Source organism: Nomascus leucogenys, chromosome 25, assembly GCF_006542625.1.
Source record: "Nomascus leucogenys isolate Asia chromosome 25, Asia_NLE_v1, whole genome shotgun sequence".
In the NCBI taxonomy this organism is placed as follows: Eukaryota; Metazoa; Chordata; class Mammalia; order Primates; family Hylobatidae; genus Nomascus; species Nomascus leucogenys.
This window is the reverse complement of record NC_044405.1, coordinates 24,795,232-24,939,410: the sequence shown is the minus strand read 5'-3', so window position 1 is coordinate 24,939,410 and position 144,179 is coordinate 24,795,232. Positions and strand designations below refer to the sequence as shown.

At 43.9% G+C, this 144,179-nt stretch overlaps 1 protein-coding gene and 1 long non-coding RNA gene across 6 annotated transcripts; one reads left to right on the top strand and one right to left on the bottom strand.

Moving 5' to 3' along the window:
• Positions 1-28,432: 28,432 nt before the first annotated feature.
• On the bottom strand, positions 28,433-134,453 carry B3GALT5 (beta-1,3-galactosyltransferase 5). 5 transcript variants are annotated; one of them, XM_012501773.2, is made up of 5 exons: positions 134,385-134,453; positions 85,683-85,814; positions 42,936-43,166; positions 31,424-31,583; positions 28,435-30,770 (listed from the first exon to the last, which is right to left on the bottom strand). In XM_012501773.2, exon 5 carries the CDS (start codon positions 30,768-30,770, stop codon positions 29,835-29,837), a length of 936 nt encoding a protein of 311 aa, XP_012357227.1. In that variant the 5' UTR covers positions 31,424-31,583; positions 42,936-43,166; positions 85,683-85,814; positions 134,385-134,453; the 3' UTR covers positions 28,435-29,834. The 5 variants fall into 5 exon arrangements, 4 of the variants coding, with proteins under 4 accessions (XP_012357226.1, XP_012357227.1, XP_003280300.1 ...); XM_012501772.2 differs by lacking the exons at positions 42,936-43,166; positions 85,683-85,814; positions 134,385-134,453 and adding an exon at positions 77,836-78,053 and having other exon boundaries at positions 28,433-30,770; XM_003280252.3 differs by lacking the exons at positions 42,936-43,166; positions 85,683-85,814; positions 134,385-134,453 and adding an exon at positions 33,770-34,042.
• Positions 78,079-85,113, top strand: LOC101176864. Its single transcript, XR_001114554.2, has 3 exons — positions 78,079-78,610; positions 81,241-81,323; positions 84,560-85,113. It is a non-coding gene; the product is annotated as an uncharacterized LOC101176864 (long non-coding RNA).
• Positions 134,454-144,179: the final 9,726 nt, after the last annotated feature.

The window sequence follows — 144,179 nt, the reverse complement described above, 5'->3', positions numbered from 1 at the left end:
ATCAGATAGATAGATAGATAGATGATAGATAGATGATAGATGATAGATAGATGATAGATTAGGTAGATAGATAGATAGATGATAGATAGATGATAGATTAGGTAGATGGATAGATAGATGATAAATTAGGTAGATGGATAGATAGATGACAGATGACAGATAGAGATAGATGATAGATAGATGATAGATTAGGTAGATAGATGATAGATAAGATAGATAGATAGATGTTTCTAAATGTTCTAATGCCTAAGGACAAGCCTGAGAGTGTTTTATAATAAGAAACATATCACATTAAAAACATGGTATATATATATATAGGGAAATACTATGTGGCCATAAAAGAGAATGAAACTGTCATTTGCAGTAACATAGAGGGAATCAAAAGTCATTATGTTAAGTGAAATAAGCCAGGCACAGAAAGACAAATATTACCTGTTCTCAATCATATGTGGGAGATAAGAAAGCTGATCTCATGGAGGCAGACAGTGGAATGATAGACACCAGAGGCTGGGAAAGGTTGTATGGGTGGGAGGGGGATGAGGAGAGGTCAGTTAGTGGATAAAAACATAGAGTTACATAGAAGGAATAAGTTCTAATGTTCAACAGGACAGTAGGAAGACTATAATTAGCAACAGTGTACTGTATATTTCAAAGTAGCTGGAAGAGAGGCCTTGAAATGTTTCCAACACATAGAAATGATAAATGCTTAAGGTGACAGATACGCCAAATACCCTGACTTGATCATTACACAGTCTGTGCATGCAATGCAATATCACAGGTACCCCATAAACATGTAAAATATTATGTAACAGCAAGAAGAGCATTTCACAGAAGATACAGGTTGAACCATGTCCCTCTCATATGCTCATTTAACTCCGAGTTTTGTGTAACATGATGTAACTGTTGCAGGTAAGCCCTTAGCCAAATGTCAGCTTTCTTGTTTTGCATTGCCCATGGAGATGCCTACCGTTCTGCAGAGTTGCTATTTAGTTGAACTGGGAAAGTCCAAGAAAGCCCACTTAAAGCAACCTGGTTTCTGTGGAAATGGTTTGGGGTGGCATTGTTAGGAAGAGTGGTAGTAATGGTAATAGTAATGGCAATGGCAATGGCAATGGTAATGGTAATGGTAATGGCAGTGAGAATTTCAGGATATAGGAAGACTGTTGGAGACCAATCTCCTTCCATCTTTGATGCCCAAAATTTGGTTTACATGTGATCATTTTCCCTAAAATTTCCAAATCTTCATAAATTTTCTAAAAGCTCTGAGATAACAAGGTTATGAATTTCCATTATAACATGCAATTATGATCATGTTTGGGCTTACACCATTTCTGGTCTATAGAAAACCCTTTCAATGCTAAAATTCTTGTATTGCACTAAATGCATTGCTCATAGGACTAAATGTTAAATATAATGCAGCACATGGTAAACTGGGGGCAGTATATTCTCCATATTGCTCATGATTTCTGTTTACTAATGTCTATTTAAGTTTCATAAAGCAGTGTGTACAAATGGTTTCTAAAAGTTGAATAGTACAAAAGGTTATATAGTGAGGTAAGTCTCACTCCATCCCTAACCTGTTTTCCTCCTCAAGGGCAACCACTCCCAGTGTGTGCTTCCAGAGATGTACTGGGAAGGAAATTATTTTCTACTCCATTTTTTTCCAAATCTAGACTATCAAACTATCCACAGCAATATCAGCAAACATTTCCACGTAAGTAAGATATCAAAAGTTTCACCTTTCATGCACCTTTTCTCTGGAAACTCCAAAAGCGTGTGCTCCATTCACAAAAGAGTATAAACCAAAAAGAAGGTAGACATGGACTCCAGGAAATGAGATCTGGGATGGCAGCTGGGGAGCAACCCAGCCAGATCCAACTGTGGGAGGAAGAGCAAGTGCCATGAGTACAGGCTCCAATCAGAAAATGATCCATGACCTTCAGCCATGTGAAAGCTAGAACTGACGGTGCTTGAATGAGGGGGGAAGCATTATTGACGGCTACATACACAAACTAAGCAAATAAAAAATAAAGAGGAACTTTCACAGCAAAAAAAATATATGTAATCGAAGCACACTACTTGTCCTAGCAGTCAGCAATATTTACATGGTTATAAATAATAAATAGTAAATTCAGATTTAGCCAAAAATTGTGATATAATGAGAAGATGGGGGAGGTGCAGTGGTGGTGAGGGGGAAAGGGTGGCTGAATCCTCATCTGCAGTAGTAGAAAGTCAATAGAAAATGTCTGAAACAATAGAAAATGACACAGCAGAATAAGTGTATTATTTACAAATACAGACATAAATGCCAGGGGAAACTGCAGAAAGCAATCAGACCTGGGAGAGAAGGGCTGGGGCAGAGAGCTGCTGCTGCCAGTACTCATAAGCCTGATAGCACTAGTAACATTTTACACTATGTAAATGTATGATTTTGATAAAAAATAAAATAAAATTCTGCCTATGGGAAAACTCACGTAAAGTTAAAAGTGGAAATGATACTGATCGTGTTCTGGAGTGTTTCCGCATTCCAATTTCAGAGCCCCAATTTCCAAGGATTCTTAGAAACATCTCTTAATGATACGCTTAGAAGGGCTGGAGAGTAAGTAATTTTATTAATCAGGATAGGATGTGTTATGATGAAACCACAAAATAAACCCTGAAATGTCAGTGTCTTCACACAGGACAGGCTAATTTCTGATTCCTAAGGCTGATGGATGTCGTGGGCTACACTGTCAACTGGAATACACAGCCTCCAAGGTCAGCTTAGCAGGGAAAAGGTTGGACAGGGCACAGTGGCTCTTAAATGCCTTCTATCTTAAGTCAACGGCCAGTAGGAATTGGTCCCAAACTAATTGCGAGGGCAGCTGGGGAATCTACAGGAGTTCATGAGTTATGAACTGAGCTTAACACACTTTGCGTGGAGAACAATTTGCCAAAGTGTTATCTGTAAATGGACAAACAAGGAAAAGAGTGTGGAGTGCTAAGTAAAGCCAGGAAGGGACATGAAGGCGAATCCTACACACCCTCCCAGGAAATGGAGGTTTAATCTTTCTGCCCACCTCTCAGAGTAATCCTGCGGCACAAAAAGAAAAAATGCTTTGTAAATCATTAACAGTACACAAACATAAGATGTTAGATTATCTACTTTAATTTCAGTTTATTGCATTGTTGCTGGGAGAAAACTTCCTTACCCTTTATCTTGTTTTCACAGGTTTTAATCTAAGGGTTGTAAATTGAACAGCTGACTGAGCAGAGGTTCCCTAGAGTGACACAGTCAAAGGGCTGTAGGTCACCTGCCCCACCTTGTGCCCTCTGTCTCTGGCTGGGGTGGAAAGGCATGCTGCCGTCCACAGTCAGAATGGGCCTACATCTCACCAATCTCACTGCAACAAGCACAGTTTGCTTTCTTTAGGCATAATTGCCCACGACAGGGCAAATCTCCAACACGCACTCTTATCTTTCTAATCCAGTTATATTATTCTTTTGTCCTGTCTTTATAATTCTCACAAGCTACAAATATTGCTTAGTCTCTATTTATTTTCATCTTTGCCAAGCAATTTTTTTTCTTTAATGGCAATAAGAATCCTTAATAAGAAAAAAGATACATTGATGTCAGACTGTAGAACAAAGAAATATTAACTTGAATACACACCCCTGCCCGCTATGAGAGTCTCAGATTTTGTAGTGGAAACACACACTGTTTCATAATTGGTTAACTCTTAATTATGGTGTTAACATCTCTGAAACTGGCGTTAAACAGTACCTCAGTGGTTCACTGAAACCTAAGCCACTTCCAACCGGGGGCTCTACCATGTCAACAAGTGGCCTCAAAAATCACCATGAAGGGCGAAAAAAAAAGTATGGAGAATTCACACTTGCTCTTCCATGTTTCAATCCAGAAGCCATGCCTGACTCTGTGCCTGCAACCTACTGGTTAGAACCAGTCACATGGCCTCAGCTTAATTGCAAGCATAGCTGGGAAATGCCATCTTCTGTTGTACACGGAAAAGGAAACTTACGGGATTTAGTGATGCTGTTTCTATTAATTGGGAAATAAAAAAGCTGCACTGGGAGTTCACAGTCAGAGTTCATAGGCTGATGTGAGAGCTGAGCAGGAAGGGCTGCTGGGGAGAAATCCCAATGTCAGTGACCATTAAACGGATACCTTAAATTTTATACCTGGTGTGTCTAGTGTTTATGGAAAATTTAATATGGAGTTACACTCATCTTTTTCTTAATAAACAGAGTATTCTGAACACATCCCGGCGTTTCTCTGGTGGTTACCAAAGCAGTTTGGTGCAGTGGAATCAAAAGAGCTGGGTCCCGCTCCTCATCTTGCCAGTTAACCGAGAAAAGTTAAAACAAGTCATTACTTCCAGAGTCTCAGTTAACTTCTTCAACTGCAAAAGGAAAAAAGTACACATATCCTGCCCAACAGAAAGGCTGTTGTGAAGTTGAATGAGAATGAGTACAAATGTTTTATAATGGTAAAGTGCTATTTTTAATTGATTTTTTTCCTACCAATTAGCTTCTTTTTATATAACTCACCACCACGTTACAGTTTTGCGTTGAAAACAAGATAATAAATTAGGCAAACTAAATTTTACCTGTAGCATCATCTTATAATGGTTCCTCTTTCTATTCAATGCTTTAGATGCAATCTACATAGTGATGAGATTACAACATCTGCATTTTCCTCCTAGTGTCATAAATAGGGCAAAGTTAATATTCTTACTACCATGGACCATGTTCAACTTTTGCTCTAAGCTTAATTGGTTGTGCAGACAATTAATAAACACAGTCTAAATAAAAAAATGAAGGGTGTGCTTTTCCTCAGGTAACTTTTGTTTATTGTTTTCTACATTCTATTGTGGAAAATGTCTAACATATAATGTAGTAGGCAGGCAGAATAATTCCATCCGCCAAAGATATCTACACCCTAATTCCTAGACTTTGTGAATATGTTAGATTACATGGCAAAGGGAAATTAAGGTTGCTAATCATCTGACCTTGAGATGGGGAGATTATCCTGGACTAACCAGTGAGCCCAGTGTAACCACAGGAGGCTTTTAAAGCAGAGGATATTTCATGGCTGGTGAGAACCCAAAGAGATGGCAGCATAAGAAGGACTCAACCTGCCCTTGAGGCTTTGAAGGTGAAGGAAATGGTCACAAGTTTAGGAATATGCAGCCTCTAAAAGCTGGAAAAGGCAGGGAAACATTCTCCCCAGAGCTTCCAGAAAGGAATGCAGCCCTGCCCACTGCTATAACTAGACTATGTCCCCCAAAAGGCATGTGTTGGAAACTTAATCCCCAATGCAACAGTGTTAAGAGGTAGGCCTTAAGCGTTTAGGTAATGAGGGCTCCACCCTCATGAATGGATTAATGTTGATTATAAAAGGGCTTGAGGCTTTGAGTTTGATCTCTTGCTCTCTCTTACCCTTCCTTGCTCTTCTAACTTCTGCTATGGGATGACACAGCAAGAAGACCCTCACCAGACGCCAGCCCATTGATCTCGGACTTTACAGTCTCTGAAACTATTACAAATAAGTTTCTGTTCATTATACATTACCCAGCCTCCAGTATTGTTACAGCAGCACAGAACAGATGAAGACACCTACTGACACCATGATTTTAGCACCATGAGACTCATGTTGGACTTCTGATCTACAGAACTGTAAGATAAATTTAATCTTGTTTTAAGTTGCTAAGTTTGTGGTCATTTCTTACAACACCCACAGAAAACTAATACATATATAAAAGTAGAGAAAATAGTATGACAACCCTACATGTAACTATTAGCCAACTTCAATATTATCAACTTATCTGCTTCATTGACACACCCACCCACTTCCTTCCAATTACGTCAAATTATTTGGAAGCAAATACCAGATATTTTATTGTTCATAAAAATTCTGGTATGCATCTGTAAAAGACAAGAACTCTTTTAAACACAACCATAACACAACTGTCACATCCAAAAGTTAACAATAATTCTGTGATGTTATCAAATATCTAGAATGTGTTTACTTTCCCCACTTACAAATGTTTTATCAGAGTATTTGTGTTGTAATCAGAAGGTAAGAAATAGCCATAAATTGCAATTACTCACAATGTTGCTTTCTTTCTGTCTTAATCCATAAGCTCCTCCCCATCCCACCACTGCATTCTGTTTTCCTTACAATATATTTGTGGAAGAAACCCAGTTGTTTGTCCCATAGTTTCCCACCATCCGAGACTTTGCTGATTGCCTGTGTTGCTAGTCAAGAGATTCTTCTGTCCCCTGGATTTCTTGTAGATTGGTAGTTCGATATAAAAGTCTGACCTGATTTAGGTTTGATTTTTTTCGTTTTTGTTTTTGCAAGAATATTTCATAAGTGGTGATATGGTTTGGCTGTGTCCCCACCCAAATCTCATCTTGAATTCCCATGTGCTGTGGGAAGGATCTGGTGGTAGGTCATTGAATCATGGGGGCAGGTCTTTCCCATGCTGTTCTCGTGATAGTGAATAAGTCTCATGAGATTTGATGGTTTTATAAGGGGGAGTTTCCCTACACAAGCCTTCTCTTTGCCTGCTGCCATCCATGTAAGACAAGACTTGCTCCTCCTTGCCTTCCACCATGATTGTGAGGCTTCCCTAGCCACGTGGAACTGTAAGCCCAATTAAACCTCTTTCTTTTATAAATTGCCAGTTTCAGGTATGTCTTTATCAGCAGCATGAAAACGGACTCATACAGGTGGTATCATGCAATTCTATCAGAAAGCCTTTAGTATCTGGTTGTCTCTCTTCAATAATATTAGCAACCATTTATAATTATTAATTTGTTCCCCTATTTGTATTAAGAGTTGCAAGTTGGTGATATTCTATCACTCCTTTTTTATTATCTTCAATACAGCTATTAAAAGACAGCTCCCTTTATATCAAAATATCTCATGTGCCCAATAAATATAAATGCCTACTATGTGCCCACAAAAATTAAAAATAAAAATTATTTTTTAAAAAGGATAGCTCCCCTCGTCAAATATATAGATACCCTAAGGCAGGGTTCAACCTACATTAGGGCCCAATGATAAATAAGTTTGGCTCTGTGGGCCATATGGTCTTTTTGGCAACTACTTAGCTCTACTGCCATAGTGTGAGAGAGGCCACAGACAAACCCACTGTGTTACAATAAAACTTTATTCACAAAAACAGAGCATCAGGCCCAATTTGACTCTCAAGCTCTGGTTCTCCAACCCCTGATATGCAGATTTTATATAGAAAAAGCCATATGTAGAAAGCTGAAACTGGATCCCTTCCTTACACCTTATACAAAAATTAATTCAAGATGGATTAAAGACTTAAATGTTAGACCTAAAACCATTAACATCCTACAAGAAAACCTAGGCAATACCATTCAGGACATAGGCGTGGGCAAGGACTTCATGTCTAAAACACCAAAAGCAATGGCAACAAAACCCAAAATTGACAAATGGGATCTAATTAAACTAAAGAGCTTCTGCACAGCAAAAGAAACTACCATCAGAGTGAACAGGCAACCTACAGAATGGGAGAAAATTTTTGCAACCTACTCATCTGACAAAGGGCTAATATCCAGAATCTACAATGAACTCAAACAAATTTACAAGAAAAAAACAAACAACCCCATCAAAAAGTGGGCAAAGGACATGAACAGACACTTCTCAAAAGAAGACATTTATGCAGCCAAAAAACACATGAAGAAATGCTCATCATCACTGGTCATCAGAGAAATGCAAATAAAAACCACAGTGAGATACAATCTCACACCAGTTAGAATGGCCATCATTAAAAAAGCAGGAAACAACAGGTGCTGGAGAGGATGTGGAGAAATAGGAATACTTTTACACTGTTGGTGGGACTGTAAACTAGTTCAACCATTGTGGAAGTCAGTGTGGCGATTCCTCAGGGATCTAGAACTAGAAATACCATTTGACCCAGCCATCCCATTACTGGGTATATACCCAAAGAACCATAAATCATGCTGCTATAAAGACACATGCACACGTATGTTTATTGTGGCACTATTCACAATAGCAAAGAGTTGGAACCAACCCAAATGTCCAACAACGATAGACTGGATTAAGAAAATGTGGCACATATACACCATGGAATACTATGCAGCCATAAAGAATGATGAGTTCGTGTCCTTTGTAGGGACATGGATGAAACTGGAAAACATCATTCTCAGTAAACTATCGCAAGGACAAAAAACCAAACACCGCATATTCTCACTCATAGGTGGGAATTGAACAATGAGAACTCATGGACACAGGAAGGGGAACATCACATTCCAGGGACTGTTGTGGGGTGGGGGGAGGGGGGAGGGACAGCATTAGGAGATATACCTAATGCTAAATGACGAGTTAATGGGTGCAGGAAATCTATATGGCACATGGATACATATGTAACAAACCTGCACAATGTGCACATGTACCCTAAAACCTAAAGTATAATAAAAGAAAAAAAAAAAGAAAAATCAGGATACATGTTTTACCCTTTCTCTTTGTTTATACTTCCAAAAATAGTGAATTGGTCCCCTGCTACTTTCTAAATATGACTGATATGTGTACATGTTTTAGTATCATTAGACAACTAATGGGATTCCAATGCAGTGATGTTTGTTTGTTTGTTTGTTTGTTTTTGAGACAGGGTCTTACTCTGCTGCCCAGCATAGAGTACAGTGGCCCGATCATGGCTCACTACAGCCTTGACCTCTCAGGCTCAAGTGAGCCTCCTGCCTCAGCCTTTCAAGTAGCTGGGACCACAGATGCATGCCACCATCCTGGGCTAACTTTTTTTTTTATTTTTGTAGAATTGAGGTCTCATTACATTGCCTAGGCTGGTCTTGAACCCCCAGACTCAAGTGATCCTCCTGCCTTGGCCTCCCAAAGTGTTGGGATTACAGGCATGAGCCACTGCACCTAGTCTAATTATTCTTATTACAACTAATTGTAATGAGACTACAGGCTTGTTATATAGACTACAGGCTCCTGAGTCTTTGTGACGTGATTCCATAGTGCTTGCTGGCTTGCCTGCTTTCTGGTAGGATAACATATTTCAAGCTTATCTTCTACAATTTCTACCTTAATTCTGAAATCAGCCATTTCTTCAAGGATCTCTAGATTGTGTGTTTTGTTTGTGGGTTTGTTTTTTTTTTTAGCACAGTATGAACAGTGAGAGTCTTCATTGCTGAAGGATTATTCATTGTCTCTAGTCCTGCAGCCTAGACAAAAATAAGGAAATGTTTTTAAGACAGAAAGAAATTACATCATGAGTGTAGCTTGATATTGCCAAATCAAGTTCGGAGCAACAGAGTGTTTATTTAACCTCATAGATCTTACATTCGCATCTCCTCTCAGCAACACTGAACATTCTGGTTCTCAATGTAATTACTCACTTGCTTCATTTCACATTACAGATATAACAGTCTAGGAATGACCACATCAACTCTACCACCACAGACAAGATCCCTGAAAGGAGTTTAAAATATTTTTTTTTTTGCCATGCTTTTTGTTTTTAGGGTTTATCCTACTAAGGGTAGGCAAGGTACCATATTTTAAAGTCACTTGAAATACTGTGAAACCGTATGTTACCATACTACAAAGTCAATACACAGCGAAGTTCATTTGTTTTATTTTGCTTTTTTCAATAAACTTTGGAAATTACTTTTTTATTTTGGTGTATAATCATAAAAATATTCACATTGTTACAAAGTCAAATTTATAAAACAAGATGTTCTCAGAGAGGTTTAGATTCTAACTCATCTATCCAACTCGTTCCTTTGTACCATCTACGGGTAGTCACTTTTGAATTACACAATCACCACTATTATCTCACAGGCAGTGTGCTACCAATTTAAAACAAATTCATTTCTCAAGGTACAGACAAAGCATTTCTAAAGCACTGGCCTTGTGTTGCATTGTAAATAGAGTCGTGATGCATAACAACAGGGACGTATTCTAAGAAATGTGTTCTTAGGCAATTTTGTCGTGAGAACGTCATAGAGTGGACTTACACTTAACCTACCCTAAACTTATAAAAATATTTTTCTTTCTTCAATAATAAATTCACCCCTGCTTGCTGTAACATTTTTACTATATAAGCTTTTTAATTTTTTAACTTTTTGAATCATTCATAACAACACTTAGCTTAAAACATAAAACATATACAGAAATGCAAAAATTTATTCTTTCTTTATATCTTTATTCTATAAGCCTTTTATATTTTTAATTTTTTTTTTTTGAGACATCGTCTCACTCTGTCACCCAGGCTGGAGTGCAGTGGCACGATCTCGGCTCACTGCAACCTCCAACTCCCAGGTTCAAGAAATTCTCCTGCCTCAGCCTCCCGAGTAGCTGGGACTACAGGTGCATGCCACCACACCCGGCTAATTTTTTGTATTTTTAGTAGAGACAGGGTTTCACCGTGTTAGCCAGGATGGTCTCGATCTCCTGACCTTGTGATCTACCTGCCTTGGCCTCCCAAATTTTTAATTTTTAATTTTGCTTTTTTACTTTTTAAATCTTTTGTTAAAAACTGAGACACAAACATACACATTAGCCTAGGCCTACACAAGTTCAGAATCATCCATATCACTGTCTTCCACCTGCACATCTTGTCCCACTGGCATGGAGCTGCCATCTCCGATGATAACAATGCCTTCTTCTGGATACCTCCTGAAGGACCTGCCTGAGGCTGTTTTATCGTTACCTTTCTTAATATAAGTAAAAGAGTACACTCTAAGAGATAAAAAGTATAGTGTAGTAAATATATAAACCAGTAATCTCGCTGTTTATTATCATTATCAAGTATTATATATTGTGCATAATTGTGTGTCCTAGACTTTTATACAACCAGCAGCCCAGTAGGTTACACTGGCATCACCACAAACTCACTGAGCTACAATGTTACAACAGCTATGACATCACTAGGCCATGGGAATTTTTCAGCTACATTATAATCTTATGGAACCACCATCATATAGGCAGTTCATCTTGATCAAAACATTGTTACATGGTGCATGACTGTAGGCTCAAGTAAAGCCTAGCATCTGACCAGTTCAAAATGCATAACAGATTAATACACAGATGATAGATGACAAGACAGATTAGATAGATGGGTAGGCAGATAGATAGATGACACATAGATGATGATGATGAAGTTAGATAACACATAGATGATGATGATGATGATGAAGATAGATGATAGATAGATAGATAGATAGATAGATAGATAGATAGATAGACAGACAGACAATATATAGAAAGAAAAATAAGCCCAATTTAAACCTACTATGATCGGCAGCACCTCCTTCTCTCTCTCTCTCTCTCTCTTTCTCTCTCTCTCTCTCTCTCTCCCCTGTTTACCCCCAGGTTCTGTCGTTTTCGTTGCCATTTAGCCAACATTTCATTCTTGTCTGGTCCCCCCCAATATTACAAATTCGTTTTATGCCCTCTCCGTCCCCTATTTTACTATAACCATTTACATTAGGTGAGCCATTTTTGTAGGTGAAAAATAAACAATTTCCTGTGGTTCTAGCTAATATTTACATACAGGCTCACACAATTATTTCACACATATCATCTCAGATACTTTCCCCAGAAATGACTGAGTAGGGCCACTGTGATTGCAGACTTCTACTCACGGCCCTGAAGCAATCCCCTCCCCCTGAGTAGGGGTGGGACCAGGAGATTTACTTCTAATGAATAGAATCCAACAAGAGAAACAAGAGGTCATTGCATCTTACATGGTCAGGCTACAGAAGATTGTGATGTGGGCCTTGCATGGATTCACCACCTGCCATGTTGTGAGCTGAGTGTGGGGATCTACCTGACAGGGAACTGAGGGTGGACTCTGTCGACAGCCAGTAAGGAACTGAGACCCTCAGTCTCACATCCGCAAAGGAATGAACTTGTAATGATCAGGCTGGTGTGTCCTTATGGCCAGGCTACAGTCCCCATGATTTGATATGACCCTAGCTTAGGTGTTGCTGTGAAGCTATTTTGTAGATGTGGTTAACATCTATAATCAGTTGACTTTATACAGGAGAGGTTATCCTGGATAATGTGGGTGGGCCTAAGCCAATCAACCAGAAGTTCTCAAAAAACAGAATTGTGGCTCCTTTGAGAAATAAGAAATTCTACCTGCAGACTGCAGCATCGAAAGGATTCCAGCCTGCCCTTCCTGATGGCCTGCCCTGTGGGTTTCAGACCTGTCAGGCCAATAACTATAATTGCACAAGCCAATTCCTTGCAACAAAGACACTGAGGTAGAGCTACAAATACAGATATGGACAGAAATACATCTCCTGCTGGTGCTGTCTCTCTCTGGTAGAGTCCCAACTAATACGGAACTAAGTCCTGCCAACAACACTGACTGTGCTGGGAAGAGGACCCATCCCCAGTCAAGCCTTCAGATGAGACACCAGCCAACACTTTGTCTGCAGCCTTATGAAAAACCCCGTGCCAGAGACACCCAACTAACCATGCCTAGAGTCTCAAAGAAATTCTGCAATGATAAATGTTGGTTTAAGCTACTAGAGTGGTAATTCATTACACAGCATTAGCTAACTCATGCAGCCATCACTGAAGCTCATGCAGGAGGTCCCCTTCCCAAGGGCACCCAGCTGAAAAGCCAGAAGAGGGGGATGCTTTTCTTTTTTATGCACAGGTGGTCTTATGGGACAACAGTGTCCCTGGGTGGAAGGTAAAGAAAGGATAGTTATCTTTATTTTGCCGATTAAAAAAAAAAATTTGTAGAGACCCAGTCTCAGAGAGACTAAGTCTCTTGCTTAAAGTTCAAGGTCCAGAGCTAAGACTAAAACCAATAGTCAGTTTGCAGCCTGGATTTCTGCCACCAGATTTTTTGCCCTGTGTCCTTAGTATTCTCTATAGCATGCCATGGTCCCCACTCTTCCTGGTTTGCAGATAGTCACCTTCTTGGCCTTCTTGCCCTGTCCTCATATGGCAGGGAGAGAGGTCATTTCTCTTGTGTTTCTTCTTATAAAGGCACTTATTGCATTTATGAGGGCTCCACCCCATAACTGAATTACCTCCCAAAGGCCCCATCTCCTAATACCATTATACTACTGATTAGGGCTTCAACATACGAATCTGGGAGGGGCACATTCAGTCCATAACAGGCCTCATCTCTGCATCCTACCACTTTGGATTCAGTGCTCCTCCTGTGTTGAACCTCATGCCTTCCCCAGCCCCCTGCTTCAGCTCCCCATCCCCTTGCTTCTTTTCACACGCTGGCCTCTCTCCATGGAGCCCCCTTCTCCTCCCATGTGACTGGGTCTTACTTAGGTTTCAGGTTAGACTTCACTTTCTCTGGAAAGCTTTCCTGGCCTCTCAAGAACACTGGTGGAGGCCAGGGTGGTGACTCATTTCTTTAATCCCAGCACTTTGGGAGGCCGAGGTGGGTGGATCATCTGAGGTCAGGAGTTCGAGACCAGCCTGGCCAACATGGCGAAACCCCGTCTCCACTAAAAATACAAAAATTAGCCTGGCACACTGGCATGTGCCTGTAGTCCCAGCTACTTGGGAGGCTGAGGCAGGAGAATCACTTGAACCCGGGAGGCGGAGATTGAAGTGAGCCGAGGTCGCACCATTGCACTCCAGCCTGGGGGATAGAGCAAGATTCTGTCTCAAAAACAAACAAACAAACAAGCAAAAAACATTGTCGGTGCCCTCTCTGTGTGCACCCACTTGCACCCGGCAGTATCACGTGGCATTGTAAAGGACTGTTTACAAACCACTTTCTTAAACAGAAAAGAAGTTCATGACACCAGGAACTGTGGTGCATGATAAGCATCCAACTAAAATGCGTTGATGAATGTGATGAATGCTTAGTGAGTGCCAGTCAGTACGCGACTGGAAGTCTGAACACAGAATCACAGCGTGCCCCCTTCGAGATGTACACCTTTGGTTCTGTTTTTGAATTCTAGGCTTTAATGCAGTAAAGTTGAAGTTAAAACTCCAGGGTCAATTTCTAGCTGTATGACTTGGGCAAAAAAGTAAACTTTCTAAGCCTCTGAATAGAATGGTTTTCTCTACTCTTATATACATTCTTAACTATGGTCTTCTCCGACATATGGCAGGATCAGCAAATAACACAGAAAGGATTTTGTTGTTGTTGTTTGTTTTTTTGAGATGGAGTCTCACTCTGTTGCCCAGGCTGGAGTGCAGTGGTGCAATCTCAGCTCACTGTAACCTCCACTTCCCAGGTTCAAGTGATTCTCCTGCCCCAGCCTCCCGAGTAGCTGGGATCACAGGCATGCACCATCATACCCGGCTAATTTTTGTATTTTTAGTAGAGACTGAGTTTCACCATGTTGGCCAGGCTGGTCTCAAACTTCCGACCTCAGGTGATCCGCCTGCCTCGGCCTCCCAAGTGCTGGGATTACAGGCGTGAGCCACCGCGCCTGGCCAAGGTTTTGTTTTTCAATGTAACATCTTACGTGCTATTTATTGTGGCATTCAATATCCAGAAACAGCTAAAATTACAGAGACACGAGTAGGAAGGCTTTGTTTCTGATGCCGTTTCCTGTGGACAAGGCAGCTGTGAGTGCTTTTCGTCGTCTGTACAATAGAGAGGTTGGGCCAGAGGATCTCCAGGGTCCCTCCCCTGTCTGACGCTCTTGTTTCTTTCCTGAGATGAGCAGGCATTACCCAAAGCATCGCTGCTAAAAGCACTGATAGAAACATTCTCTTAACTGAAGTGCAGCCAGGTTCTCATCACTGAAGGGAATCTAATTGTTAGCTCCAGTCTCCATCTGCACTGACAAAGGACAGTACCCCAAAAAAGCCTGCAGGGCCGCAGCACTGTTCAAACAACCAGAGAATAAACAGACGCATCTGTCATCGGAGAGCTGGGAGAGGCCTGCCAGAGACAATGTTCCTGACCACGGATGCCTGACGAAAAGAACGTTTCGGCATGGTTCGGAGGCACTGTTAAGTCTGAACATGCAAACCGCAATTACCTGGAATCCTAAAGACAGTCATAAGTGCGTCGTTCTTGTGGTTTTCTGCCAAAGTGATTCCTTCCTGTACCTACCTGATGGTTCCTCACAGGATAGCACAATTGCATAAGGGCCTGATGACAATGAGAGGGCATTTCTTTGTTCAATCATTATGCTGTGTGGCTAGAGAAAGTCATCAGGCCATGTAGAGGGAATGGCTGATGTCACGGTTTATTTCTCCTTTGGCGTTCTTAATAATCTAATGCAGGCCACTTGTGTCTGTTGTAAAGTGGGGATAATTCTAGTAGCTATTCAAATGGCATGAAATGAAATATGCCCCCACATTCATTCTTCCAAGACACTGCATGACGGGAGGCAGGTACCACTGCTCTTTTTCCTTACACCCTCTCCTGGCTGGGGCCCACTCAGCGGCCCTCCACCAGGTAGCCCTCACCAGTGCGGTCACAGACCCACCCTCCAGCTCCTAAAGTCAAACACTCTCAGACTCAAGTCCTTCAAACCACAGGCTCATCCATTTGTTCAGCAAAACGGATTGCTGGGTGGGAGGCACGGCTGTAAATGCCGTGTAAATGCCGTGGAGTGTGGGCAGGAAGGCAGTGTTTGCACTCATGGAGCTTACAGTCCATAGGGAGAGACAAGAGATGCATAAGTGTCCAGTAAAATGTGGGCAGGGATGAGTGACATGAGGAAAATAGAGCACACTGAAGGAACAAGGGGAGGGTGCAAGAAGTACTCACAGACGAGGGGGGGCTGTTAGGAGTGGAATTGAATTCCCCCAAGATCCATATGTTGAAGTCCTGACCCCCAGCACCTCAGAATGTGACTGTATTTGGACATAGGGCATTTAAAGAAGTAATCAAGGTAAAATGAGGTCGTCAGGTTGGGCCCTGACCCTATCAGACAGGTGTCCTTGTAAGGGGAGGAGATGAAGACACAGACAAAGAAGGACGGCCCCATGAGGACACAAGGGGGAGAGGCCATCTGCAAGCCCAGGAGAGGAGTCTCAGGAGGAATCAGCCCTGCGACGGCTTGATCTGGGACTCCAGCCTCCAGGACTGTGAGAGAACCGAGGTCTGCTGTTGAAGCCGACTCGTCTGTGGTGCCCTGTTATGGCATGAGAGGCACCCGTGGGAAGGTCCTGGGGAAACACGTGACAGTGACGGGGCCGAAGGGGCTGGGCTGGCTGGAGGAAAGTGCAAGGACCGGGTGCCGGCCCAGGGGTGAAAGGCAGGGTGTGGTGGGGAGTTGCAGGGGCATTCAGGAGCCAGAGGTAATCTTGTGAGTCACAGTAAGGACTTCACAGTCACATTGAAGGTAAATAACAACTTCTAGAACAATCAGCAGCAGGGGTCCACGATCTTATTCACGCATTTCAGAGACCACTCTGTGCAGACGAGGCCACACACAAGTCACAGAACGCACAGGGAGGCTCACTGGGAGACCCCCGCGGAAGTGTAGGTGATGGATGACGGCGGCCTGGGTGGGGGGCTGAGGGCAGTGAAAATGGCCCGATTTAGGCTCTTCTCCCCGGAGGAGGCTCGGGACCTGCTGCCGCAGGATGTTCAGGAAAGACAGGAGCCAAAGCAAACTCCTGAGCGTGAGGCACTGGCAGCAGAAATATCGAGATAGCAGAGAGGCCGGTCCGAAGGGGAGAAGTGAGAGTTCAGCTTTGCCCATTTTACATCAAAGTGATGCTGCTGAACAGGAAGTGGGATATCTGGGTTTGGGGTTCGGAAAGGCCAGAGGTCGTGACCCATATTTGGGAGCCATCAACCTAGAGATGGAATTGAAACCCATGATGTTACAGGTTGAATCGTGACCCCTGTCAAAAAAATTCATCTGCTGATGTTCCAACCTCCAGTAGCCAGAGACGGGCTCTCTAAAGAGGTAATCAAGTTAAAATGAGGCCAAGAGAGTGGGCCCAGATCCAACGTGACTGGTGTCCTTATAAAATATAAAAGGAAATGGAGACAGACACACACAAAGGAGAGGCCATGTGCAGAGACAGGAGGAAGGCGCCATCCACACCCCAAGGAGAGAGGCCTCAGGAGGAGCCAGCCCTGACGACACCTTGATCTTGGACATCTGGCCTCCAAGACTATGGGAAGAGAAACTCCTGTTGCGCTTCTTTTCAGCTGGATGGCTTGTGTTCTGTTTCCACGGCCCTAAGACAAACGAACACATGGGGAGACAGGTGCTCTGACTGGGAGGCAGTGCTGATGGCGAGCGGGAGGCCTGGGGTCTCAGCCAGGGCCCTCCACCGTGAGAGGGCGGGACGAGGAGGTAGAGTGAGCCAAAAAGAGCGGAGGAAGCCGCTGGGAGGGGAGGAAAGGCAACAGGTTGAGATGTCCTGGAGCCAGGAGGGTGCAGGAGGGAGCAGAGCAGGCTCCAGTGCCAGGCGCTGCCAAGGCCTGGCCAGGCAAGCGCCCAGAGTAACACGGTGCTGACCCAGCCCAAGTGCTGGTGCAGCCCCAACAGCTATTTCAGGGCCGTGGTGGGGGAAAGGAGAGGGGAGCTGAGGTGGCAGCAGAGGGGAAGGCCACTCTTGGGAGCAGCTTTAGCCTTAAGGGAAAAAAGAAAGAGGGGCACTACTAGAAAAGGGGGAAGTCCAGCAAGTCAGCTTTGAGTGGGCAGTGACAGCAGGCTTGTGTGCTGAGGAAGGTTCTAGATGGGAGGAGTGGCCACTGTGGGAGAGGAGATGATGGTGGGCATGGAGTCCCAGAGAAGGGAGCAGCCAGCGAGAAAGGACTAGCCTTCCAGGGGCCAGGGACAGCCCAACCTTGCCACAGGGGGATGGCAAGGCCAGCTGGTGGGGAGGGAGCAGGAGGGACCCTCATCCTCTGAAGCTGCACCACCCCCTGCCCACCTTCAGGATCCACCACTTCCCCACACACAGCGCTGCACCCCTCCCTCCCTGCCACCTCCAACTCCAAATTTGTTTCTGAGCGGGCCCTGGATGCAGCCTGCCAGGAGCATCGGTGGGCAGAGATTTCCAGGCCTGCAGTACTGCAGGAACGGTGACCCACGCATGATTAAGTCAGAAACACACATGTGTTTCAGACATTTATTTCCATTTAAATGACACTTTGAAAGATCGAGGAGACAATCTGCACCGCAAAGACAACTTATCATCAAAGACTCTAGAAGTACAATCGTATCAATTCACAAGACTTGATTTCTTCAACTTAAATGATAGCTTTTAGTTAAAATATACCTGAGAGAAGAAGAACTCCAAAGGATGCCTGCCTCATAATCTGCCCTAGACTTGTCATTCCCAACAGGACACCTCAGTGGACACTGCCCCACCCCATTAAGACTCCGAAGCGTAGGGTCCCATTGCTTTGCTTCCGAAATCCAAGGGGAACAAGAAGTACCCATCTCTTACAAAAATAAGCATGTCAACATTGTTCAGTACATTTTTCTACACATATAAAATCAAAATAAATTTTAAAAATCTTTTCCAGGTACAAAATAAATATAGAAAACACCAATGTAAAAACAAAAGGATTGTCGGATTCAGACCATTACCTTGCCAAATTTTCGGGAAGAGTGAATTATCGCATCAATCGACAACCTAAAACTCACCCAGTGAAGTGCATTGTTTTCATAATTTAATTTTCGTTAAAAATAAATGATGATTAACCAATAATAAGGACATACACCCATTTCCAAAATACGATGACATAAAATATACAAGGAAATGACAGTTTCAAATATCATTCAGTGACATGTAAATTTAATTTCGTGTCTTTTAGGAAAAGCAAAATTTGTCCGCAAAGTCTCCTCTGGTTGCATTAAGTAATTTCCAGTCATGGTAGATTTTAGTTATGTCTTATTTGACCAGGTAAAACAAGTCACCTATTTCCCATCTGATACTTTCTGGAGCCGAATTGAACGAGTATGTCTTTCGTTTACCTCTTCAGGGACCCAGGGACTGGGACCCCTGAGCCAACAGACCTCATGCTGACTTTGCGGGCAGGAGGGTCTAAGCCTGGCTGTGTCCACGCCACACTGGCCAACTTAACTCTGCGCTTCTTTGACCAGTGAATGGAGGTAGAAGAGATGATGTGAAATAGTATGACACAAAATGTTGCATGTGGCTATGGAGTTCGTTTTTCTGCTCATATTTAAAAATGATTGTGTCTGAGAAGTAGGAAGATCATTTTTTAAATTAATAAAAAACTAATTTTTTTTTGTTTGTCAGTCTTCCGATTGGCAGGTGCCAGGATGCACTCCAACTTCCTCCTGTTGGCGTGGCTCTTTGCCCTCTGCGGAGGGTGGACAGGTTCCCTTCAGCTTCAAGGCCAATCTGAGAGCAAGAAGTCCATTCCTAGCACTCAGATTTCAACAGCAGGAAAACAGGCAGAAATTCATGCCTCTACATTTCCAGGGGCCACACGCTGCAAATCCTTCTCTCTACATTTCCAACAGAGAATGTAAGCACCTTTCATATCCCAGAGACATAGTTAAGAGTTTACTTCAAATACACCTCCAGCCCATGATAAAGTTCCTAGTGTTCACATATAGATTTTGGGGTCACGTAGAACGAAACAGAAATAAAAACAAGTCCCAACAATAATGAATAAAAGAGGCTTCAGGAACTGATGTTTGAAGGAACCTTACAGCTCACTCCCAGGCCACCGTTCTTTCTTGTGATGGGAGTTGCCCTGTGGGTGCCTGAATACCACCTTTGAGAGATGCCCTGAGAACTCAGTAGATAATTATCAAGTATCTACTCTCCAGCAGGCACCACGCCAGAGACCCAAACAGAGAGAGGAATCAGGCTGGAAGAACTTTAAAATCTGCCAGGAGAGAGGCCGGGCGCGGTGGCTCAAGCCTGTAATCCCAGCACTTTGGGAAGCTGAGGTGGGCGGATCACGAGGTCAGGAGATCGAGACCATCCTGGCTAACACGGTGAAACCCCGTCTCTACTAAAAATACAAAAAATTAGCTGGGCGTGTTGGCACGTGCCTATAGTCCCAGCTACTCGGTAGGCTGAGGCAGGAGAATGGCGTGAACCCGGGAGGCAGAGCGTGCAGTGAGCCGAGATCGCACCACTGCACTCCAGCCTGGGGGACAGAGAAAGACTCCATCTCAAAAAAAAAAAAAAAAAAAAAAATCTGCCAGGAGAGACACAGCCATGGAAATTGCTATAAGTCCGTCCTGATATAACAGACGCTGAAAATTAATTATTTAAAAAAAATGTTATGAGAAGGCAAATACTTCCTGCTATGGTTTGAATGTGTCCCCCAAAGTGCGTGTGTAAGGAAACTTAATCCCCAGTGCAACAGCGTTGAGAGGTAGGACCTTTTAAGAGATGACTGGGTCAGGAGGGTTCTGCTGTCATGAATGAATTAATGTTATTATCAGAGGAGGTTCAGTTATTGCAAGGGTGATTTTATCAAAGTAAGTTTTGCTCTTTTGCCCCCCATGACATGGCATGAAGGCCCTCACTAGAGGCCAGTGCCAAGCTCTTGGACTTCCCAGCCTCTGGAACCATGAGCCAGATTAATTTCTATTGTCTATAAATTGCCCAGTCTGTGGTATTCTGTTACAACACCACAAAACAAACTAAGACACTTCCAAATGGAGAACGTGGAGAAAAGGTAAACATTGCCTCATCTGTTTTTAAAATGAGGGTGCATGGCAGCTGTTCGATTAAATAATTAACAAGCCTGATTTAATATATCACAGAGCCATAGACTCTTGGCATGGAGGGCCCATGAGAGCCACCAAAGCCTGGTTTTTTTTCTTTTGGAACTGTTTATCAAGGATTCTAAATAGTATTGCCTCCCCAGTTCTTGCTTGTAAAAAAACATGTAGATACTCAATAGGCTGGTTGATCTGTTTCACTTTATTTCACTCTTTCTAAATGTTCTGCCTGAAAGTTGGCGTCACATCCTTCAGAGATGTCTGGAACTGTGGACCACGCCTGCAGCTGGCTTCCACCTTACTAAACATGGGTGTGTGGCACATAGCTGTCATGTAACAAATGTGTGACTGATTGTGCAAAGGTGAAAACGAGCGAGGCCCTCAACTCCACCCTGCCACCCCAACAGCTGAGGAGGGCAGTGGGGATGCCTGATGTTTTACATCTCAGGTAATTAAACCACCCCTTGCTCTTGCACTGCCCTTCATGGACACGGGTGGGGCAGTTAACATTGTTCAGAACCAGCTTCCACTGAGCATGTTATCTCTAATTAAAGCCTTGGATCTGTCTGTCTCACTCTCTCATAGACACACACACACACACACACACACGCACGCACACAGTCTGAATGTGGAGCCCCCGGGCTTGTTTTGCAAGGGCATTAGATAGGGAGACAGGGGAAAGTGGGCTGGACTGAAGAGTTTATTTTCTGAAGCCAGACACTTGTTTTGGCTGCCACCTGGAAACTTGAGTGACCTCAAGAGAGGGCTGGCCAGGACAGGACAGGTCAGGGGATCCAGCTAAACAGGAGGTTCTTGGTAATGACACAGATAACTAAGCCCCAAATCCCAGGAGGTCAAACAGGCCCAGAAAGGGGCAGACTGAGACTCATGTCAACACTTGAAAAAAAAAAAAAAAAAGTGGCAGCAGACAGGAAAAGGGGTCAGATGCCACACTCCTTGGGCAGGGCTGGTCCCAAGCTTCCCGTGAAAGCAGATAAATCGGAGGACTCGCCACTGTGCCAAGTGGAGAAAGGCAAGGCTGCTTGCGGGAGGCAGCATTTGGAGGCCGAGGGGCTGTGTCTCCACCACGTCTGAGCTCCCGGGGAAGTCACTGAGTCGCCTGCCCCTCAGTTTCCTCCTCTTAAATCCAGGGGCATAATTATAAGAATGGTGCCATCCAGAGGCTGCTGTGGGGTTTCAGTGAAACAGCAGGTATGGATGGACATGGCTTACGATGCCCACAGAGAAGGCACTGGAATGCTTCTTTATTCAGCTGTCAAGGGATCAGGTGCCCCTGATTATCTTCTCAGCATTGTATATTTACCCAGTGAAAGCTCTGTATGCAAAACCCACGGCCTCGAACCTCAGCTTGACCCTCATTCAGGATGCCCGGTCAAAGCAATGAACACTCAACAGATGAATACATAAAAGAATGAATGTCTGATATGGGATTTCTGATGCCAGCTTTTAATCCTGGATGTGCCACTCGCTGAAGGACTTAGCAAAGTCACTCCATTTTTCTGAGCTTTGGCTTTCCTGTCAAAGGAAGGTTTGATCTTAAAAAAAAAAAAAAAATACTGTAGATAATTTCTAAGGCATCTTCCAGCTCCAACTTCTTTTACCTCGTTCAGATTTTCACATATTCTGAATTAAGAGGGTCAAGAACACAGTGCTCTGATTGTGAAGAATGTCATGAACAGAAGAACTTCTCCAAGAGTTCCAGGAAAGATTCAAATGAAGAAAAAGAACAAGAGCTGAAACAAAGCCCTACAGACTCAATCTGAAGAGTTTTTGATTTGCACAGAGATCACCAGACACTGACAGGTACACTGATAGACAGTGCTGTATACACCACCATAGAATCCACCAAAATTCACAGCCCAAACACTGACTATAATCATAAGCACCTGCATTTATTGAGCACCTACCATGGGATGTTGAGCAATTTATACTCATCCTCTCATTAAACCCACATGATCATCCCACGAGGCGGGAACTACTATGGTCCCATTCTTCAGATAACAAAACTGAGGCAATGAGAAGATAAGTAACTTGCCTCTCACAGGACTTGGCGAGGAAGGTAAAATTCAAACCCAGGCAGCCTGACTCCAGAGCGCACATCCTGCCCCAGCGAACAGAGCCCCGGGGGTGAAGGGTATGCCCAAGGTCACACTGGAGGGCTGAGGCTGACCTCTAAATGCACCACAGCTGGGTGCCACGCAAGCTTGTCCCTCCCGCAGGCGTCTCTCACTCGCATTGATTCAGAGCAGGAGGGGGAAAAATTGCCTAACAATGAGCACATGTGAGGATGACGTCACGGGAGGAGGCGGCTACAACTTCCATTGAGACAACCGTTTCACACCTGGGCACTCCACACCACAGTGTCTTCACAAGACCTCCTTCTTCATAGCGTTACTCTGCAAATCACACACAGACCTTTCCCCCCAAATCAGGGATATTTGGAATATATATCCTGAGTTTGCAGAGGCTAGCTTAGAGCCTGGGTCTGCAATGGTGGTCTTGGAGTCTCAGGTCACAGAGGCTGGCCTGGTACCAAGATCTACTAGGACAAGCCTAGACCCTGGGTCTACTTGAGCAAGTTGTAACCTGGGTCCTCTGCAGCCTGGGGCCATGGAGACCTCTCTGGTACTTGGGGTCAGCCCGGTGCTGGGGATAACATGGAGCCTTGGTCTCTGGATCTATTTACCCCAAATCAGGAAATAGCCAAGCAAACCCATTGCTGCTAAGCAACCACTGCAGGACGTTAGCTACAACACCGCGATAGCGGCCCACGCATTCAGCCTCCACCCAGTGCTAGGCACAGCCGTGCCAGGAACTCAATGTGAATTATCTTAATTTCCACACCTCTGACAACCTTCTGAGGTGAACACTATTATCATCCCATTTTATAGAGATGCAGAGAGAGAGAGACTGAGGTGCAGAGAGAATGACCACCTGGGGCCACAGCTAGCAAGTTGCAGAGCCAGGGCTGGAACCCGGAAGCGGAGGCTTGAGCGGAGATGTAAATGGAATGGGGCCTCCGTAAGTGGGTCGCCCAGCCCTGGAAGCAAGGTCTCCTCTTCCCCAATTAGTATCCTTCCATGGGCCCTTTTCCCCAGCTTCCCCACCAGGTAGACAGTAACCTGGTGTCCCAGTTACCTCCTTACCTGGTGGGTCTGTATTTTCCATGGCTCCTGCCACCATGGAAGCTGGAGGCTCTGCAAGGCTGTACGTCAGTACAGTTTCTACAGGTGCAGAGGGCTAGTTGTGCCCTAAAAAGAGCGGACAGAATCCACATTCTGCACTTCTAGCTATTCTAGCTGCACAACCTTGGGGTGTGCACACACACACACACACAATGCTTCCTTATTCTTACCATTCCCAGGGGCCCTTCTCATATTTGTTAGCTGAAATTTAAAGCTTAGGAAGGAATTTTAATAAATTACTTTTGAAACCAAAGTAAACATCGGGATAATTTTTTGCACAAAAATAACCACACTCAAGGGGATCAAAAACTCACATGAAAATTAATTAATTTCGCTTTCCAAGTCCATTTCAGCCCTCCGTGCCAGCCTTTAGGGATAACCGGTGCCCAGCGGGAGTTGGAAATCACCAGTCAGACCTCTCATGGACGGCGTGGTCAAAGTTAACTTAGCAAATTGAGGGCACTGCGAAGCTCATTAAATAGGCAATGACACTTGAAGCAATGATAATTGCTGCTCTTGACCACACTCACCCTCCTGCAGCCTGCAGGGAGGTGGCCTCGGGGCTCACTGACCCTGTGCCAGGAAGGTCTACCCTAAGGATAGGGTGCCAGAGGGCAAGTCACTGGCTTCCCTGGGCCTCTGAGTTTCCTAATCAGATTTGCTGTTTTAAAAAATTACTCTAAATGTCAAGTGGAGGACAGATTGGAAAGTGGCAGGGACAGGCCCGTGGGACCAGTTAGGAGGAGGCGGCTCGAGTCGGGATGAATCCAGACAGGTGTGGGCGGCAAGCCAGAGGTTAGCACGGCGGGCGTGGGATATGGGGCTCAAGGAAAGAAGGCCTGGCAAGTTATTGTTGACTTGGATTTTTCTTTCCTCTCTTTTCACGCAGTGTATTATGTGGTTACGATGGTGTGTTTGAAAAGGAGCAGGAATTAAATACATTTAGGGTTTTGTTTTTTTTTTTTTCTTAAAGGCATGGTGGATGCCATCAGGCTGAAGGGTCAGGAGGTCTGGTCTTCCCACTGCCGCTAAGTGCTGAGCTGAAGGACAAATTCTTGAAACATGGCTGGGTGTGGTGGCTCACACCTATAATCCCAGCACTCTGGGAGGCTGAGGCAGGTAGATTACCCGAGGTCAGGAGTTCAAGACCAGCCTGGCCAACATGGTGAAACCCCGTCTCTACTAACAATACAAAAATTAGCTGGTTGGTGGTGCATGCCTATAATCCTAGCTACTCGGGAGGCTGAGGCACAAGAACCCAGGAGGTGGAGGTTGCAGTGAGCCAAGATTGCACCACCGCACTCCAGCCTAGGTGACAGAGTGAGACTCTGTCTCAAAAACAAACAAAAAAAAAGACTTTGCATGACAGTGTAGATGAGACAGAACGGGCCGGGTGTCGGGCTGGAAGACAGGCACACAGACGGCACCGTGTGATTCTGTCCACCCCGCCTTGTGTGAGGTTTTCCGTTTTGGAAGAAAACGGGTGAAGAGCATGGCTGTGGAGCATTTCTAGGTTTTCAGGTCACAGAGTCGCACCCATTTCCTACGTACTGACTCATGTGAAAGCACAGTGTTGGCGTGCTTTGAAAAATATTTCTTTTTTCAGTCCTGGTTCACCCATTCCCTTCTAAAACCCACCTACCATTCAGTTCCACTCAACAAATGTTTATTGAGCATCTACTACGTGCTGGGACAATGCTAAGAATCCAAGGTGCGTCAGTGAAGGAAACAGAGAAAGACCCACAGCCCACACGAAGGTTACATTCAAGTCGGTGAAACATAAACCGTAAAATATAGATATGTTATAATAAACAGATATTACATGCTTTGTTAGAAGTTGGTAAGTGCAAGGAAAACAATATAAGGTATGGGGTATGGGAGTGAGGTGAGTTGCATTTTCCTACAGGGAGGTCAGGGTAGGCCTCACTGAGAAGATGACATTGACCAAATGTCAACCAGGCAAAGGAGCAAGGCATGAGAGCATCTGAAGAAAGGGCACTCCCAGCAGAGAGGACAGCCAGCGCCAAGGCCGATGGGGATGGGCACATAAGGGCAAAGGGGCTGCTGTGGCTGGAACAGACTGCTGTTCAGGGAACAGCAAGAGGCCAAAGGGAGTGAGCAAAGGGACACGATTAGGGAATCACAGGTAGACAACAGTATGAAGGATGTGGTTTTTATCCTTAATATCCTTGGTGATGGGAAACCACAGGAGGGTTTTGAGCAGAGAAGTGAGAGTTTCAAAGCATCACTCTGGATGCTGCTGGGAAGAAACCAAAGGATGCAACAGTGGAAGCTGAGGGAGGGTCTGGAGGCAGCTGCACGAAAGCAGGTGAGAGGCAATGCAGGCTTGAACAAGGGTGGTCGCAGTGGAGGGGCAGGAGGTGGTTGGCTCCTGCTAGTTCCCACAGTCTTTCCTGATGCACCAGATGGGAGAGGAGTCGGAATGGCTCCAGGGCTTCCCACTTGAGCTGCAGGAAGATGGAGTGGCCATTACTTGAGACGGGAATGGCTGCAGATGGGCTGGATGTGGGGCAGTTAATCAGAAGGTGAGTGTTGGATTGTGCACTATGGGAAATCAGGTAGGCAGTGGATTGAAGAGCAAGAAAGAGTTCTAGGCGGGAGATAAATGGAAACATCATCAACATATTTAAAGCCATGAGACAAGGTGGGCCCCTCGGAGGACTGGGTATAACCAGGGAAGAAAGGGGGCCCCAGGCAGAGCCCAGGATCCTCCAGCACGACACGGTCAGAGCAAAGAGAAGGAGCAAGCAGAGGAGATGGAAGAGGCGAGCAGCAAGGAGGAGGGAGACCAACAGCACCCGGTGTCCTGGAAGCTGGTGATGAGGACTCGCCACGTCAAGCAGGAGGAGGAAGAGAACTGCCCACAGGACCCAGCCACAGGGGGCCGTGGGTGCCCTAAGAAGGGCCGCCATGTGGGTGGAGTGGGGGTGCAGAAGTCTGATGAGATGGCATTTGGGAAAGAAGGGAAGGATTAGGACGAGGCAACAGACAAATAAAACTCTCGTGTGGGGTTCCACCAAAAACGCAACAGGATGGGGCAGCGGGACGGGGAAGGGGGTCAGGGAAGGGGTCGGGGAAGGTGGTGGTCGTTTCTGGTCAGGTGGAAAACGGCAGCGTGTCTGTGCGCTTATGGGGTGATCCAGCAGAGGGGACAGCAGGTGGCAGGATGAGAGTGAGGCCACATCAGGAGTTGTGGAAGAAGAGCTGGAGTCAGTCCAATACCAGGGGTTCTGGCACCATGGGGGCCAAGTGGCTCCGCAGCTTAGGGTCACCCCGTTTCCACCACTTTTCACCTATGTAACCTCGAACAAGTTGTTCACCCTGTCTCTCTCTGCCTCAGTTTCCTAATCTGTAAACCTGAGCAACTGGGGGTCCCTGCCCCCGGAAAACTCATTGAGAGCATGTAGATGAGGCAGCACCTACACAGCCCCTACCTCAGCACCTGCCCATCAGAATCCTTCCTCTCTGGGTGCCTGCGGTGAAGCCCTGGCCCGGCCAACCCGGACCTCTCCAGTCCCACTCTGGAGCTAGCGCTGGGTGTTCCTGGGGAAGCAGCGCTTGGCCTCCTCACTCATGCTTTCACATCGTGTCTCACTCTCACGTCCAGACAAGCCAGCACCAGGAAACCCACGCTGCGCTGGAACCCTCCTTCTGCAACAAACAAGCTGGGAAGGTCCTGGGCAAGTTGTTAGGTCTCTCCGGGCCTCGTTTGCATCCCACATAAAAGAGGAGGCAGGATTGAATGAGCTCTAAGGTTCCTTCAAGCTCTAGACTCATGAAATAATGTTTTCCTCAAGAAAAAGAATTATTCATTGTATAAAGAAATACACACCTGTAATCCAACTACACACTGACAGAAGCAGGAGGCTCGTTTGAGGCTCGTTGAGTTCAAGGCTGCAGCGAGATCAGGCCACTGCGCTCCAGCTTGAGTGACAGGGTGAGACCCTCTCAGAAAAAAAGAAAAAAGAAGAGGGGAGGGGATGGGAGAGGAGGGGAGGGGAAACAATGGGTCTCAAAGGAAATCCTTTAAGAACACACAGAAGCAGTAGGGAGAGCCCACACCTGTCCTCATTTGTCCCTGGAGCTGTGGGCTGTGAGCTGATGCTGTGAAGGCCAGACCCAAAGCCAGTCGCACAGAGGCAGCAGCTGGACCAGCCTCGCCAACTGAGACCAGTGGCCACACAGACACACGCCTGACAAGGTAGACCACGAAACACAGACGCAGGCCTACTGCCAGACAGACAACTTCTCCCTCAAAGCACAGTCATCTTCAGAATGACAGGCAGCCCATCCTATGGAACGGAGGGGCGTGGCTCTTCAATTTGGGCTTCAAAAGACAAGCTCAGTCCCTGATTTTTTCCACCTGAGAAGGAGGCTTTTCTGAACATGACCCAGTGCGTTCAGAGCAGCCAGGATGAGGAAACACATCTACGAAGAAGCAGCTTAATCCAAACACAAGAAATGGTATGCAAAATAGGATATCAGACGTACTTTTGCAATTGAACATGGTCAAAACCATTTTGCAGCAAGTAACATTTCCTGAGTTCAAGTAAGAGTTTAGTCCAACATTTATATGCGACACAGCCACGTGAGGCCTCTTCTCTGAGTACAAAGTAAAGTCTGGTAAAGTAAAAAATAAAAAACAAATCATTTCTATAATTAGGAGCAAGATTACTTTGCATGTCACGTGACCGTGGCTGAATGGGCAAAACCAAAGAAGTGCCTTGGTTTTACACAACCCTGCAAAACGGGCTCGCACAAACCTCTGGATAGGAGGCAGCGCAGTAAACTGAAGGCTAAACACCAAACCACAAAGTTCAGTTGTTCCTCGGCCAAATGAGAAATCCCATGAAGATGAGCTTGGCTCAGGCTTGGGAAGTGGACGCAGCACCACCCTGCTTCACCAGGGCCCACTTTAGAGCTCTGAGCCCGAGGGGTCCTTGAGAGCATCCTGGCTTGACTCCGACTGAATTCCCAGAAAGCTCCCAGAATCCCGCATGAACCACGTCTGAGTTCAACTGTCCTTCAGTTTGAACTGAGAGCCCTGAAGTGCTTCTGGGGCAGTGGCTGGTCCCCATTGATCAAAAACAAGGGACAGTTGGGGTGATGAAACGAGAGAGCAGCAGATGGCTCAGAAGTGATGTCCTGCTCGCTAGGCAGGTCAGCAGTGTGGGCAGTCTGTACAGCAGGTCAGAACGCAGTGGTTTCTGAGCCTAATTTATACATTTATAAGAACTCTGTCCAGAGCTGGGTGTTCCTCAGCATGTGAGCTGCGTCCACTGTGGGGACATTTCCTGGGATGAAACCTGGGTTGTGTTGAGTACTGAGCCGATAACACGGACTCGGTCCCAGCTACATCCAGCCCTGTGAGTGAAGGAGCTGGGGTGAATTTGGTCATCCCAGGCTTAGCTCCAAAAAGCACAAGGATTGGGAGCTGAGGTGGAGGGGACTCTGGACAGGGACAGAAGGATGCCGGCTCGGAGAACTCATCATCAGTGTCCCCTCCTAAGGGAGGCAGCACGTGGGAGTGGTTCAAGTCAGGGGCTGCCCACCAGATTCTGACAGTGCTCGATTTTCATTCCTGCCCCTGTGTCTACTGGCTGGGGGCCTTGGGACAAGTTTCTGTACCTCTCGCAGCTGCTGTTTCCTTGCCTGTAAAATTGGGATGGTAACACCCATCATGTCATAGGATACTGACCCCTGAAATGCGAAAATCCAGGTGTATGCCGAACACTTGGTATAGAGAGTGTGCGTGCCCAAGAGACGGGGCCTATTATTGCCTGGGGCACCAAGTGGGAACGAACGAATCAGTGGCTTCATGAACACCGACATTCTGGCGTGGATTTCAGCACTACAGAACAGCATCCTCTGTCCTGCCCCCCTCCCAAAATCTTGCAAAAACTATCCCCATGGGTTATCTGAAACTTGTCCCGATGTGCCTCTGGGCTCCCCTCAGACAGGCGGACAATCTTCCTCCCGGGAATTCTCTAGAGCCTGCCAGTAGTCCAAGAGAGTCCGAGGCTTGATGAAGTGGCAGGCCACGATCCTCCTGAAGCGGCACACAGAGAAGCGTAAGCCCCCTGGGAAAAAGGTGGGCTTGGAGTGGAGCTCCTCCAATCTGATGTTCAGCCTTTTGAGGCAGAGCCCCACAAACACATCTTCCAGTTTAATGTATGGGACGCTCTCGGAGACATTGTACACCTGACTCGCCACGTCGCCGGAAAACACGTAGCCAGTGCCAGAGCAGAACGGCGGGTACCTGTCCCACGGATATTCAGATTTACTGACAAACCACTTACTGAATGGCTGCCTGATGGGAAACTCATGGAGTTTCAAGAAGCCAGTGAAAAACCTGGTTGTTCTGTTTTTCTTCAGAAGCAGTTCAGTCAGATAGTCAACATTGATGAACATATCTGAGTCTGTTTTCATCACAAACGCCGCCTGAGGACAAAAGCGATGGACCCACTCTATGCCCATCATGGTCTTCAGAGTCAGATTGTAATAGACATCTAGGAAATCCTTCTGGATAATGTCCCCGTGTCGCTGGCTCTCCTGGTCCACCTGCTTCGTTTCCGCCGCACTGCTGGTGGTCCCCAGGAGGAAGAATGTCTTCAGCTGCTTTCCCTTCACTGTCCTCTCTTTCCCCCACGTCTGCCGGATGGCCATGCGCTCAGCCAACTGTTTGTGGGATGAGGTCACCAGCAGGACGAGGAAGGGAGGTGTTTGCCTGCAGTCTGTATCTGGGAGCTTAAGGAAGGTCCTGTCGTCTTTCTTGTAAACAAAGGACTGTTCTTTGAAAGGATTCAGATTGTACATGCTAAAATACAAACAAAGAGCCCCCAGAACCAGAAGGCAAATATACATCAATCTCATCTTCGGGAAAGCCATCTGAAAGGAACAAAATCCAATGATTAGACCTCAAAAGCATGAGGATGTGTCTAGTTTTATGCTAGGAGGCTGAGGTGGGAGAGGAGACCTGTGTTTTGGAAACTCTAGAACCTCGCTGAATACAGAAGTCGGGTGCTGTGTGGTTAAACAGTTAAGCACAGAGGTCTGACATCTGCCAGCATCTGTCACTTCATGGTGTAAGAGAAAAAGCTCAGAGATTCTGGGCCTTGGTCCAGGCTCTGCAGCCCTTAACCTGTGGAAGTCTCCGATTGCCTGTCTGTAGGGATATGGGACCAGGTCCCTCACTCGACTCGGTCCTCCAGCTCTGCCCTTCTATGACTCCGTGATGAAGCGCAGCAAAAAACAGCTGCAGGTCTGGAAACCATGCATTGTAGATCTAAATGTATGGACCACTTGCATTCTTCTCTGATCTAATTAAGCGGCATTCCTACTCCCAAAAAAAAGCAAGTCCAGTGTTCTGATGTGCACAAGTACCTTCAAATTCTGTCTCTGCCAGAATTTGTTTTTTTTACATTACTTTTTACCGTCTCTAATCTGATTCTTTCCTCTTCTGCCCACCCGTCTCTGCTACCCTCGGCAAGTTCAGGATCATCCATGGTAATGTTATAACATTAAGAAAGCGTATAACTCACTTTTTGCTGGGTAAGAGGAACCTCTGGTTTGAAAGCTAAAGCCACAGTGTAAATGCCAAGAGGAAATTTGTCTCAAAGAACTGTCAGTGTAGAATGCTCCACAATTATCAGGTTCTGGGCTTGGTTTGTTTACCAAAAATGGTGATTCTGACAGGAATCACTAGGGGAAAAAAAAAAAAAAAAAGAGTGTCATTCAACTCACTCGTGCCTTACCAGCAGGCCTTCACAATTTACCGTGTCTGTAGTGTCACCTTCCAACCTACTTATGTGACTCTGAGCACGCATTTGAGCCCCAATCCCAGCCTCACTTTTCTCATCTGTAAAATAGTTATGATCAAGGTAAATAAAGTCCACAACAGTAACAATATGCCAATCCCCCAGAATCCTTCAAGCCTAATAAGCTAGGATAGCACCTAGCAGCTTTTTAAAGAGACATGACAAACTCATCGATTAGAGTCTAACTTCTCATCCTGATCATTTACCTTATTTACATAACAGAGTCTGTAGTTAACGCTGAGAGAATTTAACACAGAAAATAAATCCAATTCTTAACACAATAGCGGCACTTTAAAAATGTTATCCTGGGTGAGAGGACAGAGAGGACAGCAAGAAATGAAACTGAAAGAGTGCAAAGCAGAGTCGGTTTGGGCTTTTTAATTTTATTTCAGAGACCAGATGTCACTCTGTCTCCCAGGCTGGAGCACAGCAGCACAATCACAGCTCGCTACAGTCCTCAACACCTGGGCTCAAGCGATCCTCCTGCCTCAGCCTCCCAAGTAGCTGTGACCACAGGCGCATGCCACCACACTCTTCTAATTTTGTATTTTTTGTAGAGATGGAGTTTCACTATGTTGCCCAGGCTAGTCTCAAACTCCTGGGCTCACGCAGTCCCCTGCCGTGCCCTCCCAAAACACTGGGATTACAAGGGCAAGCCACTGTGCCCAGCCAAGAGCTGGTTATTTTGATGGCCAAAAGAGCACCTGAAAATTTCATTGTCAAAATTCTGTTCTACATATATTCGCCAAAAGCAACATGAAATAATAATGGAGCTTTCTAGAACCAGCTCGCTCTCCAGAGACCTCTTTCCTGGAGGCAAACTTGGCCAACGACCTGCTCTGCTTCGCACCTCTGGGGAGTTCCTGCCCAGTTCCTGCCCCCAGCAACTTCAGAGGTTTAGTCACAGCAGGAGGCAAGCAGGAGACCAGGACTTGTCTGAACTGGTGCTCCAGCAGGCTGCAAAGTTTCTTTCTTTCTTTTCTTTCTTGCTTTCCTTCCTTCTCTCCTTCCTTCCTTTTTACTTTTCCTTTCTCTCCTTCTTTCTCTTTCTTTCTTTCATTATTGATTTGCATGGCTAGGATGTGCAGCTGATTAGGGGGGTTGGGGGGCTGCTTTCTCCCCCACAATACATTTTAGAGAGAAGCATAAAAACCAAGTGGAAGGGAAAGAAGATATTTTTCTACTTTGTTTCCTTGCTTGAATAATTCTGCTCTTTTTCTATGGGTTGCTTTAACAGTAAACCTTAAATTCTCATTCTCTCTGATGTGCCTTTTCTCAGGACCTTTCACAGGAATCTAAATTCCCAGGGATGGGCGCTCACCTCATGCAGTGCATTGGCCAAACTGCTTCCCAGGGGGCAGAGCAGGTGCCACACCCAACTGGCCAAAGCCCCCGGGGTCGTTTGTTTTCACGGGCAATTGAACATTTTTCCTGCCTAAAGTGGAGTTACCAAGAAACCACCACCAGAAGTCACAGCTCAGAATCCTCATATATGAGGCGTCTGCATCTTTGGCTGAGTCTGTATTGTGCCTAAAGAGGACGTGGGGGCCAGCCTTCCACTGACGGAGGAGGCAGGGGCACCTGCAGCACCAGTAGACAGAGCCTGGAAAGGGCAGCCTGTGCCCCCAGATCCTAGCCACCCCAGGCCAGCTGCAAAGCAGAAGCCCTCAGCACAAGCTAGCTCTGCCTTACCTGGGACAGAGCCATGAACAGGCACTATCTGTGCTACAGAAGCCCTACCTCCAAACACATCTAGACCACCAGGCTGTATGGCCTGACCAGCCAGTCAATAATGGAATGGCAGTTTCTCCAGCAGATTCTGCACTCCAGGTGTACTAGTCAGGGTTCTCTAGAGAGATCGAACCAACAGGTTATGGACAGATAGACAGATTGGTAGGTAGATCAATCAAAAGATAGATAGGCAGGTAGGTAGGTAAGTAGGTAGATAGATAGATAGATAGATAGATAGATAGATAGATAGATAGACAGACAGACAGACAGACAGACAGATCGATGAGAAGAAATTTCTTAGGAGAATTGGCTGGCGTGATTACGGAGGCTGGGAAATACCGTGACAGGCCATGCAAGCTGGAGACCCTGGGATGCCAAGAGTGTGGCTCAGTCCAAGTCCAAGAGCCTCAGAACCAGATATGCCAATGGTGTAACTATCAGTCCAAGGCCAAAGGCCTGAGAACCCAGAAAGCTGCTTGGTATAAATCTTCCGGTCCAAAGGCCAGAGAGCCTGCAGCTCTGATGTCCAAGGGCAGGAGAAGAAGGATGTCCCAGCTCGAGCAGAGAGAGAGGAATTCACATTTCTTCTGCCTTCTTGTTCTGTCTGGGCCCAGTCAATGGACGGTGCCTGCCCACACTGACGGCAGATCCTCCCCACTCAGCCCACTGACTCACAGCCAATCTCCTCTGGAAACACCTTCACAAACACACCCAGAAATAATGCTTTACCAGTTCTCTAGGTATTTATTAATCCAGCCAAGTTGACACCTAAAAGTAACCATCACACCAGGCTTTGCTGTGTAACTCGTGAGCAATATAGATGCCAGGAGAGAATCTTGGAACTGAAGGAGATAAATACAGTGCAGAACGTGTAGACCTCCCTTCTCCCCTGCCTCTGCCTGCTGCAGGCTCCTCTGAGTGTATCCCATCTGCCTAGGTCACTGCCCCCCTTCTGGCCATAGTGCCTGAAGGGCAAGGAGTATGTCTTACACCCCTCCTGAAACCCCAGAGAACTGTGTATAAGCTGGTTGCTGGGTACATGTTGAATGAAAGTAGAACAAGTAAATAACACACAAAGCTAGAGCCGTCAAGACAGGGAAAGGCTCTCTAAGGGGAAATCTGGGCATCAGCATCCTACCGCCGCCCCCCTCCCCCCACCCCCAGGCATATGCAGCGTTCTGAGACCCTCGACTTTGCCTTAAGCCTGACCTGAGGCTACAGGGCACAGAGACAAAGGAATCAGAAGTCCACCTCTCTAAGGACTGGAAAACTGAAGGGAGGGTCTGGAAAGTTAAGTTCAAGATGCACTTCCTGGATCTGAAAGGAGAGATCTGGAGTGAAGGGACAATGGCTGAGGCCAGAAAGAGTATGCAAGGACAAGGCACTCAGCGCAAGGGGTCTCCAGGGGCTGTGGCCCTCGGTGGAGAGGAAGCTGGTGAGCATTCTGAGCCCCGTGAAGGACGTGGTATCTGCACTGGTCCTTGAAGGGGAGGTGTGATGTAACAGGTGGAACCAGGGGATGGGAATTCCAGACCAAGGAAACCCAGGGAGGGTGTTGGTAGTCCTGAGTGCTCGGGTCTGCTTTCAGGACACTCGCTCCAGATCACTGTCTTGGAGATTCTCACCACTGCATAGGCCTTGGGAGAACAGAACAGCATCACCAGGAATGCAGAAGGGACAACATCAATGTCCCTGCTGTCTGAACAACCCCATGGTTCTCAAATCCAGTGAGTGTCAGAATCACCCAGGAGGCTTGTTTAAAACCCAAGTTGAAAGGTTCCATCTCACAGAGATTCTGGCAGGTCTGCGGCCCAGGAATCTATATTTTAACACGTGGTCATTCTACTCTAGGCTGGCCTGGTGAAAAACACCAGTAGAAACTGCCTGTACAGACCCGACCAGTAATAGGCACCATGCTATAAACAAGGCCGAAGACCCCAGACCCCCGTGCCCACCTTAACATTTCAGTGGATTCGCTGTAAAGACTGAAAATATCCCTTCCCCTGGGGAAGGTGGAAGAGCATGACGGGGGTGGACGAGAACGATGCTTCTCCACTGGAAACTAGGATGGCGTAAACTCCTGCGTTACACGTGGCCTGGAGCCTCCCCGCAGCTGACCCCAGACTGACGCCAGCCTGGCCGGGCCTTTGGAGGCCTGGGCTTTCTCAGAGGAAAGACATTTTCGGAGGCAAATTTTCCATGAGACTAGTGAAGCTAAGCTGCAGGACAACTCACCTCCACTGTTTTCTTTTTCTTAAAGAGGAATGCCCCCCACCCCAATTGTATAAGCTTCAGACCCCATAAGACCTGGACCTACCCCCCGCCTCAAGCAGAGAGCATCTCCCAAGTGAGCTGAAGTGAGCAACCAGGGTGACCCTCTAAGTCATTAAGAAGTCACAGGGTGGAGGGAGGTTCTCAGCAACTGCCCAGGCCCACACTGGGCTGGCAACACCAAGTCCTCCCAGCATCCGGCTCCCTGCCCACTGGAGGAGGGCTGAGCGTCAGTGTTAGAAGCAGAGGGGGTTCTGCAGCACTTGCAGTGTGATGGTGAATGTTATCTGCCAGCTTTTCTGGGTCACTCAGTTGACAGCCTGAACAGAACAAAATGCTGACCCTCTCGTGAGTCAAAGGAAAGTTCTGCCTGACTGCCTGGAGCTGGGCCTTCAGTCTTTTCCTGCCTTCAGACTTGAACTGAAACATCAGCCCTTCCTGGGTCCAGCGCTTGCCCGCTTTTGGCTCTCCTGGTTCTCAGGCCTTCAAACACAGACTGGGGCCACACCATCGACTCTCCTGAGTCTCCAGCTCGCTGACTGCAGATCTTGGAACTTTCCAGCCTCCATCATTGCATGAGCATTTCCTCATAATAAATTTCTTTCTATACACAGGTGTACCCAAGAGACAATATAGTTTCCATTCCAGACTACTGCAATAAAGCAAATATCATAATAGAGCAAATACTTTCATCTCCCAGTGCATTTAAAGTTATGTTTACAATATACTGGAGTCTATTAAATGGGTAATAGCACTATGCCTAAAAAATAACACACATATCTTAGGTAAAAATACTTTATTGCTTAAAAAAATGCTAATGTTCATCTGATCCTTTAGAGAATCATAATCTTTTTGCTGGTGGAGGGTCTCACCTCAAGGGGGATGGCTCCTGGCTGATCAGGGCCATGGTTGTTGAAGGTTGGGGTGGTCATGACAATTTCTTAAAATAAGATGACAATGAAGTTTGCCACATCAATTGACTCTTCCTTTCATGAAAGATTTCTCTGTAGCATGCGACGCCATTTGATAGCATTTTACCCACAGCAGAACTTATTTTGAAATTGGAATCAGTCCTCTCGAATCCTGCTACTGCTTCATCAACTAACTCTATGTAACACTGTAAATTCCTTCTTGTCATTTCAACAATGTTCACAGCATCTTCACCAGGAGTAGATTCCATTTCAAGAAACCACCTTCAGAGGCAGCTCCTCGTCCATTGAAGTCTTATCATGAAGCCGAGCATCGTGGCTCATGCCTGTAATCCCAGCACTTTGGGAGCCCAAGGCAGGCGGATCACTTGAGGCCAGCAGTTCAAGACTAGCCTAGACAACATGGCAAAACCCTATCTCTACAAAAAATTAGCCAGGAGTGGTGGCACACACCTGTAATCCCAGATACTTGGGAAGCAACTATATTTCTCCTACCTTGCTAGCAGGCATGTAAATTAACACACTTTGGAAAGCTGTATATACCTTGGCAGTTTCTGCTACAGCTAAACATATGTGCTATGATCTAGCAAATCATTCCTGCACACAGACCCAGCAGCAATTATTGCTCATGTCCACTAAGACACGATCAAGAATGTTCACAGCAGCATTGCTCATAATTGCAAAAAATTGTCGTATCAATCTAGATCCAAACAGGAGAGAAAAACCACATAGTACAGGGAAAGTCAAATACAAGGAATCATTTACTATAATAAGGGAGTGGAGTAATGAGAGACTAACAGTAATAAAATCAAGACAGCTCCAAAGAATATACAACCATATATAAGCAATGGTCACTGCCCCTAGGGCTGAGATTGAGCAACTGAGAAAATGCCCCCAACCCCAGGGCGGAGATCCAGACCCCACTGAAAGGGCACAGCTATGCCCACTGAATGGCAGAGACATCACTGCAGATCCACATTAGAGGAACATGTTTGGAATCCACCCTCTGCAACTTGCCAGAAATCTGCCCTCTAGGTTGCCAGGAAAGCAGTTCACCAGTTGTCTCACAGATGCACTCTGCTACAAAACACCTAGCGGCCATACCCGGGGAAACTGCTGTCTTGCCAAGTACTCCTGCAACACCACTCCAAGCCAGTGTCCCTGAACCAGGAAGGAAAAACTGTTTCCCCTGCAATGCCTCTCCAGGACCCTCCACTGATAAGCTTCAAGAGCCAGATTGCAGAGGAAAAATATTTAGAGGGCCCAGACCCATTTCCAGAGACCAGGCAAAAAGGGTGAATTTGCAGCCAAGAGGCAATACATTGATAACACAACTCCAGTCAAGAAAATTCCATCAACAGCAAAATGGATGAATGAAATGCTACACAGCCATAAAAACTACAAACTATTGACACGCGATGTATTAATCTGACAGATGTTACGTTGAGTGAAAAGATTTAGACATGAAATGATTCCATTTATATGAAGTTCAAAACCAGGCAAAACTTATCAGTGATGAAGGAAGTCAGCAGAATGGTTACCTTTGGTGGAGAATTATTGACTGCAAGGGAACAGAGGAACCTCGGAGAGACGAATACATTCTATTCTAGATCTGGGTGGTGATTACATGGGTGGAAATATATGTAAAAACTCATGGAGCCATGCAGCTAAGATTTGTGCACTTCACTATATGCAAATTGTACCATGTTAATATTTTTAAATAAGTTTAATTAAAAATAAATCTCTGAAAAAGACACATGTTCTGTAGAACTGCCCAAATTTATTTGACTACAAATCCGACTGTTTTTGGGAGAGCACTTCATGGGCCAGTGTCTCACAAAACAGATTCCAGGAAATAAAGTCTGGAGTTTGCTTTTTTTGTCAGCTCTGAAGTTCTCGCAGCTGCTTTTATACATCAGTTGGCCAGATACGGAAGGCAGGATCCTTGATTAAACTGTGAGGTTTGCTATGATGATTCTCATAATATTTCATTAATTGCCAAATCAGTATCTACTCTGTTTTCCATTATAAATCAGCTGAAGAAGCTGCAGAGCAGATACAGGAGTCCCCTTTTGCTAACCGCAGGCAGCCTGCTAGGATGAAAGGAATGAGGAATCTGGAATCAGAAGGCCCTGGTTCACATCTCAGCTCAAACACAGTGGTGGTGTAGCACTGCCCAGGGCACTTACAGGTTCTACACCTGTGTCCTTGTGCCAAACTGGCGATAACGCTGCCTGCCTCACAGAACGGTTGGGAGGCGCTGCATGCCCAACGGTAATTATTTCTGTCCGAACTTCTAACAAACCTCAAGTCAGTTTTGCCTTCAAGGTCTACCTTGCCAGAGGCGTTCTGCCCACCACCTGTCCAGTTATATGACAAGCAGGGTGTACACTTTCCATGGCCTGACTTGAACCCCAGGGAGAGTGGGAAGTGTGGTCCAGAAGGTGCTGAGCGCCTCACTCCTGGCTCACCACTCACATCCAGGTCACACCTACTGAGAGCCCGCTGGCACCTGCAGTGAGAACGCAGCCTGGGGGGCACCTGCTGCTACAAGGACAATGACCTTCTCTTGGAGCTCCAGCGGGGAGGAACAGAACTGGACCTCACAGGGTTCACTATGCGAAGTAGGCTCTTTCCAGAGCCAGTTAAGGAGCCACGAGCTCCCCCACAAACGTCCTTACATCATGGGTCCTTTCAACACAGTTGGGTGAAGCCTGTGAACTCCTCTGAATAACGTTTTTACATGCATAATACAAAACATACAGAATTACAGGGGAAATCAATTATGTTGAAATAAATGGATCAAAATATTTTTAAAAGTGAGCCAGAATAATATACACACTTCATCATTGCCTCATTTAATAATGATTTCCAGCTCTGGATCTGATTAAAAAAAAAAAAAAAAAAAAAAAAAACTACCTTAACTTTGCAGGCAGGACTAGCTTTGCCAGTATTTGGAGATGTCCACTGCTACTACGGTGTGATGTGAAAATAAGTGATTTCTATCGGTGACAAAGTCACAAGTTCTACTACGGTGGGTGAGGGCCTCCTCCCAAAAAACTCCCATGTTAAAGTCCTCACCACCAATACCTCAGAATGTGACCTTATTTGGAGACAGGCTCCACACTAAGTTTCAATGAGGTCACTGGGGGATCCCTAACCCATATGACGGGTATTCCTTCAGGGAAATTTGGACACAGACTCACAAACAGAGAAAACAGTGTGAAGAGGAAGGCAGGGCTCAAGGCTTTGTGTCTCCCAGCCAAGGAATGCCAAAGGCAGCCAGCCCCTCCCAGAGCCTGCGGGAGGGCCTGGAGTAGATGCTCCCTGACAGCCCCCAGAAGAACCAACCCCACTGACACTCCGGTCTCAGACTTCCAGCCTCCGGAGCCCTGAGACAGCACATGTCTGTGTTTTAAGCCACCCAGTTTGAGGCACTTTGTTACCACAGCCGCAGGGAACTAAGACAGTGCCTATATTCATAAAGAAAGGAAGGGCTCAATTTCAGTTACATGTTCCTGAAAATAAGGATGTCATGTTTTGGGGTGCTCAGGGTCTTCTTCCACCAAGGGTGGACAGTGGTGGACAGGCTCACATAGCGGGGACTCCTGAGCTGAGTGACCATCACACTTCAAAACCACGATGGCACCGATTCAGGGGAAGATGTCATGGTGGCCTCATTCCCAGCCACTCTAGAAAAAGGTTTTTTGGTTTTTTTTTTCTTTGTGGTTGTTTTATCTGACCTTGTCTTCTGGCTGGACCACGGCTGAGTGAGGGCGTTGGCGCTGGGGTGGAAGAAGTGCGACATGGTGAGCTGCTCATTTTTACCTTTTTTTTTTTTTTTGTAAAATACATTTTTTAATCTTATTTAAAAAATGGTGATAGTAGCTGACAATTTTTAAATTTTTTTCTACTAAGCAAAATAAACTGTCAAGTCTATTTCAGCGGCTCCCCCATCTAAATGATGTTTGAATCATCTCTCCGGCATCCTGTGGCCGCTCCACTAGAGCCACAGGACAGCACCCCGGCTCAGCTGGGACCCTTGCTGGTCACCAACGAGCCAGGCGCTGGCATCTGCACGCAGGTATGAACAGGGTGCTTGTGGCCTCCCCTTGGTTGAAAGGGAATTTCAAGCGTCCCCACCCAGGGAGGAATGGTTTCTTTCTCAGCCTTTCCCGTCTGCTTGTGGCGGCTCAACCAAGAACTGTGGACAAAAGTCTCACTCATCGTCCCCTTTCAAGCTCGCAGATGCTGCTGCTGCTGTGGCCACAGGAAGCTCCGTGAGGTATTGCCCTGGCTACACAGCCTCAGAAGCAGCCTGTGCCTGCCTGTTGCAGCTGACTGGTGAAGGCAGGAACACACCCTGTTGGAAGCGTTCTCGTGTCACCTGCAGCTGTCACCTGCAAACAAGATAGTGAGATAGTGTGTGTTAGGACTTCAACACAGGAATTTTTGAGGAGGGGGTCCTGACACACAGGAGTAGAACCTAAACATAGAGAAGACGACCTCACCTGGCCTTGGGACTCAGACTCAGGACAGTGAGAAAGAGAAGGTGCACATGCTAGGAGGGTCTGGCCCCCATTCAGGCTCTGTCCTGTCCCCTCCCCTCACTCTACAATCTACCCCCTGCTGAAGCTCTATTTTTTCTTAAGTACCTTTACTTGCAGCTCCCAATCTCTAAGCAGCCAAAAGCACAGTCAATATTTTTATAACCTGATTCTTTTAAATCTCTGATGCATTCTTTTCTGATTAATAACCCAAATAACACTGAATGATTTTATTTGAACAATTTTGTCCACAGTGACAAATATGGTGTCTATAGATTGAGGAAGGCCAATCTACAACGGACTTTTTTTTAAAAAGTAAGATTTGATTACCCAATAAGCTAAGAATCAAATCATTGAGGTTTTTTTTCTGACCCAAAACTAAACTAAACAAATTAGTACCATAGCAAAAGAGGATCACCAGAACATCATTAATAGGGCTGCCAATTATTCTGTGCAACCAACCACATTAGAAAACTCTGAAAATTTTGTAAAAGCTTTTCAACTGTCTATATCTAGTGAGATAACAGGAGGATGGTATCTTTAACCCCATATAAAACACCCTGAAAACAAAGACAAGTGTTTTCTCCCAAAGAACAACTTCTCCCAGATTATTCTGGAAGCTTGTTGCCCTAATGGTAAAGCCATAGACTCTAGGCTGCTTGAGTAAGGTCTCCATGAAGAATCTGACAGCATGCAAACCACAGACAAAGGGTTGGAGAAGGAAGAGGAAGATTTTAAACAAGGGGCCGGGCATGGTGACTCACGCCCATAATCCCAGCACTTGGGAGGCTGAAGCCAGTGGATTGCTTGAGCTCAGGAGTTAAAGACCAGCCTGGCCAACAAGGTGAAACCCTGTCTCTACAAAAAATACAAAAATTACCCGGGCATGGTGGCACACACCTGTAATCCCAGCCACTCGGGAGGCTGAGGCCCAAGAACCAAAAATTTAATTAATTAATTAAGACAAGGGAGTATGATCATTCTAGAAACTGGCCTGCTGAATTTCAATTTATATGAAGCACCCTAAACCAGAGGCAATGGAAGCAATTTCCAGCGCTCAGATTTAATTGTGCTACACGAAGCCATCTTAACTCCACAAGGCTCGAGAACTTGCTCTTGACAAACGAGTCTGGCAATCCTCAAGATGAGAACCAAAGACTCCTACAGTTGGCTGGCAATGTCCTGTTGTTTCAAGGGACTTCCTCTGCCTCTCGGCCATCAGGACATCCTTGTTCCCTTTCAGCTGTGTGGAGTTTTTGGTTTTTTTTGTTTTGCGTTTTTGAGACAGGGTCTCACTCTGTCACCCAGGCTGGAGTGCGGAGGCGCCATCTTGGTTCACTGCAACCTCCACCTCCCAAGGTTAAGCGATCCTCCCGTCTCAGCCTCCCAAGTAGCTGGGAGTACAGCATGCACCACCACACCCGGGGAATTTTTGTATTTTTTCTAGAGATGGGGTTTTGCTCTATTACCCAGGCTGGTCTCGAACTTCTGAGTTCAAGGGATCCACCTACCTCCGTCTCCCCAAGTGCTGAAAACAGAGCCATGAGCCACTGCACCCAACCCCCTTTCAGTTCTTGATCCTCCTGCTCTTTCCCAGTTTTGCTTTCTTCTTTCTCTCTCTGCTCAGCTAACTCTTCCTTACCTTTAATCCTCATTGCCTTATTCACTACTCACAGCACCCCATATTGTACTGTATCACTTTAATTATTGGGATTGTATTTTATTAATTCTTGGTACAAACCTTGGAATACCACCCACCTTTCTTACTAGTCAATAACTCCAGAAGGTCAGCAGGCACCATTTTCTGTATCTTTCATCATTCTGGCCAGGATGTGGCACTTAGAAGCCCAGTGGAGACTTTCGAACGAACAATTGAGAAATGAAGCTGCCCATGTCTCCAAAAGCCAAATTATGTTTCTTTGTGACTTGGATACCTTTTCTTACTTGAACACAAATGCTTGGTTTCAATGGCCTCTCTTCCAGGTGAAACTGTTGTACGAAAAATTTAACAGCGTTAGGTAATTTTGCGTACGTACACTGCAAAAGACTTCAACTATTTCTCAGAAGAAAGAGAATCTGGCTTATTCAACGGGGGAAGAAGTAACATCAAGAGTTCCACCCGTGCTGTTCATACAGAGGAGGCCGGTGGGTCATTACAGCCAAAGGGAGCTCCTTGGGAGTGTTGAGAAGCAGTAGTCCAGGGAACCAGCTTCCGGGCAAAGCTGCAGAGGGAGGCTGCCACCCTTCCACACCAGCAGGAGACCTTCGGTCACACCACGCATTCTCTGTTCTCGATCTTGAAAATGGAATTTTAAAAAGCATGTAGAATCAATAAAAGAGATGTTTTCATAAGCACTTTACTCCAGCCGTGCAAAGGGCAAGAATAAATGCATCCAAGATCATCCCACCTGTGCTGGGAGGCAGAGGGCTGCTGCGGGATCAGTGTCCGAGCCTAAGATTTCACTGAGAACATGTTTTAATGTGGGGACTTTGCTTAACAGAGCAAAAACTATTATACTAACAAAGTGATCTGCCCCGGGTCGGGACAGTTTGGCTAACAGGGATGCTGACAGTGAATTATTCTCCCCTTTTGACCGCTGCCTGCCCTTGGGGTGTGGTGTTTCTCAAAGGTTGTCCCAACTGGAACAGGGACAACAGGTCTCTATTCCAAGTCCAGTATGACTCCCCCAATTTGCCTCTTAGCCAGCAGAGACTCTGGCAGGAGCTAGTCCAGGAGGTGCTGCTGGTCTCCAGCACCTCGGTATGTCCAAGCCACCTTGCACAGATGTGAAACGGGGAGACACCACGTGGTGTCAGCCACAGAGAGGCTCCACACACACCAAACCACTGCTGGGGCAGAGCCCACTGGTTATTTTCCAGATGTGAGGAAGCCAACGCATTCATCATGAACCGCTACCTCCTGCTGGGAAAATTCTGATAAGGAAGAACTTAAGAAAAAGAAGCCACCTCTGGCTGAATCCACCAGGATAGGAGAATTTCCTGCCTCCCTCCAAATGCAAAGAAAAGCCTGCACACTCAGGGCGAGACCTGAGGGTCAGATTCCCTCCTCCCAGAAAAGGAGAAAAGAAACAAAACATCAGCTGAGAAAGTTGTCTCTGTTCCTGGACCAAACCTCATGGTAGGAAGAGGGCAACTGTGCCTTTATATGCCCACTGCCTGTGGCTACCAAATAAGACTCCGGGAACGGTCAGGAAAGTATGATTTTGGACGCAATAGAGATGTCAGCAGCAGGGTGAGTAGATACAGGCCAGCAGAGAAATACGTGGTGTCTTCCAGCCGTGACTTAGGGAGCACGTTGCTAACCAGGTCATGCCTGACGCCTCCATTCCCTGGGGCTCATGCTCTTGATTATGACTGCATCATAATTTGGGCCAATCATCTGACAACACAACCCACCCCGGGCAGTATAAGAAGAGTGAGAAGAAAGGGAGGTGAGCCAGTCAACACACATCCATCCCCCCCAAGACAGTCAGTGCAGCACAGTGGAGAGGTAGAAGCCTCTGACCCTGGGGAGGCCAGTGCTGGGGTCTTCCAGTCACTTCTGGATAATCTTAGCAAATCATTTTTTCTCTCCCAACCCAAGCTCATTTTTAAAAGGTCACAATGCCCAATCTGAAGGTTGATGTGAGAATTAAATGAAAGCGTTCATGGCACACAGTAGGAGTTTGCCTGGGCGACAGAGCGAGACTCCGTCTCAAAAAAAAGAAAAAAAAAAATAATAATAATAATAATAATGATACTAGCTCCCTTTCCCTCCTTGTGCATTACAAGAACACAAGACATTCCTTCACTCTCTCTAGGGATACATGCCATCGTTTTGAAGGTCAGACAGTGTTTCCCATCACTGTGAACTTCACACTTTTTGCAATGGAACTGTGAGAGGAAAATAAACCTTGGGATCCCAGACTCACTAAGCCAAAGAGAAGAGTCAAGCTGGCAGCTGGGTCATGCAATCCTGCCTCCCATTTGGGTTCCTAAATAAGATGGCGACAACAATGAAAAGCTACATACCTCCCTCATATTTTGCCCACAAGGAAACTCCTTGCAAGCTCTTTACGCTACAGCATTTCTGTTAAAGTTCAACATGGTAATGTAAATAAATAGCTCATCTTCACAGGTGCGGGGGACATAGGACAGAACTCAAAGTCGTCTCTTTGCCTACCTGAAACAAATGCATATCTGATTGTTTCCTCTGCCCTACTGTCTACGTTACCTTATGTAAAAATGCAGATTCACCGAGCCAGACAAAGGCATGAATGACCCACCTCTCACATGAAAATTGCCTATTCCTTAATATCCTGCCCTTTCCCCTGTAAATACTGAAGACCTCAGAATCATCTTAGGAGAAAGGCATAGACCTGTCTCCCAGGCGCCCATCCTTAACTTTAGCAAATAAACCTCCTGAAATGATTGAGACTTGCCTTGGTTATTTTCCTTGATTGACAGAACTATCAGTGTCAATCACTTCCACAAGAACATGGAATTTTACTACAAAATAAGCCAAAGAGAGGAGCAGGCAAAACTCATACTCCCCCTGCATACCAGCCTCGAGGAGCTGCGGGAAGGTCAGGGGAGCAGGCATGACCTCCTCTTGCCAAATGCTAAGCACCTTTCCCTCAGCAAGGAGCATCTCTCCCCCGTCTTTAAGCACACACAATAAAAAGCTTTAAAAATTTCAGCTGTCTCCTGGCAATCTGTGGCACGCTTCAAAACTTGGGAAGGAAGATGCTGACAGAGCAGAGAATGTGGGTACACTTCTTTTCAAACAATAACCCACAAATGAAAGAGGAAACGCAAATTCAACCAGAAGAAAAAGCTCAATTGTTCTCCTGTCCGCCTGTCACCTACATAAAACAGCTGCGAAAGCAGAGGCAGGCAAGGCGGCAGCAGCTGCTGCCAGGAGAGCTAATGCTAAGGCTTTTCACACAGGCTTTGCTTTGCTTTTTTTTTTTTTTTTTTTTTTTTTTGAGCTAGAGTCTCGCTCTGTTGCCCAGGCTGGAGTGCAGTGGCGCAATCTTGGCTCACTGCAGCCTCCACCTTCCGGGTTCAAGTGATTCTCCTGCCTCAGCCTCCCAAGTAGCTGGGATTACAGGCGTGAGCCACTGTGCCCGGCCCAGGCTTTTATTTTCATCAACATGAAACTGCACTGACAGGCTTTTCAATCCCGCGATGCTGCCCATCTCCGTCAGCGTCTCCACAAGGCTCTCGCCAATGGCCCCATTGAGTCCAGTTTAGTACTCATTCCATTTCATTCATGTTATGGGCTCAAGCTACCCCTCCCCACTGTGTCTATCCCATTAGTAAAGAACATTTACAAAATCTTTTTTTTTTTTTTTTTTGAGACAAGTTCTCACTCTTTCGCCCAGGGTGGAGTGCAGTGCCACGATCTTGGCTCACTGCAGCCTTGACCTCTCGGGCTCAAGCAAGCAATCCTCCTGCCTCAGCCTCCCAAGTAGCTGGGATCAAAGGCACACACCGCCATGCCCAGCTTTCTTTTTCTTTTGTGGCGATGGGAGTCTCGTTATGTTGCCCAGTCTGTTCTCCAACTCCTGGCTTCAAGCCATGATCCTGCCTCAGCCTCCCAGTCTGCTGGGATTACAGGCGTGAGCCACCATGCCCAGCCAACAAAATATTTAAAATAGGCTATTTTGACTAAGACAAAATCAAAATTATCCCACTTCCTCCATATGTTAATCCATTTTAAAAAGTGAGGAAAATGTTCTTGTCTGTATTTTCTGACGTCTTCAAAAACAGCTGATCCTGCAAGTACTTTCCAAAGAAAGAGACATAGCAAACAGAAATATCCAAAAACAAACAAACAAAAAAAGAAACCTGAAAATCCAAATAGGAGCTATCTAAGAAGAGGAACCTCAATGTGTGTAACTCCTTAAGTTACCGTACCTCAACTGCTCTGTCTATGCAGGTCCCTGGGTTTGGAACGCCCTTCCATGCCTTCTCAGCTCGGCCATTCCTACGTTCTTCACAGGAAATGTCCCGTCCTCTCAGTTTCCCCAAAGCAGAGATCAATAATGTATTATCATTTATTACTAACTTTATATATGCTTCTTTATAGCAGTCATTATATTGTAATATAAAGGACACTATTTTATTTTATTTTTTTAGGTTTTTTTTTATTATTATACTTTAGGTTTTAGGGTACATGTGCACAATGTGCAGGTGTGTTACATATGTATCCATGTGCCATGTTGTTTTGCTGCACCCATTAACTCGTCATTTAACATTAGGTATATCTCCTAATGCTGTCCCTCCCCCTCCCCCCACCCCACAACAGTCCTCCGAGTGTGATGTTCCCCTTCCTGTGTCCATGAGATCTCATTGTTCAATTCCCACCTATGAGTGAGAACATGCGGTGTTTGGTTTTTTGTACTTTCAATAGTTTGCTGAGAATGATGGTTTCCAGTTTCATCCATGTCCCTACAAAAGACATGAACTCATCATTTTTTATGGCTGCATAGTATTCCATGGTGTATATGTGCCACATTTTCTTAATCCAGTCTATTATTGTTGGACATTTGGGTTGGTTCCAAGTCTTTGCTATTGTGAATAGTGCCACAATAAACATACGTGTGCATGTGTCTTTATAGCAGCATGATTTATAGTCCTTTGGGTATATACCCAGTAATGGGATGGCTGGGTCAAATGGAATTTCTAGTTCTAGATCCCTGAGGAATCGCCACACTGACTTCCACAATGGTTGAACTAGTTTACAGTCCCACCAACAGTGTAAAAGTGTTCCTATTTCTCCACATCCTCTCCAGCACCTGTTGTTTCCTGCTTTTTTAATGATGGCCATTCTAACTTGTGTGAGATGGTATCTCACTGTGGTTTTGATTTGCATTTCTCTGATGGCCAGTGATGATGAGCATTTTTTCATGTGTTTTTTGGCTGCATAAATGTCTTCTTTTGAGAAGTGTCTGTTCATGTCCTTCGCCCACTTTTTGATGGGGTTGTTTGTTTTTTTCTTGTAAATTTGTTTGAGTTCATTGTAGATTCTGGATATTAGCCCTTTGTCAGATGAGTAGGTTGCAAAAATTTTCTCCCATTCTGTAGGTTGCCTGTTCACTCTGATGGTAGTTTCTTTTGCTGTGCAGAAGCTCTTTAGTTTAAGTAGATCCCATTTGTCAATTTTGGCTTTTGTTGCCATTGCTTTTGGTGTGTTAGACATGAAGTCCTTGCCCACGCCTATGTCCTGAATGGTATTGCCTAGGTTTTCTTGTAGGATTTTAGGACACTATTTTATGAACGTCTCTGAAGCTGACCTTTGCTTTCTTCATTTGATAATTCCCGTGCCTAGCTCAGAGCCCTTGAACCCAAGTGCAGTGTACACTTGATGAATGAATGGATGTGATGAGAAACTAGCCAAAGGAGAAATTAATTATTTAAGCTTGAAGCATGTAGCCTGGTATAGGGAAGATTTTCCTATGGAAAGTAACAGTTACGGAGCAAGCTACTACAGAACACAGACAAGTCAAATTGGTATTCTGTTGTAAAGAACTGGTGCCTCTTTACTTTTCATATGTAAAATGGGGATCATTAATTCCACTTGAAGCTGTGGGATTTGCTACCAAAACAGCAAAAGTCCTCTTAGTCTGGCTATCAAAGCATAGCGTTTAGAACACGAATCAAAAAAACTCCTGGACAGTTAGTTTTATATGTCTCCCTTTTACCAGGGATTTATAAAGCCTGAATGACATTCAGAAGGGAGAGACCAGGAGAAAGAGAGCATATATTATATGGTAGAATATATGAAGAATTATATGATGGAATATGAAGAATTTTCAACGTCACTTATAATGCTTAACATTTAGAAAACATGTCTCAGAGAAAGAAAAGACTAGAACAAGAACCAGTGGGTAGAAAATACTCAGATCAAATTCAATCGAAGACTTAACAATGGTTATGCAAACAATTAGTAAAATCTAAAGGTGGAATGAGCTATTCCAGAGAATAGTTAATTATTTACCATGAAGATATTAAAAAACCTGGTAAAGGGAATTCAAGCATTACATGGACTATAAGACTAGCTTAATTTTAAGAACTTTTTTCATCTAAATTCCATATGCTAATATTCTAGCAAACAAAGTTAGAGTAAGAATTTAGGGCATCAATTTCATATCACATTTCAGCTTTTAAAATTTTTATTTATTTATTTTAATGCTTTAAAGAGACATCATTGACACTTATTTTCATAAAATCAGTTTAACTGTGGAAATCCCAGGCATAAACACAGTTCTGTAGTGTCAGAAGCTAAAATACAACTGCTATGGATTTTAACTTCATGTTTTTAATAATGTGAGATTTATCATGTTTGTAGTAGTGCATAACTCTAGCTAATATCCCAAACTTTCTTTACAAATGGCAAACTACTTTTTGGCATCTTCCAACCTTGAAATATCTGTTCTCACCACTATATTATACTGGAAGTCTTCACCATTCAACACCACAAGAAAAGGAAATAAGAATGCAGCTGGGTGCAGTGGTTCACACCTGTAATCCCAGCACTCTGGGAGCCTGAGGCAGGTAGATCGCTTGAGCCCAGGAGTTTGAGACGAGACCAGCCTGGGCAACATAGTGAGACTCCATCTCTACAAAAAAATAGAAAAAATAGCCAGGCATGGTGGCATGCGCCCATTGTTCCAGCTACTCAGGGGGCTGAGGCAGGAGGATCGCTTGATCCCAGGAGGTCAAGGCTACAGTGAACCATGATCATAGCACTGTACTCCAACCAGAGCAAGACTCTGTCTTGAAAAACAAACAAAAAAAGCATCCAGATTGGAAAAGCAGTATTAAAACTGTCTTCATTCTCAAAAAAAAAAAAAAAAAAAAAAAGAATGGATTTCATCTTTCTTGATAAAATCCACTTTATCATCAAATAATTCATTTTTACAAGACCTCATAGTTTTGAAGTTCAGTACAGGCTGGGCAAATAATTGTTTAATTCCTTCAAAATACGTTTGAGAACTTTTAAGGATAGGCCCAAATACTGACCGCCTTACAGGTACTCTTAAGGCGTTTTCCTATGTTGAGACACACAGATCCTGAAAAGAGCTGGACTTCTCACCCATGGGGCGAGAGCAACTGTGGACCTGGGGAAGAGGGTCTGAACCAGGGAGCATGAGGGAGAAAGGGGCGTCAGGGGCAGGGACGGATGCAACTAGGCTCCTACGAAGCCACTCTCTAGGGTGACAAGCCAACCAAGACAGGAGGCGCAGAGCTGGGGGGACCCTGCTCATCAACCACAAGACACCACCCACCACCTGGAGTCATGGTCGGTGGTTTAAAGCATGTGCTCCACAGTGGGTGTGAATGGAACACAGGCAGCCTGGTTGCAAGGCTGTTTCTGCCTGTCACTAACAGTGAGAGCTCAGGTGAGTTATTTACCTTCTCAGACCTCCGCTTTCCTCATCTGTCAAATGGGAATAACACCGTTTTAAAGCCCACCCCACCCTCTACCATGCAGCAACTAGAGGAGCTTCAGGTATCCTTGTCCATGCCAGAGGCTTGCTAATGAGCCCTCCAGGTACATTTTACAGTTATTTATTTATATTTTACAGTTACATCATTTACATTTTATAGTTATTGATTGACAGCTTGTAATTTAGCCTTTTACAACATTCACTTCACGTGCATGAAGAGAGGAGGCTCTAAAGAGCCCTGAATCCCATAGTTTCAGATTAGCCACTAGGAGAGCTACAGGATGCAGGGGCCACTGACTTAGAAAATGCCAGATGCGTGCTGGGCTAGGGGCAGTGGCTCACGCCTGTAATCCCAGCACTTTGGGAGGCCGAGGCAGGTGGTCATGAGGTCAGGAGTTCAAGACCAGCCTGACCAATATGGTGAAACCCCATCTCTACTAAAAATACAAAAATTAGCCAGGCGTGGTGGCACCCACCTGTAATCCCAGCTACTCAGGAGGCTGAGGCAGGAGAATTGCTTGAACCCAAGAGGCGGAGGTTACAGTGAGCAGAGATCGCACCGCTGCACTCCAGCCTGGGTGACAGAGGGAGTCTCTGTCAAAAAAAAAAAAAGAAAGAGAGAAAGAAAGAGACAGAGAGAGAGAGAGAGAGAGAGAGAGAAAGAAAGAGAAAGAAAGAAAGGAAGGAAGGAAGAAAGAAAGAGAGAGAGAGAGAAAGAAAGAGAGAGACAGAGACGGAGAGACAGAAAGAGAGAGAGAGAGAGAGGGAAGGAGGGAAAGAAAGATGCCAGATGCCTGAAGCTGCTTGCAAGGGAAACAGAATCACAATTCTGGAACACGTTACAACTTACCTTTCATGCTAGGCAAAGTCAGGCGACCTAAAGGAAGAGAGGTGGCACCTCACCTACAAACTCCATGGAGTATGACCTGTTCTGTTGGTTTAATAAGTGGCTTCCGTCTACACGGCAGAAATTTACGTGGACCTTCATTTCGTGGTAATATGGGAGCGAGGCTGTGGGAAAGAGGTCCACCCAGCCCAGTGTCCCATTAGCAGTTTTGTCATCTACTATTAAGATTGAAGAGCTGTACATGGGAAACTGGCTTCAGTCAGCACGCAATCCACCCATCGCTCACTTCTCGCAAACACAATCCCTCTCCTAGTCACATACCCCACCTCTGTGTCAACATGAAACAGGAGAAGTTCCCTTGTCCCCCTCTCAGGGCGTGTGATGGGAGAGTGGCTCGCTTCTTCCATGTCCCGCTGCTCAAACCTCTAGGGGAGCGTAAAAATGGGCAGGCTGTGGGGCTCTGACCCCACGGCAGTGTCTAGGGATGAATGTTTACTGCTGCGGCCCCAGTGGGCGTGTGTTCCAGGGTGTTCTTTTAGTTTAGCCGCCCGTAGGCGGCTTGTGTTAGCTCAATTAGACCCCTGCCTTATCTTAAGGACAGAGGGCTTTCTGTATCCTGGGGTTCTTGCTTTGCTGTACCGGAAGAATCAGATCACATGTGGGGCTTGGAGAATGAGTGCAAGGTTTTATTGAATGGAAGAAGCTCTCAGCAGATGGGGGAGCCAGGTGGGAGATGGTTTTCCCCTGGAGTCAGGCTGCTGAACGGCCTGGGCCCTCCCCCGACTGCCCTAGCCCACCTCCGCATCCTTCTGCCAGTCGGTGGCCTGCAGCCCGCCGGTGCCTGTTGGTGCTTGTCGGTGCCTGTCTGTGCTTTCCTCTTGACATCCAGCCGCCCATGTGTTCCTCCGCTGATGTGCTCCTCTCGTCGTCCAGCCACCTGCGTGTCTGCCTGCTAGGGTCTTGGGGTTTTTACAGGCACAGGATGGGGGCGTGGCAGGCCAGGGTGGTCTTGGGGAAATGCAACATTTGGGCAGGAAAACAAAAATGCCTGTCCTCACCTAGGTTCGTGGGCACAGGACTGGGGATGGAGCCCTAACCAGGGACCACGCCCTTCCCCCTTCAGTATCATTTAAAGGGACCGCGCCCTTCCCCCTTCAGTATCATTTAAAGGGACCGCACCCTTCCCCCTTCAGTATCATTTAAAGGGACCGCGCCCTTCCCTTGCCAGCACTTCTCTTCCCCTCTTCCGTATCAGACAGACATAAAAGTGAGAAATGGCCCGGTGTGGCAAGGACATTATGACAGGTGGACCCAAAAGGCAACACCCTGACCCTGACTTGCTCCAGAAAACATCCAGCCACAGAAAGCTTCCTGCTCCCCGCCCCTAACAGTAAATAATCCTTCCTCTTTCGAAATGTCCCCAAAGGGCTCACTTGCTCCCTTGCAGCCAAACCGTGGACTGCCCAATGTACCCTAAGACCAATTAAGTCCCCTTGCTTCTAAAACTGACACCTTAAGAGAAGACTTGTCAAGTATTCCCTTTTGACTCTAGAAAAACCACTGTCCTCTCTAGCACCTTTGAATCCTGCTACAAGAAAAGCCACAGCAGGTGGGTTCCCTGGTGGCAAGTTAATGAATCAATGGCCTTTGTTCCTTTTGACTGGGATTTCCTTTTGTCTTTGCAACCACAGCTGGGAGCAGTGCTGCTAGGTGTTCCCAGGAAGGAAGCCCTGGGCAGGGCAGCCGTCAAGGAGCCTGGGACACACAGAACACGGCAGGACTGACAAATACCCAGGCAGCTGTTTCCTGCATACAACAGGGAAGCAGCGAAGATTTTTCAGTTCAAAATGCTGTAAGCCTCAGCTGACTGCCACGACAAGAGTGTACACAGTGGTTTCATGCCAGCAAGGGTTGGACTGGGTGTTACCTCGTACCTGATGGGCTCTGGCATGCAATGCCTGGTCTCTACCCTCCAGAGAGGGAACGCACACAGATCCTCCATCTTGAGGATTCCCTGTAATGCCCATCAGAGTGGCAATGGCCCTGCTGGGAGGAAGGGGGCTTTTCTCCTCTCATGGAGCTGCAAGTGCAGGAACAGACATCTGCCACAATGACCCTAGAAAGGAAAAGCGAGGAACCAACAGTGCTCCTCGGTTTTAGGACTCGGAAAAAGTCACAGCTTTCCAGGTAATCCTTGTGAAATTTAATTCAGAAAGTATGTACTGGCCCCATGTGCTTGGCCCTAATAGTAAATGTCCCAGGGGATCAAGAAGAGCACAGCACAGGTCCCCTGTTCTCGAGGGCAGGGTCTCTCCAAAAACACAGACACTAAGAGGAAGACACTTGCAAGAAACAGTCCCATGAATGAGAAAGACAACACGTGGCTCAGTGTAAAAACGTGGTGGCGCTGTAAAGGCTAAAAATCATGAGAAACAGTGGATCCCTTCCACCACCACGTTCTGAGCATGCTCTGTGTGCTCTGCTCCCCAGCAGACTCTGGCAACACCAATAAAAAGAACCCCATTTGACCGCCACCAAGGCCACACAGGAGACAACCTTGATCTTCCCTCCATATGAAGAGACTGGGTGAGGAGAGTGATCACAGGGTCCTTTCCAGTCCCAGGATCCTGCGATCCTGTACAGAAGGAAGGACTGGTCAGGCCAAGGACTCTGGTGGAAAACAGGGAATTCATGGGCAACAATAAGGTGTGTGCACAGCCCCTCAAGAAGATGTGCCAGTCCCTATCTAAGCCACAGGAGCCTGTCTCCTGTGAATGCCATCATCTGGGGCTGCCTTGTTGGCCAGTGTCCTCTGGATTTGGTCACTGGGAAGCAACAACAAGGAAAGGGGTCAGGATTTCTCTTCCCAGGATCCCTCCCTGGCTTCTCCTGGCTAAAGCCACATTTCTCTGCTCAGCTCCTTCCTCACAGCCCCTCCCAGCAGAGCTGCAGTTCCACACCTTCTCTCCAGGCCACAGCATGGTCACACTGTTGTTATCCTGGTTCATTCTGTTAATTTCTTGAGGAAGTTAATATATCAATAATGGAGTGATGTCTCTACGTGTCAAGCACTGCATTAAATTCTTTACATGCATTTTCTCAATTAACTTCACAATGATTCCATGTGATATTACCATCCCTGCTCTAAAGATGAGAAACTGAGGCTTAGAGATAATGAGCAAATTGCCCGATAGTAAACATTCCAGTACTTAACTTCTGTGGTTTATGGTGGATCATGTCCACAGATGGAAATTTCAGAAACTTGCCATTTCCACAACATAAAATGTCCTATCTTAGTTGTTGGGACAAGAGAACGCAAAAGATATAGTCCCGGCCCTAGCAAAGATTCTAATCTTGGAGTATCAAAGGGAATAAAAAAGCTATGCAGAGAAGAGGAAAAAGGAAACTAAGAGCACATGCACAGAACTGATAATTGGAGGTGAATAAACACAGATCCCAGCATTAAGCCAGTTGGTCCCAGGAGATAGGTACGTGAGGATTAAGAGCACGGAAAAGGCCGGGTGCAGTGGCTCACACCTGTAATCCCAACAGTTTGGGAGGCCGAGGTGGGTGGATCACTTGAGGTCAGGCGTTCGAGACCAGCCTGACCAACATGGTGAAACCCTGTCTCTACTAAAAAAAATACAAAATTAGCTGGGCGTGGTGGCACATGCCTGTAATCCCAGCTACTTGGGAGGCTGAGGCAGGAGAATTGCTTGAACCCGGCAGGCAGAGGTTGCAGTGAGCTGAGATCGCACCATTGCACTCCAGCTTGGGCAACAAGAGCAAAACTCCATCTCAAAAAAACAAAAAAAGAGCATGGAAGATAATCCCTATTCAGAAAGTAGTACAGACACAATAACAAACCATGGATGTCCAGACAGGAAACTCAAACGCATCCGTGATTTGTTAACATGGCAGAAGAGACTCTCAGAAGCAGGCATCCCTCCACAGGATCATCTCTTGACTCACACACCTTCACTCTCCATGGCACATCTTGCCCTCAACCTCCTATTTCCTCTAGCTGTGGGAAAAACCCACAGATTTCACCACACACAGCTACCTCCCAACGCTAACAAAAGATGACCCCCAAAATCTACAAACAAGCAAAAATCCAAATCCAAGTATCAACACGGGTCCCGCAGGCATGCCCACTCTTGCGAGACTGCCATTGTTAATTGCAATCATTGCCATTTAACTTATGCTACCATGTCTTTTGGACTGTGGGCTTTGCGGGGGCCCTCAATTTCATTGCAGATGGCATAATAGAACATTCTGATTTCACAGTGGGACATTCTTGTAAAAAGTGGGTGATTTCTGCCTAGAGATGATGAATGCTTTCTTACGCCTGCCGTTTTCCTCTCTAGGGTGATCACAGAGCTTCCTCTGACCTGCCATTACGCATTGTCTCTGGGAAAATGGGAAGATTCTACTGCCCCAACATGAACAGGGAATGTGCTTTGAGTTGTTTTTCTGATAGACATAGAGCAAACGTGATGATTTCTGTTCCTCGGGTTCAAGATCACCTGGCCTGGCCTGAAGCAGATTCCCACATCCAGACTCCACGCAACACTTTGAGACCAAGATGCTTGGCCAGGATCGGAAAACCAGGCACTGATGGGGGAGGGTTAAGTCCCCCTGCAGCCCCTGCAGGGATGCAAACGCTGGCCTGCACAGCTGCCAAAAGACTCCACTTGAACCTCCGAGACTGTACAACCTAGACCATCATTTATAGATGTGAGCGACCCACAATAAAAGAGTAGACATATGAAGTAGACATATGAAGAAAACTGGCAACCAGAAGGAAGAATTGGGCAGAGTGAGCCAACCAGCAAAACAAACGATGACCACAAAAGCGGACTGAACACAACACGAAACGAGAGGTGTGGCAGACAGTGATGTTCCCCACCCACCTCACCAGCTCCCAGTGTTTTCCCACCTCTGAAGTCGGATCGGGACATGGGAGCAGTTGTGACAAGTGGGCTGTGAGAGGCCATTTCCCTCCCACCCCACCCCGGAAAAACACACACCCCATTCCTTCCCCACCATCCTCCATTTCTGACCTTCCTCTACTTCTTAGGGAAGGAACTGACTGTAATTTTTTCAAATTCTGCATCATGACCCATTAGTGCATCACCAAGTCAATTTAATAAGACCAGACGTTGAAAAGAAAACAGAATTGGGTAGAATAAAATATTAAAAGGTATGGGGAATGGTCAAGGCAAATACTGTTTGGTGGGTCATATGTGTGTACTGAGTCATCAGGTAAAAGGAATTTACTGTGGTTCCAAAGAGCTTAAAAGCCAATGACTCAGAAGGAGAGCTGTGTAGTCAGTCATGCACAAATATTACAGAGGCCGACACCCAGTGCTTAGAGCTCCATCACTTACCCCATCCTTGCCATTTGACTTTAATCAGCTTTCTTAAACCACTAAGCCTCCGTTTCTTCAAACAGAAAATAAGTTACTCAATAATGAAGCCCAGGACTGTCCGGAGGGCAAAATAAACCAAATATATGTGAAAGCAATTTACACAATAGAAAGAACCTTGCCAATGTTAATAGCTGTCACCTTAAATCCATGCCTTTGCACAATCTGAACATTGGTTCTAGAATTAAAAGCTTCATTCTCTGTGGAAGGAATTTCAAGCACTGTTAGAAGGAGAAACCTGAGCCACTGAAAAGCTCTGGCTTCATCCATGGGGATACAAGGGTTTCTGGTAAGTTTACAAAGAAAGAGTTTAGGAGATGTCTTTGTAGTCAGTGCTCTTAAGAAAGCAAATTATAGCATCGTCCCTTAGAAACCCATTTCACAGTGGCTACTCATGTATAAGCATTGTGCCGGTTACAAATATTCTCACCCAGATGGTGGTTCAGGACTTGTCAAAGTGCCTCCATAGCAATATTCTGTTAACCATCTTGTACATCCAGGTGTCACATAAGCAAAGAACCAAGGAAATGAATGTCATTACAAAAAGTAACCATTTCACTGAGTTAAACTGACTCTTCCCTTTGAACTCAGAAACACCTTAGCATAGTGGTGATGAGTCACCCCTAGTTTTATGATTTCCTTGTTACCAAGGGATTGCAGTATAAGACCAGAGGTCAACAGAAACCTCTGTGGCCCTCATGCATTGGATGAAACTACCTGTCTACATCCTCTTCCCCCTCTAGAGGAACCACAGCCACCATTTCCCTGCTCCCAGGCCTAAATCACTTAGCCTTCTATTAGAAGAGTGCAGTCATCATTTTCCAATGGAAATCTTCAGGTCAGGAAAAAATTAGCATGAGAATGATGAGATATTGCAACTTCCTGACTACAGCTCCTGAACTCACAGGAACCCCAGGACCTACCTAGCTCAGTGGGAAAGAAGTAGGAAGAGATAAACAAAGGTTTGTTGAATAGATCATCTGAAACATATAAACTGGATAGAGTGCATAACCATAAAACAAAGGTCACTTTCTCCCTGCATCCCCGGGCTCCATCCCTCTTGGCTCATTCCTTCCTCTCAAGGAGCACCCATTCATACCCCCATCCCTACCACCAGAATGGTCCAAGGGGATTTTCAAGCCACTCTAGTAGGAAATGTCCACATTCCAACATCCAGGCTTCCAGCCTGGTGAGACGGTGACTGCCTTCTTCACCAGGTCCAATGGATGAAGTTCCAGTGCATATTAATAATGAGGGATGCAAATGGTATTGATTTTTCTGTTAAAATGAGGGCCATTTCCTTTGTAAATTTCTACTCTGTTAACACAAAACAAAATTTCACCCCCAAAAAACATTCAACAGACCCTACCTCAATTACCTGGCATCCCCTTGTCAGCCTCTTATTTTCTTTCCCTTCCAAATCAAGCTTCTGCAACAGACAGCCTGTACTCACCACTGGCACCACTTCATCCACCACGTATTTAATCAACCCACTGTACTCCGGCCTCCACTACCACTGCTTATCTGAACATACCACAGGTCACCAATAGCCTACTTGGGGCCAGAAAATAGTTAACATAGGAATATTCGTATTCCTTTCCCCAGTCTCCCAAAAGTGCTTTTACCAGCTTGTTCCTTTTGCAGAATGACCGTAAAGGGTAAGGGAAGACTTGGAAAATGCTGGAAAAGACAGACAGTTACTAGTAGAATAGAACAGGATGGACATGGAAAATAAGAGGTACCTGACAGCCCAGCTCCATGCCAGCCACCAGGCTGTCAGGCAGAACTTCTCAAAACCACAAGTCCAACAGTTTCGCTCCAACACTTGAAAGTTCACAGTGGCAATCCATCACCTCCCAGTGGACACTACACTCCTGTATAAGATGGCTGAAAGTCCTGCGAACACACCCTTTCATGTCAGATCTCCACGCTGTGCTTTCTGTCCAGACGGCCCTGGGGTTCCTCTAAATGCTTTCATATACAGCCCAAATGGAGCCCCTTCAGTGACGTTTCCCTGACATCTCCCCTAAAAAGTAGGCTTCACCAGCATCCCCTTTCTTGGCACCAACACTATTCCTCGTACATGCCTTCATATAGCTCTGCCATACTCTAGTTATTAATTTATGTCTCTCTACTTCTTTACTAAAAGTGACTTGGATACAGGAAAATATTTAAGCATATCTGTTTAAATCTCAATACCTCAAGCATGTCACATCATAGATGCTCAATAAACATTTACTTCCTAAATAAATATCAGCTTCCTAAAGTGAGTTAATAAATCTTTACTGTTATGGGTTGATTTATGTTCCCCTAAAATTCATGTGCTGAAGTCCTAACCCCAATTACCTCAGAATGTGACCTTATTTGGAAATAGGATCTTTGCAGATATAATTCATTAAGAGGAGGTCATACTGAAGTAGGGTGGGCCCCTAATACAATATCCCTGCTGTCCTTATAATTAGGGGAAATTTGGACACAGACAGGCACACACAGAGAACACCAAGTAAAGATGAAGGCGGAGATGAGGGAGATGCTCCACAAGCCACAGAACATCAAATATTGCCGTTAACCAGCAGAAGCCTGGAGAGACACACCTAACAGATTCTCCTTCAGCGCCCTCAGAAGAACCCACCCTGCTGAGACCTTCATTTCAGATTTCAGCCTCCAGAATTGTGAGATCATAAATTTTTGTTATTTAAGGCTTTCAGTTTGTGCTACTTTGCTATGCCAGCCCCGGCAAACTAATACATTTACTAAATGAAAACAAGTACCCAACACAGCTAACACCTGAATATTTGCAGTGTGCCTTCTATGTACTTTGCTAAGCAGCAAATGCAATAATAGCAACATTAGATGGCATTGTGCCCCAAGAACATCTCATTCATTCTGTCCATGCGTGCTTCCTCTCTTCTCTAGGAATATTTTGAAAGGAAAATTTTTTTCCATATAATTTTTCCCCCAATCGATTTTTATTTCTGTCTGGCAAACACTCTTAAAGCAGAGACACTTATCAGAGGAGAAAAATGATGGGATGAAAGGCCTGAAGGCTGCTGGGGAAGCATCGCGGCTGAGCTGAGCCCTGCCCCACCCTCTAGTATTCCTGCCTCACCTTACCTCCCCATGGCCTTCTCTCCTCTGGTCACCACTCTCAGCAATCCCGGCTTTTCAGGGAATGCACAGAAACTACCTTCACTGAAACCAAATGAGTTTAGCTCCACTCAATTTAATGTGAAAGAAAACGCTGACATGCAAACACCATCCCGGAGTCAAGTGCAAGCCATCCCCTTGTGTATTTCACCGTTTCTCACTTGAAAGCATAAACCCAGCACAGATGCTGTGGGTTGACGGAGGAAGCCAGCAATATGTGAAAGAGATATTGCACTCACCCAAGTCACTGATTCCCAAGCAGTTCTGAGTGAGTCACTGTAATGGGCATGGCGGAAGAGTGTGGCCACGAGTGTCAAAGAGGGTATTGAGAGACCTAGGACTCTGACGCTCGGAAAACCCCCCTCCAACATTTGGGTTTCTTGCAGAAACTGCTTCCAGCTTCACTCACATTCACTTCACTCCAAATCTGGCTGCCAATACATAGCGTTTACTAAAGATAACTTTGGCAGGAAAACCACAGATTTTAACGTGAAGTGATTCACAGCTAAAATATGACACTTTTTTAAAGCTCATTAAGATTGTTAAACATTGATGGGTTTGTTGGAGAGGTCTCCTTTTCCATTTAAAACACGTCAGTTTTTTCACAGGTATCTGGCTTTGAGTGTTGGTTGTTAGAGAATACGCTAGGACCGTTTTCCCACAAAACCCAAAACTAGTCATTTACTCTAAAAATTTTGAGAATATATATTCTATTTAAATTTTCAAAATCAGTTGGAAAAAATTCAAGCTTATACTAAAATAAGTGACTTATAAGCACCACTTTCAAATACTAAACATTTTCATTTTAAACCAGCATTACTGGTATTATAACTATAAGTGCTTCTGCACATCAGTGTAACTGTACACAGATTTAAGGGAAAAATGATGGCCCACTTATACCAGTCACAAAACAATAAAACCAGGAATTAACAGTAAGTTTGATAAAGATCATTTTAAAATTCCAACCACTTAAAGAAAATTAACTATGAGGTCAAAGGAGAAATTACACCTGCAATAACAGATTATTTATAAAACAAAACTAATAAGAACACTAGATATGATTCCTTTAATGCATTCAAAGTTGCTTTCAGAGGCCGCTTTAGCCTTAAGCATGTTCATTATGAAAGAAAGAAAAAGACTAAGCTCTCAAAGAATTTAGAAAACAAATTCTAAAAAGTTACAGAAAGTTATAAAAAGTTTTATAGAAAATAGCAGGAATAATAAAATTAAAAGCAGGATTGAATTAATTCAAATATTAAAACATAATATTACTGATAAATATGCACTATGCACTCACACTCTAAAACGGATTAAGCTCCAGTGTATCTAATCAGTATAGAAAAGAAAAAAGAACAAGAAAAATGAGAAATAGACCATGTGAAATGGCACGTATAGAATACAATCAAGATGTTAAGGCTCGGCGCCGTGGCTCACGCCTATAATCCCAGCACTTTGGAGGGTCGAGGCTGGCAGATCACTTAAGATCAGGAGTTCGAGACCAGCCTGGCCAACATGGTGAAACCTCGTCTCTAATAAAAATATGAAAATTAGCTGGGTGCGGTGGCGCGGGCCTGTAGACCCAGCTACTCAGGAGGCTGAGGCAGGGAGAATTGCTTGAACCCAGGAGGTGGAGGTTGCAGTGAGCCAAGATCAGGCACCACTGCACTCCAACCTGGGCGGCAGAGCGAGACTCCGTCTCAAAAAAGAAAAAAAGGATGTTAAGAGGATGTTAAGAGTTCTGCATGCGGAATCCAAGGGATCTGGGTGGAATCTCAAGTCAACCACTTTTTAGTTACAAGACTCTGGGCACAGTTAACCTCTTAAGACTTGATTTTCTCTAAAAATAAGAATGGAAAAGTAAAATGAGAGAATAGTACTAACTACTTCCTAAAGATCTTGTGAAAATCAAACAAGTACTTCATAGAATCCAGAGACCAGTAAGAACTCAGGTCATAATCTAGACCATTCTAAAGACTTAAATCTGCTCAAGATATAATCGCTTGACATGGTCCCATTAGGTCCCCTGTATAGGATGACATTTGTGATTTCATCTTCAAAGCAATGTATTTCACAGAAACTGGTGAAAGGTCAAATTCTTCCATCTCTGACACAGCGCTGACACGGCTGTGTATGAGCCAGTGGCAGCTGATGTGGAGTGATGTGACAAGGGTTGAAACGTCCTCCAGGAAATATGTCCTTAGGCACCGTTTTGTGCTACAAGAAGCCTCCCACTAAAATGTTGAGAGAGCATCCCTAAGTGGGTGCTAAAACGTGTGCACACAGATGTAGAGAGTGGAATGAGAGACAACAAAGACTCGGAAGGATGAGGGGATGGATGCGGAATAACTTAACAGGTACGATACACGTTACTCGGGTGATGGATACGCCCCCCAAGAGCCCTGACTAGACCACTACACAATCTATGCATGTAACCAAATTGCAGGTGTACCCCATAAGTTTATATAAACTTTAAAAAGAGATTACATTTTTCTGCTGATTTCTCCATATTTTCACCCATTTGGTTCATCATTTCCCCTAATTTACTTAACGTATTTAGAATAACGATTTTAAAGTCTTCGTCTATCATGTCTAGGGTTCTCATTAGTTTTGTTTTATAAATAATCTGTTATTGCACATGTAATTTCTCCTTTGACCTCATAGTTAATTTTCTTACTTCTAAGTGGTTAGAATTATAAATGATCTTTATTAAACTTAGTGTTAATCCCTGGTTTTATTGTTTTGTGACTAGTATAAATGCCTCTCATTTCCTCTTAAATCTGTGTACAGTTACACTGATGTGCAGAAGCACATATAGTTATAATACCAGTAATGCTGGTTTAAAATGAAAATGTTTAGTATTTTAAAGTGGTGCTTGTAAGTCACTTATTTTAAAGTGTGTTTAAAGTCCAAAAGACTACCTGTCAAGTAGCTAGGAAGATGTATCATCTTCTAGCATTTAGACATCCTAGCACGTCTCCACCCTATGCTTCCTTACATCGTAAATAAACAAACACACATAAGTAATAAATGAATAAATAAAAGGTAGAGAGAGGACTTGATTGGAATCTCCTGTGTAAAGAGGAATATTGAAATGGCAAGAATGGGAAAATGTCCAGGAGCAGAAAAATGAACAGCAAAGAACAGAATTTAGAAAACAAAAGGTTGGGGGGAAATGGAGGTGAAAGGGGATCGACTGAATACAAGAGCAAAACCAGCTTAATGCCCCAACAGTGGCTACCTTGTTAACACTTCCTCTCTGCCAGCAACTGTTCTAAGTACTTTTCATGTGATTTCCCAATGAATCCTCACCACCAGCTGCAAGGTAGGTGTTAATGTGCTCTTTCAGTAAGGAGAAACCCCACAGGGTGACTTTACCGAGAGTGAGTTCATGGGCAAAGATAGCATCTGAAGCCAGGTGATGCACCCCAAAGTCTGCACCCTAAACCTCCTGCTCGTTCCCCTTCATGGCACCACAGGGAAGTGTCCCAGAGACCAAAGAAGTCTCAAGAACAAAGGGCAGTCACCAGTATCAATTCTACAGGAAATCTGGGAGCCAGAAGCCTCGAACTTCCAAAATGCAACTTCAGTCAAGCTACTGTGGCTAAAATCAGAAAGCAGATGATAATCCTTTAGGAAGGAAAAGGAAGGTGATCATGGCAGTTGGCTTCAATAAAATCCCCCCCTCCACAGTACCAACAGCTGAAAAGAAGAAAGTCCATGATATGGAATGTGGGAAGAGACGGGAGGGAATGAGCTCTTAGGTCCAGCCTGAGAACAGGACAAGCGAGGAACGTAAGAAATGACGACTGCTGGAGAATTATGATGGGCCTAGGAAAGTAGAAGAGAAATGAATGCAGCTTCCCAGAAGTCAAGTTCATCACAGTGAGAGCATCATATCTGTTAAGAATTAGGAGTCTGTCAACAACAAAAAACAAAAACGCCAGTTTAGAAAGGGGCAACGGACTTGAATAGACATCTCTCCAAAGAAGATATACAGATGGCCAATAAGCTCATGAAAAGATGCTCAACATCACCGACCACCGGCAAATGCAAATCTCAGTCACAGTGAGACAGCGCTTTGCACCTACCAGGATAGCAATTATGAAAAAAAAAAAAAAAAAAAAAAAAAAAAAAAAAAACAGAAAATAACGAATGTTGGCGAGGAAATCTGGAAAATCTGGAACCCCTGTGCACTGCTGGTGGGAATATAAAATGGTGCAGCCAGTGTGGAAAATGATATCACAGTTCCTCAAAAAACTTAAAACAGAATTACTATATAATCCAGCAATTCCACTCCCATGCATATGCCCAAAAGAAGTGAAAGCAGAGACTCAAACAAATATTTGTACAGTCATATTCATAGTGGCATTATTCACAATAGCCAAAAGGTGAAAGCAACCCGAGTGTTCACTGGTAGATGAATAGACAAACAAAATGCTGTATATACACACAGTGAAATATTATTCTGCCCTAAAAAGCAAGGAAATTCTGTCACATGCTCCAACATGGATGAACCTTGAAGACATGCTACATGAAATAAACCAGACACAACAGGACAAATACTGTATGGTTTCACTTACATGGGCTACCTAGAGTAGCAAAATCCATAGAAATAGGAAATAGAATGGGGATTCCCAGGGGCTGGGGGTAGGGAGGAGAAATGACTGATAATGGGTACAAGATTTCCTCTGGGGTAATGAAAATGTCCTGGGGCTAGACAGTAGTGAAGGTCGCACAATACTGTGTATGGACAAAATGCCACAAAACTGTCATTAAAAAGGTACATTTAAATTAAGCCTATTTTACCACAATTTTAAAAGAGTTAGGGGTTCACTGAACTGTAAACTTTACAGATGACATGTATAATATTGATTATACCCCCCAAAAAAACTATGAATAAAAGAAAAAAAAAACATCAAGAGCTTGAAGGGAAGCCAAGACTAGGGTTAGAGGGAACATGGAGTTCTCTCTGTAGGTGGAGGCAGTTTCCCTAACCGCGCCCCTTCAGACATCAGGAGTCCCTGTGTGCGCCCCTGCGGGGCTGAGAGGAAAGTAGGATTGCAAACTGGGAAACCACTGGGTTAAACCAAATGAAGGCAGGTTTCTTTACTGAGGACTTTTTGGAAACCTTCCAAAATTAATATGCAGAATGAATCTCAAAAAGGAGACTCACAGGCAAGATTACCCAAATTTATTTGAAACTAATAAATTGCTGCAAATGCCTGCACATAGTTGGGAGGGGGGAAAGGAAAAACAAAGTGAGCAACCCCTAGTGCAGCTAGGTTAGGCGAAAAGAATTCAAGCTTGTGAGGAACACACCCCATGGACTAATGAGGAAATCAGATAAATAAAAGATGGACCGAGTCAGATTGCAGCCCGGTCAACCGAGGTGGTCAGCAGGTGGGGTAGAGCCATCAGGCTCAGAACGACTGATCACACACGAAAACTGCTTTCCAACTCCATCACTCTTCACTAACCAATTGGCATCATCATGTTTCATTAGCCTGGAAAAACTCCTCCCTCTACCTGATGGAATAACATGCACAAACCACCTGGCTTTTTGTGCCATAGGTGGCTACAGACATCAATGAAAGAGCTTCCTTTAGACATGTGTAAGTGGCATGTATTAAAAGTCACCAAAACAGGAAACTGAAAAAGTGTGTGTGTAATATTGGACATAAGTGTTACACCATAGTCTATAATGTGGAGTTGAGAGCCAGCCGTCAAAGAAGAACCCAGAGAAAAATCCTCATTTTCCATGTAGTTTAGTTATCCTTTATGCAAATGATTTTGTCCCTGGGAGGGAGTCAGATGGTAAACTGAGTCTCAGGGTAGAAGCACAAACAGGATTTTCAAGAGAGTGAGGATGGAGAGAAAAAAAAAAACAACTATCGCCTTGGAGGAGGTGATTTTATTTTTGCACATTTTTTTTTTAAGGTATACTGATTAGCTAACAACTAGCAAAGAGGTAATTTGCACATTTTTATCCTTGAAGAAGCCAAATTCTGAAAAATCCAAATTCGGTTATTTATGGATTCTCCGGAAAACCTTTGAGAGTTCTCTGTGCAGCATTCACAACAGGCTGTGTCTATGGAATGTCCACCACCATCCTTCCATCAGCACCTCCACCTCAGTAAAACCAGCACTCCACCATTTGCCTCATTCAATTTCCTCAATTCCTTCATTTATGTCCAATTATAATAGGCACCTGTTTCTCTTCAAAGCTTCCAGACACCTGGGCATTGTGCCAGAGTCCCTACAAAACCAAGCCATTGAACACCCACTCCAAGCAACTGCTGATGAGTTGAATAATATTCACAACTATTATTGCTCAAATGTGTAGTAGGGCCTGGGGGCATTTGTTTCTCTACTTTGCCCACACTGAAATGAAAAAAGTAAGTTCAAATTGGCCAAAAATATACAAGCAGCACCCAAACAAAGGGACACAACTTTTGGAATACTCCTTGAAAGTGATGGCCAGGGAAAAACACCGAAAACAACAGAATTTTACGTGTAAGTTTTATGGGGGGAGCGAATGCAGAAAAGGGATGAGGAACTGAAACTCATCAAAGTTTCATTAATAGTTTCCCTTCCCAGATTGGAGAAAGGTAAACAGAGGTGGTGAAGAGGAGACTTAAGAGAAATGATCCTCTGGAGATAAATGAGAAAAAAACCTTCAGACTTGCCATTCCACTTTTCACAGACAGAAGGAAGGGTGTGACTGAAAGGAGAATCATTCTCCTTCCCCAGAGATGACTGTCTTCAGTAACAACCAGGACTTATTGGACAGACAAAGGAGATGCAGCAGATACATTAAGAGGGTTGGCTTACTCTGATAAGGGTTCCTGAAGAAAGGAATGGAGGAGAAGCAGAGGAAAAAATATGTGAAGACTTATCAGCTGAGAATTTTCCAGAATTGAAAATATGAGACCTCAAATCAAAACTGGACTCTAGGTACTCACCATGATAAACAAAGATAAACTTGTATCTTCCACATCATAATGAGTCTACAGAACGTCGAAAATGAGAAAGTCCTAAAAGCTAACGTGGAGAAAGGCAAATTATCAACAAAACAGTCACAATTAAGCTGATAGCCATTTCCCATGACCAATAATATATATAGAAGATACCAAAATGCTGGAAGGAAGTAACTGCCCATCTAAAATTTTATACCCAGTTAAACTAATATGCAAAAGCAAAGCCATAATTAAAATGTTTTCAAACACAGAAATAGTAAGAAAGCTTATCACCCATGTAGCCTCAATAACAGGATTATTAATGAATGCAGTTCAGCAAGAAGTTGCATAAACTCGGGTGTATGTCAAGGGATACAGGACACAAAAATAAGCACAGAAATTGATCAAATATATCATTAAATTTAACTAATTTATGCCCATAAAAATAACTACATTTTCATGTTTAAAACATCCAAAAATATAGGAAATTACCCAAGAAGAGAGAAACAGAGGAAGGAAGGAAGGAAGCAAGGAAGGAAGGAAGGAAGGAAGGAAGGAAGGAGGGATGGATGGATGGAAAAGAGAGAGAGAGAAAGAAAGAGAGAAAAAGAAAGGGAGGGAGGGAGGAAGGAAGGGAGGGAGGGAGGGAGGGAGGGAGGAAAACAAAAGAAAAGAAAAGAAAATTTACAAGTTCAAACTAAGGAATAGTTACAAAATAAGGGAACAAGGTTGTTAGTTAAATTGTGCTGAGGTCCTCGTCATGATGGAGAAAATAACAGGAATACCAAAAATGTTTATATATGGTTAAAATACATGATTCAAGATGAAATATAATCATTAAAAATATATATATACAGTCTACAGTTTGAAAACCAGCAAAAGAAGTAAAATGGGCATATAGAAAACTGTATCAATCCAACAGGAGACCAAAAAATGAAGAAAAGAGAACTAAAGAAAAAAGGTATAAAAAAGAAAACACATAATGAGATAAAAGAATTAAATCCAAAGGCCTCAGAAATTATGTATATTATAAATAGATTAAGTTCACTTGCTCAGAAACACAATAATCAGGTTGGAAAAAATCTAGCTATATGCGAGTTCAAATGACACACCCAAAGTAAAGGTACAACGATAGGCAGGAAAGATACTTGCTATTAGTTAGGTGGAGAAAAGAAAAAGAAACCAACCCCTAGTGCAGCTATGTAAGGCAAAAAGAATTCAAGCCAAAAGTATCAACACTACATAGCAATTCACCATATATTATTATAATATAGATAGTATAATATAGATCTGTAGAAACTTGTAAGCTTCAACATCATAGCATCAAAACATATAACAAAACATTGATAGCATTCTAAGAATAAATTGTATTTTTACCCATTTCTCTTAGAAACGTGTGACCAAATAGAACAAAAATTAGTAATAATGATTTGACAATGAAAATAAACTTCATTTATTAAACACATACAGAAACAGAAAGTAAACATTCTTTTCAATTGCACACATACCACTTATGGGGATTAAAAATCAACAATAAAAACATACTGGAGAAAAACGTATGTTTTGAAACTTTCAAAAGTAGGGTTCAAGAAAACTTACAGCTTAAAGAGGAAATCATAATAGATATTTTAAACCAAATAACAATGAAAGACCAACATATCAAAACCTGTGGACAGCAATTAAAAATTCTTTAGAAATAAAGTTTTAGGTCAAAAAATAAATATGTAGAATACATTAAGCATCTACTTCAAGAAGCTAGGAAAAAAGAGCAATAAACATTTGAAAGGTAAGAAAAAGAAAAAGACGAGGATATAACTATCAAGTCATTGATACACAGAATAAAACAACCAAAGAAATTATCTACATACTCAAAAACTGTTCCTTTCAGAAAAACTAATAAAGCAAATAAAACTTTACCAAGATTTAACAAGAAAAAAAGAGACAGAAATAAATCATATTTAAAGTCAAAAAGGTCTGCAACAGAGAAACCTTTAAAATGTTAAATCATAAGAAAATACTATGAATAATTTTATGCCAATACATTTCAAAACTTTGAAATAATTTTCCAGCAAATCATGAATTAACATAGTTCACTGAAAAGGAATAGAACCTGAATAAACAAAAGGAAATAGAACCTAAATAAACAATGAATCTGTCATCAGAAGTCCACTGCCTCCACTCTACAATGCAACAACCCAGAAAGATTTAGAGGTGAGCTTTACCAAATTTTAAAGGAACAACAACAAAAAAAAACCTTTTTGTACAAGCCATTTCCAAGAGACAGAGAAAAAATACACAACTTCAGACAAGGATAGTGAAAGAAAATTATGAACAATATCTCTTTTGAATACAAATGGAAAGGTCCTAAATAAAACACAAGAAATGTATTAATAAATTATACCAGTAAATTAAAGGAAGAAAAAGTATATGATTATTTCAAAAGCTACATCAAAAAAGAATCAATAAAATTCAGCACCACTTCATAATAAAAAAGAGATCTTTCTTAATTTGACAAAGGGTATCCATCAAATATCTAAAACAAGCATACTTGATAGTGAAACTTGAAAGCATTCCCATTAAGGTGAAGGTAGAGACAAGGATGTCCATTATCACTTTTTTTTCTCAGAAAAAGGGTCTCACTATGTTGCCCAGGCTAGTCTTGAACTCTTGGCCTCAAGCAATCCTCCTGCTTTGGTCTCCCAAAATGTTGGGACTACAGGCATGAGCCGTTGTACCTAACCTGTCACTGCTTTTATTAAACGTTGCCCTTGAGGTCCCAGCCAATGGAATAAGACCAGAAAAGATGTATATAAGAAATGAAAGAGAAGAAACTAAGCTATTCTTGTTTATAGACAATATGATTATTATGTCAGACCACATAGGCTAGGTTACGCCACAAACAACCCCAAAATCTCGGGGTCTTAACACTGCACGTTTATCTTCTCATAAGCAAAATCAATTGCTGATTCAGGCTACTCTTGAAGGCAAGCATACGAAGGTTGGTTTATTATCGTATGCTATTTTGATCTAATGGTATGCTCATATCAACACGTGCTTAAACAAGCAGAGCAAAGAGAGCTGGGAAATCATGCACCTGCAATTCAATTTCTCAGCACACATCCCTTTAGCTCCCTTTTCATTGGCCAGGAAAAGCCACATGCTGTGCGTAACTTCAAGAGGTGGGAGAAGCAAAATCCTCCCATGTGCTAGAAAGACACAAATAACCAAAATATCTAATACAATTATCTACATAAAACATCCAAGAGACTCTACATGTAAAATATCAGAACCAATAGAAAATGTATCACATTTATCAAATTTCCGTGGTATTATTACCAAAAATGCATAACTTCAATCTGCATATAAGAAAATATCAGGGAACTCCAAATTGAGGAATACTCCACAAATAACTACCCTGAACTCTTCTGAAATGTCAAGTTTACAAAAGAGAAGACTGAGGAACTATTACAGATTGAACATGAATAAAGCAACGTGAAAACCCAATGCAATATGGGATTCTGGCTGGGATCCTGGACCAGAAAAAGGACATTACAGGAAAATTGGAAAAATTCAAACAAGGTCTGAAGATTAGGAATATTATGGCCGGGCAGGTGGCTCACGCCTGTAATCCCAGCACTCTGGGAGGCGGAAGCAGGAGGATCACTTGAGGTCAGGGGTTCGAGACCAGCCTGGCCAACATAGTGAATACTGTCTCTACCAAAAATACCGTCTCTACCAAAAAATACAAAAATTGGCCACGCATGGTGGCACATGCCTGTAATCCCAGCTACTTGGGAGGCTGAGACATGAGAATTGCTTGAACCCGGGAGGCGGAGGTTGCAGTGAGCCGAAATCACACCACTGCACTCCAGCCTGGGTGACAGAGCAAGACTCTGCCTAAAAAAAAAAAAAAGAAAGAAAGAAAGAAAAGAAAAAGAATGGCTGAAAAGAACAAAGTGGTAACTTACCTTCCCAGACCAAGACATATTATAAAGTCAGAGCAATTAAAACTTGTGGTGTTTGGGCAGAAACAAACAAAATACATCATGACAAAACAGAACAGAGATCTCAAAAATAAACCTACAAATTTTGGAAATGAACTTGACAACTGAACCTGAGATTCGTATGTAGACTAAAAGGCAAAAAATAGCTAAATATATTATAAAGCAAAACAAGATGGGAAAACTTGACCTAACTTGATCTAGTATATTTAAAAACTTACTACATCGATAAGATACTTGTGATTTATAAACCAATGCTATGGACTGAATTGTGTCCACCCAAAGTTCACGTGTTGAAGCTCTAACCCCAATGTGACTGTATTTGGAGACAAAGCTTTTAGGAAGTAATTAAGGTTAAATCAGGTCATAGGGTGGGATCCTAATTCAATAGGGTTGGTGGCCTCATAAGAAGAAGAAAGGAATCTCATTCTGCATGTAAGGACACAGACAGAATCTTTAGGATGTACCCGCATCCCTGAAGAGGGTCCTCATCAGAACCTGACCAGGCTGGCACCTTTGATCTCAGACTTCCAGCCTCCAGAACCGTGAAAAAATAATTTTATGTTGTTTAGCCATCCAGTCTGTGGTATCTAATTATGGCAGCCCAAGCAGACCATAAAATAGAATAAGTAGCCTCAAAACAGATCTACACAAGTATGACAAAAACGGTATTACAAATCGCCAGAAAAAGGAGTACTGAATTAACAACCTAGGACTACTGACTGTTCATTTGAAAAAATCAAATTTGAATCCCTAACTCACAACATATCAAAAATAAATCCAAGGAGGATTAAAAACCTAAATGTGAAAAAGCAAAACTTGAAGCCTGTTAGCAAAAAATACAGTATATGAGACAATCTTTATAGCCTTAGAGTGGGGAAGAATTTCATAAGACAAAAAGCTTCTTCTTAAGAGAAAGCACAAACCATAAAAAAAAAACTTGGTAAATTTCACCAAATTAAAAATGAAAACCTATTGTTCAATAAAATGTAAAAATATCAGCCACAGATGGAGTAGATATTTGCAATGTATATTACTAAAATGTAGGATCTAGAATTTCTAAATGAGCTTCTATAGATCTATAAGAAAAAGACATTCCAAATGAAAAATGATCAAAATATATGAACAGGCCATTCACAGAAGAGGAAATCCAAATGGCTGAGATACATAATATACAAACAGATGATTAGTTTTACTAGAATCAGGAAAATGCACCTTAAAACACTGAGATTCTATTTCATACTCATGACAATAACAAAAATTTAAAAATCCAATAATTCTAAGGGTTGGGAAAGCTGTGGAAAAACAGGAACTGAGTTATAGTATGTAGGAGAAAAAATTGGTACAAATCCCTTGGAAAACATTCTTCAGTATCTAGGAAAGATGCTTTTTCACCCAATGCATCTTTTCTAGGTATGTACTCTAAAGTACACTCTAACATGTATGCAAAGGAGATATGTATAAGAATGTTTATTATAGCATTTTATATGAAAAATGAAAATCATCTAAACATCCATTAACAAAACAATAGCTGAGCCAATCATAGTACAATCCTACAATATAATATTTTTTAAGAGACGAGGTCTTGCTCTGTTGCCCATGCTGGAGTACGTTGGAGTGATCATGGCTCACTGCATCTCCAAACTCCTGGGCCCAAGCAATCCTCCCATCTCAGCCTCCCAAGTATCTAGGACTACAGGTGCATGCCAACACGCTTGGCTAATTTTTTATTTTCTATTTTTTTTTTTGATAGAGATGAGGATTCGCTATGTTGCCCAGGCTGGTATCAAACTCTTGGGCTCAAGAGATCCTCCCACCTCAGCCTACCGTTTTATATAGCAATGAAAATGAATGAACTCCACCCACAGAGGTGTCCAATCTTCTGGCTTCCCTGGGCCAAAATTAGAAGAAGAATTGTCTTGGGCCACACATAAACTACACTAACACTAATGATAGCTGATGAGCTTTAAAAAAAATTCCCATAATGTTTTTAAAAAGTTTATGAATTTGTGTTGGGCCACATTCAAAGCCATCCTGGGCTGCAGGTTGGACAAGCTTGAACTACAGCTATGATATGGTTTAGCTCTGTGTCCCCACCCAAATCTCATCTCCGGTTGTAATCCTCAAGTGTCCAGGGAGGGAAGTGATTGGATTAAAAGGCAGTTCCCCCATGCTGTTCTCCTGATAGTGAGTGAATTCTCATGAGATCTGATGGTTTTATAAATGGTAGTTTTTCCCACACGCTCACATGCTCTCTCACTTGCTCTCTCAGGCCATGTAAGATGTGCCTGCCTCCCCTTCCACCATGATTGTAAGTTTCCTGAGGCCTCCCCAGACATGCAGAACTGTGAATCAATTAAACCTCTTTCCTTTATAAATTACCCAATCTCTGGAAGTTCTTTATAGCACTGTGAAAATGGACTAATACAAGCTATGTCTCAACATGGATAAATATTGAAAACAATGAATCAAAAAGAGCTGCAGTAGGACCATACGAAACCATTTTAGAGAGCTTGAAATATTGAACTCAATACCATAATTAACCACAGATTTATACATAGAAGTGATGTGGAAACACACACGGAAAAGACAGTAATAATTCAGGATAGTGAGAAGGGATGAAAGGAGATGGGGAGAACTAGGGAGGGGACAGAGGGAGCTTCAACGATGCTTTCATATTGTCTTCTAAATCTAAGCAAGTATGGCCAAGTGTTAGGACACAATAGAGCTGGGATGTGGACTCACACATGCTTTTTCTATTATTATTTCACTTCTGCATGTTTGAAATACTTCAAAATTTGAAAAATAAAAAATGTAATGCCTCCAAGTTACATCCTGAATTTGAGGGCAATCCAAAACCTGAGTGTGTCCTGAGAGCAACTTTTAATAAAACTATAAATTTTAGTAAATTTAATCAAAATGAATAGAGACTAAATCCACCAATCATTATTATCCATCATTCCCACTGCTTCTGCTCCTTCCTATCCTCAGGCCACAGAAAAGCTGATCAACCGCATCTCCAGGACACCAAAGGAAGCCCTGGGAAGGAAAAGATGTTCCCATAGCAGAGAAGCAATCGAGGACAGTTCAAAAAATTGTTCTCTCAAAGTTCAGCTGAACCTGCCCTTGTTAAATATGCTTGACAAATAAAGAAATGGCAGAGCAAATATGCAAAAATACTACAGAAAGGAAGGAGGAAATGAAACAAAAGGAAATGTGCAAAAGACAAGTGAAGAAGCCACAGTCTGGAAGAAAATATACTCCCAGCAGTGGATTAAAAGTTTTCACAGTAAATGATTTGTTGCTACAAGAAACTAAGAACAGGAAATCAACAAAACAGAGCCACAAGCGATGACAAGGAGACGGAATGAGATTAAAAAGGGAACTTGCAGAGTTTAGGAAGCACAGTGATCACCAAAACACCTCTATGGAAAAATGAATAAATTAGAAACAGTAAGAAAAAGAGAGAGAGGTGGTGGCGGGCGCCTGTAGTCCCAGCTACGCGGGAGGCTGAGGCAGGAGAATGGTGTGAACCCGGGAGGCGGAGCTTGCAGTGAGCCGAGATCACGCCACTGCACTCCAGCCTGGGCGACAGAGCAAGACTCCGTCTCAAAAAAAAGAAAAAGAAAAAGAGAGAGAGCACTGCAAATGTGAATAGGAACACTGAGGAATGGTTTCCAATAATTATAAAGAATCAGAGCTCTTTCATTTTCAGAGACGGGGTCTTGCTATGTTGTCCAGGCTGGTCTCAAACTTCTGGACTCAAGCAATGCTCCCGCCTGTGTCTACAGCTTAAACAAAAAGACAGGGACCAAAATTTAAATAACAAACGAAATATTGTTCCCCTGATGTTAGTCATCTTATAAAAATAATTCTGCTGTTGCTCACAATTCTTCTCACAACTTTTTGGGAGTTACTTTTCAAATCATATTATTTTTTAAAATTCAATAAGAAACAACTAGTTTTGTTTCCTTCTTTCCGTACCTCATTCTTGATCCAAAACAATTATTACTCAGCATGGTAAAGTGCTTGGCACACAACAAGAAGTCATAATAACAACAATAGCTATAACTTAAGTAGCATGTATATACCTGGCACCGTTCTATTGTTCTTTATTATACACAGAACCATGTAATCCTCACAACCACCCCTATGAAATAAGTACTATTATTCTCTTCGATTTCAATTAACGAAACTGAGGCATACAGAAATTAAGTAACTTGCCCAAGGTCATATAACAAGTACCTGTCAAAGCTGGGATTTGAACCCAGTCATCTGGCTGCAGAGCCTGAGCTATTTATCTCTGCAAGAATATTTATTCAACGTGTGAATGAATGATCAGCCACTTTATTTACCCAACTTGGTCCCAAACGACTTCTGGCTCCAATGTCTTCTATTGAGGATGTGGGGATGATGTTCAAAATTAGATATAAAAATTCCAGTTGTTTCGTTTTTCAAATGAATCTCACTGCACCTGCACGATACTCAGAGCTCCTAATTCTGGTTTTCAACTGAAGGCCATGTTAGTTCTCAAAATCTCTATAAATCATCTTACCCACCCCTTCACCTTTCATCTTCAGACACAGGGTCAGTTAACTCCCTCCTTCCACGGGCAAAGAAGTGTCATCAAAACTCGGAAGAGGTCAGCCACAAAGCTTGATGGAACCCTACCCTCAGGCCAAGGCAAAAGAGAAGAAACTGGAATTAACAAGGAATAGGGGAGCCCTCACCAAGTCCAAGGACTTACCTGGGAGCAGGAAGGGGCAGCAGAGGAAAGTAAGGAGTAGAAGGAGAAAGGTCAACAGAAGAGCAATGAAAACAGGCTGCAAACCTGGGTTTATCCAGGGCCACGAAGCTTGGGAGGGGCCCAGGAACAAGGCTGTTATAGTCAGGGAGATAGACGTCTGTCAGGTCCAAGGAGGGACTCCATCCTCATCAGTATCCCGGTCACGCGGGGAGAAAAGCTGATAAAGCCCAGGCAGCTTTTCAAAGTCACTGTAACCAGGATTCTGGATCAGGCTCTAGGCCTGGCAGAAAACCAAGCAGAAATCTGATCAGACACCCAGTTAAATGGACAAGCATGCATGGGGGGCATCCCCTGGGATGCCAGTACTGGGCTCAGTTCCATGCTCAGGAAGGACAAGATGGAGACCCTGAAACTCTTCTTGGACCCGTCTGAACTGGCCTGAATCTGTAGCTGTCCAGGGACAGAGGAGGGAGGGCTACACCCTCGTGTCCTCTGCTGAATGGATGAAGGTTACCATCCGTGTGGAGAAGTTTGGCCATGGTGAGGTATGCAGAATCTCACAAAACCAACTATTAAAGGTGGCCCTTGTTTATTCAAAGTACCTACTTAGAAATCCTACAAAAGAAGGGATGCCCTTGTCTGGAAGAAGCTTTGCAAAGACAACCTTGTCCTTGTCAATCTTCTGAGGTGACAGCAGAGTGAAACATCTTTCCGATTTGCATTTCCAGGAGGTAATGTCCATGGGCCTCACACTGAGCTCCTTCCTGAACACGTCAGATTTTTATTATTATTAAATTTACCTAACAAAGAAACTACTTCAGACGAACTGACTTTAAAAGAGAAGGAAAAAATGAAAGGAGATAGGAAACAAGACTTAATACACATGCAATCATTCCTTAAAAGACATAAAATTCTCCCTTTGAAACCAAATTTGCATATTACATGCACCTGTTTTAAAGAGGAAACACCACAAAAGGTACATGTAAAGATGGGCAGAATCAGCATGCATTTACCCAGAAATGCCCCTCTAAGGACTTCCTACGTCTGTAAAATACTCTCAACAGCAGCCACTGCCCACCCCAGGCACCCAACGAAACATGACACTTCCCCAGATCTGTATCTTCATTAAATTCTACTCCTCCTCCATCTCCATCTCTTTGAAAAAGACAAAAATAGTAAATGAGGAAGATGTGGAGATGAGAAGTAATGTTAATATTTACAATAGGTGGCCACACATAACAAAGACTTAAGTTTGCTATGCTAACATAAAGGACCAGTGAAAAATAATTTTCCAACATCTGATTATTGCAGATTCAGTTGCTATTATTTGGAAGCTGTATTTATCCCTGAAGAGTCAGAAACCTAAACAAAAAATGAAACAAAACCACGAAGGAAACCTACGGTGCGGTGTATGTGAGAGCACACGTGCACATGCACACACATACGCACAAACACACGCACTCACACACACACACACACACCTGGTACAGATATTGTTTTTAAAATAATGTTCATTACTGAGTCTTAAGGTACCTCACTGTATTTAGCAATGACCTACAGACTCCCTTCTGGTCCTCCCAAAGTCAAAACCCCTGGTGTCATCTCTTAATGAAAAGCTGTCTTTCTCACGATCCTGCCTATCAGCCCCTTCCACAACCCCCACGATGCAGAAGCTGCCTGCCGCAGGGTGCTTCAGAGTTTGTTTTGTTGTTGTTGCTTAAGATTAGGCCATTCTTTTTAATTGTGTGGTGTTTCCATCCAGTGCTGATTCCCTAAGTCTTGTGTCCGCACCGTGCCCACCCAGGAACACAACTTCCTCGGTGCGTGGCGTGAGTAGCGATAAGACTTTATAAATGAATATGTTTTCACACCAAGTTTGATGACATTTGGTCTGTAACAATTTTCTTTCCCTTCATTTAAAAGGAACGAAGGAAAACAGAAGAGCACGCCTGCAGTGCACGGCCGCGCCGCGGTCCCCTGCGCCCGGCACCCACGCCCCCGCGCGCCGCAGGACCCGGCCCCCCGCTCCCGGCCAGCGCTCCCCGCGCCGCGCGCCCCAGCCCCGGGCCTTACCGTGCGCGGGGCAGCCCCGGCAGGCCCAGCCGGGCTGGAAGCCGCCTGGGGCTCAGAGCCGCATCCCGGCCCGCGGACGCAGGGGGCGCGCGGCCAGTCCCCGGAGGCGCTGGGTCCAGGCCGAGGATGGTTTTCCGCCCCGCTCCGCCCCGCATTTAGGAGGTGGGAGGAGCGCGCGGCGATGCGCACAGGAAATCTGATAGGTGAGGAGGCCGGCCGGCCGCGCAGGGCAGCGCGGGCTGGGGGACGCGGGGGCGGCTCCGAGAGGCGGCGGGACCCCGAGGCCGGCAGCCGGGGGGAAGAGGCAGGAACTGTCTACAAATGCTCCGGCTCCGAAGCCCCGAGGGAAAGAGCATCTTTCACGGAGCACCAGGAATTGACGACGGTGGAATTTGCTCAGATCCCCTGAGGCCGGTTCTTTGAGTTTCTGTCCGGCCCTCCGGGAGAACCGTCCCAAAGTTAACTTTGAAAACACTCACAGGAGAGGGAAGGCTGCGGGGTCCTGCGCTTCTCAAACCCCAGATGCCCCCAGAAGGAACACTGCCCCCCCCCCAACCACAACCAGATCTTTTTAAAAAGAGATGCTACCTTCACAGCAAAAGGCCTGATTATGAGGAATGAGCCAGTCATGCAAGGCGTGGGGCGCTATGGGGCTGCGCAGTGACGACCCAGTGAAGTAGATGCCTTGACGATTCCCATTTCACGGATGAGACGACCCTGGCACAGAGAAGTCAGGGGGCCTGTCCTGGGTCACACAGCCACAGGCGGCCCCCAGGTGAATGAATACTGATGTGCCACAGCCATAGCGCGGGGGTGGGGGAGGGGTCGCAGGAGCTGAATCCAGTGGGACCCCACCTTTCTCTGGCAGGAAAAATAGACATATATTTATGTAGACAAATATACATTTTTTAAGGGGTTGAGAACATATCATTCAATTCAGTGATCTTCAACCCTGGCTGCAGTAAAATCTTCTGGGAAGCTCTTAAAAGTCCCAGTGTTCAGGCGCCTACCCCAAGCCCAATGAAGCTGGCTTATTTTCCTTAATGTCATAACTTCAGCAGCTTCAGAGCAGTGCCAGCCCTTTCTTCCCCACGGCTGACATGTGATCCTTCTTGCACAAAGATGACGTGAGCTAACAGGGAAGTGGGGAGAGACCCCCCCCCCTCCAAAAACAAATTAGGAACATGGAGTCCAGAGCCTAAAATGTGTAGAATTGCTTCAGAGAACGGACAGGCCTCGGAAGCTTGAGCGTCGGGTGGAAGGGAAGCCTATGAGGGGTCTGATGGGGAGGAACGCAGCCGTGGGGCAGCAATCACCAGCCGGGATTATTAAACTCCCACGCGATTCTGCACGTGGCTTTGTGCAGCTCCCGTTTCCTGGGGTAACCATACGGGCCTGGCACACTCACAGCTGAGCAGGGCCAGACAGGATGCCGCCTCAGGCAGCATCAAGTGGGGCGGGTACCAGCCCAGAGGGGACAGGAGGTGAGCCTGTCTGCCCTCCAGGGTGCCCCCTGCCCTCTCCCTCCCAGTCCCCGGTTGCTGTTCCCCCCACTCCCTTCCCACCTTTTCATCCCTTCCCATCCAGCACCTCCTGCACCAAGACGCACATCAGACCTCTGTCCAGCCACGGACACCTCAATTGAGCCGGCACCTGAGGGACTATAACATGGGGCAGGTGTTTTTTTAATAAAGGTGGTGGGGGAGGAGGGCGCAGGACCCAGAGAAAGGGCGCTGGGAGACTGAGACTTAGAGCTGTGCTCTGAGGGGCAGGGGGCCAGTCTCAGCAGGGGCCACAGAAGCCAAGCCTGGATGTATGTCAATACCGACATATAAATTACATTTATATGTTAAATGTAAACAGTTAAAATACATTTATTGCGCTCCAAGTATAAAAATCAGGGAATCGTTTAAGTAGAATTTCAGCTTTGGGTGCTGGTGGTGGAGCCGGAAGCTTCTTCCCTGAAATTGTCCTGGGGAGGAGAGTCCTCCATTTTTTGTTTCCAAGACCAGAGTAATTTAATTATACTACAATGACTTCTTCATTTGAGTAGCTTGTTTTCAATTAGGCTAGTAAGTGGTATAAAAACAAGGATGAGGGAAACTAACTGGAGGGGTAAAGGGCCTCTGCATGGGGACAGTGTTCCAGCTGAGACCCCCATGGTGGAAGGGCAGAAATGAGGAGGAAGCATTCCAGGCAGATCAGATCACAGCAAAGGCAAACACCCTGCACCAGGAATGTGCCTGCTCACGGCTCAGCACTACCATGTAGAAAATAGGCTGTAGCAGAGGGCAGATCGCAAGTCAGTGTGTGCCAATTGCTTAGCCCAGTGAGCACCACTGTGAGATGGGCTAGCCATGGCCTTGGGTCTTGGAGATACCTGTCAAGAAAGTGAAAGCATCTATCCATCCATCCTAGGCCAGAGCTCATGGTCTCAGCCTCTGACATTGGTCTTTGCTAAACTGTATGAGAGGCCGAGGCAGTGGCCCAGGCAGTAGTCTGCTCTGTCCCCAGCACTGTGGGGATGGGTCTCACCTGTGAGCCATGCAAACTTCTCTCCCATGGGAGAAGGATTTGCAGAGGCCAAGCACCTCTTCCCCATATGCCTTCCATCACCCCACAAGGCCCTCCAGAGCCTGGTACCAGTGACTGTCAGTCAAAACGTGCAAGCTTCCCCGTGCTCACTGACACTCCTGTTTGGTTTCAGGGTTCTTAACCTCAGCACACTTGACATTTTGGGTTGGATAATTCCTTGTTGTGAGACTGGCCTGTGCACTGTGGTATGCTTAGCAGGACCCTTGGCCTCTATCCACTGGATGCGCACCGCTGCACACACACACAAGTTGTGACAACGTCTCCAAACTTGCCAAATATCCCATGGGGAGCAAAGTCACACCCAATTAGGAACAGCTGCTCTCGTAGAAAGGAGCAGGACCCAGTGCTCCACAAATAGCTACAGAAAACATTTATTCATGACAGCTCCACGGAAAACGGCCACTTATCAGAGATTAGAAGATCGTGCCCCATGATGGAGCTGCTGGTCAAAGTCCCCTGCTGCCAGTCCTGCACCGCACGAAGGAGCCACTGGTCAAATTTCCCTGCGGCCAGTCCCTCCCTCCATGCCAGCCTTCAGGTGCTCCTTCCACAGGCCAGGCCCATGTCATTTCAAGACCTGCTCCTTCCCTGCCCTCTGCCTGGACCAAGCCTCTCACGGATATTCATGGGACTGTCCTGGACTTCGCCAGATCTCTGCTCAGAGACCACTTCCCCTTCCCTGATGCCCTGTTTAGTGCACACGCCCTCACACAACTCAGTCCTCTGCTTTTGATCCTTCTGACTCAGCATTGCTACCTGACATTTCGGGGTCCACTTGTTCATTTGTCCATGCTCTGTCTCCCCTGCCAGAACGGGACTTCAAGGTGCACCACTGCACCCCAGCAGAGGACTCTGCCTGGCACACAGGGAATGCTGGAGCAATACTTGAATAAGTAAGTGGAGGGATCAACTGATGGCATCCATGGGCAGTGGCTGGGGAAATGGAGCAAGCGAGGACTCTTTTTTTTTTTTTTCCTTTCATCTATCTTAAGACCCACCACGAGGGCCCTTTTCTACCATGGGGTTTGGTTGCAAAATGTGCAAGCAAGTTCCTTCTCCCCTCCTGATCCAGGCTGGGGATGGTGGGAGGCGGGAGAGTTCACTTGCTCTTCACTCATCTCAAGGAAGCTCCAGCCACTACCAGCGGAAAATTCCCGCATTTCTGATTCAAAAACCTAAGTGGAATGAGCTTCATGGCTGAGATGTCCCAGTGACCCTCATGAAAAGTTAGAGAATCATCAGAGGTTCTTTGAGGCCTGGAAAATGATTTTCCCAGAGAAGTCACAATACTAATTAGAATGCCTCTGCCTGGAAGGCTTTCCAGGCCCACAGCAGTTTTCTGGAGCATGAAACAAAGCTTTCTCTTGGAGCAAAGTGAAGGGTGAGAACAGAGTGGGCCGGGGAACTGGGAGCTGAACCCTGGAGGTAGCAGCTGCTGCCTGGAGTCTGAGGTGTGTACCGGCAGTGTGGCTGCTGTCCTGGGGCCCCTGGGAGCCGCACCACTGCCTCATTGAGGGGATACCCTGCCCATGTGGGCTAATCTTGCCCCAACAAACAGGCTGACTTTTCCTCAACTGGGTGGGAGCCTTCATTGGGATTACAGAACATGATTATGACCACCACCCCTCCCAGGGGGCTGAGGAAACAGGGCCCAAGCCAGGGTGGCCCACGTGGTTATAACATGACAATTGTGCATTATACGGATAGGCGAGGCTGTGGCCAGTTGCACCCTATGGGTTAGGATGAAGGTGGCCCCTCATTGCTATAAGTAGGTGGGACCACACCTTCCCAGAAAATGAAAGAATTCACTCTCTGAATGGGACCAGAAGAGTCTACGCTGGTTAAGAGAAGTGCGGAAGGAGGCTGTGTTTGGATGGTCCCTGGTCACCTCTGAAAAAACACAGCCCTCCAGCCCTGAGGCCACAGAGAAAGTATAGTAACCAGTTTATAAGCATACATCAGTAAGCTTTCCATTTCATATTTTCATAGAAGTTTTTAATTTGATTTTGGGATTATTCCTGAATAATGCAATTTTATGACACGTGAAAAACCAAGAACACTTGAAAAATGATCACCACCGTTCACTGTTGAGCTGGCTTCTTATGTGAAATTCTTGGCACAATGCACCCCCTTCCCCACGGCTGTGCCTTCCCTGACATTTCTAGTGAGCTCTGGAGCATATAAACCTAAGCCAGTTCTTAAGGTCTCTAAAATAAAGGTCCATCTGGAAGCTTCAGCATGGAAGTTCCAAGCCAAGGAGGAGATGGAGTGATAAGAACATGCAGAGTTTGGTCAACTTGGTTTTGCAAACTCTTGTTCCATAAGTAACCTCCACCCTCAGTTTCCCCATCTGCATGATAACAGCATTGTTGTAAAGCTTATAGAAAGATGGTGCAGCCAAACGCCGGAGGACTCCTGTGGCACTCTGTGCTTTCTTTTTGGTAACACAACAATTCTCAGGCTTTTTTTTTTTTTGAGACTGAGTCTTGCTCTGTCACCCAGGCTGGAGTGAGTGCAGTGGTGCGATCTTGGCTCACTGCAACCTCCGCCTCCCAGGTTCAAGCGATTCTCCTGCCTCAGCCTCCGGAGTAACTGGGATTACAGGCACCCACCACCACGCCCGGCTAATTTTTGTATTTTTAGTAAAGTTGGGGTTTTATCATGTTGGCCAGGCTGGTCTCGAACTCCTGACCTCAAATGATCCACCCACCTCGGCCTCCCAAAGTGCTGTGATTACAGGTATGAGCCACAGGGCCCGGCGAATTCTCAGGCATTTTTGTGTTTGCTTGTCTTAATTTCTGTCTTTACTACTAGGCTCCTTCATGTATCTCACTGACTTCTGTTTCCACCAATGCCTATCACAGTTCCTGAGATGTAGCAGGCACTCAAGACAGGTGTTAAGTGAATAAACGAAGTGATGCATTAACAAATAAATTTTTTAAATGAGTGACTGAGTAAAACTCAACACAGAGCCTAAACATAGTGAACATCCACATAATAACAACGGCACCATTCATCTTTAAAACATATGATTTGATTTTTTGCTTTTAGACCACAAGGCCTTTAGATAGTGCAATAAGCTTTGTAGGAAAGTTGGTCACTTTAAAGTTAGTTTAATTTATAGTAATATTGGGAAAGAGGATCTTTAAGGCAATCTCACTTCCAAAATGCAAACAAACAAGTGAAAACCACTTTGCTTTGGTCCTTTTCATGTTTCTTCCAGAGAAGGGAATAAAAATTTCTATTTAAAAATTTGGGATAAACTAGGCTAGGTGGTGTGCACCTGTAATCCTAGCTACTTGGGAGGCTGAGGCAGGAGAATCGCTTGAGACCAAGAGTTCCAGAGCAGCCTGGAAAACATACTAAGACACAGACCCTTTAAAAAAAAAAAAAAAAAAAGGACAGGCACAGTGGCTAGCCCCTGTAATCCCAGCAGTTTGGGAGGCTGAGGCAGGTGAATCACTTGAGGCCAGGAGTTCAAGACCAGCCTGACCAACATGGTGAAATTCCGTTTCTACTAAACATATAAAAACTAGCCGGGTGTGGTGGTGCATGCCTGTAATTCCAGCTACCTGGGAGGCTGAGGCAGGAGAATCACTTGAATCTGGGAGGTGGAGGTTGCAGTGAGCCAAGATCGTGCCACTGCACTCCAGCCTGGGTGACAGAGTGAGACTGTGTCTCAAAAAAAAAAAACGGGAGAGCGGGATCTCTTTTGTAGAAACAGAGTCTCACTATGTGGCCCAGCGTGGTCTTTTTAAATTTTTTTTTATATAGACAGGGGTCTTTCTGTGTTGTCCAAACTGGTCTCAAACTCCTGGACTTGGGCGATCCCTCCCAAAGTGCTGGGATTACCGGCATGAGCCATCACACCCAGGGTCTCTTTCTATCTGTTGCTAGTGATCCTGACTTCTTCAGAATGCAGCATCCGTGGACGTGCCATGTTGCGTGCAGCTAACCAGTGCTTGGAAAGACTGGACTTAAGCTCTTGTTTTCAACCCAGACCCAAGGACTGCCTGTTCCTTTGCAGAACTGCCTAGTACACAGAGTTAAATGTCGTGTAGCTTGTATGATTGGGAAGGAAGCAGAAAGTAGAATTCTGAAATAACAGAACTGATTTTTTTTCAACCAGCATAGCAGCTTTTCATGTTAGGAAGCCTTCAGAATCATGCCCTACCCTCTCAAGGAACCCGTTCTTTAGAGGCACACACCGTTCCTGTCAGAGAGGCTGTCTTCCTAGTGCTAAATGATTTTTTGATGCACAGAAAATTAAATTCACAGTCAAAGACTTTTCTGCATTTGAGAAGATTTTCCTGTACACTGAGCTCTGTCAAAAGAGGTATATTGAAGAGAGGGTAGTTCTGGGACCATTTGCAAGACAGCGCATTGATTGGAAGCCTATACATTCTGGAGTGTCGGCTTAATATGTTGATCATCCTTTGAGGTGGGGCACAAGGAAAAATAAACTGTTTCTCCTTCAGGAACATACAGTGGCATAAGAGAGACCAACTTGGTGATAACTGACCATAGGATTAGACCAAGGTGCAGAAGCAAACAGAACCTCCATAAAATGTAATGATGTCTCGTGCCTGCAACCCTAGTGCTTTCAGAGGCCAAGGCGGGAAGATTCCTTGAGCTCAGGAGTTCGAGACCAGCCTGAACAACACAACGAGACCTCGTATATATTAAAAAATAAAAGTAATAAAATTAGCCGCACACCTAATTGGTGGCACACACCTGTGGTCCCAGGTACTCGGGAGGCTGAGATGAGATCATCTGAGCCCAGGAGATCAAGGCTGCAATCAGCTATGATCATGCCACTGCCCTCCAGCCTGGACAACTGAGCGAGACCCTGTCTCCAAAAAAAAAAAATTAAAAAAAATTAAAATGTGATGGAGTGCAGAGGACAGGTCAGTTGAATCTCACTAAGGGCTGGACTTCATTGGTGATTTTCTGTCTTTTTAAGAGTTAGAAACTCCTTTTTCAAATGAAATGTGTGTGGACCTCCAATGTCTTAAATCATGTCAGAGATGTTTTGTTAGGGACGGGGGCTTCCAGCCCACTGAACACCCCTGTCCTGCCGTAGCCCCAGAGGTACCACCCTGGGCTCTGCCCAGTGCTGCTTCAACACCTCCAGATGGGAGGAGAGGGACCTTTCCTTCCAGTTCTAACCCCTACATCAGTCAAGGGAACCCTATACAAAATGCTGAGAAAGCCAGAGAAAGTCAGAGTGCAGGCAGCTTCTTGTGACTTACTGCGGGGGCTTCTTGCGTCTCCCCTCCTCCTGCCTGTTAGACTTCTCCTTGCTGGCTGGGCCCACGCGTAGATGCACGGGCGCGGAGGATGGGAACCCAGGATCACTCAGCAACATGCTTCTTGTCAGCTTCCTGCAAAGGGGAGAAATCACGCGTCAACCAGAAGCTTTTAAGTGAAAATTTGAGGACCTCCTACTTTCATCCACCAGAATGCTGCAGCTTTCAAAGTACTTTCTAGACACTCAATGTCATTCAAGCTTCTGATAATCCCACTGGGTGGGATGAGTGGGAGGTGTTATTATTTCACAGATGAAATTGAGGTTCGTTGGTGACTGAGCACCTCTTGTCACCTCACTGTCCCGTGTCCACAGTGGAGATGGAGGAAAGGTGCTTTGAACTTTGCTCAACACCTAGTAGGCCCTCAGTGCACGTTAGCGCTGGTCATTCGGTAGTGACCCAGGAGCTCATCACTAGGAAGTGGCGGACTGGGAACCAGGACTCAGACTTCCAAATTCCCCCCAGGACCTCTCGCTCACTCTGCTATATGAGTGTCCAGCCCAGAAGCATTTTCGGATCTCTAAAATAAAGTAAAAAGTGCCAGCAATGCTTGATGAATTAATAACACTGTGATGTTGGCCGGGCACGGTGGCTCACACCTGTAATCCCAGCACTTTGGGAGGGCGAGGCGGGTGGATCACGAGGTTAGGAGATCGAGACCATCCTGGCTAACATGGTGAAACCCCGTCTCTACTAAAAATACAAAAAATTAGCCGGACGCGGTGGCGGGCGCCCGTAGTCCCAGCTACTTGGGAGGCTGAGGCAGGAGAATGGTGTGAACCTGGGAGGCAGAGCTTGCAGTGAGCCAAGCAGCGCCACTGCAATCCGGCCTGAGCTAAAGAGTGAGACTCCATCTCAAAAATTAATTAATTAATTAATTAAAAAATAAAATAACACTGTGATGTTAAGGCTCTATTTTCCAGGATTTATCATGATTGGTTTTATTGAGTAAAGCCTGGGAAAAAGACTTAGATGTCAGTTTAGAAAAACTCATTTAAGTATCTTTTTAGAAGTAATATTATGTATTATTATTGTTATTATTATTAAAGTTCTGTGCCAATCATTATTCTAAATGCTTGACATTTCTTTCTCGCTACAATTTTGTGAGGTAGATGCTGTTTTTCTCCCATTTTACAGATGAGAAAACTGAGCCACAGAGGAACCAAATAATTGGCCCAGGTAAAGCAATCTCCTGACAAACAGAAATAGCCTGAAGTTATAACATGCACATATTCCTTGTTAGTGCACCTAATTTCTCTCCCACTTTTTGGGCTGGCTTAGGACTTCGTTGGTTTTTGTTTGGGGTTTGGTTTTGAAACAGAGTCTCACTCCATCACCCAAGCTGGAGTGCAGTGGCATAATCTCAGCAGACTACAGCCTCCACCTCCAGGGCTCAAGCAATCCTCCCACCTCAGCCTCCCAAGTAGCTGGGATTATTGGTGTGTGCCATCACACCTGGCTAATTTTTGCCTCTTTTCTATAGAGATGGGGTTTTGCCACATTGACCAGGCTGGTCTTGAACTCCTGGCCTCAAGTGATCCGCCCACCTTGGCCTCCCAAAGTACTGGGATTATAGGCATGAGCCACCACACCCAGCCTCCTCTCCCCCTTTTTATCATTAACGGTATGAATCTACAGTGAAGGGAGAGAATTAGGCCTACAGAGCTTCCCACTTTAGCCTGAAGTGAATGAGAAACTGGCAGTATTTAGCATAGATATATTTCAAAGAAGGAAATCCATAAAGCCATAATTAGCCCTTGAGCTGGAAGTCAGATGAAATTCCTTTAAAACAGAGATAAGGAACTAATTATCCTACTTTCACCTGAGGCAAAACACCAAGAAATAGGGTGAAGAGCAGTAAGAAAAATTAATTAGAGGCAAAGTAAATATGGAAAAGGGAGATCGATGCAAAGAGGAGGGAGATCTTCTCTTGAGGGCCAGGAAAAGCCTGCCACCCATTTCCCAAATTTCCTCCTCTTTTACAGACTCAACAACATGACTTAGAAAGGCTTGCGTGGTTTGTGCGTTCTAGGGTGGTCTTCACGGAAGTCTGTACCCTGGCTGTTCAAAATGCATTTAGAAAAAAACCAAAAACCACTAAACAGAGTCCAGGATCTCATGTGTGACAACTTGGGGAGACCCTGTCTGCACAGTTTTATAATGCAGGCCTTCTCAGAGCCTTTATTGTGAGCTGACAATTGATGTGCAAGAGGAGCATAGGGAATGCAATATTTCCCAAGCATCTGAAAATGAAACCCATTTTTCAAAGATTATGTTGTAGGACGAGAGTTTCAAGAGCTCTGCTTTGGGTAATGGTGTTCTAAAGTAAAATAAATGCAAGGGAAATAAATCAATAAATGTGTGATACATGCGTTATTTCTGCCATTACCTGATACTCATTTGACAACATGAAATTTAAGTCCATGAACACAGATGAGGGGAAGCTTGTTCAGACCTTTGGAGCCTGAGAAGTGAAAGTCTTTGCATAAACTTGAGTTTTTGACATCTGTGGAGCCAGATCACACTGTCACCAAAGCCCAGAGGACAGAAAATAACTGCTATGCTAGGAAAGAAATGAGGAGTGTTTTAAGAAAAGCCAAGTGTTCATGTCACGTTTTTCAGGCACTAGATTCCTCTGTCCCTGAACCGGGAGATCTCTGCACTTTGTGCTTTGCCGTCTCCCTCAGAAGCAGCTGGGGAAGGACTGAGTTCACCATATGCCTTGTCTAAAGAAAAGCAAGAGGAAAGCGGGAAGCTCCAAATGTCCTTGCTCAGATGAGACCCAGCTGCTGGCCTGTGGCCTGGCACAGGCTAATAGAATGCACAAGCCTGGGAACACCAGCACAAGCCACTGCTGGCAGCCACAGAAGGAGGCACGGGCAGGATTCTCCAGGCCACACTCCTCCTGTGCATCGCCTCCAAGCTTGGGCCATGGCTCTGCCTCTCCCAGTGAAGTTCCCCGATGCTCACCAAGGCTCACAAGACTGACAAGGGCAGGGCAAGGGGTGAAAAGCAGAGAAGGCAGGCAGATGCCTCAAGGGCCTTTCCACCAGCTTCCCCACCAACCCGCTGGACCTTCTATCACTGCCTTCCTGGGTGCACGGTGTCACCATCCACTCGACACTCCGGTCAGAAGCTGCGGGTCTCCCATCTCACTCCCTCACAAATCTCAGTCACTTCTCCCTAAGCATGTCTTTTGGGTCCAGCTCCTCCGTCCACCCCAGCCCAGGCCTCACCATTTCTGGCAGCGCTTTGCAGCCCCCCCATGCCTGGTCTCCCTCCTGAGCCCCACGTTAGAAGAATCTGATCTATTTAAATCGAATCCTTGCTTGAAAACCATGATTGTGCCTGGCCAGAGCCATGCATACTAGAAAGCCCATTCATAGTCTGGCCCTGAGCTGCCCACCCAGCCTTACTGCTGACTGGGTGCTGCACGGCCCCTCCCGCCAGCCGTGCTGACAGTCCACCATTTGTGACACAGAACTCCGGCATTATTTATTTCTGTCCTGCCCACTCTTCCCTCCTGCAGATCCCTAGGAAACTCCTGTCCAGCCATCAAAACCCACATCCCATGGCCCCTTCTCTCTCTCCCCCACTCCCAGTTAGTGGCTTCACCCTCAGGCATGTCTGTCCCTCCTTCTGCAGCAGCACACAGCACGCTGCACTGTGGGGACCGCTGTCCTTTGGTCTGCATGCTGCTCATCGCATCTGGGGGAGAGGACCCGGTGTCATTTGTTTTTACGTCCGCGAACTTCACATGGTGTTACCATGTAAGTGTTAAGTCACACAAGAGTGGATGCTGAAGCTGTCCTGGCCTGCTTGCTCCTCCTGTAGGAGCTGACCTTCTGCATCATGCTGGCTGAGGGGGGAGAACAGAGGAAGAAGCAGCAGCTCTTCTTTTTTTTCTCTAGTTTCTCTCTCCCATCGCTGAATACAACCAGCATCAGCCATTCGGGTTAAAATATGGAAGAGCTATGTTGAAACGAGAGTGATATTTGCAGAAGGAGTAGCACATTAGGCTGTGTGCTGAGACACAAGACAGATCTGTCCCATGAGCAGGCAGTGTCTACGGCTGTGGCACTGCCAGGGACAGCAGCCTCCAGCCACAACAAAGCTCCAGGAGTCAGGGTGGGGGTAGTTTGGAGTGGGGAGGGTTGCTCCATATTTGGAGGGTGGCATTTTTGTTGACTTTGCCACTTACTTTAATCCCTGGTCACAATGAAAGGACTTTGGGAAACGATCCTCTGAACTATTATTTCTTGCTTATCCACTGAATTACAATTAAAATTTCAACAATACATCCTCATTGGGAGCCTTGTGCAAACAAGTCAGGATCCCTCATATTACCCAAGTTCTACCTACAGAACTATCAACAGGACACATTCATGTATCCCTATTGATGGTTGACAGTAATTCCACTGTCAACCATCAGAGAACTCCCTTGTGTAAGAAAGTGCAGTGCCATGCAGTTAGTGAACAAATTTCTGGAATAAATTGAAACACTAGAGTTAAATCAATAAATTTAGAAAACCTAGGAAACCCAATAAATGGGAAGGTAGAACTTTGCAGTGGACACAGGGATCTGTCACAGACAGAGAAGGTAAGGTCATTCACCCAGGCCTCGAAATAGGAACAGCAATGAACATTTTCCACATCAAAGATTTTAATCTTAAAAAAGGGATCATTAAAGAAGACACATCATTAATCTTATTTTATAGCATTAGAAAATGGCTTAACACCTAGATCTTCCAATCTCTAAATGGAGCACTATAAATTTTATGACGTCTATTTTTTTAGTGATAATAATACCTGTCCTGAGATGTTCAGCTTCCCACTGGTTAAAAAAAAAAAGGAAATGAAAGGAAAGAAAAAGTTGCTATTCAATAATTTACTCAGCCAATTCTTCCTCGTAGAGTTCTACAGGACAAGCCATCATTTTCACAGTTTTCGTGCCTGACCTGCCTCCAGAGCTCTTGAAAACTTTGGAACCAAGAATATTTTTATCAGCCATCCTCCAGAATCACCCACAGGTTACCTGACCCCACTAAATGCAAAATGAGGGTAAAAATCTCTGCTGCAAATTCCTCCTGGCTTTGCCATCTTGGCCAGTCATTCCACCAAACTGATTATGCCTTATAGATAAAAGTCATAAAACTGAAAGGAAACTGGCAGATGCAAACTGACTTCCTAATTGATCCCTTTGTTCAACCCGCACCTACAGGGGAGTTACTGTGTCTGGCACAGTGCTGGACGCTGGGATGCAAACAAAGAGTGCATCCTGGAGGTCCTTAAGAAGAAGCAGTCCCAGCCTGTAGACGGCTCCCAGAAGAAGAAGGGGGAGAAGTGTGTGAATCGTGACTCTGAAGAGCATGAAGAAAGATGTCACCGCAGCCGGGGGGTCTCCTCCCAGCTTTCCCAGCCCAGCTGCCTCACCTCTGGCCAGCAAGGTCCACTGCACACAGAGGTAACCACTGGGACAAGCAGCTGGAAACCTCAGCTTCTTTCCCTGCAGGCTCCAGGAGCTTCCAATTCATGTCTGTTGTGCACACGCTGAGGCTTCTATCCACCCTTGACCCCTGCTGCACAGGAAACCCTTCCTGCTTCTTCTCTGGCATTGAGCCCCTGACTCTCCCACCCAGCTTCCAGCTCAGCCTGACATATGTCTCTCTGTGTCTCTGTTTATCACTGGTGAATCTTCAGCCTTGGGGCTACCCCATGCCAGCTCAAGGCCCAGCTGAGCCAGCCTGGCCCCCAACTTGCACTGTGGAGATGGGGACTTGGTCACAGAGATTAAAGTAGACACTGGGGGCACAGAGGCCAGGGATGGAAGGGAACTTAAATAAGGCCACAGGTAAGTGGATTCATTTGCTTGGGCTGCCATAAGACCCACAGACTGGGCAGCTTAACTAACATGCATTTGTCTGCCCACAGTTCTGGAGGCTAGAAGTCTGTGACTGAGGGGTCAGCAGGGTGGATTTCTTCTGAGGCCTCTGTTAAATGGTAAACTGAGGCACCATAAAAGTTGAGATTTTATTTGTTAAAACCCCGGTCCGAGCAGCTCCAAGCCAGAAGTAGTTGGGTACACTACTGCGCAGACACAGACAAAGCCAGTTAGGCCTCGTAAGAGATGTAGATCTTGCTTGATTTCCAAACATAAGCAAACCTTAGCTTCAGCTATTTCTTGTAAATGCCTACATTGAAGAAAAAGGCTAGCCCATTAGCAGCCCCTGATTAACTTGTAGTTATATAACTAGGGACTTTTCAGCAGGAAAGACTAAATAAAACAGCTATACAATTGTAATCAGTCAAATGTTTTCTTTGCTTTACTTCCATGTGCACCCTAGGTTTATCATAAGGATTAAATGTCATGGTGAATGTGAAAAAAGCCTTTTGGAATCTATGTGTGTAAATATTATTGCAGTCACCTTATAAAAAGGAAGTTTGAGGAGAAAAAGGAAAGCAGCACTCTCTTATGCCCCAGGCAAATCATGGCTGAACCAGATACAACCCTGCCATGAGCATTCCTGGTGCCCCACACCTTCCCGCAGATGGCAGATGGCCCATGCTGTGGGAGGAAGACTCATATGTGTGTATATGAGGCTGCCCTGACAGAGAGACCAGGCCAATCCTGCTTCCCGGTGACTGTGGCTTCCTTGTCTCTAGGAGGCCTCGGTTCAATTAACTTAGCAGATGTTTATGAGGCACTAAATATGTGTTGCCTAGAAGGTCCATGAGAGAATGAAGGGCCCTGGGTCTGATTTAGGCATCCCCATATACCTAGCACCTACGACACATCTGTATGGCATAACATAGCCTCCCAATAAATATCTGATTGACAGCAGACTACCAGGCACTGGGCTAGGGACAAGGGTCAGAGTGCAGCAAAAGGCGACCATCGCGTAGATGCTAACCACTCACCTCATGCACTATGTTGAGATAGAAGCAAAATTCTCTAAGCACAGAGAAGAATGTGATTCATTCTGCTCTGTCATTAAGGGCAGGGCAGTGCTGCTCAGGGATGGCCGTAGAAGCTGGGCCTTCTAGGACAGGTGAGATTTTAACTTAATGGAGAACTAAAGAGCAGGTGTTCCCAGCAGCAGCATCAGCACGCAAGAAAGCATGCAAATGAGGACACGTGCGGGGGCAATGTTTCCTGTGGCTGCTGGAATAAACTGCGACTAACATAGTTTAAAACAATACAAGTGTATTATCTTACACTTCTTAAGGGAGGTCAGAAATCTCACGGGCTCTGCTGGCTTCTGTGCTTCGTCTCTCAAGGCCAAAATCAAGATGTCATCAGTGCTGAGCTCTGGTGGAGGATCCACGTCCAGGCTCACCGGGGCTGCTGGCAGAGTTCAGCTGTGTGGGGTTGTAGGAATGAAGTCCTTGTTTCCTTGCTGGCTGTTGGCCAGGGGCTGCCCTCAGCTTCTGGAGGCCACCTGCCCTCCCTGGCTCATGGCCCATCTCATCCTGACAGCCAGAACCCGCGGGAAGTCCCTCTTGCACTGTGACTCTCTCCTGCCTCTTCCATTCTCTATGGGTTGTCTGCCTCCCTCTTTCATCTTCAAGAGTGCACGTGAGTATATTGGACCCACCTGAATCAGCCAGGATAACCTGCCCATTTTAAGGTCTGCAGCCTTAATTCTACCTGCAAAGCCCCTTTTGCTATGTAATGTGCCATATTCACAGGTGTCAGGGATCAGAGGGCAGGTATATTGGGGGACCATTATTCTGCCAACTACACAGGGCCTTATATGGTCTGGCTCTGTGTCCCCACTCAAATCTCATCTTGAATTATAATCCAAATTGTAACCCACACGTGTTGGGGGAGGGACCTTGTGGGAGGTAATTAAATCATGGGGGCAGTTACCCTCATGCTGTTCTTGTGATAAGTGAGTGAGTTCTCACGAGATCTGAAGGTTTTGCAAGGAGCTTTTCCCCCTTTTGCTCAGGACTCTCCTTCCTGCAGCCAAGTGAAGGACAAGTTTGCTTCCCCTTCCACAACGATTGTAAGTTCCTTGCGGCCTCCCCAGCCCTGTGGAACTGTGAATCAATTAAACCTCTTTCCTTTATAAATTACCTAGTCTTGGGTATTTCTTCATAGCAGCATGAAAATGGATTAATACATGGCCCATGTACTAGAAGACAGAGGACATAGAGCGGAAAGTGATGTGGGAAGAGAAGGAGCTTGGGGCTTTAATGTGAAGGACTTTTCTTTTTTAATTGAGATGGAGTCTCACTCTGCCACCCAGGCTGGAGTGCACTGGTAAGATCTTGGCTCACTACAACCTCCGTGTCCCAGGTTCAAGCGATTCTCATGCCTCAGCTTCCCAAATAGCTTAGACTACAGGTGTGCACCACCACACTGGCTAATTTTTGTATTTTTAGTAGAGACAGGGTTTCGTCATGTTGGCCAGGCTAGTCTTGAACTCCCGGCCTCAAGAGATTCTCCCACCTCAGCCTCCCAAAGTGCTGGGATTACAGGTGTGAGCCACCATGCCTGGCCACATAATGTGAAGATTTTTGAATGACTTTCTGAAGAATTAGAATGTGATCATGTATCACTGAGAAAACCCCAAAAGACTTAAAGCCAGGGTGTGGCAGACTCTATATTTTACAAGAAAACACAAGTAAAGGATGGAGTCAATGTGTCTTTGGCCTGGTGTCACCTTCACACTGAGCAAAACTATTAGATCAGAGAAGCCAAGCTGACTCCCCTCAATCAGTGGCCCAAAGGAGAGATTGTCTCAGTGTCTTAGTCTGTGTGGGCTGCCATAGCAAAATTCCACATGCTGGGTGACTTAAACAACAAGCGTTCATTTTCTCACAGTTCTGAAGACTAAAGTCCAAGATTGAAGTGCTGGCAAATTTGGTTCCCAGTGAGCGCTCTTTTCCCGACTTTCAGACGGCCACCTTCTTGCTGTGTCTTCACATGGCCTTTTACACAGCAGAGAGAGATAGAGGTCTCTGATGCCTCTTCCTCTTCTTCGAGGGACACCAATCCTATTAGATTAGAGTCTCATCTTTCTGATCTCATTTATCTTTTATTACCCCCTTATAAGCCCTACCTCCAAATACAGTCACATTGGGGGTTAGGGCTTCAACATAAGAATTTGGGGCAGAGAGCACAAGTCAGTCATTAACACTCAGGTTTCTCGATGGAGGATTCAGGAAGTATGAACAAGACCCAAATTCTAACCCTTCATGCCTCAACGGTCTCTGGCCATGGTTGACATTAAAATACATCAGTGCACTGAGGGAAAAGAGTGAAAAATCTTATTTCATTTCTTTAATGTTTACTTCTTGCCTTCCTTTTGCTCTAGCCTTATTTCCTTGGTGTGGCAATTTATGGCTATTGAATCTTAAAAGAAAAAAGAAAACACAATTTTTATTGAGAACTCATGTATGCTGAGTATACATTAGTCAAAAGAAAATCTTGGTGGGAAATTAGAGGAAAGAAAATCTTTCCACTTACAGCAGCACTTGCCAAGTCATTATCAAAATGGATGTTGTGCTTTATCTCGGCTGGCTCCAACCAGCTGCAGTATGAGTATCTGGGACCTGGGATGTCAGAACCCATTGGACTTCACAGAAGACAATTTCCTGAACAATGAGCAGTGGGAATTATTTTGACAGACTGCATATAGACCCATGGAATAATTTCATTCTGTCTAGAAGACAAAAGTCAATGCTTAATTAGCACAATCACTGTGAACTTCCCCATCACTGTGAACTTCCCCATTCTAGCAGTTAACACCCCCAGAGTTTTCTATTCGGCAAACTAGTTGTATTATCCAACGTCCTCCAGAGAAACAGAAACAATAGGCTGTGAAAAGAATAAGAGAGACCGATTTTAAGGATTGATTCACACAATTTTAGGGGCTGGCAAGTCCAAAATCTGCAGGGCTGGCCATCAAGTGTAGAGACCCAGGGAAGAGTTGTATTGAAAGGCAGTCTGGGCCGGGCATGGTGGCTCATGCCTGTAATTCCAACACTTTGGAAGGCTAAGGTGGGAAGGTCACTTGAGATCAGGAGTTTGACACCAGCCTGGGCAACACAGCAAGACCCCAGCTCTATAAAAAAAATTAAAAATTAGCTGGACATGGTGGCACATGCCTGTAGTCCCAGCTACTCAGGGGGCTGAGGTGGGAGGATCGCTTTAGCCCAGAAGGTTAGGAGGCTCCAGTCAGCCATGATCACACCACTGCACTCCAGCCTAGGGCACAGAGCAAGACCCTGTCTCAAAAAACAAACAAACAAACAAATAAATAAAAGCAATCTGGCGGCAGAATTTCTTCTTGCTCAGGGGAGGTCAGTCTTTTTCTCTTAAGGCCTTCAGCTGATTGGAGGAGGCCCACCCACACTATGGAGTCTGCTTAACTCAAAATCTGTTGACCTAAATGTTAATGACATCTAAAAAATATCTCTATGTTGTTGAAACAAAGAACAGGGCACCATGGCCTAGGCAAGTAGACGCATAAAATTAATCATTACACCACTCAGCAAATTTCTTCACTGGCATATGTTCCTTTCCCTGTCAAAATAATAAAGATGGCTTTGTATTTAGCACCGGTGGTCTCTGTTTTATTCTTGGACGGTCTGGTGAGTCCACTGAGATTGTCCAGCCGGAACCTGTAAAGCAGAAAAGCACAGCTCCTGGAACCCTCAAGTGCTGAGGCTTGGTCTTCCAACTCTCCTGCAGCCTGGGTGCCTTCCAGAGGCAACTGAGTGCTCCTGGATTTCTCACTGAAACTGCAATTTGTTTTGTTGAAGCTAAGCTGTCCAAGTACCACAGCTCATGCCTTGTGTTGTAACTGATCAGTAGTCTCCTGTGAGACTTTATTTTTTATTTTTTTTAATTTTGTATTTCCACTGGTTATTGGGGAACAGGTGGTGTTCGGTTACATGAGTACGTTCTTCAATGGGGATTTGTGAGATTTTGGTGTACCCATCACCCAAGCGGTATATACTACATCCACTCTAGAGTTTTGTCCTCTGAGGTTTCAGTCTCAGTTTGTTTTCGTTGTGTCTGTGATATGTCAGAAGATGAAAAATTGCCACCTTTCCCAGGACTTAGGCTGTAGAGGGAAACTCTTCTATGTCCCTGATGTGCTCAGCCTAGGACAGCTGAGCTTGAAATGGTTAACGCCACCCCCACCACTCCTTAAGAAACTATTTCAATTCTGCAATGGCCATTATCTGCAAACTCTAGAATTATCTAGTTCAGATAGATAGAGTTAACACTAAATAGAAGAAAATTAACGTGTCAGATTACAAAGTTTCTTGTAATAAATGCTTTATACAGACTTGTAAGCACTGATATAAATTTTAAATAGAATAAATCCAAAAGAAAAAAATATGAACGCCTAATGCTTCAAATGTTTTGGTTCTTTTAAGTAAAATATTCTTATTGAGACTGCAGTTCTGAAAGCAAAAAGAAAGGTTTAGCTAGAGTTGATTTAATAGCCTTGGCTAATCATATTTGGGTCATAAGAAGGGTCACAGCTGAATCACCACTGTTAACAATTTAAAGAGAGAGAGTTACACACACATATCCGTATAGACAGAAATTTCTCAAACAATTAAACAATGTTTAATCAAGATGAATCATTCAAAATTAGACCATTTTGAGGCCAGATATGGTGGCTTACACCTGTGATCCCAGAACTTTGGGAGGCCAAGGAGGAAGGATCACTTGAGGCCAGGAGTTCAAGGCCAGATTGGGCAATATAGTGAGACCTTGTCTCTGCAAAAAATTAGCTAGGCAAGGTGGCATGTGCCTGTAGTCCCAGCTACACGGGATGCTGAGACAGGAGGATCCATCGAGCACAGGAGTGCAAGGCTGCAGTGAGTAATGATCACACCACTGTACTCCAGCCTGGGCAATACAGCAAGACTCTGTCCCCCAAAAAAAAATTAAACCATTTTGATAATCTGCCTTCTCTTTGATTTAATAATAGTATAAAAACAATAGTAGTATAATATTCTAATTTATGTACATTTAGTTTATTTACTTCCTCATAGAAAGCTTAATCTGAACTTCTTAAATTTCCTATATTAATTTCCCCTGGTCTTAAACTAACATTGCTTTTATACATTTTAAGATTACAAAAATGTGTTCAACTAAATTGAATTTGGGCCAGGTATGGTGACTCATGACTGTAATCCCAACACTTCGGGAGGCCAAGGCAGAAGGATCACTTGAGCCCAGGAGTTTCAGACCAGCCTAGGCAATATAGTAAGACCCCATCTCTACAGGGGAAAAAAAAATCAAAAAAATTAACTGAGTGTGGTGGCTTATGCCCATGGTCCCAGCTACTCGGGGGGCTGAGGTGGAAGGATCGCTTGAGCCCACGAGGTCAAGGCTACAGTGAGCCATGATTGTGCCTCTGCACTCTAGCCTGGGCAACAGAGCAAGACTCTCTCAAAAAACTAAATCATAAATTGAATTTGAATAGATATTTCTATAAGAGGGATTAATTCTTATAACTGTTTTCCAGAGTGTCTGCACCATTTTACATTCCCACAACACCACATGAGTGACCCCGTGTCCCCACATCATTGTAGGCGTTTGGTGGTGGTATTTTATTTTGGCCACTGTGATAGGTGTGTTGTGATAGCCCACTGTGAATTTCCAGAAAAGCTAATGAGCACCTTTTCATGTGTTTATTTACCATCTGTATCTCCTCTTCAGTGAAATTCTCTTTATACCATTGATCTATTTCTAATTCAGCTGCTTATGTGTGTTTTGAGAGTTCTTTATATAAATATGTATATGTATGTATACGTGTATAATATACTAGGATTTTAACTTCATGTACATTAGTTGTTTGTCAGATATGTGGCTTTAAAATATTCTCTCCCTGTGTGTAGCTTGTCTTTTCACCCTCTTAACAGGGCCTCTCACCAAGGGAAAGTTTTTTTAATTTTGACGAAGTCCAGTTTACCAATTTTTCCATTTATGGATTGTGCGTTTGGTGTCACGTCCAAGAATACTCTGCCTAGCCCTAGATTTCAAAGATTTTCTCCTATGTTTCTTTCTAAATGTTTTAGAGTTTTACATTTTACATTTAAAGCCACAATCCATTTTGAGTTAATTTTTAAATAAATTGTGAGTCTTAAACCAAGCCTTACTTTTGTACCTATTGATGTCCAATTGTTTAAACTGTTTACCTAAATGACGATCTTTCTTTCATTCACTGAATTGCTTGTGCACTTTTGTCAAAAATCAATAAGTCATGTTGTTTATGTACCACATTTTCTTGTACATATACGCCATGGAATACTATGCAGCCATAAAAAAGAATGAGATCATGTTTGCAGGGACATGGATAGAGCTGGAGGCCATTATCCTTAGCAAACTAACACAGGAACAGAAAACCAGATAGATACTGCATGTTCTCACTTTGTAAGTGGGAGCTAAATGATGAGAACACACGGACATATAGAGGGGAACAACATACACTGGGGCCTTTCAGAGAGTGGAGGTTGGGAGGAAGGAGAGGATCCGGAAAAATAACCAATGGGTACTAGGCTTAATTCCTGGGTGATGAAATAATCTGTACAACAAAACTCCATGACACAAATGTACCTATGTAATAAACCTGCACTTGTACTCCTGAATTTAAAAGTTACAAAAAAAAATCAATACACCATACTTGTTTGGGTCTATTTCTGGGTTATCTATTCTATTCCCATTGATCTATATGTCTACCCCTCTCCTAATAATATACTCTCTTGATTACCATAGCTATAAAATAAATCTTGAAATTGGATAGACTGGCTCTTCCTACTTTATTCTTTTTTTTTTTTTCTGACACAGGGTCTCACTCTGTCACCCAGGCTGGAGTACAGTGGCACAATCTCAGCTCACTGCAGCCTCGACCTCCCGGGCTCAGCTGGGACTACAGACACGTGCCACTGTGTCCAGCTATGTTTTGTATTTTTTGTAGAGACAAGGTTTCACCATATTTGCCAAGGCTAGTCTCAAACTCCTGGATTCATGCAATCCACCCTCCTCTGCCTCCCAAAGTGCTGGGATTACAGGCATGAGCCACCACCCCTGGCCCTACTTCATTCTTTTTCAAAATTGTTTTGGCATTATAGTTCCTTTGCCTTTCCAAATAAACTTTAGAATACTCTATATTTTCTTTCTATTTGTTTTTGGCTTAATATATTTGTTTAGTTTCTTAAGGTGGAAGCTTAGATTATTGATTTGAGACCTTTTATTCTTTGCAATAAAAGCACTTAATGCTTTAAAATTTCCTCTAACTACAGCTTTATCAGAATTCTATAAATTTTAATAGACTGTTTCTTTCTACACTCAGTTCAACCAAAATTGTCTAATTTCCCTTGTCACTCCCTCTTTGACTTATGGATTATTTATAATTTCTAAGTATTAAAGGATTTTCTAGATATCTTTCTGTATTGATATCTGGTTTAATTCTATTATGGTCAGAGGATACTTTTCAACATTTCAATTATTTTAAATGTGTTAAGGTTTGTTCTGTGGGTCAGAATATGGTCTGTCTTGTTCAATGTTGTGTGTATGTTTGGAAACCATATGTATTCTGCTGCCGTAGGGTGGAGTGTTTTATAAATGTCAATTACATCAAATTGGTTCATAATGTCATTCAAGTCTTCTATAGTTTGTTGACTTCTTTGCTCTCTCAATTACTAAGACAGGAATGTTGACGTGTCCAAGCAGAATTATAGATTTGTCTATGTCTACTTTTAACTCTATCCATTTTAGCTTCATATTTTAAAATTTAGATGTATACACATTTAGATGATTATTCTTCTTGGTAAGCTGACCATTTTATCATTGTCAAATGCCCCTCTTTATTCCTGGTAAGTTTTGTATGCTCTGAAGTCTACTTTGTGTGATGTTAATGTAGTCACTCCAGGTTACCACTGATTGATACTTTCATCCTTTTATTTTTAACCTGTCATTATAATTAGAAATTGATTTTTTTGTACTCAGCATATAATTAGGTCTTGTTTTCTTGTCCCAACTGACAATCTCTGATTTTTAATTTGTATTTTTAGACCACTTGTATTTCACATAATTATTAATATGGTCAGGTAAGTCTTCCATGTTATTTGTTTTCCATTCATTTCTTTGTTTTTTATTCCAGTGTTTCTGCCTCCGAGGCTTCATTGTGTTTAGATTTCCATTTTAATTCATCTATAGGCTTTTTAACAACATCACATAGTACTTTGTTTTTTAGTCATCATAGTGGGCTTACCATATAAATGAATATATACATATATTGTATATAAATGTGTGTATATATGTATATGTATAGACCTTATGTATATTTCGCAGTCTACCTGGAATTCCTATTTGATGCTACTTCAAGTCAAATGTAGAAGACTCACAACCACATAGGTTCTTTTGCCTTTCTCACTTTTTATTATAGTTGTAATATGTATCATTTCTTCACATATTAAAAACTCTACCAGTGTTATAATTTTTGCTTTTAATGGCCATATATATTTTTAAATACCTAAAAACAAAAAATTATCTTACTATGTCTACCCAGATATTTACCATTTCTGTTGCTCTTCTTTCACTTCTGAAGTTTTTTGTTTTTATTTTATTTATTTTATTTATTTATTTATTTATTTTTGAGACGGAGTCTCACTCCGTTGCCAAGATGTAGTGCAATAGCACTATCTAGGCTCCCTGCAACCTCTGCCTCCTGGGTTCCAGCGATTCTCCTGCCTCAGCCTCCTGAGTAGCTGGAATTACAGGCATGTACCACCATGCCCAGCTAATTTTTGTATTTTTAGTAGAGACGGGGTTTCACCATATTGGCCAGGATGGTCTGGATCTCTTGACCTCGTGATCCACCCGCCTCAGCCTCCCAAAGTGCTGGGATTACAGGCATGAGCCACCAGGCCTGGCCCTGAAGTTTTAAGTATCCCTCTGATATCATTTTTTCTCAGCCTGAAGAATTTCCCTTAGCATTTCTTTTAGAGCAGGTATGCTGGTGACACACTCTTTAGTTTTCATTTATCTGATAATTCCCTAATTTGCCATCAATCCTGAAGAATATTTTCACTGGCTATCAAATTCTGGGTTGACTGTTTTTTTCTTTTGGCACTTTAATGATGTTGTTCCACTGTCCTCTGTACACCATGGTTTCAGATGAGGAATCTGCAGTCATTTGAAAAGTTGTTCTCCCATTTGTAGTTTCATTTTTCTGTGACTGCTTTCAAGATTCTTTCCTCTTTTTTGGTTTTCACCAATTTTATTATTCCGTGTTTATATATTCTTTTCCATGATTTTATCCTGTTTAGGGTTTACTGAGTTTCTTGAGCCTAGACAGCTATGTCTTACCAAACTTGAGAAGTTTTTGGCCAGAATTTACTTAAATATTTTTTTCTGCCCCATTATTTCTCTGTATTTCTTCTGAGATTCCAATGACATAAATGTTAGATCTTTTGGTATTGTTCCAAAAGTCTCTGAAGCTTTGTTACTATGGAATGAGTATTTGTGTTCCCCCAAAATTCATGTTGAAATCCTAACCCCCAAGGTGATGGTATTAGGAGGTGGGGCCTTTGAGAGGTGATTAGTTCACGAGGGTGGAGCCCTCATGAATAGGATTAGTTGCCTTTTAAAAGACATTCTTTAATAAACATTGGAGACTATAAAAGATGGGAGGGTGGGAGGTGGGTGAGGGCTGAAAATTACCTATTGGGTACAATGTTCACTGTTTGGGTTATCGGTTCACAGAAAGCCCAGACTTCACCATTACATAATATATACACATAAGAAATCTGCACTTGTACTTTCTAAATACATGCTTTTTAATTTTTTAATAAAATAAAAGACATCCCAGAGAGCTCTCTCACTCTTTCCACCATCTGAGATTATAACAATAAGATGGCTATCTGTAACCTGGAAGAGGTTCCTCACCATAACCTGACCATGGCAGCACCCTGGTCTCAGACTTTCAGCCTCCAGAACTGTGAGGAATAAATTTCTATTGTTTACAATCCACTCAGTCTACGGTACTTTCTTATAGTAGCACAAACTGACTAAGAGATTTCTTCATTCTCTTTCTAATTTATTCTTTCTATTTTTCAAATCTACTTATCTTTCTTCAGGTTCACTGACTCTTTGTTTGGTCATCCTCATTCTGCTACTGAGCCCATCCAGTAATTTCTCTTTTAATTTCAGATGAGGGTATTTCTCAGTCCTAAACTTTCTATTTGCTGACAATGTCTAACTTTCTACTCATTTCAAGAGTGTTTACCTTGATTTCATGGAGTATAATTGTAATAGCTGCTTTAATGTCTTTGTCTGATAATTCCAACATTCGGGTAATCTCAGGGTTGGCATCTGTTGATTGTGTTCTCCCTTGAGAATTGGCTACATTTTTCTGGTTCTTTGTATGTTCAGTAAATACACATTGTATCCTGGATAGCTTGAATATTATGTTATAATATGACTCTGGGTCACTTTAAAATCTTCTGAAGAATGTTGATTTTTTTTTATTCTTAACATTGTTATTTAAGCATTCAGTCAACCTGGTTACATTCAGACCATAAGTTTTTTCTCACCTTCTCTGGCAGTAGTTTCAAGGTCAGTTCAGTTTTCAACGTCAGAATTATCTCCACATTCCCAGGTGCCAAGAGGCCCTTGTCTATTCTTCTGTTCTGAAAAATAAATTTCTATCAGAGTTCTAGCTGCTGCCATTGCTGCCATGGAGTTCTATGCAAATGGAGCTCTATTTAAGGTAAAGCAGTAAGAGAAAGGAGAAAGAAAAAATCACTCTTTGGAACACAGAGGTCTCTTTCTCCAGTTTCTTCTCCCTGCCAGAAAGACAAAGCTGTCAATGTTGTTTCCAGATTGTTCCACACTAGAGCCACATCTTGGGCCATGGTCAGAAGAGAAAAATTGAAAGAGGAAAACATGGAGATTCATTCTACACACTCAGGCTTGCAGAGCCCACCTTTTTTCAGACAGTGATAGAAAAATGGGGCTTTTCATCAGGTTCTTGTTGCCCACAGCTTCTGCATAGTTCCATGACTAGGACCACCCACAGGTCAAAGATAAAAGGTGAAAGAGGGCAAGCACGGTGGCTCATGCCTGTAATCCCAGCACTTTGGGAAGCCAAGGTGGGTGGATCACGAGGTCAGGAGTTTGAGACAAGCCTGTACAACATGATGAAACCCCGTCTCTACTAAAAATACAAAAATTAGTTGGGTGTGGTGGCATGTGTCTGTAATCCCAGCTACTCAGGAGGCTGAGGCAGGAGAATTGCTTGAACCCAGGAGGCAGAGGTTGCAGTGAGCTGAAATCGCACCACTGCACTCCAGCCTCAGGGACACAGTGAGACTCTGCCTCAGAAAAAAAAAAAAAAAAAAAAAAAAGGTGAAAGGAAGAAAGAAAACAGAGAATTTACCTCATTTGGGTCACTTCTTCAGGCTTTGATTCCTCTCCTGAATTTGCCTACTATTTTTACTTTTCAGAGCCATCAGGTAATTGCTTTTTTTTCTTTTTCTTTTTAGTTGACATGTAGTAATTGTACATATTTATAGGATATAGAGTGATATTTTGATACATGTATGCAATTTATAATGATTAAATCAGGATAATTCACATATCAATCACCTCAAAGATTTATCATGTATTTGTGTTGTGAACATTCAAAACCCTCTCTTCTAGCTTTTTTGGACAAAACTTACTGTTAACCATGTTCATCCTACAGTGCTGCAGAAAACTAGAACTTATTCTTCCCACGTAGCTGTAACTTTATATCATTAGCCAGTCTCTCCCTATCATCCCTTCCCTCCTACCCTTCTTATCTTCTGATAACTAAAATTCTACTCTCTGCTTTTATGAGCTTAATTTTTTTTAGTTCCCACAAATGAGTGAGAACATACAAAGTTTGTCTTTCTGTGCCTGGCTAATTTCACTTAATATGATGACCTCCAGTTCCATCCATGATGCTGCAAATGACATGATTTCATTCTTTTTAATTGATGAATAGTATACACACACACACACACACAGACACACATATATATACCATATACCATATATATGCCAGATTTCCTTTATCCATTCTTCCATTGGTGAAGCCTTAGGTTGATTTCAAATATTTGCTATTGTAAATAGTATTGCAATAAATGGAAGTGCAGGTGCCCTTTGACATACTGAGATCTTTTCCTTTGGGTAAATATCCGGTAGTGGGATTGCTAGATCATATGGCAGTTCTATTTCTAGTTTTTTGAGATATCTCTATACTGTTTTCCATAGTGACTATACTAATTTGCATCCCACCAGTAGTATATGAGTTCCCTTTTCTCCTGACCCTTGCCAGCGTCTGTTATTTTTTGTCTTTTTGATGACAGCTATTCTAACTGGGGTGAGATGATAGCTCATTATAGTTTTGATTTGCATTTCCCTAATGATTGCTAATGTTGAGCATGTTTTCATAGCTTGTTGCCATTTCTACATCTTCTTTTGAGAAATGTTTATTCAGATCTTTTGCCCATTCTTTAATCAGATTATTTGTTTTTCTGCTGTTGAGTTGTTTGAGTTTCTTGTATATTCTGGAAATTAGTTCCTTGCCAGATGAATAGTTTACAAATATTTTCTCCCATTCAACAGGTCATCTCGTCACTCTGTTGATTGCTTTCTTTGCTGTGCAGAAGCTTTTTGGTTTGATAGAGTCCCATTTGCCTATTTTTCATTTTGTTGCCTGTGCTTTTGAAGTCTTACCCATAAAATCTTTGCCTAGACTAATGTCCTGAAGTATTTCTTCTATTTTCTTCTAGTAGTTTTATCATTTCTAGTTTTATGTTTAAATCTTTAATCTATTTTGAGTTGATTTTTTATATGGTGAGAGACAGGGGTCTAGTTTCATTCTTTTTCATATGGCTATTCGGCTTTCCCAGCACCATTTATTGAAGAATATGTCCTTTCCTCAATGTATGTTCTTGATGTCTTTGTCAAAAATCAATTGACTGTAGATACATGGATTTATTTCTGGATCCTCTATTCTGTTCCATTGGTCAATGTGTCTGTTTTTATACCGATACCATGCTGTTTTTATTACTATTGCTTTGTAGTATATTATGAAGTCAGGTAGTGTGATGCCTCCAGCTTTATTCTTTTGGCTCAATGTTACTTTAGCTATTTGGGGTCTTTCGTGGTCCCATACAAATTTTAGGGTTGTTTTTCCTATTTCTGTGAAGAATGTCATTGGTATAATGACAGTGATTGAATTGAATCTGTCAATTGCTTTGGGTAGCATCAGGTATTTGCTGTTTGTGTTTGCCTGGAGTTATTAGTTGTAATCTGTGGAAGAAATAAGCTATACTGGGCTTAATTCATATTGGCCAGCACCAGAAGTATGTGTCTTAGGTTATGTTAGATGAGGCAATACAGATGCATCTTTAGAAAGAATTACAATTCTTAATTATTAATCCCCTTATGTTAACTTTCATCATGTTAATTTTTAAATATGTATTTTCACTCTTGCTAATGTGGATACCAATATAACAACTATTTCTTATTCTGTGACTAATCTATCCTGACTAATCATTTTAATACTGTTTTGCCCAAATTTAGTCTCCAAATTTAGAATCATAAACTAAGATGTCTTTTACACCTAAAATGTCTTTGGGGTTTCCTGAGTAGCCACTAATACATGTGTATATTGGCTACTTCACTGTATAAAAGGAAAAATAACAAAAATAATTGAGTTTGTTTGGTATTCTCCAGACTTTGATTAAGCAAAACTATCTTGAGAGCTCTTCTGCTTATCAAACTCAGGATATAAGAAAATCCTGGCTGGGCACGGTGGCTCATGCCTGTAATCTCAGCACTTTCGGAGGCCGAGGCGGGCGGATCACAAGGTCAAGACATCAAGACCATCCTGGCCAACATGGTGAAACCCCGTCTAACTAAAAATACAAAAAATTAGCTGGGCATGGTGGCACGCATCTGTAGTCCCAGGTACTCAGGAGGCTGAAGCAGGAGAATGGCTTGAACCCGGGAGGTGGAGGTTGCAGTGAGCCAAGATCACGCCATTGCACTCCAGCCTGGCCACAGAGCAAGACTCTGTCGAAAGAAAGAAAAGAAAAGGGAGAGAAAGAAAGAGAGAAAGAAAGAGAGAAAATCCTAACTAATTAAAAGAGAAATTTAATCTTCCTAGCTTAATTATATAGAAGCAATATATTATTAACATAGCTGTCTTTGTGAATACACACTTTTCAGGTTAAGAAGGATACGTATGTTCACGCACAAAAACTGATATGTTAATAGTCTACCAATTCACTTGTTGTAAGAGAGATTTTGTTGCTACATTTAACTATCCTTTTTTGAGGATAATTATAATTCACTTTATGTTTTAAAATAGAACACTAGAGGTCTGTCAATGCTCTGTCTATAATAAGTTTCTACTCTAAAGTGATTATTTATGATATTCCTATAAATTTACATATATTATACCTTAAAGGAGGATATTTTCCTTCATTCTGATACTGTTTATTATTACAATAACTCTAAATAGTAATATGGTTTACATTTAATTTGCTTACCATTGTTTAGTCATGAGGCTTTTATTTCTTATTGACTATTCTAATTCCATGATAAACGGAAACCAAGATGATAGTGCCAACCTGAAAATGTGATAATTTGCCTTCCCAAAAGGAGAGATTGGAAGAGGTGATTTCCATTTATAGCATCATTTGAATTATCAAAACTGCCTGTTGTTTCCTGACAGTGAACAACTAGTCTTCTTTTGACAGACTGGGAACATTTATGGACTCATCCTATCCTGTGTAGAGGGCAGTTTTTAAGGCTTAACTATCATAATCACCATGAACTCCTCATTTCTAGCAGTTAAAAACCCCTGACTTTTCCCACTAGCAAATACAGTCATGTGTCACTTACCAAAGGGGACACATTCTGAGAAATGCGTCCTTAGGCAATTTCATCATTGTGTGAACATCATAAGTGACATAGCCTACTGCATAGCATACCACACACCTGGAGTAGATGGTACAGCCTATTGCTATGGGCTACTCGATGACACAACTGACTACACACCTAGGCTACAAACGTGCAGCATGTTACTCTACTGAATACTGTAGGCAATTGCAATGCAATGGTAAGTATTTGTTTATCCAAACATATCTTAACCCACAAAAGGCACATAAAATTATAGTACAATCTGATGGGACCACTGTTGTACATGCAGTCTGTCATCGACAGAAATGTTATGTGGCACATGATGGTAACTGACTCTTAACTGACTCTGTTTTGTAATTGTTTATTTGTTCTCTGACATGTACATTTCCCCATTTGACTCTAATAAAAGTTGTAAAATAGAGAAAATATTATATGTTCCTTGGAACTTGAGAGAGGTTCTGTTTTTTTTACCCAAGAATAAGCAGCTGGTTAAGACAAAACCAAGATGTAAACCCAGCCCTGGGTGATTTCTGAGCTCGTGCTCGTGTGTACTGTATTAATGTATTAGTGTCCTGCGGCTGCGTTAACAAATGACCACAAATTCAGTGGCTTAAAACAACACAAATTTATTATCTTATAGTTCTGGAGGGCAGAAGTGTCTCATGGTCTCATGGGGCTAAAATCAAGACAGCAGCAGGGCTACTTTCCTTTCTGGACACTCTAGCGGAGAATTCATTTTCTTGCCGTTTCTGGCTTCTGGAGACCACCCTCATGCCTTGGCTTTTGACCCCCTCCTGCATCTTCAAAGCCAGCAACAGCCAGTTGAGTCCTCCCTACACTGTCATCGTTCTGGTCCTTCTGCCTCCCCCCTCCACTTTTAAAAACCCTCATGATTCTAATTGGCCTACCTAGATAATCCAAGATAACCTCCCTAATTTAACGTTAGTTGATTACCAAACCTAATTCCATCTGCAATTTCAATCTGCCTTTCCATGTGACCTAACATAGTCACAGGTTCCGGGGATGAAGACGTGGACCTCTTTGCAAGGCCATTATTCTGCCAGCACACCTATGTGATAGACCATCTCATTTCTGAACACCCTTGAGTTGCCCGGTGATTAGTTACAAAGTTACCTAAAGATGGAGAATTTGCCATTTCTTTAAAGTGTGGCTTTACTAAGTGACCACATCAAAGGTTACCACCTGCATTGCCAATGTCGTATAATAAATGACAAAACCAGAGTAGCCAGGGCATCCCGACTGCTCTCTACAGGCCCCTCGGCAGGACAGCCTCGCATCTACACACACACATTCCTCCTAGACTTAACCCACAATATCCCCATTTCCAGGGACTCCCACCTGTTGGTGGTGTGGGGATCTGTTCACAGCTCTTGGCCTAGACCTTGCCCCACTGGCCAGGACACTAAGTAGCCAGCCGGGGCAGTAGCATCAAATACCTCTGCCACCTCCTCCCAAGAGTTAGGTAACTGTCCCTAGGCCCACTTGCCCACCTTGCATTTATGTTGTCATTTAAAAAGCATCAGAAAAAAAAAGGAACAGCTTATTGCTAAGTCATCTTTCAAAATCAACTCCGTGTTAAAGAAAGCACAGACACTCAGTGAGGCAGGACATAGAGGCAGCAGGCAGCAGCTAGTACCGCACTGGCAAAACTAGGCCAGGTAGAGCCCATTTCTGCTCAGATCGCCTCGCTCTCTGGACAGCCTTCACGTCTAAAGATGACAACAACATGGCTCTGTTCTGACTCAAATCCATTCATCCAACCAGCTTCCCTAGGACACAGGCCTTCAGGCTACATTCAGCTGAGTCGGCTGTCCTTCCAGATCTCCCAAGAGTCAGTTCCAGAGCCTGCACCCTCGCCAATGTCCCCACAGCTATGGTCCTGCCAGGGCAAGAAACCAGCCTGTGCTGTCCTTCCCCTTGGCAATGTCTGGGAATCCCACCTGCTTGGTCCCAGGACTGATTTAATCCGTGGCAGTGCTTGGCCAGGCACACCACAGGTCAAACACCTCAAGGAAAAAAAAAAGTTACAGAAAAGCAAACTGCAACCCTCCCTTGACAAAGTGCAGAAAGTATTGCACCATATATCAATTTAGACAACATGTAGATTTGTCAAGGACAGAGAGGAGATAATAAAAATGAATACTAGTAAAGTGGGAGGAGCCCTATAAAATGAATCTAAAGATGAGGCCCTTCTGTTTACAAGCTCATAACCTTGGACAAGCCCCTCCGACAGCCTTGGACCAAAGGGTCATGTGCAGGTTCACTGAGAAAGAGGACTGGCACACAGTGGCCCTCAACAAGTGATGGATGGATGAATGAATGAGTGCAGGATAGGCTGAAATCCAGAGCAGAAGATGTGAAGCCATAGGTAGAGATTTATTTGAATCCTTCATTGGTAACTAAAATCTTAAGATCAGTCACGGCATATAGGGTTAAAACCAAAAAGAGCAGTGTATTAGTCCATTCTTACGTTGCTATAAAGAAATACCGAGACTGGGTAATTTATAAAGAAAAGAGGTTTAATTGGCTCATGGCTCCCTGTCCCTACAGGAAGCTTGACAGCTTCTGGGGAGACCTCAGGAAACTTTCAGTCATGGCAGAAGGAGAGCGAGAAGCAGTCACACGTTTTACATGACCAGAGCAGGTAGAAGAGAGAGAAGGGGGAGCTACCGCACACTTAAATAACCAGATCTCACAATAACTCGCTCATTGTCACAACCAAGGGCGATGGCACTAAACCGTTCATGAGAAAACTGTAACCACCCAATGAGTTCACCTTTCCCGCTGCCCAGACAAGAGCCAATTTATCAAGACAGGGGAATTGCAGTGGCGAAAGAGTAATTCACTCAGAGCCGGCTGTGCGGGAGACCAGAGTTTTATTATTACTTAAATCCGTGTCGGGGATCAGAGTTTTCAAAGATAATTTGGTGAGTAGGGGCTTGGGAAGTGAGAAGTGCTGATTGGTCAGGCTGGAGATAGAATCATAGGGAGTCGAAGTTAGGTTTTCTTAATGTCTTCTGTTCCTGGGTGCGATGGCAGAACTGGTTGGGCCAGATTACTGGTCTGGGTGGTGTCAGCTGTCTGCAAAATATCTCAAGCACTGATCTTAGGTTTCACAACAGTGATGTTATCCCCAGGAGCAATTTGGTGAGGTTCAAACTCTTGGAGCCAGACGCTACATAACCCTTAAATTGTAATTTCTAATCTTGTAGCTAATTTGTTAGTCCTGCAAAGGCAGACTAGTTCCCAGGCAAAAAGGGAAAGGGCTGTGACAATTTTGTTTTAGAGTCAAACGATGAACTGAATTCCGTCCCAAAGTTAGTTCAGCCTATACCCAGGAATGAACAAGGACAGCTTAAGGGTTAGAAGCAAGGTAGGGTCGGTTAGGTCTGATCTCTTTCACTGTCATAATTTCCTCAGTTATAATTTCCCAAAGGTGGTTTCAAAACGCCCCCATGATCCAATCACCTCCCACCAGGACCCACCTCCAACACTGGGGATTACAACTGAACATGAGATTGGGGTGGGGACACAAATCCAAGCCATATCAGATAGAGTATTTGGCATCTCTTAGGAAGGCAGCAGAAGTGGAGACGTGCCCTTCTGACAGTGGAGACAGAGCCATGCGGAAAGCACCCTTTACAGTGCAAATGCCCTGGGGTTTTTATGGGTCTTGGGTGAAAAACCAAGTTCAGGGATTCCCATGTATTTAGCAAGAAGACTGCTTGCTTTTTTTTTGTTCACATAAAAAAAGAGGTCCTGGATCCCTTCACATAATAACATCTGCTGCCGGAGAAGATAAACACTGACAAAAGACCGCCTAGATTTTAAATGAATTTGCACCTTCTATTTCACAAGGGCCTTTCCACACATTTACACAAAAAAATGGAACACAGAGATTCTTTATCCAGGATACTCCCACGGTTGAGGGCACACTGGGATTCCACAGCTCCTTTTCAGAGCTCTCTGCTCCTCAGGGGTTTGGAAATTCTAGTAAAGTGGAGAAATATCCTGGACTTGGAGTCAGACAGCTGACTTTGAAGTTATTTTCTGGCTCACAAAAGCTCTATAATTGTGAGCAAGTTATGTAAACTCTCCGAGCCTTGGTTTCTTTATCTGTAAACAGGGAATAATACTAATTCCCTTACAGGTTTACTGTGAAGATTGACTCCAATAACATATGCAAAACAGCAGGCGCAGAGTAGGCACTCAATAAAAGTTAGCGTCCTTCCTCTCAACATGAAGGTCACATGTAAATTCACACCCAAAAGTAAAAACCCAGGAAAAGAAAATCAATACAACTCTGAATACTTCATCAAAATAATTATCAGATAAATCAACTTTCTTCTATTCCTATTTTTCCCTAGATTAGTTTGGAAATTATTTTCTCTTTCTATCTGTTGGGGCAACTAAGTTCCTCTTCAAAGACTCAACTTTCTGGTCATAAGCTGTATAAGTTGTAAATCAATCCTACCCCCCTTCTTCTTCAAATGCAAATAGCACATTTACCCTTTTTGGAAAAAGTTTAAGTCTTAGCCAATTGGGATTAGCTTAGATTGTGTGGTCCAACCCCAGCCAATAGGAAAAGGACACAGAAACAGGAACTGCGTTAGGATTAAAAACTCCTTTCCTGGCCGGGCGCGGTGGCTCACGCTTGTAATCCCAGCACTTTGGGAGGCCGAGGCGGGCGGATCACGAGGTCAGGAGATGGAGACCACGGTGAAACCCCGTCTGTACTAAAAATACAAAAAAATTAGCGGGGCGTGGTGGCGGGCGCCTGTAGTCCCAGCTACTCGGAGAGGCTGAGGCAGGAGAATGGCGTGAACCCAGGAGGCGGAGCTTGCAGTTAGCCGAGATCACGCCACTGCACTCCAGCCTGGGCGACAGAGCGAGACTCCGTCTCAAAAAAAAAAAAAAAAAAACTCCTTTCCTCCTTTGTTCAGTGTGCTTTTGCGATTGCAACAGGCTCAAGCAGCACCCTTCTGCAGAAGTAAAGGTACCTTGCTGAGAAATTTTCTAAGTGCGGGTTTCTTTTGGCTATGCTGAGTACTTGTTTCCGACATATCCTTTTGCTAGTATCCTTTAAAACTAGACTAAGCATATGTCTCTAGACATATACAAAGTCCAAAGTTAGTCCAATCTCTCTCGTCCTCCTGCAATGCAAGAACATCACAATGTGGACTCCAGTCACCCTTCCCCAGGTCACATGGCATTATTGTCCTGCATTGCATCTTACCTCATTTATAGCCCAAAACTAGTCTTCATTATTTTTATTTTAGGTAGTCTGTGCTTTTGTTTTTTAGTAGTCTTTTTCATTGAGGGTCTACTACTTTCCATTTATGTTGCACTCACTCTTCAATGATCGCTAGCTGGCTCTAGAATTCTAGATTGATAGTAATTTCTCTCAGATATTTGAAAATGCTCGTTTGGCATAATGGTTATTAAACATAGGCTCCATCGTCAGAATCCCTGGGATCCCATCCTGACTTTGCCAATTAGGAGCTATCCGACCTTAGCAAATGACTCAAAGTCTCTGTGCCTCAGTTTTCTCACTGGAAACATAAGAATAATATTAGCTCACATCTTATAGGGTTACTGTAAAAATTAAATGAGATAATAAATGTAAAGCACTTAGAACACAACAATTCCTTAAATAAGGCTGACAATTATTTTTATTATTACTTTATTGTCTTCTGACTTTTATTGCTTCTGTTGGGAAGTCTGATGGTGCCAAACGTCCTGTGTCTCTTGCATTTAACCTGACTTTGCTCCCGGTTACTTTTAGGTAGGACCTTTGTTTTTGGTGTTTTGTAATTTCATTGCTGTGTGTCTAGATGTTGATTTCTTTTTTTTAATTTATGCTGCTTAGGTCTCATTGTGCTTCCTGAATCTAAAGTTTCATTTCCTTCATGGAAATTAGAAAATGCTCAGCCATTATTTCTTCAAATATTACCTCTATTTCTTCTATTATCTCTCTCTGGAAATTCTGTTAAACAACTGCTGGGATCTCTTTCTATCTTCTATTCTGTTGACCTTGCCTTTATATTCTCTCTCTCATCTTCTAGATAATTTCTTCACATCTAATTTTTATTTCATTTATTTGGCTCTTTGCCCCATTTACGTTTTAATTTCAATAGCTTTCTTCATTTATAGAAGTTCTATTTGATTTCTTTGCAATTCTTCTGGCCTTTTTTGTGTCTCTTTTCTTTTTTCATTCTTTCTAATGTCCTTAATTATTTTAAAATAAGTATTTCATGGTGTGTAACAAGTATTCTTTCACCTGAGTATCTTAAAAGTCCTGTCCTGTGCTGACATGCCTGCTGACATTCCTGCATGGTGAATTGATTCTGTCATTTCTAATTGTGAGCTCATCTCAGTGGAGCTCTCTCTGTAATTATGCTGTGTGGTCTAATTTAAGAGTGTGTCCCCACAAAGCTGTTTGTTTCTGCTAGACACCAAGGGAAATTATCAGCCTAGACCACCTTAGTTCGTTGCTCAGCTGGATGGGTTGGTGGCTGTCAGACTCTGCAGGTAGAGCAAATGCAAGCCCCACCCCTACCTGAGGGCAGGTGAACAGATTCCTTTCTTCCCCCCCAAAGCCTGAGCCACAGCAGACATGCTTCCTTACCACTTGCCCTGGTGGGCAGATTATTCTTCTAATCTGCCCTTTTATAGAAGATGCAGCACTCTGTGGGTCCTGACCTGATATAAATGTTTTCAGTTCCAGGTTTCTACCATAAGCTGGCCCAGCACGATGCTCCTTTCCCAGCGTGGATATTAAAATCTAACCCCTTGGTTAGGAAGATGAGCAAACCTCCCAAGGCAGTAGCAGCATCACTCCTCTCTGACTGCTCTGCTCCTTAGGTCCTGCTCTGTTTTGGCCTGAAGGTGTCCCTCACTTTCTTGCAAGTGGAACTTTCCTTTAGAAGAATCTTGATTGTATTTTATCTATTATTTCTAGTTGTTTCGTTTTGTTTTCTGTGGCAAAACTATTGTTTTGCCATAAAAAACAATAGTTTTGGGGTATGTGGATTACATCATTGATAAAAATAGAAGTCCTAATCTGTGTATTTTTTAAGTTTTTAAAATTTAACATTAAATTCAAAAAGAACACCAAAGAACTCTTTAGAGCCCTAAGCTACTTTTTTAAACCATAGCATTTGAATACATTTAATACAATGACATTATTCTTATTATGACTTCCAAGCTAATCACGGAAGCAAGGGAATGTTCAAATTTAAATTTCCTCTTACTGAAGCTCAAGGAAAGCTCAAAAACCTTCCTGAGTCAGCATCCTTTTCTCAAAAGCTTAACTGCCTGCACCAACACCTTACCAAGGCCAGTGAGTAAGAGAGGAAATATGCCCACATGTTTCCCTTGTAGGGCTGCCAAACTGTTATTCTCTTCCATTTGTGGGCTAATTAAGCACCATGATTTCATTCTATTAAATATAACAATGCTAAATTTATATAATATATATATGTGTGTGTGTGTATTCAGAATACTTGATAACACTTCACATACTGCCAATTTTCCAATGCCTAAATTCACACTTAAAATCAATTTTTCCTATTTCTTTTTTTTTCCAGTTAACTCTTTGCTAGAAACATAGGAATACATTTATTTCTAAGTGAAATTTTTCCCTAATACATGCCTGAGGATTCTCCTTCTTCTATTTTGACATTCTTTAAATCTGGACTTTGTTGAAATCATTCTATCAGAATGTGAGCTCCCAGAGGGCAGGGACTTGTCTTCTTCAGCCCTATAACCTTTGCCATATAGTTTGTGCTCAGCAAATGTATGTTGAATAAATGAAAGAATCTTTGAGCTTTCCCAAATTAACTTCCCTCCCAAAGCTGGAATTCTTTTTAATAGAATCCCCACAACCCACACTTTGCCTAAATACTTCTAACGACACAGAGCTTTCCACGGCAGGAGGAAGCCTGTTCCACTCATGGCTACACCTGGTTATTTGCTTGGTTTGGGTTTTTTTACTTGAATCACTCTACACCTACACCTGTTCTACGTGGGTCCCAGTTTATTCTTCTGTGGTAATGTTCCACTATGGTGTGAATGTTTAGGTCCCTCCCCCAAAGTTCATGTGTTGAAATCCTAACTGCCCGTGTGATGGTATTAGGAGGTGGGACCATTGGGAGGTCATTAGGGTCATGGGGTGGGCGCTGTCTTGAATGAGATTAGTGTCCTTATTAAAGAGGTCCCAGAAAGCCGCCTTGCTCCTTCCATAATGTGAGGACACAGGAGAGAAGGTGCCCTTTAAGAACAGGAAGCAGGCCCACACCAGACACCAAGTCTGCTGGCACCTTGATCTTGGATTTCTCAACTTCTAGAACTGTGAGAAATAAATGTCTGTTGTGTACAAGCCACCCCGGTTATGGTATTCTGTTCTTGTTATAGCAGCCCAAATGAACTACGACATGCTCCCCAGGATTGTACCTGATTCTTCGTGGTAGCCTGTAAAAACACAACTCCCTTATCTTATAACAGATTCTTAGAGCTGGGCACGATCTTAGGTTTCATCCTAGGAATTGGGACTTTTTAGAATTTTCTCCACAGATTTGGATGCAGTTGATTCATGGGCCAGCACTAATGCATCACTTTATTCTGGCAACAAGTTCACCCAAAATTTCTCTCCTTCTCAGTTAAATGTTTCTCATTCCTGTAACCAGTCCTGGGCTTGGTCTAATCTGGGCATCCCTTCGGAAAATACGTCACCCCCATAAATGGATGCACACTCTAAGTGCTGTCGGCCCACCCAGGCAACGAAGGAAACGATGTGACACAGTTTTTCTATCAATGTGGCCTGAGCATTTCCATTGCCTTATGTTTTGTCCCATTTTTAACTTATTGTCAGTTAAGTCTCCAGTTCTTTCTCATAAGCATAGCACGTGCAGTCAGGGAAAGAAAACTAAATGCGGAAATTTTCATTTACTCTTTTTAAATTTTAAAATGATTTTTGGTCAATGTTTCAATATTTAGATCAATTGAAATAATATACATTCAAAGCAAATGACAGAGATGAATGACCCAAAATGAGCCTAGACCTAGACTCAATACCACATATCTTAGCTGCTTGATTCAGAGCCTGGAAAAGAGAATTTGGAAGAAGCAAGTGAATGGACACAAGGGAGATCTTTCGATCACATGTCAATGCCCCAGGGAGAGAATTCACCATGAAAAGGGCACTAAACAACCAAGTGGGCAGAATGACCTGGCCAGTTACTGTAGCCAGCCTCTGTCACCAGCCACACTAGCAGGCTCCTGAACAAAGGAGTCATAATGGCAGGCGCGGAGGTTATACATGAGTCCAAAAGCATGGGCTCCTATTCACCAGCTGATCTAACTACTGCTACTACCCAATGTCCAATTTGCAAGCAACAGAGACTACCTCTGAGCCTCCAAGATACCATCATCCCTGGAGAAGACTAACAAGACACGTCTTTGCGAGTTAATTACATCAGACCCCTTTCTGATGCAGCAATGCATCTTAATGGGAACCAACACATTTTCTGAGTATGGTTTTGCCTTTCTTGCCTAGAAAGCTTAGCCAGCATCACAATCTGATAAAATTTATAAAACTATACACACACACACGCACGCGCGCACACACACACACACACACACACACACACTTTTTTATCCACCAACTAAACAGCCTACATAACATTGCATATTGTGGGTCAAGAGACTCACTTTACAATAAAAGAAGTGTAGCAGTGTATACCTGAGCATGCAATCCCTTGGTCCTATCATATAACACAACACATGGAAGCTGCTAATTTAGTGAAGGCTTGGAATCACCTTTTGAAGATGCAACTGAGGCATCAGCTTGGAGGCGATAACCTGCAAAGATGAACCACCATCCTCCAGGAGGCAGCCTAAACCCTTCATGAAGGACCATCATATGGTAGTTTGTCTCCAATAAATGGTCACAAGAACAAAAGGGGGAGGACAGAGTGGCCCTGCTCCCCATTACTCTCCGCGATCTGCTTGGGAAATTTGTACTTCTCGTGCCCACACTCCAGGTGCTGTGAGTGTAAGGTCCTAGTTGACAGAGAGGGAATGCTTCTTCCAGGGCACACAGTAAGAGTCCCATTGTGGTTTTGGCCCACTCTCTTTAAGCTTCTTGTGACAAGAGACCAACCAGACAGGAAAGTATTTCCCTCCCAGCAGGGGCCATTGACCCTGCTCGTTGGGGTGGGTAAGACTACTGTCATGAGTGGTGGTAGGGAAGATTACATTGGCACCCAGGTGATCCACTGCGTGTCTTTTGTTACACCCCTGCCCAATCTTGACAACAAATGTCCAAGTGTAGTTCTGTGTTAACATGGTAGCCAGGTGTTCAGACTCCTTAGGGATGAGGGTCCAGGTCACCCCCATGAGGTCAGCCACTTAGACCAGAAGTGCTACTCAGCCAAGGGCAGGGGAATACAGAACGTGTAAGGGTGGAGGGAGAAGATGAGTACCCGCTGTGACTTTGAGATGAGTTTAGCAATAAAGACTGCAGGACTATAGGACTCTCTTGAGTTTCCCCAGGAAGGAAGATTAGCCAGAATGCTGGTGCAGCTGTTTCATTAAGCATGATTATGTGCTGCTACATCATCTGTTAGAAAAAAGGGGGGAAAGATACTAACTTGGAGCATTTGCCAATTACCATGGTGTAAAAATTTCCTCCATAGCCTATTTCAAGCTACCAATGGCTTAACAACTGTCCTGCAAAATTCCTGAAAAGTCTAACAATCTGCTGTCACAATCTGTTACAAGCTAGTTTCAGCACACCTTTGAAAGCACATTGCTCTGTGAAGGGAGTAGATCTGAGTCGATCTGCAGTAGATGCTCCAGGAATGTGAGATAGTAGATGCTGTCGTGTACTTCCTGGGTCCCCTACCCTACCCTTTTCAGCACTGAGTGGTCCAGGAATCGCCCTTGGCAAAGGAAGCTGCCTTTCCTAAGGTTTTGCTGGGACCGCCTGCATCTGATGAAGGGGGTGGAGTGGGGACAAAGGCTCAGCCCCCTTGCCTCAGTGGGATGGCTCTCAAGGGCCATCCTAGCTCCAGGGCTCCTAGCAGGATCCACTGATGGCCTGCGATCAACCAAGGGCAACTCAATCACAGTTCACCTTCCCCCTCCACCCAATCATATTCCTCTCACCCCTCAAAAGAAAATATTCTTCAATATGTCCCCAGCACACAAACCTCAGAGGCTCAGAATCTGATTCCCAGACCTACAAAAATTAAGAAGACATATTTTTGGCAAGAATCATCAAAATAGTGAAGAAGAGAAAGACCGAGAGAGTGAGAGAGAAAATACATAAATAAATATAAAATAAAAAGGGGACATAACTATAGGCAAAATGAGATTTGAAATAGTGTAAGAACACCCATATACTAATAAATCTGGGGACCTAGGTTAGAAAGGATCTATTTCTAGGAAAATTGACTGTTTATTCTGCTGATAGTTTATTTTGCTTTCCAGAAGCTCCTTAGTGTAATCAAGTCCCACCTGTCTATTTTCAATTTGTTGAAAGTGCTTTTGAAGACACCTGAGGTGCAGTAGGGGAGCTGTGCCTGCCCAGGATGGGGAAGGTTCACTTGGGGTGCAGCAGGGGAGAAAGATACACAAATACCAAACCTGGCACCAGGAAAAAAAGACAAATAGAGAGTAAACGTTAAAGAAACTGAAGTAGTGGTCAAAGATCTCTGCTACCAAAAGACCTCCAGTCTCTGACAATTTCCCTTGTTAGATCTCCCAAACATTCAAGAAACCATTAATTCCTAAGTTATCTTATCTTAACCTAAGACGTTCACAAAATATTAAAAGAGCAAAATAAATCGGACACACTCACTTTAAGAGACTAATGTAATCTTAATTCTAAAACCAGAAAACAACAACGCAAATTACACACACACACACACACACACACACACACGTATCTATATTTGCAAACTCATTTTGTTCTTTATTTTACTAAATCATTTATTTAGCAAAAATTCTAAATAAAATATTAGCTAGCTAAATCTAACTCTATGTATTTTTTAAAAATACAACGTGACCAAATAGAGTTTATTCTAGGAAAGCAAAGAAAAATCTGTCGATGTAATTTACAACATTCATAGACTAAAAGTACGTACAACCCCATGACCATTTCAGTCAGGAATGAAAAAGTATTTGACAAGTTTCGGTGTATATTTTATAATTTAAAAGGTCTCTGGAATAGAAATCAGTTTCTTAAACTTCATAAAGCTTGTATACCAAAATCTTACAGAAAACATCAAGGGAGAGATGCTATAAGCACTCTCATGCCTGTAATCAGGATAAGACAAGGAAGTCCATGATACCACTTCTGCTCATTCTAATATGGAAGGAAACAGCAACTCAAGATATAGGAATTGGGAGGGAAGCGACATTTTCTGTAACTTCTAAGAAATACAAACAGAATCAGGGGACAAAGCTCTTGAACTAGTGAGTGGGTTCAGAAAGAGCGCCAGAAACGAGCTTACCCAGGCTGGACTCAGTGGCTCACGTCTGCATTCCAAGCACTTGGGGAGGCCGAGGCAGGAGAATTGCTTGAGCCCAGGGGTTCGAGACCAGCCTGGAAAACATGATGAAACCCTGTCTCTACTAAAAATACAAAAAATTGGCTGGGCATGGTGGCGTGCATCTCTGATCCCAGCTACACAGGAGACCGAGGTAAGAGGATCACCTGAGCCTGGGAGATCAAGGCTGCAGTGAGCCATGATCACGCCACTGCACTCCAACCTGGGCAACGAAGCGAGACCCTGTCGCAACAAAAACAACAACAACAACAAAAGAAATGAGTTTACCCTGCAAAAATGCAATGACATTGCAACTAGAAAACATTGTCAAAAATAAGATGCCACTAAAAAAGAACTAAAACTGTAAGTATCAAGATATTAATATAGCCAAGAATTTACAGCTCTCTGTGGAAAAAAAAAAAACATTAATTAAAACTCTGTACAGGACACATTCGCTTATGCAACAAAAATTGTTGCATACCTGCTCGGTGCCATGCACTGTACTGGAGTCTAAAGGTAGAGCAAAATAACAAACCAATCTCTGATCTCGTGAAGTTCAAATGCTAGTGGGAGAGAGAAAATAAAAAGTAAATATGAGAAATAAATTCTATAAGGTAGTATAAGAATGTAGTATAAGGTCATGGCTCATTGCAGCCTCCACCTCCCAGGCTCAGGTGATCCTCCTACCTCAGTCTCCTGTGTAGCTGGGATCACAGATGCACATCACCATACCCAGCTAATTTTTCATATTTTTAGTAGAGACAGGGTTTCACCATGTTGTCCAGGCTCGTCTCGAAACCCTGGGCTCAAGCAATTCTCCTGCCTCGGCCTCCCCAAGTGCTTCGATTGCAGACGTGAGCCACTGAGCCCAGCCTGGGTAAGCTCGTTTCTGGCGTTCTTTCTGAACCCACTCATTAGTTCAAGAGCTTTGTCTCTTGATTCTGTTTGTATTTCTTAGAAGGTACAGAAAATGGTAGATTTGTCACTTCCTTCCCAATTCCTAAATCTCTGATTGCTTTTTCCTTCCTTATTAGAATGAGCAGAAGTTTAAATGCTAGTGGGAGAGAGAAAATAAAAAGTCAATATAAGAAATAAATTCTATAGGGTAGTATAAGAATGTAAGTTTCATGGGTGCAATAGAATGGGTTTAGGGATGCTGGAGAGGGGGTCTCACATTGAAGGGGGTTGCCAAAGTAGGCCTCGTAGAGAAGTTGATAATTGAGCAAAGACTTGAATGAAAAAGCAGAGTGAGGCATGGGGATATGTCGGGGAAGAGTGTTCTAGGCAGAGGAAGTAGCCAGTGCAGGGGGTCTGAGGTAGAAACGTGCCTGGCATATTCAAGGACCAAAGCCAAGGCCAGTCTGGGTGGAGCAGGGTGAATGAGCAGGAGATGTAGGAGACGATGTGTAGAGAAATGAGGGACCACTGGACAAAGGAATGACACCTTCTGATGGACATTTTTAAAAATCATTCCAGCCCAGGCACAGTGGCTCATGCCTGTAATCCCAGCACTTTGGGAGGCCAAGATGGGCAGATCACTTGAGGCCAGGAGTTCGAGACCAGTCTGGCCAAAATGATGAACCCCTATCTCTACTAAAAATACAAAAATTAGCTGGGCACAGTGGCGCGAGCCTGTAATCCCACCTACTTGGGAGGCTGAGGCACAAGAATCGCTTGAACCAGGGAGGCAGAGGTTGCAGTGAGCCAAAATTGCACCATTGCACTCCAGCCTGGGCAAAAGAGCGATACTCCATCTAAAAAAAAAAAAAAAAAAAAAAAAAATCATTCCAGATAGAGTGTAAGGGAAGATGGGAAAGCAATGAGAAGGTACAGAAAATATCTAGGAAGACCAAAGAGGGTTGGACCACAGAAGCAGCAGGGAAGACAGGAAGAGGCAGTCAGATTCTGGAAGTATTTTGGAGGGCCACTCAGCAGCATTTCCTGATTGATTCGCTATGAGGTGTGAGAAAAAGAGAGGCGTCCGGGGGGACTTTCAGTGTTTTTGGCCTGAGCAGCTACAGAAATGGAGCTGCCACTGAAGTGGAGAGAGCAGGTCGGGAGGGAGACCACAGGTTCTGTTCTGGATGTGTTGTTTGTGTAGCAGCCATCCCAGCAGAGAGGTCGGGCCGCAAGCTGGATCAAGGCATCTGGAGTCCAGGTGGGAAGTGAAGTGGAGATGCAAATGTGTAAGTCGTGTGCGTGTAATTTGTATCCACAGCCATGAGCTGGGAAGAGAGGGAGCAGGTGTAGACAGAGAAGAGGTCCCGGGACGGGGACGCAGGCAGGAGAGCAAAGGAGAGAAAAAAAAAACAAAAAACAGAAAGCGGCTGGAGAGGCAGGAGGGAAACCTGGAGTGGTAGACCACGGAAGGCCAGGAAGCAGGCAGAGGACGGGGAGTGAGCCACACCAGGCACTGCTGATGGCTTCAGGAAGCTGAAGGCTGAGGTTTCCTCGCTGCAGCTTGGTGAAGGGGAGCTTATCGATGACAGTGACAAGAGCAGTTTGGGGAGAGGCGTGAGAAAACCTGATTACAGCAATTTCAAATGAGAATATCACCTTTGCAACATCTCCATAAATCTAAGATTATTCTGAAACAAACATTTTCCTTAATAAAATAGAACAAGAGGAGAGGAACTAGGAACCGCAAGTATGGACAATTCTCTCAGAGGTTTTCTGTAAAAGGGAGCAGAGAAATAGGCAATAGCTAAGGAGGAGAGTGGGGTCAACAGAAGATTTTTTTTTTTGAGGTGGAAGAAATGAAAGCATGTTTGTGCACTTATGAGCCAGGAAAGAGATAGAAATGATGACGTAGGAGAGGGAGGGGAGGCTCACGCCACAGCCCACCTTTCAATAGGTAACAGGGGGACAGGTCCTGGGCACAAGCAGGAGAACTTCCCCACTCTAGGAGCTTGGGCAGTTCATCTCTATTGCAGCAGAAAGGAACATGGAGGATACAAATGCAGACACAGGTGGGTGGGTAGGTGCAGTGGGAGTTTGGAAACGTTCTCTTTCGTGTCTTTAGTGAAGAAGGAAGCAAAATCACCAGCTGAGACAGGAAGAAGGAGAGGATGGTGGGAATCCGAGAAGAGGAGAACCTCTTGGCATCTTCATCTAGGAGAATGGAAAAGCCAGTGCGCCGGGAATACACAGCACTGCGGACTTGCAGGGGCGTGCAGGTGCCCACTTGATGATGTCGGTCATTCGTGTAAGTGGGACCGGTGGGTGCAGTTGTGTTTTTCTCTAGCCCCATTCTGTTAAATCAGCATGAACGAGGAGCACATGGCAAATTGCAGTTGGCAAATCAGCACCACGGCCTGAGCAAGCAAGAGCAATAAAATAACATGTGCAATAAAGCGCAGCAACAGGGAACTGGAAACATGGCAGCAAGTGACTATCATGTGTGACCAGGACATTTAACCAAGTGAGGAGGAATGAGGACAGGCTGCAGGGCCCACAGGGGAAGGACAGTGGAAAGGGGTCCATGAGTTGTGTGCAGGTTGCTGAAGGGTCCAAGGATTGGCAGAGTTCAGGCAGTAGACAGAGAAGAATGGCAAGGCCAAGAGGTGGTGGGCAGGGAGTGGAGATGTCCAGCTAGGATTATGGAGACATTATACTGACTGGTAATGACAAAGCCCAGGGCAATGCTAGAAAGTTCCAATAGAACTATCTGTGATGATGGAAGTGTCCAATATCTGCACTAGCCAACAGGGTAGCTGCTAGCCACGGGCACTTGAAATGTGGCTAATGCAACTAAGAAATCAAATGTTTACTTATTCTTGATTGTAACTAATTTAAATGTATATAGCCACTAGTGGTTAGTAGCTACCATATTGGACAGCACAGGTCTAAGATATAATGAACCATAAGAGTGAGGCACTTGGGTTGCAGGCAGGAGGGGATGTGTATGACACAATCATTAAGAGAGAGATTCGGGGAACTGGAAGGTTCCTTGTTGGAAGAATCAACCAAGTGGACTGAAATCATGCAGAATTAAGGCTGGAGTGGTGATAGAGAGAGTGACAGGCAACCAGGAGCCCCAGTCACTGAGAAGTGAGAAGTCTGCAGATGGCTGCAGCCAGGGGGAGAGGGGGATGCGATCTGATGGGATGAGGCAAAGCGGAGGCATTTAGAGAGGTCCAGAAGGGATGAGAAGAAGCAGGAGGGACCCCTGCCCCACTTCCAGGTCCAGCAGAGTGTTTTCTAGAAGGAACAGTGGAAAGGCCCAAAGGTTTGGGCAGGAATGAGAAATGTAGCGGATATTGGGGATACTCAGACACTGTGAGGATCTGGAAGGAGGTGATGAGGAACCACCTAGAATTCCAGGGCATCCGTGGTGATTAACATGTATGTAAGTTAGAGTCACTCAGAGGGAAGCCGTGGTGGACCCAGGGCCAGTGCATGTGTTGACACGGGGTGCTGGGGCCCAGGAGGGGATCAGGATTCCCTCAAACCCCTGCCGAGGGAGGCCTTCCCCCCAGCTGCCATGCCTCTCTCCAGAGCCTCATTGAAATCCTTCTTGGTGGAGGGTAGGAGACCAGGAGAGGTGCACTCCCTGCTAGGCATAGGAACGCTTTACTTCAAGCACTCGGTACATTCTAGATCCTTGTTAATAGATGCGAAAACGTCAGGAATCCTCAAAAGATGCCACTTAGATGGGGGAAAACCAGAATAAAGACGTCATTCTCCCTACATTAAGATATAAACGCAATCCAGTTGCAATAAAATTACAGGCAGGTGTTTTGAGAAACTCAGTGAACTTATTTTAATTTTAACATGGAAGAAGAAAGGTCTGTGAAGAGCTAGGTTGGGCCGGGTGCGGTGGCTCATGCTTGTAACCCCAGCACTTTGGGAGGCCGAGGCGGGCAGATCACCTGAGATCAGGAGTTCAAGACAAGCCTGGCCAACATGGTGAAACACCATCTCTACTAAAAATATAAAAATCAGCCTGATATGGTGGCGTGTGCCTGTAATCACAGCTACTCAGGAGGCTGAGCCCGGAGAATCACTTGAACTCAGGAGGTGGAGGTTGCAGTGAGCTGAGATCGTGCCACTGCACTCCAGCCTGGACAGCGGAGCAAGATCCTGTCTCCAAAAAACAACAAAAAAAAGCTATGTCAACTTTTAAAAAGCCAAGAGTCAAGTGAGACCAGGCACAGCTGGCTCACACCTGTAATCCCAGCACTTTGGGAGGCCCAGCCTGGTGGATGACTTGAGCCCAGGAGTTAAGGACCAGCCTGGACAACATGGCAAAACCCCATCTCCAAAATACACACACACACACACACACACACACACACACACACACACAAATTAGCCGGGCATGGTGGTGCATACCTGTGGTCCCAGCTACTTGGGAGGTTGAGTTGAGAAAAATCCCTTGAGGTCCAGAGATTGAGGCTGCAGTGAGCCATGATTGCACCACTGCACTCCAGCCTTGGGGACAGAGCAAGGCCCTGTCTCAAAAAGAAAAAGAAAAAAAAAAAAGCAAAGTAAAGTAGGCTTGTTCTGCTAGGCATTAAAACACGTCTCAAAGTTATGGTAATGAAAAGACAGCAAGCAAGCTGCACAAAGTAGAAACTACATCAAGGAGACAGAACAGAGAGTACAGAGTGAAACCTGTGTCTGAACAGGATTTAACATATAGTAAAGGGGAACAAAACTCGATAAGGAAAAGAGGACAATGGTTAGTACATAGTGCTGGAGAGACCATGACTGTATCAATCAATAGAAATAGGACTGAATCTCTACCTCACACGGAAATCATCATGCGCTCCAGAATGAATACCTGCCTGAGGAAGGTAAAAGGGTGAGGATAACAGAAAGACATGTAAGAGAATATCTTTATGACTTGTAGATAGGGTAGGACTTCTTAAAACTTCCAATATGAACTGGAAATATTGTACAGAAATATTAGTACATTGGATTATATGAAAATGAAGGAGTTTTGTTCCAAATGGTCACCCCGGGGACAGAAATAAATACATGACAGACAGGGAGAAGATTCTGCAACAGATAAAATCTACCAGATAAAAAAAATAGAAATACAGAACCAAAAACCCCACAAACCAACAAGAAAATTCCAGCAGCTCTAATGGTAAAATGTATACAGGCGGTTTACTGAAATGCAGCCAGACGAAAAGCCGCCTGCACTGGGGGAAATGCTGGCCATCATCAATAGTCAGAGAAATGCAAATAAATTCCATGGACAATCACTTCACACCTATTAGCCTGGCACAAATTCAGCAGCTGATGCCAAGCACGGGCATGGAAGGAAGGACACTGGAACTGTGCTCACTTGTGGGAGGGGAGGCTGGGCACCTTCAGGCCTAGCTCACCAATTAGGCCTCAGCACCTCAGGGCCTGGCATTTCTGATTCCAGGCCATGGAAATGTCCCCACGGCCCCTTGTGGAGACATATTTGAGAATATTTGTCACAGCTTTATTTGTAGGACAGAGAGCTGGAAGCACTCTGCGTCCACCACTGGAAGAAAGGATGGGTGAAATGATTTCCTCTGGGGGGACCGGAAAGTACTTGGCCTCCAAGAGAAGTGATGGCTTAGAGAAAATAAGAAACGGAGACATTTACAACAATAATTTCTTTACTGTTTTTAAAATGACTACAAAACAACGATATCCGTTTTGTAGGAACACGTAACAAAATGATATCCATTAAACCTAAGGGGAGGGGAAGGGGGACAGTGCAGAGCCCAAATCAAAGGAACAGACTGCCTGAGCTTAGCCCTGACGCCACATGCAACTCAGCAAGCTCCTCCAGCTGGAGGCCGCGATGGAATCCATCTCAACACTTGTAAGTGGCGAGCAAACAGTGAGTGTACATAAAGCCCTTGGAACAGCATCTGGTCTGAAAGTGACATTGGAAGGGTTGGGTAATTGTTGTTGCTGTTATAAAAGGAAATTAAAGAACCAAACAAGTGAGAGTCTTGCAAGAAGCCACACTAAAAATATGCCAAGAAGCGAGGAGGGTGACCAGCTCAGCCCTCTGAACCTGACGTCCAAGCAGGAATGAGAGAGAGAGATGGAGAGGGAGGGAGAAGGGAGACAGGGAGGCAGGGAAGGAGGAAGGAGGGAGAGGGGAAGGAGGGAGGAAAGAGAGAGAAGGAAGGAGGAAGGAGGGAGAGGGAAGGAGAGAGGGAGGCAGAGAAAGAGAGAGAGAGAAGAAGGGAAGAGAACAAGGAGGGAGGGAAAGGGGAAGGGAAAGAGGGAGAGGGAGGAAGTGGAGAGGGAGGAGGGGGTCTTATAGGTAAATGGGGGTGGAGAAGAGGATTTACTGGAAGAGGATTGCAGGCTGAAATGAACCAATTCTGCTGGATGCCAACCAGTGAGAACAGATGCCACTCTGAATGTCTCCTGCAGCTCCAGGAACTAATACTTTAGTCTTGATTGCTGCTCTCCAGGAAGAGTCACAATGGGTCACATGCCCTGGCAAGAGGCAATTTCGATTACTCACCAGACAGTAGCCCAGCAGTTGTCTCTTATTAGAAGAGCTCAGGGCGATCTGTCTCGGGATGTGGCAGTGTCTGCAGCCATACCTAGAACTGCCGCAGAGCGTGGTATTTTCCACAACATTCTCTTACCCTTTGCCAAAGCTGGCAAATACTGTAAGTTCCTCAGTGGACACTTGGTGGGTATTGCTAGAAGCTGTGCCAACGTGCAGTTATGGCAGGTGGTGCTGAGCCACGGGTTCCCTGTCTTGCAACAGCAGTGCCACCTACAGAAGAGAATGTTCCACAATCTGACAATCAAATGATTAAGAGCCGCAGGCGGTATCTTTCCAGGTTCCTCCCCAGGACTCCCCCAGCATCTGCACCTTTTTTTCTGCCCTAGGAAGTTTGCTTTCTTGGGGGCTGGGTTGACACACTCATATCCCTAGGGATCCAGAAGCTCCCTTGCTCTATGATTTCAAAATCAACTCAGCAAAGGGGAGCCCCAGCAGGGGATTGGAAGGAGGAAGAACAGTAAAATTTCGGCTTTATTCCCTTGCCCATATCCTGCAGGGTGGCTGTGGTCACTGCCCCTTTGAGGCACCTTCTCTAGACACTCTCCTTCCCTGTCCCTTTGCTCACTTCCTCTCTTCCATCTCTTTGGTTTTAGGGATGGTGACAGCTGTTTCACCACCCTCCCTCTCCCTGTTACCACACAACCCTGGTGGTTTCCCTACACCTTTGTACCTGGTGCCTTTATTAAGCCTTTCTTGGGTTTCCCTAATTTGAGTGTGCTTTTCCTGCCTGCTGGGACACTGATTCTGGTGCCCTGTCATTATGATAAGATCCAGCTATGTCTGCTTCTATTCCTGGGCCCTGATACAGGCTTATTTCATGCCATCTTTTTAAAGAACCACTTATATCCCCAGTCATGTTCATTATATATGCTGTGCTGAAGTCTGTTCTCAGTTCTTAAGATTTTCAAAGTCATCCTTGATTAAGCTTAATTCACTACATTCCAAGTACTGCACCAAACACTCCAAATGCATTTCCTGATTTAATTCACACAACACCAATAATAGATGACGTTGCCACCATCATTTGGTAGATGACGACTTTGAGACTTTTGGCTAAGATCTCACAGCCAATTAAGGATCTGCTTATCTTTGGGAAGTTACCAAGAATCTTTGATCAAGATCTTTATTGATTTTGCATCATCATTTTGGGGGACATTTTGTTGGTGGTAAGTTTCCTCTCAAAGTGGCTCAAGGAGCTTGTAGCACTATTTCAAATTTCAGTCTCAGTGATGGGGACTCTGCACTGGCTGCTGGCCACACTCAGATTGTCAGAGTATTGAAAATGAGTCAACATCTACTTAAAGTTTTAAGATCATTTGCCTTAGCCAAGAGGGGCAGGAAAAGAGAGCCGGAGACAGAGTGAACTTTGTAGTGATTGAATAATGTCTCCCCAAAATTCAAATCCACCTGGAATCAGAATGTGACCTTATTGAGGAAACAAGATCACTGCAGATATAATTAAGTTAAAGATCTTGAGATGAGATGTCCAAGTTTTAGGGTGGGCTGGTGGACACCAACCCTATGGCTGATGTCCTTGTAAGAGGAGATTAGGAGACACCGAGATCAGAGGAGAAGGCAGTATGGGAATGGAGGCACAGGCTGGAGTGAGGCTGCCGTGAGCTGAGAAGCAACTGGGGTCACCAGAAGCTGGAAGAGGCCAGGGAAGATCCTCCCTAGAACTTTCAGTGGGGTTGCAGCTTTGCCAATACCTCAATGGCAGATTTCTGCCCTCCAGAATTGTGAGAGAATACATTTTTGCTGCTTTAAGTCACCAAGTTTATGGTAGTTTGTCACCTAGGAAACTAATACAGTTGGATTAAACAACCTGGAGACAAGAACCTTATTTGAATCATCATAGAAACACTTTATCACCTAAAGCAAACAATCAATCCAAAAGAATAATACAAGGTAAAGAAAACTTTGGCGATTATCTAGCAAATGCGTATGGTGTGTTAAATGATTACTTCTAAAGACTGGGGAAAAAATGAGAGGAGAAAGGGATTTTTTTGTGTGTGCCATTTAGATTTTTTTTTTTTTACCATGAACATGTATTACATTTATAACTTTTTAAAAAGATGATGCTGACATTAAAGGGGTTTGGGGTGGGGAGCCCTTACCTGGTAGTCAGGGGGCATTTGGTGCAAACGTGCAGGTTTTGTTCCTTAAGTCCCTGTTGACTGATATCCCAATATAGTCCATGCCCACACTTTGGGGTCTTCACCCCTTCAACAAAGCTCGTAACCTTGTTTGGCTTGTCATTACACATGTCTACAGTTAATCAGTATTTTCTGAGTGTGGTGCGACTTGCCCCTGCCCTGTAGCTTTTGTTGCTGCATGACTGAGAGAGAGAGTCTGAGACACAGAGAAGAGCAGGAAAAAAGATACAGAGACAGAGTGAACTGGCAAATGCCTCTCTAGCCCCAGCCAGATGTGTAGAGGTGCCATGGTCTTATCACTGGGAGCTCTGAAGTCATCAGGAACCTAATGACCCTCAGTACAGCTGGTTGTTTTCCCCAAGCCTGTTGCCCAGGGCGATTCTTCAATTGATGTGGCCCTTAGGATGGGGGACATGATGTCTACAGCCTAGAATCTCACAGCTCTACCCCTGCCAGCCCATAGGGAACTCATGTAATTCAGAGCTATAGGCAGGAGTAGGGGATGGAGGGGCAGCACTTGCCTTAAGGCAATTAGAGGCCCCCAAATCCCACTAGGAACCACTTATGCCCAGTATGAACTGAAGACTTTCTAGGCACCATAAGCTGTGCGAGGCACTTCGGGTGTGTCTTTGTAGAATCCTCATACCACCCCTGTGGGTTCAGTACTAATATTCTCCACAGCTCTCTTGGTGACACCAACTGTATTAGTCCATTTTCACACTGCTGTAAAGAAACACCTGAGATTAGGTAATTGATAAATAAAGGAGGTTTTATTGGCTCACTATTCTGCAGCGTACAGGAAGCATGGCTGCATCTGCTCAGCTTCTGGGGAGGCCTCGGGAAACTTACAATCATGGTGGAAGGCAAGAGGGAAGCCAGCACTTCTTACATGGCCAGAGCAGGAGGAAGAGAGAGCAAGGGGGCAGGTGCCACACACTTTAAAACAACCAGATCTCATGAGAACTCTATCCCGAGAACAGCACTACAGGGATGGTGCTAAACCATTCATGAGTGACTGCCCCTGTGATCCAATCACCTCCCACCAGGCCCCACCTCCAACACTGGGGATTACAATTTGACATGAGGTTTGGGCAGGGCCACAGACTCAAACCACATCACTAAGTCTTGCTCAAGGTAATGCAGCCATTAAGCAGAAGAGCTGGGAGGTGAACCCTGCCCTTTCTCCTGTGCACTGGAGCCTGAGGCATAAAACCACACAAGCCCCTGGCCAGTTTCACCCTTGTGACTTTCAGGAAACAAAAGACAAGCCATCACTAGAAGGTGCAGTGAGACCTTCAACTGTTTTCATTCTTGACTCGAGGAACCACAGGGTGCCCTGCTGGCAGAGAATCCCAGAGGCTTCAGGGCCCAGGTGGGGAAGAAATTCTTTGCCTATGGCTGATTCTCCTTGCCATTTCCTTTTCCCTATCCAGACCCCCTGGCATGCAGCTGCTAAGGAACACTCCTCACCTCCAGCAAGATCGGCAAGGGTACCACGCCTCCACATGCATTCCTAATCCTCAGCTGTAGGAAAAAGCATACCTGTCCATACCCAGAGTAGGAGGCTCTATACAAAGCAGGATGGCTGGCCAATCCCACCCACAGTGAGTCCTATGGTGACAATCATGATAATAGGAGTTAAGAAGAAACCACTTAAGCAGATAGCAAGAGTATGGGAGTCCTTGGTAAGGCTTTTCTTTTTAATGAAAAGCAGCCCTGAATTACTTTCCTTTCTAACGAAGAGCAGCCTGTAAAATCGAGCTGCAGACATAGATACCTGCAGGAGTGCCAATCATGTTCAAGATGGCAGCTCCATCTTCCCTTGTCTTTGTCAGCCACATGTAATGTAAGGAGCAGACGAGATGGCACCCATCACCTGGAAAGCTCATTTGCATAATAAGATGAGGGTGGGGCAACCAGCCTTCCCTGCGTGCTATGTAAACGTCATACCTGATCGAACTGAACCAATCTGTGAGCCCTATATAAATCAGACACCGCCTCCTCAAACTGGACTATAAAACCTGGTGCATTCACCAACAGCCCGTCCTTTAAGCTTGGAGACCCCTTTCTCTATGGAGAGAGCTGTTTCTCTTTCTCTTCTCTTCTGCCTGTTAAACTTTGGCTCCTAAACTCCTCGCACATGTCCATGTCCTAAATTTTCCTGGCACACGACAACAAACCCCGGGGTATATACCCCAGACAACATAGCCGCTTCAGCTGCAGTCCAGAAGTTGAAACCAACATCTTGAGTAACTTCAAGCACAAGTCAAGAGTTAGGCTAACTCTCACTGTACACTTCCATCACCACATTCTACACTGTAGTAATTCTTTCCAAAAAATACCCACGTGGCCTGATTAGCTTAGCCATAGTTGAGCCATCAAAGGTAGACCTAGGAATATAAAACAGTGTTGAACCCTGACTGGTCACAGTGCTAAGTACATTGCATATATTTTCTCATTCAATTCTCACAACATTCCAAGGTTCTATTTTTATCTCAATTTTAGAACTGAAGGATCACCCAAAAAGAGGTTGAATCCTTCACCCAAAATTACTGTATTAGTCCGTTTTCACGCTGCTGATAAAGACACACCGAGACTGAGCAATTTCCTAAAGAAAGAGGTTTAATGGACTCACAGTTCCACGTGGCTGGGGAGACCTCACAATCATGGTGGAAGGCAAAAGGCACATCTTACATGGCAGCAGCAAGAGAGAATGAGAGAAGTGAAAGCAGAAACTCCTTATAAAACCGTCAGCTCTTGTGAGACTTATTCACCACCACGAGAACATTATGGGGCAAACCACCCCCATGATTCAATTATCTCCCACCAGGTCCCTCCCATAACACGTGGGAATTATGGGAGTAAAATTCAAGATGAGATTTGGGTGGGGACACACAGCCAAACCATATCAATTACATATCTGGAAAATAAGAAAACCAAGATCTAACAGAAAAGCCTAGGATTCTACCACTGTCACCTCCAATGTAGATGTTGTTGTAAATCAAAATGAACTGGAATTCAGGCACATTTTTACTGTCACTAAAATTTCCAAACCAAATCTCCTCTTTCTCTAGAATTCAAAATTATACCTTTTTTCAGGTTCAATACTTCTAGTCGCATTTTATTAATTTGGAATATATTTTCTCTCGAATTTATAACACACTGATTATTTTCCAGTTGGCAATAAATACCCTTCCTAATGTGACCGTAGTAGACAAGTTTAGAAAAACAAACAACCCCATCAACAAGTGGGTGAAGGATATGGACAGACACTTCTCAAAAGAAGACATTTATGCAGCCAAAAGACATGAAAAAATGCTCATCGTCACTGGCCATTAGAGAAATGCAAATCAAAACCACAATGAGATACCATCTCACACAAGTTAGAATGGCCATCATTAAAAAGTCAGGAAACAGCAGGTGCTGGAGAGGATGTGGAGAAATAGGAACACTTTTACACTGTTGGTGGGACTGTAAACTAGTTCCAACCATTGTGGAAGTCAGTGTGGCGATTCCTCAGGGATCTAGAACTAGAAATACCATTTGACCCAGCCATCCCATTACTGGGTGTATACCCAAAGGATGATAAATCATGCTGCTATAAAGACACATGCCCACGTATGTTTATTGTGGCACTATTCACAATAGCAAAGACTTGGAACCAACCCAAATGTCCAACAATGATAGACTGGATTAAGAAAATGTGGCACATATACACCATGGAATACTATGCTGCCATAAAAAATGATGAGTTCATGTCCTTTGTAGGGACATGGATGAAGCTGGAAACCATCATTCTCAGCAAACTACCGCAAGGACAAAAAACCAAACACCGCATGTTCTCACTCATAGGTGGGAACTGAATAATGAAAACACATGGACACAGGAAGGGGAACATCACACTCCGGGGACTGTTGTGGGGTGGGGGGATGGGGGAGGGATAGCATTAGGAGATACACCTAATGTTAAATGATGAGTTAATGGGTGCAGCACACCAACATGGAACATGTATATATATGTAACAAACCTGCACGTTGTGCACATGTACCCTAGAACTTAAAGTATAATAAAAAAAAAAGAAAAGAAATCATGCCCCACGAACGACAAGCCACTTTAAATCCCGCTTCATTCCTGAGTGGGAAATCCACTAAACCAGCAACTAATGGAAGTAGAATATTCTAATAGTTGGGTTATATTAAAACAAACTCTGTAGAAAGGATGGCTTTCATAATCCCTTTTAGATGCTCGAGACAGCTTTGGTACCGTCACAGAATGAGAAATGTTTAAAGACCATGTTCAAATGATTTGCACGACGAGCATTAAATGTGTTTCTGCAGGAGCATGTCAAATGAAGCAACAGTACGATTTAGGAGAGCAGGCCTGAATTACATTCATCAGATTTGCTAGCACATTGCATTCATCTGTTCATAAAATAATTAATGTGTGAAGGGTAAGACTCACATTTTTCCCTCCCGGGTCTTCAGGCTGAAGGTTTGTCATAGCCAACATCACAACCAGCGGCTTTCCTGTACCCAGTTGAACACAGAAAAGGCTTTGTTGTAGGAATTAGCCTCCCAGCCTGAGGGCCTTGGGCTCTCAGAGCCACTTCATTGATGGCAATGCTGTTGCCATAGTTACCAGGCTAACCCTCCACAGTTTGCCTCTTCACCACACCACAAAAGCTTCGGGAGAAAATAAAACTTAAAGTTGAGCCGCATGCTAATATATGAGCCAATACTGTTACTTCTTAATGTTAAATATTTAAAAAATCATTTTGGAAGAGAAAAAAGTAGGAAAACAGGTCTTTGGAAAGCCGTCTGTAATTGCTCAACTGTTTGGATTTTTAACAGCTCACCAGAGAAAATAGGTGCTTTCCAAGCTTACAGACATTGCTTTAAAATGGACTTGTTTCTTGGTTTAGAGCCACGCTGTTTGTGTTGGGTTTATTCTTGGATTAAAACCATTGTGACAGTCAGACATCAGAGAATAATTCATCTCAGTCCCAGTATTTAAAAGCTTCCCAACCATCATGCATAGAGCATGGCTTTGGGAAATGGAATTTTTACTTTTCCATAAATGTCTTTCCATTATGTCTATTTCATGTCTTGATGGGACTTCCCACCAGGAAATTCTACAACAAGTTACTTCAATAAGAAAAATTAAAATCCGGCCAGGTGTAGTGGCTCATGCCTGTAATCCCAACACTTTGGGAGGCTAAGGTCAGAGGAACATTTGAGCTCAGGAGTTTGAGACCAGCCTGGGCAAAAGGGTAAAACTCTGTCTCTACAAAAATATATATAAAAGTTATCCAGGCATACTGACACACACCTGAGGTCCCAGCTACTCAGGAGGCTGGGGTGGGAGGATAACTTGAGCCCAGAAGGTCGAGGCTGCAGTGTGCCATGATTGCACCATTGTACTCCAACCTGGGCAACAGAGTGAGATCCTGTCTCAAAAAGAAAAGAAAAAGAAAGAGGCCAGGCGCGGTGGCTCACGCCTGTAATCCCAGCACTTTGGGAGGCCGAGGAGAGCAGATCATGAGGTCAGGAGATCGAGACCATCCTGGCTAACACAGTGAAACCCCGTCTCTACTAAAAATACAAAAAAAAAATTAGCCGGGCGTGGTGTCGAGCGCCTGTAGTCCCAGCTACTGGGGAGGCTGAGGCAGGAGAATGGTGTGAACCCGGGAGGCAGAGGTTGCAGTGAGCCAAGATCGCACCACTGCACTCCAGCCTGGGCAACAGAGCAAGACTCCATCTCAAAAAAAAAAAAAAGAAAAAAGAAAAAGAAAGAAAGAAAAATCCTTTTCAAGCAGGTTTTACTGATATAATGAGTAAAAATTATAGTGTCCAATTAAAAGCCATAATTTATGTTTTATGGACGTAAAACCTCAGGTGTGTGCCAGCATGCCTGGCTAACTTTTATATTTTTTTTTTGTAGAGATGAAGTTTCACCCTTTTGCCCAGGCTAGTCTCAATTCTTTTCCAGAAATTAGAATTACTCTAGATGAAGCACGTCTTGGGCCCTCAGGGCAAGCAAAGGTCTTGGGGGCTAGTGGCATCACTTAAGCAGCTTCATGAGGAGTGGCTTCCAAGAATCTTCAGAGCCTGGCCCCCTGCACCTGCAGTGCTGAGTACAATGCTGGCAGTAAGGATGACCAGCTCAGTGTGGGAACCAGAACATTGCCTGTGATTTTAGAAGTAAGGCCAGCTCAATCCACATGCAAATGAAATGATACCAGAGCACTTAATATTGATCTTGGAATTTTGCAAAACCCACAAGGCCTGAGGACAGCTAACTCATGCCCAGGGAGAAAACTATGTGCTTTCTTCTGCATGATTCACTTACAGATAAGTAGACATCAAGGAGTTAAGAGCACTGGCTTTAAGTCGGGAAACTCTGGGGTCAAATGTCAGCCCTTTGCTAACTGTGAGTACTTAGATGGGCCACATACTGTTTCCAAGTGTTCATTTCCTCATGGGAAAATGGGGATGATATTAATAATAGCGACTGTATGACTTAATGAGCTATTGCAGGTCAAGTGCTTGGCACAACACTGAGGCAGAATAGACACGCCCTACGTGGTGGTTATAATGATGATGAGAAGACAGAAGGCGGTACAGGAGAAGGAGGAAGGGATGGAGAAAGAGGAAGAAGAAAGAGGAAGAGAGGAGGTGGAGGCGCAGAATGACTAGGAGGAAGGAGGAGGAGGAGGAAATGGAGGGAGGAAGGCAGGAGGAGAAGAATAAGGAGCCCTGAGCAGAAGGAAGAGGAGGAGGGAAGAGGAAGGAAACCAGCGGCAGAGGATTTACAATATTTATAATCGCCTGCTGTGTACAAACAGTGATAGAGAAAATGACTCCAGGGCTGTGGATATGGAGTGACCTGGGTTCAAATCCTGATCCAGCATCCAGACATTCATGATCTCTGAAAGATCTCCATGAGTGCCAGAATTTACCACTTGGCCTTCCCTTCAGACCAAATTTACATTTTTTATTATAATTTCAATAAAGGAAAGAATCCACCCCAACCACCTCCCGCTTAAACAGGAATATTATGTAGGAGACCAAACTAAACTGTAGCTTGAGGTGGCTTTAGAAACTCTGTCTCACCTTCCCACCTTTTCTTCTTGTCTCTGCAGAAAAAGTCATTCTGTCTTAGAGTCCATTCTCCAGAGCATCGCTCAGAAGAGGGCCTCCAAGGCTGCGTTGAGGTTCAGAATTTCTCAGGGCCACTTAACGATCCTCCTCATAACTGATGGCCCCTCCAAGTGTCACCAAGCAACAGAACGCAGTAAAATAAAGCACTGGCTGGGCTTTATGCTGCAGGAAATATTTCACGTCATCAGCTGCCATTGGCAGCATTTGTTGGCTGCAGCACTAGGCCTGGGAGACAGGGAGTAAAGATCACCAAAGAAACAAGGCTTAGGGAAACAATGCTGCCTGATACATTTAATCTTTTGCTGAGACCATTCCCCAAAATATTTCCAACTAGGAACCAAGGTTATTTTCCTGATTGCAAAAGCAGGGTAGCTGTGCCATTTTAGGAATTTGAAAAGGCGTGTGTGTGTGAGTGTGTGTGTGTGTGTGTGCGTGCGCTAAGCATTTGAAGTACAATTTACAGATTGCTAGAGACCAACTCTCGCTATTCACACAGATCATATAGTTTATTCAATAGATACTTCTTGACCCGAATAATAAAATACTTCATGCATTCACAGCCTCCAGCATGACCATCTGCAGAGATCTAAAGTTATAGAGTAATAACATCTGGGTGTTCGCCAAAATTGGCATATAGTAGAGATCCAGAGTTCAGGAGTAATAACATCTGGGTGTTGGCAAGGCACTTATAGTGTAGTTTAATCGTTTTACAGTATGCCTTAAACAAATAACATTTAATTCCTTGTGGCACTACTTTCACCATAGGCACAAGTCACATTAGTATCTTTAAGTATCTATTCCATATCTTCATGGACCCAAGGTTCTTACAGATTGGCTTGTCCTTTCTTGCTGTATTCGCTGCTTTTCAGATCCAACTCCTCAATGCTTAGACATTCCAAGATCCTCCTGCCTCAGCCTCTCGAGTAGCTGGGATTACAGATGCAAGCCACCGTGCCTGGCTTCAACAACTCTTAAATAAAGAGTCTGGCATTTTCATTTTGCACTGAGCCCCACAAATTATGTAGCCAGTCCTCAGTATAGGAAACATCCTTTTCTTCTCTGAGCAGTTGAAGTTTTCCAAAAGGAAGTTTTACTACGAAAATGAGGTAGCAACATCTTCATAAATGGTCTCCTGCCCATTCCAGCAGCACCCCCAAATACTTTTGTGTTCCCAAAACAAGGCATTTCAGGATCATCTTGGGTCCCAAGATCTAAGATCTAGTGCTATTTACACTTCAGGTGTATTAACCCTGTCTTTTATTTTCTTTATTCTGATTCTGTGACATCTGGAGCCTTGCTGACCCTGGACGGACTGCTCCTCCACCTCCAGGGTTACTCATTTCCTAGAGATAGTGAAACCATCCCAATAGTCCCATAGACTGTTCTTTTGGATAAACATAGAAATTGACCTTTATGGGTCTTAAAACTTGAAACTTGTATTTGTTTTACCTGAGTTCTTTTCTCATGAAAGGACTTTCAGCCGTCTCAAAAAAGTATCAAAGACCTGAAACTCACCAGATCACCGTTCCAGATACCGGACCTCTCATTCATCATGATTACTTCCTTGCCCCTCCCTAGTTCCCGTTTCCTTACATATTATTACATTTCTTCCCTGCCACATAAACCCCTGGTTTTAGTCAGTCAGAGAGATGGATTTGAGACTGAGCTCCCATTTCCTGGGCTGCAGCACCCTATTAAAGCCTTTTTCATTGAAAACAATCATCATCTTGGTCATCGCTTTCTGTGTGATGAGCAGCAGGACCTAGACCAAATCTCTGGTGTTTTGGTAACAGTAGCAAATAGCTTGCCTGAGAGTGAGCTTTTCAAATGTAAACTAACCAATTCATAACCTATCCCACAACCGCCTCCTTTCCTGGGCTCTCGGACTCCCCTCCTGCCCTGTCTCATCCCTTTCTTCCCACAGATACCCCCTCCCTCTGCCAGGTGACCAACACTGGTGCTTCCCCAGGTGGTCCCCATGGTGTGACATGGTCCTTTCTGTTGGGACCTGCAAATAACAAACTATCTTTTCAATGGCAGTCACCATCTGATCTGTTGGCCTTGGTGGACCTCAAATTTTCTGTTAGTATACTTCAATAAAGCAAGTTTTTCTTGAGAGAAGCAAAGAATAAAGGGCCGAACATTCGTTTCTGGGCCCACACAATTGTAAGCAAAGTGATCCCAGAAAAGAGACTTCAGTCATTCACTGACAGAGTCTTACATCTTACAAAGTCATAATCTGTGCTAAAATTTTCAATCAAAACCTAGTTTCACTGAGTTGGTTTTCCTATATTAATGTAATATGAAAGTGTCTCTGTTTTTATATAAAACCCAAAATCATAAAAACCCTAGAAGAAAACCTAGGAAATACCATTCAGGACATAGGCATGGGCAAAGACTTCTTGACTAAAACACCAAAAACAATTGCAATGAAAGCCAAAATTGACAAATTGGATCCAATCAAACTAAAGAGCTTCTCCACAGCAAAAGAAACTATCATCAGAGTGAACAGGCAACTTACAGAATGGGAGAAAAATTTTATAAGCTACCCATCTGACAAAGGTCTAATATCTAGAATCTACAAGAAACTTAAACAAATTTACAAGAAAAAAAAAAAAAACCCTATCAAAAAGTGGGCAAAGGATATGAACAGACACTTCTCAAAAGAAGACATTTATGTGGCCAAAAGTCATATGAAAAAAAGCTCATCATCACTGGTCATTAGAGAAATGCAAATCAAAACCTCAATGAGATACCATCTCAAGCCAGTTAGAATGGCGATTATTAAAAAGTCAGCAAACAACAGATGCTGACGAGGCTGTGGAGAAATAGGAACACTTTTACACTGTTGGTGGGAGTGTAAATTAGTTCAGCCATTGTGGAAGACACTGTGGCGATTCCTCAAGGATCTAGAACCAGAAATACCATTTGACCCAGCAATCCCATTACTGGGCATATACCTAAAGGATTATAAATCATTCTGCTATAAAGACACATGCACACATATGTTTATTGTAACACTATTTACAATAGCAAAGACTTGGAACCAACCCAAATGCTCATCAATGATAGACTGGATAAAGAAAATTTGGCAAATATACACCATGGAATACTATGCAGCCATAAAAAAGAATGAGTTCATGTCCTTTGCAGGGACATGTATGAAGCTGAAAGCCATCATTCTCAGCAAACTAACACAGGAACAGAAATCCAAACATCACATGTTCTCACTTATAAGTGGGAGCTGAACAATGAAAACACATGGACACAGAGAGGGGAACGTCGCACACCAGGGCCTGTCGGTGGGTAGGGGACAAGGGGAGGGAGAGCATTAGGACAAACACCTAATGCATGCAGGGCTTAAAATCTAGAGGATATGTTGATAGGTACAGCAAACCACCATGGCACATATATACTGAGGTAACAAACCTGCACTTTCTGCACATGTATCCCAGAACTTAAAATAAAATTTAAAAAAAAGGAAAGTGACTCTGCTTTTATTCTCTTTTCCTTACCTGAGCAATGATCTTTTTATCTTTTTCAAATGACATCCTTGCACTAGCTTCAGTGTATATATAGTCACATTTATTTAGTCAGTTATTCAACAGAGATTTACTGATTTACTGTATGCACTGTTCTAGGGCAAAGGAATACAACAGTGAACAACACAGCGAAAAATGTCTGATCACACGGAGTTTGTAAGCCAGTACAGTGAGGCAGACAGCAAACTATACAAATGTCATGTTAGGTAGGAATAACAAGGAAATAAAGCAGGAATGAAGAATAATGAGCGCCAGAAAGACAGGGAGTTCAAATTTTTCTATAATAGCTTTGTTCAGATATATTTCAGATATCATAAAATTTGTCCTTTGAAACTGTTCAAGCCCGCAGTCTTTAGTATTATTAAAGAATTGTGCAACCATCACCACTATCTACTTGTAGTACATTTTCATTACCCACCCATCTCCTCAAACATATATATATATACCCATTAGCAGTCACTCCTCATTGCCCCCTCTCCCCAGCCACTGGCTACTAATAATTTCCTTTATATCTTTATTGATTTGCCTATTCTGGACATTTCATATAAATGGAATTGTACAACATGTGGCCTTTTATGTCTGTCTTCATTCAGTTAGCATAATGTTTTCAAGATCCATCCATGTTGTAGCATGTATTGGTACTTTGGTACTTTATTCTTTTTTGTCTGAATAATATTCCATTTTATGTATGAACTTTTATTTATCCATTCATCTAATGATGAGCATTTACGTTGCTTTTGCCTTTTGGCTGTTATGAATAATGCTGCCATGAACATTCAGTACGAGCTTTTGTAAGGACAGGTTTTCATTTTTCTTGGGCATATACATACAAGGGTATTATTGAGTCACAGGGTAACTCCATGTGGGTTTTTTTGTTTGTTTTCTTATTTTATGGTTTTTTGTTTTTTTTTTTTTTAAGAAAGGGTCTCTCTGTGTCACCTAGACCAGAGTACAGTGATGCAATCATAGCTCACTGTATCCATGTTTAACTTTTTGAGGAAGGAGTTTCATTTTAAATGAAGCAGTCAGGGGAGGCCTTGTTGATAAGATGACATTGCGCAGACCCCTGAAGGAGATGATCTAAACAAAACCTACATGTGGAGGGAGCGAGAGCATGCCAGGCAGGGAACAGCAAGATCCAGAGGCAAGAGTGTACCTAGGTTGTCTGAGGAACAGCAAAGTGGCTGGAGTAGCAGGAAAAAGGAAGACGCCACATATCCGCCCACAATGCTAACCTAAATGTGATTTGGAAACACCACATTTAAATGGCAATCTGTTAGCATATTTTTTGAGCAAATGGAGCTACATATTCCAGCCTCCTGAACTTAATTTTTTAACTCAATTTATTCATAACGATTTTAATAACTGATTGATTCGGATTTCATCCAGGATTTCAGTTGCATCCAGGATACTGTCCTCTCCAGACATGTTTTCTTAAGGAATAAACATGATAGAAGTACACGATGATCGTATAACAAAGGCTAAATTATACAGGTGTTTTTTTGTGTTCAGGGTAGCACAGTACATTGCTGTCCCTGCCCGATAAAGGAAGGTAAACTGCTTTTGCTATTCTGTGCATGTATACTGAGATTAAGAAATGCCCATCATCAAGTTCTGTTACTGCCCATTTCTCAGCTCTAACAAAGTATTCAGGAACAGCTACACGATCACAGGCACCAACAGGCCAAAACAGTGGTGTTTCCACACTCTCTGGATCACCTGAAAGGGAGTAAATAGGCTTGACTACTTGCATCTCCTGGAAGTCTTGTTTGCTGTGGCTAACTCCTTCATTTTTCCAGGATGGCCTCTAGTTTATAATTTAAGAAGGCAATGAGAATTATAAACAAACACAGTGTGTAAACTGCTAAGGAAAGCTAACTGGGTACAGAAGGGAGTTGGAAGAGGTCAGGGAAGGCTTCACCACAAAACTGATAACTCAGCTACAACATGAAGGATGGGGGATTTCCGGTTTTGAAGATGAGTAAGAGTATTCCAGGAGAGTGCACAGCAGGGACAAAGGCTCAAAGGCAAGACAGAATGTGGGACAGTTTAAAACAAAAAAAAGCCATTACCTATGGCTGCAGCATAGAGTATAATGCAGAAATGGAGAGAGATGAGTAGTGTTGGAAAGCAGGGTCTCAACGGGTAGAGCCTTCTCGGCTGATATGGTTTGGCTCTGTGTCCCCACCGAAATCTCATGTTGAATTGTGATCCTGAGTGTTGGAGGTGGGGCCTGGAGGGTGATCCTGGATCAGGGGGTGGTTTGCAGTGGTTTAGCACCATCCCCTTAGTACTGTCTCCTGACAGAGTTCTCATGAGATCTGGTTGTTTACAAGTGTGTAGCAGCTTTCCCCAAATCTCGCGCTCTCCTGCTCCACCATGGGAAGACCGTGCTTGCTTCCCCTTCATCTTCCACCATGATTGTAAGTTTCCTGAGGTCTCCCAGCATGCTTCTTGTACAGCCTGCAGAACTGTGAGTCAGTTAAACCTCTTCTCTTTATAAATTACCCAGTCTCAGGTAGTTCTTTAGAATGGTGCGAGAACGAACTAATATATTGGCCATATAAAGAATCTGTGTTTTATGCTGAAAGCCCTAGGCAGGAGACAAAGTATTTCAAGCAGTGGAGTGGCATGATAAGGCTGATGTGTCTGACGGCAGTGGAGTGAACATGGGCAAGACTGGAGAAACAGCACCAGATAAAATTCCCAGTTTTCTCCACAACAGGGGCTGGAGCATCCAGCCTCACCTAAGTGTGACCATTGAGTGCCATAATATCAATATTTGAGTCTCAGCTCTGCCACCAACTCTATTTAATATGAAAAACACACATTCATTGAGACAACAAATATACTACAGTGAGCCAAACATGACACTCAAAGTCAGAGCAGTCCAAATTTAGCCCTGTGATTATTTCAAAACGAACTCATATTTTTAAAAGTTCTTAAAATTTTCTTGGCCTCATTAAATCATTCCTTTTTATTTAAAAGCTATTTCAATCCAATGAATACAATTATGCCACTTGCCTCATGAGGAAAGCAACTATAACAAATACACGTATATTCATATGTTCTGTGTCACTATTATCTGAATGCTTGTGTCCCCCCAAAATATGTTGAAACCTATACTCAACGTAGGCTATTTGGAGGTGAGGCCTTTGGGAGATAATTAGGTCATGAGGGTGAAGCCCTCATGAATGGGATTAGTGCCCTTATAAAAGACCCCAGAGAGCTCCCTCACCCCTCCCACCCCTAACATGAGGACACAGTTAGAAGACAGCCATCTATGAACTAAGAAAAGGGCTATGGAAGCGTTGCCCAGCCTGGTCCAGTGGTCGCTTTTTTGGGAACCTGGAATTCAATGTGAAACTAACATCCTTAATTTTGGGGGATCTAGGTGTTCCGCTTTCCAGTGGCACCTGCTTTCCACATATGTAAGCATTATTCCCTGAAAATTACAAATGCTTTGTTGGCACTATTTGTTAGTGGGCTTCACCCTAAGCTCAGTGGTCTAGTTGGAAAATGGAGATTAAATCAGAAGCTACCTATCCAAATGA